The sequence below is a fragment of the Equus caballus genome, unplaced genomic scaffold (genome assembly GCF_041296265.1).
Source record: "Equus caballus isolate H_3958 breed thoroughbred unplaced genomic scaffold, TB-T2T haplotype1-0000016, whole genome shotgun sequence".
In the NCBI taxonomy this organism is placed as follows: domain Eukaryota; kingdom Metazoa; phylum Chordata; class Mammalia; order Perissodactyla; family Equidae; genus Equus; species Equus caballus.
In genome coordinates, this window is record NW_027222391.1 from 1201146 (window position 1) to 1339392 (window position 138247).

Sequence of the window (138247 nt, forward strand, 5' to 3'; positions counted from 1 at the left end):
AGTGGGAACATCTCTTCCAAAGGCCTGTGAAACGCAGTTTCTTTGCAGGCCTGATCTGGCTGAAGTAGGACTTCTGCTCTGGGTGTGCTACTTTGCCCTAGAGCTGAAAGGCACAACGTGCAGGCTTCTTTCCAAAGGGCGAGTTGGGCCCCACAGCATCTTGCTTCCAGCTCTTTGGGAAATTAAGAAACAACTCGCTCTGCACAGTGCTCTTACAGCCTACCGGGAACATGTCTTCCAAAGGCCTGTGAAACGCAGTTTCTTTGCAGGCCTGATCTGACTGAAGTAGGACTTCTGCTCTGGGTGTGCTACTTTGCCCTAGAGCTGAAAGGCACAACGTGCAGGCTTCTTTCCAAAGGGCGAGTTGGGCCCCACAGCATCTTGCTTCCAGCTCTTTGGGAAGCTAAGAAACAACTCGCTCTGCACAGTGTTCTTACAGCCTACCGGGAACATCTCTTCCAAAGGCCTGTGAAACGCAGTTTCTTTGCAGGCCTGATCTGGCTGAAGTAGGACTTCTGCTCTGGGTGTGCTACTTTGCCCTAGAGCTGAAAGGCACAACGTGCAGGCTTCTTTCCAAAGGGCGAGTTGGGCCCCACAGCATCTTGCTTCCAGCTCTTTGGGAAGCTAAGAAACAACTCGCTCTGCACAGTGCTCTTACAGCGTAGTGGGAACATCTCTTCCAAAGGCCTGTGAAACGCAGTTTCTTTGCTGGCCTGATCTGGCTGAAGTAGGACTTCTGCTCTGGGTGTGCTACTTTGCCCTAGAGCTGAAAGGAACAACGTGCAGGCTTCTTTCCAAAGGGCGAGTTGGGCCCCACAGCATCTTGCTTCCAGCTCTTTGGGAAGCTAAGAAACAACTCGCTCTGCACAGTTCTCTTACAGCCTACCGGGAACATGTCTTCCAAAGGCCTGTGAAACGCAGTTTCTTTGCAGGCCTGATCTGGCTGAAGTAGGACTTCTGCTCTGGGTGTGCTACTTTGCCCTAGAGCTGAAAGGCACAACGTGCAGGCTTCTTTCCAAAGGGCGAGTTGGGCCCCACAGCATCTTGCTTCCAGCTCTTTGGGAAGCTAAGAAACAACTCGCTCTGCACAGTGCTCTTACAGCCTAGTGGGAACATGTCTTCCAAAGGCCTGTGAAACGCAGTTTCTTTGCAGGCCTGATCTGGCTGAAGTAGGACTTCTGCTCTGGGTGTGCTACTTTGCCCTAGAGCTGAAAGGCACAACGTGCAGGCTTCTTTCCAAAGGGCGAGTTGGTCCCCACAGCATCTTGCTTCCAGCTCTTTGGGAAGCTAAGAAACAACTCGCTCTGCACAGTGCTCTTACAGCCTAGTGGGAACATCTCTTCCAAAGGCCTGTGAAACGCAGTTTCTTTGCAGGCCTGATCTGGCTGAAGTAGGACTTCTGCTCTGGGTGTGCTACTTTGCCCTAGAGCTGAAAGGCACAACGTGCAGGCTTCTTTCCAAAGGGCGAGTTGGGCCCCACAGCATCTTGCTTCCAGCTCTTTGGGAAGCTAAGAAACAACTCGCTCTGCACAGTGCTCTTACAGCCTAGTGGGAACATCTCTTCCAAAGGCCTGTGAAACGCAGTTTCTTTGCAGGCGTGATCTGGCTGAAGTAGGACTTCTGCTCTGGGTGTGCTACTTTGCCCTAGAGCTGAAAGGCACAACGTGCAGGCTTCTTTCCAAAGGGCGAGTTGGGCCCCACAGCATCTTGCTTCCAGCTCTTTGGGAAGCTAAGAAACAACTCGCTCTGCACAGTGTTCTTACAGCCTACCGGGAACATCTCTTCCAAAGGCCTGTGAAACGCAGTTTCTTTGCAGGCCTGATCTGGCTGAAGTAGGACTTCTGCTCTGGGTGTGCTACTTTGCCCTAGAGCTGAAAGGCACAACGTGCAGGCTTCTTTCCAAAGGGCGAGTTGGGCCCCACAGCATCTTGCTTCCAGCTCTTTGGGAAGCTAAGAAACAACTCGCTCTGCACAGTGCTCTTACAGCGTAGTGGGAACATCTCTTCCAAAGGCCTGTGAAACGCAGTTTCTTTGCAGGCCTGATCTGGCTGAAGTAGGACTTCTGCTCTGGGTGTGCTACTTTGCCCTAGAGCTGAAAGGCACAACGTGCAGGCTTCTTTCCAAAGGGCGAGTTGGGCCCCACAGCATCTTGCTTCCAGCTCTTTGGGAAGCTAAGAAACAACTCGCTCTGCACAGTGCTCTTACAGCCTACCGGGAACATGTCTTCCAAAGGCCTGTGAAACGCAGTTTCTTTGCAGGCCTGATCTGGCTGAAGTAGGACTTCTGCTCTGGGTGTGCTACTTTGCCCTAGAGCTGAAAGGCACAACGTGCAGGCTTCTTTCCAAAGGGCGAGTTGGGCCCCACAGCATCTTGCTTCCAGCTCTTTGGGAAGCTAAGAAACAACTCGCTCTGCACAGTGCTCTTACAGCCTAGTGGGAACATCTCTTCCAAAGGCCTGTGAAACGCAGTTTCTTTGCAGGCCTGATCTGGCTGAAGTAGGACTTCTGCTCTGGGTGTGCTACTTTGCCCTAGAGCTGAAAGGCACAACGTGCAGGCTTCTTTCCAAAGGGCGAGTTGGGCCCCACAGCATCTTGCTTCCAGCTCTTTGGGAAGCTAAGAAACAACTCGCTCTGCACAGTGCTCTTACAGCCTAGTGGGAACATCTCTTCCAAAGGCCTGTGAAACGCAGTTTCTTTGCAGGCCTGATCTGGCTGAAGTAGGACTTCTGCTCTGGGTGTGCTACTTTGCCCTAGAGCTGAAAGGCACAACGTGCAGGCTTCTTTCCAAAGGGCGAGTTGGGCCCCACAGCATCTTGCTTCCAGCTCTTTGGGAAGCTAAGAAACAACTTGCTCTGCACAGTGCTCTTACAGCCTACCGGGAACATCTCTTCCAAAGGCCTGTGATACGCAGTTTCTTTGCAGGCCTGATCTGGCTGAAGTAGGACTTCTGCTCTGAGTGTGCTACTTTGCCCTAGAGCTGAAAGGCACAACGTGCAGGCTTCTTTCCAAAGGGCGAGTTGAGCCCCACAGCATCTTGCTTCCAGCTCCGTGGGAAGCTAAGAAACAACTCGCTCTGCACAGTGCTCTTACAGCCTAGTGGGAACATCTCTTCCAAAGGCCTGTGAAACGCAGTTTCTTTGCAGGCCTGATCTGGCTGAAGTAGGACTTCTGCTCTGGGTGTGCTACTTTGCCCTAGAGCTGAAAGGCACAACGTGCAGGCTTCTTTCCAAAGGGCGAGTTGGTCCCCACAGCATCTTGCTTCCAGCTCTTTGGGAAGCTAAGAAACAACTCGCTCTGCACAGTTCTCTTACAGCCTAGTGGGAACATCTCTCCCAAAGGCCTGTGAAACGCAGTTTCTTTGCAGGCCTGATCTGGCTGAAGTAGGACTTCTGCTCTGGGTGTGCTACTTTGCCCTAGAGCTGAAAGGCACAACGTGCAGGCTTCTTTCCAAAGGGCGAGTTGGGCCCCACAGCATCTTGCTTCCAGCTCTATGGGAAGCTAAGAAACAACTCGCTCTGCACAGTGCTCTTACAGCCTACCGGGAACATCTCTTCCAAAGGCCTGTGAAACGCAGTTTCTTTGCAGGCCTGATCTGGCTGAAGTAGGACTTCTGCTCTGGGTGTGCTACTTTGCCCTAGAGCTGAAAGGCACAACGTGCAGGCTTCTTTCCAAAGGGCGAGTTGGGCCCCACAGCATCTTGCTTCCAGCTCTTTGGGAAGCTAAGAAACAACTCGCTCTGCACAGTGCTCTTACAGCCTAGTGGGAACATCTCTCCCAAAGGCCTGTGAAACGCAGTTTCTTTGCAGGCCTGATCTGGCTGAAGTAGGACTTCTGCTCTGGGTGTGCTACTTTGCCCTAGAGCTGAAAGGCACAACGTGCAGGCTTCTTTCCAAAGGGCGAGTTGGGCCCCACAGCATCTTGCTTCCAGCTCTTTGGGAAGCTAAGAAACAACTCGCTCTGCACAGTGCTCTTACAGCCTACCGGGAACATCTCTTCCAAAGGCCTGTGAAACGCAGTTTCTTTGCAGGCCTGATCTGGCTGTAGTAGGACTTCTGCTCTGGGTGTGCTACTTTGCCCTAGAGCTGAAAGGCACAACGTGCAGGCTTCTTTCCAAAGGGCGAGTTGGGCCCCACAGCATCTTGCTTCCAGCTCTTTGGGAAGCTAAGAAACAACTCGCTCTGCACAGTGCTCTTACAGCCTAGTGGGAACATCTCTCCCAAAGGCCTGTGAAACGCAGTTTCTTTGCAGGCCTGATCTGGCTGAAGTAGGACTTCTGCTCTGGGTGTGCTACTTTGCCCTAGAGCTGAAAGGCACAACGTGCAGGCTTCTTTCCAAAGGGCGAGTTGGGCCCCACAGCATCTTGCTTCCAGCTCTTTGGGAAGCTAAGAAACAACTCGCTCTGCACAGTGCTCTTACAGCCTAGTGGGAACATCTCTTCCAAAGGCCTGTGAAACGCAGTTTCTTTGCAGGCCTGATCTGGCTGAAGTAGGACTTCTGCTCTGGGTGTGCTACTTTGCCCTAGAGCTGAAAGGCACAACGTGCAGGCTTCTTTCCAAAGGGCGAGTTGGGCCCCACAGCATCTTGCTTCCAGCTCTTTGGGAAGCTAAGAAACAACTCGCTCTGCACAGTGCTCTTACAGCCTAGTGGGAACATCTCTTCCAAAGGCCTGTGAAACGCAGTTTCTTTGCAGGCCTGATCTGGCTGAAGTAGGACTTCTGCTCTGGGTGTGCTACTTTGCCCTAGAGCTGAAAGGCACAACGTGCAGGCTTCTTTCCAAAGGGCGAGTTGGGCCCCACAGCATCTTGCTTCCAGCTCTTTGGGAAGCTAAGAAACAACTCGCTCTGCACAGTGCTCTTACAGCCTAGTGGGAACATCTCTTCCAAAGGCCTGTGAAACGCAGTTTCTTTGCAGGCCTGATCTGGCTGAAGTAGGACTTCTGCTCTGGGTGTGCTACTTTGCCCTAGAGCTGAAAGGCACAACGTGCAGGCTTCTTTCCAAAGGGCGAGTTGGGCCCCACAGCATCTTGCTTCCAGCTCTTTGGGAAGCTAAGAAACAACTCGCTCTGCACAGTGCTCTTACAGCCTAGTGGGAACATCTCTTCCAAAGGCCTGTGAAACGCAGTTTCTTTGCAGGCCTGATCTGGCTGAAGTAGGACTTCTGCTCTGGGTGTGCTACTTTGCCCTAGAGCTGAAAGGCACAACGTGCAGGCTTCTTTCCAAAGGGCGAGTTGGGCCCCACAGCATCTTGCTTCCAGCTCTTTGGGAAGCTAAGAAACAACTTGCTCTGCACAGTGCTCTTACAGCCTACCGGGAACATCTCTTCCAAAGGCCTGTGAAACGCAGTTTCTTTGCAGGCCTGATCTGGCTGAAGTAGGACTTCTGCTCTGGGTGTGCTACTTTGCCCTAGAGCTGAAAGGCACAACGTGCAGGCTTCTTTCCAAAGGGCGAGTTGGGCCCCACAGCATCTTGCTTCCAGCTCTGTGGGAAGCTAAGAAACAACTCGCTCTGCACAGTGCTCTTACAGCCTAGTGGGAACATCTCTTCCAAAGGCCTGTGAAACGCAGTTTCTTTGCAGGCCTGATCTGGCTGAAGTAGGACTTCTGCTCTGGGTGTGCTACTTTGCCCTAGAGCTGAAAGGCACAACGTGCAGGCTTCTTTCCAAAGGGCGAGTTGGTCCCCACAGCATCTTGCTTCCAGCTCTTTGGGAAGCTAAGAAACAACTCGCTCTGCACAGTTCTCTTACAGCCTAGTGGGAACATCTCTCCCAAAGGCCTGTGAAACGCAGTTTCTTTGCAGGCCTGATCTGGCTGAAGTAGGACTTCTGCTCTGGGTGTGCTACTTTGCCCTAGAGCTGAAAGGCACAACGTGCAGGCTTCTTTCCAAAGGGTGAGTTGGGCCCCACAGCATCTTGCTTCCAGCTCTATGGGAAGCTAAGAAACAACTCGCTCTGCACAGTGCTCTTACAGCCTACCGGGAACATGTCTTCCAAAGGCCTGTGAAACGCAGTTTCTTTGCAGGCCTGATCTGGCTGAAGTAGGACTTCTGCTCTGGGTGTGCTACTTTGCCCTAGAGCTGAAAGGCACAACGTGCAGGCTTCTTTCCAAAGGGCGAGTTGGGCCCCACAGCATCTTGCTTCCAGCTCTATGGGAAGCTAAGAAACAACTCGCTCTGCACAGTGCTCTTACAGCCTACCGGGAACATCTCTTCCAAAGGCCTGTGAAACGCAGTTTCTTTGCAGGCCTGATCTGGCTGAAGTAGGACTTCTGCTCTGGGTGTGCTACTTTGCCCTAGAGCTGAAAGGCACAACGTGCAGGCTTCTTTCCAAAGGGCGAGTTGGGCCCCACAGCATCTTGCTTCCAGCTCTGTGGGAAGCTAAGAAACAACTCGCTCTGCACAGTGCTCTTACAGCCTAGTGGGAACATCTCTTCCAAAGGCCTGTGAAACGCAGTTTCTTTGCAGGCCTGATCTGGCTGAAGTAGGACTTCTGCTCTGGGTGTGCTACTTTGCCCTAGAGCTGAAAGGCACAACGTGCAGGCTTCTTTCCAAAGGGCGAGTTGGGCCCCACAGCATCTTGCTTCCAGCTCTTTGGGAAATTAAGAAACAACTCGCTCTGCACAGTGCTCTTACAGCCTACCGGGAACATGTCTTCCAAAGGCCTGTGAAACGCAGTTTCTTTGCAGGCCTGATCTGACTGAAGTAGGACTTCTGCTCTGGGTGTGCTACTTTGCCCTAGAGCTGAAAGGCACAACGTGCAGGCTTCTTTCCAAAGGGCGAGTTGGGCCCCACAGCATCTTGCTTCCAGCTCTTTGGGAAGCTAAGAAACAACTCGCTCTGCACAGTGTTCTTACAGCCTACCGGGAACATCTCTTCCAAAGGCCTGTGAAACGCAGTTTCTTTGCAGGCCTGATCTGGCTGAAGTAGGACTTCTGCTCTGGGTGTGCTACTTTGCCCTAGAGCTGAAAGGCACAACGTGCAGGCTTCTTTCCAAAGGGCGAGTTGGGCCCCACAGCATCTTGCTTCCAGCTCTTTGGGAAGCTAAGAAACAACTCGCTCTGCACAGTGCTCTTACAGCGTAGTGGGAACATCTCTTCCAAAGGCCTGTGAAACGCAGTTTCTTTGCTGGCCTGATCTGGCTGAAGTAGGACTTCTGCTCTGGGTGTGCTACTTTGCCCTAGAGCTGAAAGGCACAACGTGCAGGCTTCTTTCCAAAGGGCGAGTTGGGCCCCACAGCATCTTGCTTCCAGCTCTTTGGGAAGCTAAGAAACAACTCGCTCTGCACAGTTCTCTTACAGCCTACCGGGAACATGTCTTCCAAAGGCCTGTGAAACGCAGTTTCTTTGCAGGCCTGATCTGGCTGAAGTAGGACTTCTGCTCTGGGTGTGCTACTTTGCCCTAGAGCTGAAAGGCACAACGTGCAGGCTTCTTTCCAAAGGGCGAGTTGGGCCCCACAGCATCTTGCTTCCAGCTCTTTGGGAAGCTAAGAAACAACTCGCTCTGCACAGTGCTCTTACAGCCTAGTGGGAACATGTCTTCCAAAGGCCTGTGAAACGCAGTTTCTTTGCAGGCCTGATCTGGCTGAAGTAGGACTTCTGCTCTGGGTGTGCTACTTTGCCCTAGAGCTGAAAGGCACAACGTGCAGGCTTCTTTCCAAAGGGCGAGTTGGTCCCCACAGCATCTTGCTTCCAGCTCTTTGGGAAGCTAAGAAACAACTCGCTCTGCACAGTGCTCTTACAGCCTAGTGGGAACATCTCTTCCAAAGGCCTGTGAAACGCAGTTTCTTTGCAGGCCTGATCTGGCTGAAGTAGGACTTCTGCTCTGGGTGTGCTACTTTGCCCTAGAGCTGAAAGGCACAACGTGCAGGCTTCTTTCCAAAGGGCGAGTTGGGCCCCACAGCATCTTGCTTCCAGCTCTTTGGGAAGCTAAGAAACAACTCGCTCTGCACAGTGCTCTTACAGCCTAGTGGGAACATCTCTTCCAAAGGCCTGTGAAACGCAGTTTCTTTGCAGGCCTGATCTGGCTGAAGTAGGACTTCTGCTCTGGGTGTGCTACTTTGCCCTAGAGCTGAAAGGCACAACGTGCAGGCTTCTTTCCAAAGGGCGAGTTGGGCCCCACAGCATCTTGCTTCCAGCTCTTTGGGAAGCTAAGAAACAACTCGCTCTGCACAGTGTTCTTACAGCCTACCGGGAACATCTCTTCCAAAGGCCTGTGAAACGCAGTTTCTTTGCAGGCCTGATCTGGCTGAAGTAGGACTTCTGCTCTGGGTGTGCTACTTTGCCCTAGAGCTGAAAGGCACAACGTGCAGGCTTCTTTCCAAAGGGCGAGTTGGGCCCCACAGCATCTTGCTTCCAGCTCTTTGGGAAGCTAAGAAACAACTCGCTCTGCACAGTGCTCTTACAGCGTAGTGGGAACATCTCTTCCAAAGGCCTGTGAAACGCAGTTTCTTTGCAGGCCTGATCTGGCTGAAGTAGGACTTCTGCTCTGGGTGTGCTACTTTGCCCTAGAGCTGAAAGGCACAACGTGCAGGCTTCTTTCCAAAGGGCGAGTTGGGCCCCACAGCATCTTGCTTCCAGCTCTTTGGGAAGCTAAGAAACAACTCGCTCTGCACAGTGCTCTTACAGCCTACCGGGAACATGTCTTCCAAAGGCCTGTGAAACGCAGTTTCTTTGCAGGCCTGATCTGGCTGAAGTAGGACTTCTGCTCTGGGTGTGCTACTTTGCCCTAGAGCTGAAAGGCACAACGTGCAGGCTTCTTTCCAAAGGGCGAGTTGGGCCCCACAGCATCTTGCTTCCAGCTCTTTGGGAAGCTAAGAAACAACTCGCTCTGCACAGTGCTCTTACAGCCTAGTGGGAACATCTCTTCCAAAGGCCTGTGAAACGCAGTTTCTTTGCAGGCCTGATCTGGCTGAAGTAGGACTTCTGCTCTGGGTGTGCTACTTTGCCCTAGAGCTGAAAGGCACAACGTGCAGGCTTCTTTCCAAAGGGCGAGTTGGGCCCCACAGCATCTTGCTTCCAGCTCTTTGGGAAGCTAAGAAACAACTCGCTCTGCACAGTGCTCTTACAGCCTAGTGGGAACATCTCTTCCAAAGGCCTGTGAAACGCAGTTTCTTTGCAGGCCTGATCTGGCTGAAGTAGGACTTCTGCTCTGGGTGTGCTACTTTGCCCTAGAGCTGAAAGGCACAACGTGCAGGCTTCTTTCCAAAGGGCGAGTTGGGCCCCACAGCATCTTGCTTCCAGCTCTTTGGGAAGCTAAGAAACAACTTGCTCTGCACAGTGCTCTTACAGCCTACCGGGAACATCTCTTCCAAAGGCCTGTGATACGCAGTTTCTTTGCAGGCCTGATCTGGCTGAAGTAGGACTTCTGCTCTGGGTGTGCTACTTTGCCCTAGAGCTGAAAGGCACAACGTGCAGGCTTCTTTCCAAAGGGCGAGTTGGGCCCCACAGCATCTTGCTTCCAGCTCCGTGGGAAGCTAAGAAACAACTCGCTCTGCACAGTGCTCTTACAGCCTAGTGGGAACATCTCTTCCAAAGGCCTGTGAAACGCAGTTTCTTTGCAGGCCTGATCTGGCTGAAGTAGGACTTCTGCTCTGGGTGTGCTACTTTGCCCTAGAGCTGAAAGGCACAACGTGCAGGCTTCTTTCCAAAGGTCGAGTTGGGCCCCACAGCATCTTGCTTCCAGCTCTTTGGGAAGCTAAGAAACAACTCGCTCTGCACAGTTCTCTTACAGCCTAGTGGGAACATCTCTCCCAAAGGCCTGTGAAACGCAGTTTCTTTGCAGGCCTGATCTGGCTGAAGTAGGACTTCTGCTCTGGGTGTGCTACTTTGCCCTAGAGCTGAAAGGCACAACGTGCAGGCTTCTTTCCAAAGGGTGAGTTGGGCCCCACAGCATCTTGCTTCCAGCTCTATGGGAAGCTAAGAAACAACTCGCTCTGCACAGTGCTCTTACAGCCTACCGGGAACATGTCTTCCAAAGGCCTGTGAAACGCAGTTTCTTTGCAGGCCTGATCTGGCTGAAGTAGGACTTCTGCTCTGGGTGTGCTACTTTGCCCTAGAGCTGAAAGGCACAACGTGCAGGCTTCTTTCCAAAGGGCGAGTTGGGCCCCACAGCATCTTGCTTCCAGCTCTTTGGGAAGCTAAGAAACAACTCGCTCTGCACAGTGTTCTTACAGCCTACCGGGAACATCTCTTCCAAAGGCCTGTGAAACGCAGTTTCTTTGCAGGCCTGATCTGGCTGAAGTAGGACTTCTGCTCTGGGTGTGCTACTTTGCCCTAGAGCTGAAAGGCACAACGTGCAGGCTTCTTTCCAAAGGGCGAGTTGGGCCCCACAGCATCTTGCTTCCAGCTCTATGGGAAGCTAAGAAACAACTCGCTCTGCACAGTGCTCTTACAGCCTACCGGGAACATCTCTTCCAAAGGCCTGTGAAACGCAGTTTCTTTGCAGGCCTGATCTGGCTGAAGTAGGACTTCTGCTCTGGGTGTGCTACTTTGCCCTAGAGCTGAAAGGCACAACGTGCAGGCTTCTTTCCAAAGGGCGAGTTGGGCCCCACAGCATCTTGCTTCCAGCTCTGTGGGAAGCTAAGAAACAACTCGCTCTGCACAGTGCTCTTACAGCCTAGTGGGGACATCTCTTCCAAAGGCCTGTGAAACGCAGTTTCTTTGCAGGCCTGATCTGGCTGAAGTAGGACTTCTGCTCTGGGTGTGCTACTTTGCCCTAGAGCTGAAAGGCACAACGTGCAGGCTTCTTTCCAAAGGGCGAGTTGGTCCCCACAGCATCTTGCTTCCAGCTCTTTGGGAAGCTAAGAAACAACTCGCTCTGCACAGTTCTCTTACAGCCTAGTGGGAACATCTCTCCCAAAGGCCTGTGAAACGCAGTTTCTTTGCAGGCCTGATCTGGCTGAAGTAGGACTTCTGCTCTGGGTGTGCTACTTTGCCCTAGAGCTGAAAGGCACAACGTGCAGGCTTCTTTCCAAAGGGCGAGTTGGGCCCCACAGCATCTTGCTTCCAGCTCTATGGGAAGCTAAGAAACAACTCGCTCTGCACAGTGCTCTTACAGCCTACCGGGAACATCTCTTCCAAAGGCCTGTGAAACGCAGTTTCTTTGCAGGCCTGATCTGGCTGAAGTAGGACTTCTGCTCTGGGTGTGCTACTTTGCCCTAGAGCTGAAAGGCACAACGTGCAGGCTTCTTTCCAAAGGGCGAGTTGGGCCCCACAGCATCTTGCTTCCAGCTCTTTGGGAAGCTAAGAAACAACTCGCTCTGCACAGTGCTCTTACAGCCTAGTGGGAACATCTCTCCCAAAGGCCTGTGAAACGCAGTTTCTTTGCAGGCCTGATCTGGCTGAAGTAGGACTTCTGCTCTGGGTGTGCTACTTTGCCCTAGAGCTGAAAGGCACAACGTGCAGGCTTCTTTCCAAAGGGCGAGTTGGGCCCCACAGCATCTTGCTTCCAGCTCTTTGGGAAGCTAAGAAACAACTCGCTCTGCACAGTGCTCTTACAGCCTACCGGGAACATCTCTTCCAAAGGCCTGTGAAACGCAGTTTCTTTGCAGGCCTGATCTGGCTGTAGTAGGACTTCTGCTCTGGGTGTGCTACTTTGCCCTAGAGCTGAAAGGCACAACGTGCAGGCTTCTTTCCAAAGGGCGAGTTGGGCCCCACAGCATCTTGCTTCCAGCTCTTTGGGAAGCTAAGAAACAACTCGCTCTGCACAGTGCTCTTACAGCCTAGTGGGAACATCTCTTCCAAAGGCCTGTGAAACGCAGTTTCTTTGCAGGCCTGATCTGGCTGAAGTAGGACTTCTGCTCTGGGTGTGCTACTTTGCCCTAGAGCTGAAAGGCACAACGTGCAGGCTTCTTTCCAAAGGGCGAGTTGGGCCCCACAGCATCTTGCTTCCAGCTCTATGGGAAGCTAAGAAACAACTCGCTCTGCACAGTGCTCTTACAGCCTACCGGGAACATGTCTTCCAAAGGCCTGTGAAACGCAGTTTCTTTGCAGGCCTGATCTGGCTGAAGTAGGACTTCTGCTCTGGGTGTGCTACTTTGCCCTAGAGCTGAAAGGCACAACGTGCAGGCTTCTTTCCAAAGGGCGAGTTGGGCCCCACAGCATCTTGCTTCCAGCTCTTTGGGAAGCTAAGAAACAACTCGCTCTGCACAGTGCTCTTACAGCCTAGTGGGAACATCTCTTCCAAAGGCCTGTGAAACGCAGTTTCTTTGCAGGCCTGATCTGGCTGAAGTAGGACTTCTGCTCTGGGTGTGCTACTTTGCCCTAGAGCTGAAAGGCACAACGTGCAGGCTTCTTTCCAAAGGGCGAGTTGGGCCCCACAGCATCTTGCTTCCAGCTCTATGGGAAGCTAAGAAACAACTCGCTCTGCACAGTGCTCTTACAGCCTACCGGGAACATCTCTTCCAAAGGCCTGTGAAACGCAGTTTCTTTGCAGGCCTGATCTGGCTGAAGTAGGACTTCTGCTCTGGGTGTGCTACTTTGCCCTAGAGCTGAAAGGCACAACGTGCAGGCTTCTTTCCAAAGGGCGAGTTGGGCCCCACAGCATCTTGCTTCCAGCTCTTTGGGAAGCTAAGAAACAACTCGCTCTGCACAGTGCTCTTACAGCCTACCGGGAACATGTCTTCCAAAGGCCTGTGAAACGCAGTTTCTTTGCAGGCCTGATCTGGCTGAAGTAGGACTTCTGCTCTGGGTGTGCTACTTTGCCCTAGAGCTGAAAGGCACAACGTGCAGGCTTCTTTCCAAAGGGCGAGTTGGGCCCCACAGCATCTTGCTTCCAGCTCTTTGGGAAGCTAAGAAACAACTCGCTCTGCACAGTGCTCTTACAGCCTAGTGGGAACATCTCTCCCAAAGGCCTGTGAAACGCAGTTTCTTTGCAGGCCTGATCTGGCTGAAGTAGGACTTCTGCTCTGGGTGTGCTACTTTGCCCTAGAGCTGAAAGGCACAACGTGCAGGCTTCTTTCCAAAGGGCGAGTTGGGCCCCACAGCATCTTGCTTCCAGCTCTTTGGGAAGCTAAGAAACAACTCGCTCTGCACAGTGCTCTTACAGCCTAGTGGGAACATCTCTTCCAAAGGCCTGTGAAACGCAGTTTCTTTGCAGGCCTCATCTGGCTGAAGTAGGACTTCTGCTCTGGGTGTGCTACTTTGCCCTAGAGCTGAAAGGCACAACGTGCAGGCTTCTTTCCAAAGGGCGAGTTGGGCCCCACAGCATCTTGCTTCCAGCTCTTTGGGAAGCTAAGAAACAACTCGCTCTGCACAGTGCTCTTACAGCCTACCGGGAACATCTCTTCCAAAGGCCTGTGAAACGCAGTTTCTTTGCAGGCCTGATCTGGCTGAAGTAGGACTTCTGCTCTGGGTGTGCTACTTTGCCCTAGAGCTGAAAGGCACAACGTGCAGGCTTCTTTCCAAAGGGCGAGTTGGGCCCCACAGCATCTTGCTTCCAGCTCTTTGGGAAGCTAAGAAACAACTCGCTCTGCACAGTGCTCTTACAGCCTAGTGGGAACATGTCTTCCAAAGGCCTGTGAAACGCAGTTTCTTTGCAGGCCTGATCTGGCTGAAGTAGGACTTCTGTTCTGGGTGTGCTACTTTGCCCTAGAGCTGAAAGGCACAACGTGCAGGCTTCTTTCCAAAGGGCGAGTTGGGCCCCACAGCATCTTGCTTCCAGCTCTTTGGGAAGCTAAGAAACAACTCGCTCTGCACAGTGCTCTTACAGCCTAGTGGGAACATCTCTCCCAAAGGCCTGTGAAACGCAGTTTCTTTGCAGGCCTGATCTGGCTGAAGTAGGACTTCTGCTCTGGGTGTGCTACTTTGCCCTAGAGCTGAAAGGCACAACGTGCAGGCTTCTTTCCAAAGGGCGAGTTGGGCCCCACAGCATCTTGCTTCCAGCTCTTTGGGAAGCTAAGAAACAACTCGCTCTGCACAGTGCTCTTACAGCCTAGTGGGAACATCTCTTCCAAAGGCCTGTGAAACGCAGTTTCTTTGCAGGCCTGATCTGGCTGAAGTAGGACTTCTGCTCTGGGTGTGCTACTTTGCCCTAGAGCTGAAAGGCACAACGTGCAGGCTTCTTTCCAAAGGGCGAGTTGGGCCCCACAGCATCTTGCTTCCAGCTCCTTGGGAAGCTAAGAATCAACTCGCTCTGCACGGTTCTCTTACAGCATAGTGGGAACATCTCTTCCAAAGGCCTGTGAAACGCAGTTTCTTTGCAGGCCTGATCTGGCTGAAGTAGGACTTCTGCTCTGGGTGTGCTACTTTGCCCTAGAGCTGAAAGGCACAACGTGCAGGCTTCTTTCCAAAGGGCGAGTTGGGCTCCACAGCATCTTGCTTCCAGCTCTTTGGGAAGCTAAGAAACAACTCGCTCTGCACAGTGCTCTTACAGCCTACCGGGAACATGTCTTCCAAAGGCCTGTGAAACGCAGTTCCTTTGCAGGCCTGATCTGGCTGAAGTAGGACTTCTGCTCTGGGTGTGCTACTTTGCCCTAGAGCTGAAAGGCACAACGTGCAGGCTTCTTTCCAAAGGGCGAGTTGGGCCCCACAGCATCTTGCTTCCAGCTCTTTGGGAAGCTAAGAAACAACTCGCTCTGCACAGTGCTCTTACAGCCTACCGGGAACATGTCTTCCAAAGGCCTGTGAAACGCAGTTTCTTTGCAGGCCTGATCTGGCTGAAGTAGGACTTCTGCTCTGGGTGTGCTACTTTGCCCTAGAGCTGAAAGGCACAACGTGCAGGCTTCTTTCCAAAGGGCGAGTTGGGCCCCACAGCATCTTGCTTCCAGCTCTTTGGGAAGCTAAGAAACAACTCGCTCTGCACAGTGCTCTTACAGCCTAGTGGGAACATCTCTTCCAAAGGCCTGTGAAACGCAGTTTCTTTGCAGGCCTGATCTGGCTGAAGTAGGACTTCTGCTCTGGGTGTGCTACTTTGCCCTAGAGCTGAAAGGCACAACGTGCAGGCTTCTTTCCAAAGGGCGAGTTGGGCTCCACAGCATCTTGCTTCCAGCTCTTTGGGAAGCTAAGAAACAACTCGCTCTGCACAGTGCTCTTACAGCCTACCGGGAACATGTCTTCCAAAGGCCTGTGAAACGCAGTTTCTTTGCAGGCCTGATCTGGCTGAAGTAGGACTTCTGCTCTGGGTGTGCTACTTTGCCCTAGAGCTGAAAGGCACAACGTGCAGGCTTCTTTCCAATGGGCGAGTTGGGCCCCACAGCATCTTGCTTCCAGCTCTTTGGGAAGCTAAGAAACAACTCGCTCTGCACAGTGCTCTTACAGCCTAGTGGGAACATCTCTTCCAAAGGCCTGTGAAACGCAGTTTCTTTGCAGGCCTGATCTGGCTGAAGTAGGACTTCTGCTCTGGGTGTGCTACTTTGCCCTAGAGCTGAAAGGCACAACGTGCAGGCTTCTTTCCAAAGGGCGAGTTGGGCCCCACAGCATCTTGCTTCCAGCTCTTTGGGAAGCTAAGAAACAACTCGCTCTGCACAGTGCTCTTACAGCCTAGTGGGAACATCTCTTCCAAAGGCCTGTGAAACGCAGTTTCTTTGCAGGCCTGATCTGGCTGAAGTAGGACTTCTGCTCTGGGTGTGCTACTTTGCCCTAGAGCTGAAAGGCACAACGTGCAGGCTTCTTTCCAAAGGGCGAGTTGGGCCCCACAGCATCTTGCTTCCAGCTCTTTGGGAAGCTAAGAAACAACTCGCTCTGCACAGTGTTCTTACAGCCTACCGGGAACATCTCTTCCAAAGGCCTGTGAAACGCAGTTTCTTTGCAGGCCTGATCTGGCTGAAGTAGGACTTCTGCTCTGGGTGTGCTACTTTGCCCTAGAGCTGAAAGGCACAACGTGCAGGCTTCTTTCCAAAGGGCGAGTTGGGCCCCACAGCATCTTGCTTCCAGCTCTTTGGGAAGCTAAGAAACAACTCGCTCTGCACAGTGCTCTTACAGCCTACCGGGAACATCTCTTCCAAAGGCCTGTGAAACGCAGTTTCTTTGCAGGCCTGATCTGGCTGAAGTAGGACTTCTGCTCTGGGTGTGCTACTTTGCCCTAGAGCTGAAAGGCACAACGTGCAGGCTTCTTTCCAAAGGGCGAGTTGGGCCCCACAGCATCTTGCTTCCAGCTCTTTGGGAAGCTAAGAAACAACTCGCTCTGCACAGTGCTCTTACAGCCTAGTGGGAACATGTCTTCCAAAGGCCTGTGAAACGCAGTTTCTTTGCAGGCCTGATCTGGCTGAAGTAGGACTTCTGCTCTGGGTGTGCTACTTTGCCCTAGAGCTGAAAGGCACAACGTGCAGGCTTCTTTCCAAAGGGCGAGTTGGGCCCCACAGCATCTTGCTTCCAGCTCTTTGGGAAGCTAAGAAACAACTCGCTCTGCACAGTGCTCTTACAGCCTAGTGGGAACATCTCTTCCAAAGGCCTGTGAAACGCAGTTTCTTTGCAGGCCTGATCTGGCTGAAGTAGGACTTCTGCTCTGGGTGTGCTACTTTGCCCTAGAGCTGAAAGGCACAACGTGCAGGCTTCTTTCCAAAGGGCGAGTTGGGCCCCACAGCATCTTGCTTCCAGCTCTTTGGGAAGCTAAGAAACAACTCGCTCTGCACAGTGCTCTTACAGCCTAGTGGGAACATCTCTTCCAAAGGCCTGTGAAACGCAGTTTCTTTGCAGGCCTGATCTGGCTGAAGTAGGACTTCTGCTCTGGGTGTGCTACTTTGCCCTAGAGCTGAAAGGCACAACGTGCAGGCTTCTTTCCAAAGGGCGAGTTGGGCCCCACAGCATCTTGCTTCCAGCTCTTTGGGAAGCTAAGAAACAACTCGCTCTGCACAGTGCTCTTACAGCCTAGTGGGAACATCTCTCCCAAAGGCCTGTGAAACGCAGTTTCTTTGCAGGCCTGATCTGGCTGAAGTAGGACTTCTGCTCTGGGTGTGCTACTTTGCCCTAGAGCTGAAAGGCACAACGTGCAGGCTTCTTTCCAAAGGGCGAGTTGGGCCCCACAGCATCTTGCTTCCAGCTCTTTGGGAAGCTAAGAAACAACTCGCTCTGCACAGTGCTCTTACAGCCTAGTGGGAACATCTCTTCCAAAGGCCTGTGAAACGCAGTTTCTTTGCAGGCCTGATCTGGCTGAAGTAGGACTTCTGCTCTGGGTGTGCTACTTTGCCCTAGAGCTGAAAGGCACAACGTGCAGGCTTCTTTCCAAAGGGCGAGTTGGGCCCCACAGCATCTTGCTTCCAGCTCTTTGGGAAGCTAAGAAACAACTCGCTCTGCACAGTGCTCTTACAGCCTACCGGGAACATGTCTTCCAAAGGCCTGTGAAACGCAGTTTCTTTGCAGGCCTGATCTGGCTGAAGTAGGACTTCTGCTCTGGGTGTGCTACTTTGCCCTAGAGCTGAAAGGCACAACGTGCAGGCTTCTTTCCAAAGGGCGAGTTGGGCCCCACAGCATCTTGCTTCCAGCTCTTTGGGAAGCTAAGAAACAACTCGCTCTGCACAGTGCTCTTACAGCCTAGTGGGAACATCTCTTCCAAAGGCCTGTGAAACGCAGTTTCTTTGCAGGCCTGATCTGGCTGAAGTAGGACTTCTGCTCTGGGTGTGCTACTTTGCCCTAGAGCTGAAAGGCACAACGTGCAGGCTTCTTTCCAAAGGGCGAGTTGGGCCCCACAGCATCTTGCTTCCAGCTCTTTGGGAAGCTAAGAAACAACTCGCTCTGCACAGTGCTCTTACAGCCTAGTGGGAACATCTCTCCCAAAGGCCTGTGAAACGCAGTTTCTTTGCAGGCCTGATCTGGCTGAAGTAGGACTTCTGCTCTGGGTGTGCTACTTTGCCCTAGAGCTGAAAGGCACAACGTGCAGGCTTCTTTCCAAAGGGCGAGTTGGGCCCCACAGCATCTTGCTTCCAGCTCTTTGGGAAGCTAAGAAACAACTCGCTCTGCACAGTGCTCTTACAGCCTAGTGGGAACATCTCTCCCAAAGGCCTGTGAAACGCAGTTTCTTTGCAGGCCTGATCTGGCTGAAGTAGGACTTCTGCTCTGGGTGTGCTACTTTGCCCTAGAGCTGAAAGGCACAACGTGCAGGCTTCTTTCCAAAGGGCGAGTTGGGCCCCACAGCATCTTGCTTCCAGCTCTTTGGGAAGCTAAGAAACAACTCGCTCTGCACAGTGCTCTTACAGCCTAGTGGGAACATCTCTTCCAAAGGCCTGTGAAACGCAGTTTCTTTGCAGGCCTGATCTGGCTGAAGTAGGACTTCTGCTCTGGGTGTGCTACTTTGCCCTAGAGCTGAAAGGCACAACGTGCAGGCTTCTTTCCAAAGGGCGAGTTGGGCCCCACAGCATCTTGCTTCCAGCTCTTTGGGAAGCTAAGAAACAACTCGCTCTGCACAGTGTTCTTACAGCCTACCGGGAACATCTCTTCCAAAGGCCTGTGAAACGCAGTTTCTTTGCAGGCCTGATCTGGCTGAAGTAGGACTTCTGCTCTGGGTGTGCTACTTTGCCCTAGAGCTGAAAGGCACAACGTGCAGGCTTCTTTCCAAAGGGCGAGTTGGGCCCCACAGCATCTTGCTTCCAGCTCTGTGGGAAGCTAAGAAACAACTCGCTCTGCACAGTGCTCTTACAGCCTAGTGGGGACATCTCTTCCAAAGGCCTGTGAAACGCAGTTTCTTTGCAGGCCTGATCTGGCTGAAGTAGGACTTCTGCTCTGGATGTGCTACTTTGCCCTAGAGCTGAAAGGCACAACGTGCAGGCTTCTTTCCAAAGGGCGAGTTGGTCCCCACAGCATCTTGCTTCCAGCTCTTTGGGAAGCTAAGAAACAACTCGCTCTGCACAGTTCTCTTACAGCCTAGTGGGAACATCTCTCCCAAAGGCCTGTGAAACGCAGTTTCTTTGCAGGCCTGATCTGGCTGAAGTAGGACTTCTGCTCTGGGTGTGCTACTTTGCCCTAGAGCTGAAAGGCACAACGTGCAGGCTTCTTTCCAAAGGGCGAGTTGGGCCCCACAGCATCTTGCTTCCAGCTCTATGGGAAGCTAAGAAACAACTCGCTCTGCACAGTGCTCTTACAGGCTACCGGGAACATCTCTTCCAAAGGCCTGTGAAACGCAGTTTCTTTGCAGGCCTGATCTGGCTGAAGTAGGACTTCTGCTCTGGGTGTGCTACTTTGCCCTAGAGCTGAAAGGCACAACGTGCAGGCTTCTTTCCAAAGGGCGAGTTGGGCCCCACAGCATCTTGCTTCCAGCTCTTTGGGAAGCTAAGAAACAACTCGCTCTGCACAGTGCTCTTACAGCCTAGTGGGAACATCTCTCCCAAAGGCCTGTGAAACGCAGTTTCTTTGCAGGCCTGATCTGGCTGAAGTAGGACTTCTGCTCTGGGTGTGCTACTTTGCCCTAGAGCTGAAAGGCACAACGTGCAGGCTTCTTTCCAAAGGGCGAGTTGGGCCCCACAGCATCTTGCTTCCAGCTCTTTGGGAAGCTAAGAAACAACTCGCTCTGCACAGTGCTCTTACAGCCTACCGGGAACATCTCTTCCAAAGGCCTGTGAAACGCAGTTTCTTTGCAGGCCTGATCTGGCTGTAGTAGGACTTCTGCTCTGGGTGTGCTACTTTGCCCTAGAGCTGAAAGGCACAACGTGCAGGCTTCTTTCCAAAGGGCGAGTTGGGCCCCACAGCATCTTGCTTCCAGCTCTTTGGGAAGCTAAGAAACAACTCGCTCTGCACAGTGCTCTTACAGCCTAGTGGGAACATCTCTTCCAAAGGCCTGTGAAACGCAGTTTCTTTGCAGGCCTGATCTGGCTGAAGTAGGACTTCTGCTCTGGGTGTGCTACTTTGCCCTAGAGCTGAAAGGCACAACGTGCAGGCTTCTTTCCAAAGGGCGAGTTGGGCCCCACAGCATCTTGCTTCCAGCTCTATGGGAAGCTAAGAAACAGCTCGCTCTGCACAGTGCTCTTACAGCCTACCGGGAACATGTCTTCCAAAGGCCTGTGAAACGCAGTTTCTTTGCAGGCCTGATCTGGCTGAAGTAGGACTTCTGCTCTGGGTGTGCTACTTTGCCCTAGAGCTGAAAGGCACAACGTGCAGGCTTCTTTCCAAAGGGCGAGTTGGGCCCCACAGCATCTTGCTTCCAGCTCTTTGGGAAGCTAAGAAACAACTCGCTCTGCACAGTGCTCTTACCGCCTACCGGGAACATGTCTTCCAAAGGCCTGTGAAACGCAGTTTCTTTGCAGGCCTGATCTGGCTGAAGTAGGACTTCTGCTCTGGGTGTGCTACTTTGCCCTAGAGCTGAAAGGCACAACGTGCAGGCTTCTTTCCAAAGGGCGAGTTGGGCCCCACAGCATCTTGCTTCCAGCTCTTTGGGAAGCTAAGAAACAACTCGCTCTGCACAGTGCTCTTACAGCCTAGTGGGAACATCTCTCCCAAAGGCCTGTGAAACGCAGTTTCTTTGCAGGCCTGATCTGGCTGAAGTAGGACTTCTGCTCTGGGTGTGCTACTTTGCCCTAGAGCTGAAAGGCACAACGTGCAGGCTTCTTTCCAAAGGGCGAGTTGGGCCCCACAGCATCTTGCTTCCAGCTCTTTGGGAAGCTAAGAAACAACTCGCTCTGCACAGTGCTCTTACAGCCTAGTGGGAACATCTCTCCCAAAGGCCTGTGAAACGCAGTTTCTTTGCAGGCCTGATCTGGCTGAAGTAGGACTTCTGCTCTGGGTGTGCTACTTTGCCCTAGAGCTGAAAGGCACAACGTGCAGGCTTCTTTCCAAAGGGCGAGTTGGGCCCCACAGCATCTTGCTTCCAGCTCTTTGGGAAGCTAAGAAACAACTCGCTCTGCACAGTGCTCTTACAGCCTAGTGGGAACATCTCTTCCAAAGGCCTGTGAAACGCAGTTTCTTTGCAGGCCTGATCTGGCTGAAGTAGGACTTCTGCTCTGGGTGTGCTACTTTGCCCTAGAGCTGAAAGGCACAACGTGCAGGCTTCTTTCCAAAGGGCGAGTTGGGCCCCACAGCATCTTGCTTCCAGCTCTTTGGGAAGCTAAGAAACAACTCGCTCTGCACAGTGCTCTTACAGCCTAGTGGGAACATCTCTTCCAAAGGCCTGTGAAACGCAGTTTCTTTGCAGGCCTGATCTGGCTGAAGTAGGACTTCTGCTCTGGGTGTGCTACTTTGCCCTAGAGCTGAAAGGCACAACGTGCAGGCTTCTTTCCAAAGGGCGAGTTGGGCCCCACAGCATCTTGCTTCCAGCTCTATGGGAAGCTAAGAAACAACTCGCTCTGCACAGTGCTCTTACAGCCTACCGGGAACATGTCTTCCAAAGGCCTGTGAAACGCAGTTTCTTTGCAGGCCTGATCTGGCTGAAGTAGGACTTCTGCTCTGGGTGTGCTACTTTGCCCTAGAGCTGAAAGGCACAACGTGCAGGCTTCTTTCCAAAGGGCGAGTTGGGCCCCACAGCATCTTGCTTCCAGCTCTTTGGGAAGCTAAGAAACAACTCGCTCTGCACAGTGCTCTTACAGCCTAGTGGGAACATCTCTTCCAAAGGCCTGTGAAACGCAGTTTCTTTGCAGGCCTGATCTGGCTGAAGTAGGACTTCTGCTCTGGGTGTGCTACTTTGCCCTAGAGCTGAAAGGCACAACGTGCAGGCTTCTTTCCAAAGGGCGAGTTGGGCCCCACAGCATCTTGCTTCCAGCTCTATGGGAAGCTAAGAAACAACTCGCTCTGCACAGTGCTCTTACAGCCTACCGGGAACATGTCTTCCAAAGGCCTGTGAAACGCAGTTTCTTTGCAGGCCTGATCTGGCTGAAGTAGGACTTCTGCTCTGGGTGTGCTACTTTGCCCTAGAGCTGAAAGGCACAACGTGCAGGCTTCTTTCCAAAGGGCGAGTTGGGCCCCACAGCATCTTGCTTCCAGCTCTTTGGGAAGCTAAGAAACAACTCGCTCTGCACAGTGCTCTTACAGCCTACCGGGAACATGTCTTCCAAAGGCCTGTGAAACGCAGTTTCTTTGCAGGCCTGATCTGGCTGAAGTAGGACTTCTGCTCTGGGTGTGCTACTTTGCCCTAGAGCTGAAAGGCACAACGTGCAGGCTTCTTTCCAAAGGGCGAGTTGGGCCCCACAGCATCTTGCTTCCAGCTCTTTGGGAAGCTAAGAAACAACTCGCTCTGCACAGTGCTCTTACAGCCTAGTGGGAACATCTCTCCCAAAGGCCTGTGAAACGCAGTTTCTTTGCAGGCCTGATCTGGCTGAAGTAGGACTTCTGCTCTGGGTGTGCTACTTTGCCCTAGAGCTGAAAGGCACAACGTGCAGGCTTCTTTCCAAAGGGCGAGTTGGGCCCCACAGCATCTTGCTTCCAGCTCTTTGGGAAGCTAAGAAACAACTCGCTCTGCACAGTGCTCTTACAGCCTAGTGGGAACATCTCTTCCAAAGGCCTGTGAAACGCAGTTTCTTTGCAGGCCTCATCTGGCTGAAGTCGGACTTCTGCTCTGGGTGTGCTACTTTGCCCTAGAGCTGAAAGGCACAACGTGCAGGCTTCTTTCCAAAGGGCGAGTTGGGCCCCACAGCATCTTGCTTCCAGCTCTTTGGGAAGCTAAGAAACAACTCGCTCTGCACAGTGCTCTTACAGCCTACCGGGAACATCTCTTCCAAAGGCCTGTGAAACGCAGTTTCTTTGCAGGCCTGATCTGGCTGAAGTAGGACTTCTGCTCTGGGTGTGCTACTTTGCCCTAGAGCTGAAAGGCACAACGTGCAGGCTTCTTTCCAAAGGGCGAGTTGGGCCCCACAGCATCTTGCTTCCAGCTCTATGGGAAGCTAAGAAACAACTCGCTCTGCACAGTGCTCTTACAGCCTAGTGGGAACATGTCTTCCAAAGGCCTGTGAAACGCAGTTTCTTTGCAGGCCTGATCTGGCTGAAGTAGGACTTCTGTTCTGGGTGTGCTACTTTGCCCTAGAGCTGAAAGGCACAACGTGCAGGCTTCTTTCCAAAGGGCGAGTTGGGCCCCACAGCATCTTGCTTCCAGCTCTTTGGGAAGCTAAGAAACAACTCGCTCTGCACAGTGCTCTTACAGCCTAGTGGGAACATCTCTTCCAAAGGCCTGTGAAACGCAGTTTCTTTGCAGGCCTGATCTGGCTGAAGTAGGACTTCTGCTCTGGGTGTGCTACTTTGCCCTAGAGCTGAAAGGCACAACGTGCAGGCTTCTTTCCAAAGGGCGAGTTGGGCCCCACAGCATCTTGCTTCCAGCTCCTTGGGAAGCTAAGAAACAAATCGCTCTGCACGGTTCTCTTACAGCATAGTGGGAACATCTCTTCCAAAGGCCTGTGAAACGCAGTTTCTTTGCAGGCCTGATCTGGCTGAAGTAGGACTTCTGCTCTGGGTGTGCTACTTTGCCCTAGAGCTGAAAGGCACAACGTGCAGGCTTCTTTCCAAAGGGCGAGTTGGGCTCCACAGCATCTTGCTTCCAGCTCTTTGGGAAGCTAAGAAACAACTCGCTCTGCACAGTGCTCTTACAGCCTACCGGGAACATGTCTTCCAAAGGCCTGTGAAACGCAGTTCCTTTGCAGGCCTGATCTGGCTGAAGTAGGACTTCTGCTCTGGGTGTGCTACTTTGCCCTAGAGCTGAAAGGCACAACGTGCAGGCTTCTTTCCAAAGGGCGAGTTGGGCCCCACAGCATCTTGCTTCCAGCTCTTTGGGAAGCTAAGAAACAACTCGCTCTGCACAGTGCTCTTACAGCCTACCGGGAACATGTCTTCCAAAGGCCTGTGAAACGCAGTTTCTTTGCAGGCCTGATCTGGCTGAAGTAGGACTTCTGCTCTGGGTGTGCTACTTTGCCCTAGAGCTGAAAGGCACAACGTGCAGGCTTCTTTCCAAAGGGCGAGTTGGGCCCCACAGCATCTTGCTTCCAGCTCTTTGGGAAGCTAAGAAACTACTCGCTCTGCACAGTGCTCTTACAGCCTAGTGGGAACATGTCTTCCAAAGGCCTGTGAAACGCAGTTTCTTTGCAGGCCTGATCTGGCTGAAGTAGGACTTCTGCTCTGGGTGTGCTACTTTGCCCTAGAGCTGAAAGGCACAACGTGCAGGCTTCTTTCCAAAGGGCGAGTTGGGCCCCACAGCATCTTGCTTCCAGCTCTTTGGGAAGCTAAGAAACAACTCGCTCTGCACAGTGCTCTTACAGCCTAGTGGGAACATCTCTCCCAAAGGCCTGTGAAACGCAGTTTCTTTGCAGGCCTGATCTGGCTGAAGTAGGACTTCTGCTCTGGGTGTGCTACTTTGCCCTAGAGCTGAAAGGCACAACGTGCAGGCTTCTTTCCAAAGGGCGAGTTGGGCCCCACAGCATCTTGCTTCCAGCTCTTTGGGAAGCTAAGAAACAACTTGCTCTGCACAGTGCTCTTACAGCCTACCGGGAACATCTCTTCCAAAGGCCTGTGAAACGCAGTTTCTTTGCAGGCCTGATCTGGCTGAAGTAGCACTTCTGCTCTGGGTGTGCTACTTTGCCCTAGAGCTGAAAGGCACAACGTGCAGGCTTCTTTCCAAAGGGCGAGTTGGGCCCCACAGCATCTTGCTTCCAGCTCTTTGGGAAGCTAAGAAACAACTCGCTCTGCACAGTGCTCTTACAGCCTAGTGGGAACATCTCTTCCAAAGGCCTGTGAAACGCAGTTTCTTTGCAGGCCTGATCTGGCTGAAGTAGGACTTCTGCTCTGGGTGTGCTACTTTGCCCTAGAGCTGAAAGGCACAACGTGCAGGCTTCTTTCCAAAGGGCGAGTTGGGCCCCACAGCATCTTGCTTCCAGCTCTTTGGGAAGCTAAGAAACAACTCGCTCTGCACAGTGCTCTTACAGCCTAGTGGGAACATCTCTTCCAAAGGCCTGTGAAACGCAGTTTCTTTGCAGGCCTGATCTGGCTGAAGTAGGACTTCTGCTCTGGGTGTGCTACTTTGCCCTAGAGCTGAAAGGCACAACGTGCAGGCTTCTTTCCAAAGGGCGAGTTGGGCCCCACAGCATCTTGCTTCCAGCTCTATGGGAAGCTAAGAAACAACTCGCTCTGCACAGTGCTCTTACAGCCTACCGGGAACATCTCTTCCAAAGGCCTGTGAAACGCAGTTTCTTTGCAGGCCTGATCTGGCTGAAGTAGGACTTCTGCTCTGGGTGTGCTACTTTGCCCTAGAGCTGAAAGGCACAACGTGCAGGCTTCTTTCCAAAGGGCGAGTTGGGCCCCACAGCATCTTGCTTCCAGCTCTTTGGGAAGCTAAGAAACAACTCGCTCTGCACAGTGCTCTTACAGCCTAGTGGGAACATCTCTCCCAAAGGCCTGTGAAACGCAGTTTCTTTGCAGGCCTGATCTGGCTGAAGTAGGACTTCTGCTCTGGGTGTGCTACTTTGCCCTAGAGCTGAAAGGCACAACGTGCAGGCTTCTTTCCAAAGGGCGAGTTGGGCCCCACAGCATCTTGCTTCCAGCTCTTTGGGAAGCTAAGAAACAACTCGCTCTGCACAGTGCTCTTACAGCCTAGTGGGAACATCTCTTCCAAAGGCCTGTGAAACGCAGTTTCTTTGCAGGCCTGATCTGGCTGAAGTAGGACTTCTGCTCTGGGTGTGCTACTTTGCCCTAGAGCTGAAAGGCACAACGTGCAGGCTTCTTTCCAAAGGGCGAGTTGGGCCCCACAGCATCTTGCTTCCAGCTCTTTGGGAAGCTAAGAAACAACTCGCTCTGCACAGTGCTCTTACAGCCTAGTGGGAACATCTCTTCCAAAGGCCTGTGAAACGCAGTTTCTTTGCAGGCCTGATCTGGCTGAAGTAGGACTTCTGCTCTGGGTGTGCTACTTTGCCCTAGAGCTGAAAGGCACAACGTGCAGGCTTCTTTCCAAAGGGCGAGTTGGGCCCCACAGCATCTTGCTTCCAGCTCTTTGGGAAGCTAAGAAACAACTTGCTCTGCACAGTGCTCTTACAGCCTACCGGGAACATGTCTTCCAAAGGCCTGTGAAACGCAGTTTCTTTGCAGGCCTGATCTGGCTGAAGTAGGACTTCTGCTCTGGGTGTGCTACTTTGCCCTAGAGCTGAAAGGCACAACGTGCAGGCTTCTTTCCAAAGGGCGAGTTGGGCCCCACAGCATCTTGCTTCCAGCTCTGTGGGAAGCTAAGAAACAACTCGCTCTGCACAGTGCTCTTACAGCCTAGTGGGAACATGTCTTCCAAAGGCCTGTGAAACGCAGTTTCTTTGCAGGCCTGATCTGGCTGAAGTAGGACTTCTGCTCTGGGTGTGCTACTTTGCCCTAGAGCTGAAAGGCACAACGTGCAGGCTTCTTTCCAAAGGGCGAGTTGGGCCCCACAGCATCTTGCTTCCAGCTCTTTGGGAAGCTAAGAAACAACTCGCTCTGCACAGTTCTCTTACAGCCTAGTGGGAACATCTCTCCCAAAGGCCTGTGAAACGCAGTTTCTTTGCAGGCCTGATCTGGCTGAAGTAGGACTTCTGCTCTGGGTGTGCTACTTTGCCCTAGAGCTGAAAGGCACAACGTGCAGGCTTCTTTCCAAAGGGTGAGTTGGGCCCCACAGCATCTTGCTTCCAGCTCTATGGGAAGCTAAGAAACAACTCGCTCTGCACAGTGCTCTTACAGCCTACCGGGAACATGTCTTCCAAAGGCCTGTGAAACGCAGTTTCTTTGCAGGCCTGATCTGGCTGAAGTAGGACTTCTGCTCTGGGTGTGCTACTTTGCCCTAGAGCTGAAAGGCACAACGTGCAGGCTTCTTTCCAAAGGGCGAGTTGGGATCCACAGCATCTTGCTTCCAGCTCTTTGGGAAGCTAAGAAACAACTCGCTCTGCACAGTGTTCTTACAGCCTACCGGGAACATCTCTTCCAAAGGCCTGTGAAACGCAGTTTCTTTGCAGGCCTGATCTGGCTGAAGTAGGACTTCTGCTCTGGGTGTGCTACTTTGCCCTAGAGCTGAAAGGCACAACGTGCAGGCTTCTTTCCAAAGGGCGAGTTGGGCCCCACAGCATCTTGCTTCCAGCTCTATGGGAAGCTAAGAAACAACTCGCTCTGCACAGTGCTCTTACAGCCTACCGGGAACATCTCTTCCAAAGGCCTGTGAAACGCAGTTTCTTTGCAGGCCTGATCTGGCTGAAGTAGGACTTCTGCTCTGGGTGTGCTACTTTGCCCTAGAGCTGAAAGGCACAACGTGCAGGCTTCTTTCCAAAGGGCGAGTTGGGCCCCACAGCATCTTGCTTCCAGCTCTTTGGGAAGCTAAGAAACAACTCGCTCTGCACAGTGCTCTTACAGCCTAGTGGGAACATCTCTCCCAAAGGCCTGTGAAACGCAGTTTCTTTGCAGGCCTGATCTGGCTGAAGTAGGACTTCTGCTCTGGGTGTGCTACTTTGCCCTAGAGCTGAAAGGCACAACGTGCAGGCTTCTTTCCAAAGGGCGAGTTGGGCCCCACAGCATCTTGCTTCCAGCTCTTTGGGAAGCTAAGAAACAACTCGCTCTGCACAGTGCTCTTACAGCCTAGTGGGAACATCTCTTCCAAAGGCCTGTGAAACGCAGTTTCTTTGCAGGCCTGATCTGGCTGAAGTAGGACTTCTGCTCTGGGTGTGCTACTTTGCCCTAGAGCTGAAAGGCACAACGTGCAGGCTTCTTTCCAAAGGGCGAGTTGGGCCCCACAGCATCTTGCTTCCAGCTCTTTGGGAAGCTAAGAAACAACTCGCTCTGCACAGTTCTCTTACAGCCTAGTGGGAACATCTCTCCCAAAGGCCTGTGAAACGCAGTTTCTTTGCAGGCCTGATCTGGCTGAAGTAGGACTTCTGCTCTGGGTGTGCTACTTTGCCCTAGAGCTGAAAGGCACAACGTGCAGGCTTCTTTCCAAAGGGTGAGTTGGGCCCCACAGCATCTTGCTTCCAGCTCTATGGGAAGCTAAGAAACAACTCGCTCTGCACAGTGCTCTTACAGCCTACCGGGAACATGTCTTCCAAAGGCCTGTGAAACGCAGTTTCTTTGCAGGCCTGATCTGGCTGAAGTAGGACTTCTGCTCTGGGTGTGCTACTTTGCCCTAGAGCTGAAAGGCACAACGTGCAGGCTTCTTTCCAAAGGGCGAGTTGGGATCCACAGCATCTTGCTTCCAGCTCTTTGGGAAGCTAAGAAACAACTCGCTCTGCACAGTGTTCTTACAGCCTACCGGGAACATCTCTTCCAAAGGCCTGTGAAACGCAGTTTCTTTGCAGGCCTGATCTGGCTGAAGTAGGACTTCTGCTCTTGGTGTGCTACTTTGCCCTAGAGCTGAAAGGCACAACGTGCAGGCTTCTTTCCAAAGGGCGAGTTGGGCCCCACAGCATCTTGCTTCCAGCTCTATGGGAAGCTAAGAAACAACTCGCTCTGCACAGTGCTCTTACAGCCTACCGGGAACATCTCTTCCAAAGGCCTGTGAAACGCAGTTTCTTTGCAGGCCTGATCTGGCTGAAGTAGGACTTCTGCTCTGGGTGTGCTACTTTGCCCTAGAGCTGAAAGGCACAACGTGCAGGCTTCTTTCCAAAGGGCGAGTTGGGCCCCACAGCATCTTGCTTCCAGCTCTTTGGGAAGCTAAGAAACAACTCGCTCTGCACAGTGCTCTTACAGCCTAGTGGGAACATCTCTCCCAAAGGCCTGTGAAACGCAGTTTTTTTGCAGGCCTGATCTGGCTGAAGTAGGACTTCTGCTCTGGGTGTGCTACTTTGCCCTAGAGCTGAAAGGCACAACGTGCAGGCTTCTTTCCAAAGGGCGAGTTGGGCCCCACAGCATCTTGCTTCCAGCTCTTTGGGAAGCTAAGAAACAACTCGCTCTGCACAGTGCTCTTACAGCCTAGTGGGAACATCTCTTCCAAAGGCCTGTGAAACGCAGTTTCTTTGCAGGCCTGATCTGGCTGAAGTAGGACTTCTGCTCTGGGTGTGCTACTTTGCCCTAGAGCTGAAAGGCACAACGTGCAGGCTTCTTTCCAAAGGGCGAGTTGGGCCCCACAGCATCTTGCTTCCAGCTCTTTGGGAAGCTAAGAAACAACTCGCTCTGCACAGTGCTCTTACAGCCTAGTGGGAACATCTCTTCCAAAGGCCTGTGAAACGCAGTTTCTTTGCAGGCCTGATCTGGCTGAAGTAGGACTTCTGCTCTGGGTGTGCTACTTTGCCCTAGAGCTGAAAGGCACAACGTGCAGGCTTCTTTCCAAAGGGCGAGTTGGGCCCCACAGCATCTTGCTTCCAGCTCTATGGGAAGCTAAGAAACAACTCGCTCTGCACAGTGCTCTTACAGCCTACCGGGAACATGTCTTCCAAAGGCCTGTGAAACGCAGTTTCTTTGCAGGCCTGATCTGGCTGAAGTAGGACTTCTGCTCTGGGTGTGCTACTTTGCCCTAGAGCTGAAAGGCACAACGTGCAGGCTTCTTTCCAAAGGGCGAGTTGGGCCCCACAGCATCTTGCTTCCAGCTCTTTGGGAAGCTAAGAAACAACTCGCTCTGCACAGTGCTCTTACAGCCTAGTGGGAACATCTCTTCCAAAGGCCTGTGAAACGCAGTTTCTTTGCAGGCCTCATCTGGCTGAAGTAGGACTTCTGCTCTGGGTGTGCTACTTTGCCCTAGAGCTGAAAGGCACAACGTGCAGGCTTCTTTCCAAAGGGCGAGTTGGGCCCCACAGCATCTTGCTTCCAGCTCTTTGGGAAGCTAAGAAACAACTCGCTCTGCACAGTGCTCTTACAGCCTAGTGGGAACATCTCTTCCAAAGGCCTGTGAAACGCAGTTTCTTTGCAGGCCTGATCTGGCTGAAGTAGGACTTCTGCTCTGGGTGTGCTACTTTGCCCTAGAGCTGAAAGGCACAACGTGCAGGCTTCTTTCCAAAGGGCGAGTTGGGCCCCACAGCATCTTGCTTCCAGCTCTTTGGGAAGCTAAGAAACAACTCGCTCTGCACAGTGCTCTTACAGCCTAGTGGGAACATGTCTTCCAAAGGCCTGTGAAACGCAGTTTCTTTGCAGGCCTGATCTGGCTGAAGTAGGACTTCTGTTCTGGGTGTGCTACTTTGCCCTAGAGCTGAAAGGCACAACGTGCAGGCTTCTTTCCAAAGGGCGAGTTGGGCCCCACAGCATCTTGCTTCCAGCTCTTTGGGGAGCTAAGAAACAACTCGCTCTGCACAGTGCTCTTACAGCCTAGTGGGAACATCTCTCCCAAAGGCCTGTGAAACGCAGTTTCTTTGCAGGCCTGATCTGGCTGAAGTAGGACTTCTGCTCTGGGTGTGCTACTTTGCCCTAGAGCTGAAAGGCACAACGTGCAGGCTTCTTTCCAAAGGGCGAGTTGGGCCCCACAGCATCTTGCTTCCAGCTCTTTGGGAAGCTAAGAAACAACTCGCTCTGCACAGTGCTCTTACAGCCTAGTGGGAACATCTCTTCCAAAGGCCTGTGAAACGCAGTTTCTTTGCAGGCCTGATCTGGCTGAAGTAGGACTTCTGCTCTGGGTGTGCTACTTTGCCCTAGAGCTGAAAGGCACAACGTGCAGGCTTCTTTCCAAAGGGCGAGTTGGGCCCCACAGCATCTTGCTTCCAGCTCCTTGGGAAGCTAAGAAACAACTCGCTCTGCACGGTTCTCTTACAGCATAGTGGGAACATCTCTTCCAAAGGCCTGTGAAACGCAGTTTCTTTGCAGGCCTGATCTGGCTGAAGTAGGACTTCTGCTCTGGGTGTGCTACTTTGCCCTAGAGCTGAAAGGCACAACGTGCAGGCTTCTTTCCAAAGGGCGAGTTGGGCTCCACAGCATCTTGCTTCCAGCTCTTTGGGAAGCTAAGAAACAACTCGCTCTGCACAGTGCTCTTACAGCCTACCGGGAACATGTCTTCCAAAGGCCTGTGAAACGCAGTTCCTTTGCAGGCCTGATCTGGCTGAAGTAGGACTTCTGCTCTGGGTGTGCTACTTTGCCCTAGAGCTGAAAGGCACAACGTGCAGGCTTCTTTCCAAAGGGCGAGTTGGGCCCCACAGCATCTTGCTTCCAGCTCTTTGGGAAGCTAAGAAACAACTCGCTCTGCACAGTGCTCTTACAGCCTACCGGGAACATGTCTTCCAAAGGCCTGTGAAACGCAGTTTCTTTGCAGGCCTGATCTGGCTGAAGTAGGACTTCTGCTCTGGGTGTGCTACTTTGCCCTAGAGCTGAAAGGCACAACGTGCAGGCTTCTTTCCAAAGGGCGAGTTGGGCCCCACAGCATCTTGCTTCCAGCTCTTTGGGAAGCTAAGAAACAACTCGCTCTGCACAGTGCTCTTACAGCCTAGTGGGAACATCTCTTCAAAAGGCCTGTGAAACGCAGTTTCTTTGCAGGCCTGATCTGGCTGAAGTAGGACTTCTGCTCTGGGTGTGCTACTTTGCCCTAGAGCTGAAAGGCACAACGTGCAGGCTTCTTTCCAAAGGGCGAGTTGGGCTCCACAGCATCTTGCTTCCAGCTCTTTGGGAAGCTAAGAAACAACTCGCTCTGCACAGTGCTCTTACAGCCTACCAGGAACATGTCTTCCAAAGGCCTGTGAAACGCAGTTTCTTTGCAGGCCTGATCTGGCTGAAGTAGGACTTCTGCTCTGGGTGTGCTACTTTGCCCTAGAGCTGAAAGGCACAACGTGCAGGCTTCTTTCCAATGGGCGAGTTGGGCCCCACAGCATCTTGCTTCCAGCTCTTTGGGAAGCTAAGAAACAACTCGCTCTGCACAGTGCTCTTACAGCCTAGTGGGAACATCTCTTCCAAAGGCCTGTGAAACGCAGTTTCTTTGCAGGCCTGATCTGGCTGAAGTAGGACTTCTGCTCTGGGTGTGCTACTTTGCCCTAGAGCTGAAAGGCACAACGTGCAGGCTTCTTTCCAAAGGGCGAGTTGGGCCCCACAGCATCTTGCTTCCAGCTCTTTGGGAAGCTAAGAAACAACTCGCTCTGCACAGTGCTCTTACAGCCTAGTGGGAACATCTCTTCCAAAGGCCTGTGAAACGCAGTTTCTTTGCAGGCCTGATCTGGCTGAAGTAGGACTTCTGCTCTGGGTGTGCTACTTTGCCCTAGAGCTGAAAGGCACAACGTGCAGGCTTCTTTCCAAAGGGCGAGTTGGGCCCCACAGCATCTTGCTTCCAGCTCTTTGGGAAGCTAAGAAACAACTCGCTCTGCACAGTGTTCTTACAGCCTACCGGGAACATCTCTTCCAAAGGCCTGTGAAACGCAGTTTCTTTGCAGGCCTGATCTGGCTGAAGTAGGACTTCTGCTCTGGGTGTGCTACTTTGCCCTAGAGCTGAAAGGCACAACGTGCAGGCTTCTTTCCAAAGGGCGAGTTGGGCCCCACAGCATCTTGCTTCCAGCTCTTTGGGAAGCTAAGAAACAACTCGCTCTGCACAGTGCTCTTACAGCCTACCGGGAACATCTCTTCCAAAGGCCTGTGAAACGCAGTTTCTTTGCAGGCCTGATCTGGCTGAAGTAGGACTTCTGCTCTGGGTGTGCTACTTTGCCCTAGAGCTGAAAGGCACAACGTGCAGGCTTCTTTCCAAAGGGCGAGTTGGGCCCCACAGCATCTTGCTTCCAGCTCTTTGGGAAGCTAAGAAACAACTCGCTCTGCACAGTGCCCTTATAGCCTAGTGGGAACATGTCTTCCAAAGGCCTGTGAAACGCAGTTTCTTTGCAGGCCTGATCTGGCTGAAGTAGGACTTCTGCTCTGGGTGTGCTACTTTGCCCTAGAGCTGAAAGGCACAACGTGCAGGCTTCTTTCCAAAGGGCGAGTTGGGCCCCACAGCATCTTGCTTCCAGCTCTTTGGGAAGCTAAGAAACAACTCGCTCTGCACAGTGCTCTTACAGCCTAGTGGGAACATCTCTCCCAAAGGCCTGTGAAACGCAGTTTCTTTGCAGGCCTGATCTGGCTGAAGTAGGACTTCTGCTCTGGGTGTGCTACTTTGCCCTAGAGCTGAAAGGCACAACGTGCAGGCTTCTTTCCAAAGGGCGAGTTGGGCCCCACAGCATCTTGCTTCCAGCTCTTTGGGAAGCTAAGAAACAACTCGCTCTGCACAGTGCTCTTACAGCCTAGTGGGAACATGTCTTCCAAAGGCCTGTGAAACGCAGTTTCTTTGCAGGCCTGATCTGGCTGAAGTAGGACTTCTGCTCTGGGTGTGCTACTTTGCCCTAGAGCTGAAAGGCACAACGTGCAGGCTTCTTTCCAAAGGGCGAGTTGGGCCCCACAGCATCTTGCTTCCAGCTCCTTGGGAAGCTAAGAAACAACTCGCTCTGCACGGTTCTCTTACAGCATAGTGGGAACGTCTCTTCCAAAGGCCTGTGAAACGCAGTTTCTTTGCAGGCCTGATCTGGCTGAAGTAGGACTTCTGCTCTGGGTGTGCTACTTTGCCCTAGAGCTGAAAGGCACAACGTGCAGGCTTCTTTCCAAAGGGCGAGTTGGGCTCCACAGCGTCTTGCTTCCAGCTCTTTGGGAAGCTAAGAAACAACTCGCTCTGCACAGTGCTCTTACAGCCTACCGGGAACATGTCTTCCAAAGGCCTGTGAAACGCAGTTCCTTTGCAGGCCTGATCTGGCTGAAGTAGGACTTCTGCTCTGGGTGTGCTACTTTGCCCTAGAGCTGAAAGGCACAACGTGCAGGCTTCTTTCCAAAGGGCGAGTTGGGCCCCACAGCATCTTGCTTCCAGCTCTTTGGGAAGCTAAGAAACAACTCGCTCTGCACAGTGCTCTTACAGCCTACCGGGAACATGTCTTCCAAAGGACTGTGAAACGCAGTTTCTTTGCAGGCCTGATCTGGCTGAAGTAGGACTTCTGCTCTGGGTGTGCTACTTTGCCCTAGAGCTGAAAGGCACAACGTGCAGGCTTCTTTCCAAAGGGCGAGTTGGGCCCCACAGCATCTTGCTTCCAGCTCTTTGGGAAGCTAAGAAACAACTCGCTCTGCACAGTGCTCTTACAGCCTAGTGGGAACATCTCTTCCAAAGGCCTGTGAAACGCAGTTTCTTTGCAGGCCTGATCTGGCTGAAGTAGGACTTCTGCTCTGGGTGTGCTACTTTGCCCTAGAGCTGAAAGGCACAACGTGCAGGCTTCTTTCCAAAGGGCGAGTTGGGCTCCACAGCATCTTGCTTCCAGCTCTTTGGGAAGCTAAGAAACAACTCGCTCTGCACAGTGCTCTTACAGCCTACCGGGAACATGTCTTCCAAAGGCCTGTGAAACGCAGTTTCTTTGCAGGCCTGATCTGGCTGAAGTAGGACTTCTGCTCTGGGTGTGCTACTTTGCCCTAGAGCTGAAAGGCACAACGTGCAGGCTTCTTTCCAATGGGCGAGTTGGGCCCCACAGCATCTTGCTTCCAGCTCTTTGGGAAGCTAAGAAACAACTCGCTCTGCACAGTGCTCTTACAGCCTAGTGGGAACATCTCTTCCAAAGGCCTGTGAAACGCAGTTTCTTTGCAGGCCTGATCTGGCTGAAGTAGGACTTCTGCTCTGGGTGTGCTACTTTGCCCTAGAGCTGAAAGGCACAACGTGCAGGCTTCTTTCCAAAGGGCGAGTTGGGCCCCACAGCATCTTGCTTCCAGCTCTTTGGGAAGCTAAGAAACAACTCGCTCTGCACAGTGCTCTTACAGCCTAGTGGGAACATCTCTTCCAAAGGCCTGTGAAACGCAGTTTCTTTGCAGGCCTGATCTGGCTGAAGTAGGACTTCTGCTCTGGGTGTGCTACTTTGCCCTAGAGCTGAAAGGCACAACGTGCAGGCTTCTTTCCAAAGGGCGAGTTGGGCCCCACAGCATCTTGCTTCCAGCTCTTTGGGAAGCTAAGAAACAACTCGCTCTGCACAGTGCTCTTACAGCCTAGTGGCAACATCTCTTCCAAAGGCCTGTGAAACGCAGTTTCTTTGCAGGCCTGATCTGGCTGAAGTAGGACTTCTGCTCTGGGTGTGCTACTTTGCCCTAGAGCTGAAAGGCACAACGTGCAGGCTTCTTTCCAAAGGGCGAGTTGGGCCCCACAGCATCTTGCTTCCAGCTCTTTGGGAAGCTAAGAAACAACTCGCTCTGCACAGTGCTCTTACAGCCTAGTGGGAACATCTCTCCCAAAGGCCTGTGAAACGCAGTTTCTTTGCAGGCCTGATCTGGCTGAAGTAGGACTTCTGCTCTGGGTGTGCTACTTTGCCCTAGAGCTGAAAGGCACAACGTGCAGGCTTCTTTCCAAAGGGCGAGTTGGGCCCCACAGCATCTTGCTTCCAGCTCTTTGGGAAGCTAAGAAACAACTCGCTCTGCACAGTGCTCTTACAGCCTAGTGGGAACATCTCTTCCAAAGGCCTGTGAAACGCAGTTTCTTTGCAGGCCTGATCTGGCTGAAGTAGGACTTCTGCTCTGGGTGTGCTACTTTGCCCTAGAGCTGAAAGGCACAACGTGCAGGCTTCTTTCCAAAGGGCGAGTTGGGCCCCACAGCATCTTGCTTCCAGCTCTTTGGGAAGCTAAGAAACAACTCGCTCTGCACAGTGCTCTTACAGCCTACCGGGAACATGTCTTCCAAAGGCCTGTGAAACGCAGTTTCTTTGCAGGCCTGATCTGGCTGAAGTAGGACTTCTGCTCTGGGTGTGCTACTTTGCCCTAGAGCTGAAAGGCACAACGTGCAGGCTTCTTTCCAAAGGGCGAGTTGGGCCCCACAGCATCTTGCTTCCAGCTCTTTGGGAAGCTAAGAAACAACTCGCTCTGCACAGTGCTCTTACAGCCTAGTGGGAACATCTCTTCCAAAGGCCTGTGAAACGCAGTTTCTTTGCAGGCCTGATCTGGCTGAAGTAGGACTTCTGCTCTGGGTGTGCTACTTTGCCCTAGAGCTGAAAGGCACAACGTGCAGGCTTCTTTCCAAAGGGCGAGTTGGGCCCCACAGCATCTTGCTTCCAGCTCTTTGGGAAGCTAAGAAACAACTCGCTCTGCACAGTGCTCTTACAGCCTAGTGGGAACATCTCTCCCAAAGGCCTGTGAAACGCAGTTTCTTTGCAGGCCTGATCTGGCTGAAGTAGGACTTCTGCTCTGGGTGTGCTACTTTGCCCTAGAGCTGAAAGGCACAACGTGCAGGCTTCTTTCCAAAGGGCGAGTTGGGCCCCACAGCATCTTGCTTCCAGCTCTTTGGGAAGCTAAGAAACAACTCGCTCTGCACAGTGCTCTTACAGCCTAGTGGGAACATCTCTTCCAAAGGCCTGTGAAACGCAGTTTCTTTGCAGGCCTGATCTGGCTGAAGTAGGACTTCTGCTCTGGGTGTGCTACTTTGCCCTAGAGCTGAAAGGCACAACGTGCAGGCTTCTTTCCAAAGGGCGAGTTGGGCCCCACAGCATCTTGCTTCCAGCTCTTTGGGAAGCTAAGAAACAACTTGCTCTGCACAGTGCTCTTACAGCCTACCGGGAACATCTCTTCCAAAGGCCTGTGAAACGCAGTTTCTTTGCAGGCCTGATCTGGCTGAAGTAGGACTTCTGCTCTGGGTGTGCTACTTTGCCCTAGAGCTGAAAGGCACAACGTGCAGGCTTCTTTCCAAAGGGCGAGTTGGGCCCCACAGCATCTTGCTTCCAGCTCTGTGGGAAGCTAAGAAACAACTCGCTCTGCACAGTGCTCTTACAGCCTAGTGGGGACATCTCTTCCAAAGGCCTGTGAAACGCAGTTTCTTTGCAGGCCTGATCTGGCTGAAGTAGGACTTCTGCTCTGGGTGTGCTACTTTGCCCTAGAGCTGAAAGGCACAACGTGCAGGCTTCTTTCCAAAGGGCGAGTTGGTCCCCACAGCATCTTGCTTCCAGCTCTTTGGGAAGCTAAGAAACAACTCGCTCTGCACAGTTCTCTTACAGCCTAGTGGGAACATCTCTCCCAAAGGCCTGTGAAACGCAGTTTCTTTGCAGGCCTGATCTGGCTGAAGTAGGACTTCTGCTCTGGGTGTGCTACTTTGCCCTAGAGCTGAAAGGCACAACGTGCAGGCTTCTTTCCAAAGGGCGAGTTGGGCCCCACAGCATCTTGCTTCCAGCTCTATGGGAAGCTAAGAAACAACTCGCTCTGCACAGTGCTCTTACAGCCTACCGGGGACATCTCTTCCAAAGGCCTGTGAAACGCAGTTTCTTTGCAGGCCTGATCTGGCTGAAGTAGGACTTCTGCTCTGGGTGTGCTACTTTGCCCTAGAGCTGAAAGGCACAACGTGCAGGCTTCTTTCCAAAGGGCGAGTTGGGCCCCACAGCATCTTGCTTCCAGCTCTTTGGGAAGCTAAGAAACAACTCGCTCTGCACAGTGCTCTTACAGCCTAGTGGGAACATCTCTCCCAAAGGCCTGTGAAACGCAGTTTCTTTGCAGGCCTGATCTGGCTGAAGTAGGACTTCTGCTCTGGGTGTGCTACTTTGCCCTAGAGCTGAAAGGCACAACGTGCAGGCTTCTTTCCAAAGGGCGAGTTGGGCCCCACAGCATCTTGCTTCCAGCTCTTTGGGAAGCTAAGAAACAACTCGCTCTGCACAGTGCTCTTACAGCCTACCGGGAACATCTCTTCCAAAGGCCTGTGAAACGCAGTTTCTTTGCAGGCCTGATCTGGCTGTAGTAGGACTTCTGCTCTGGGTGTGCTACTTTGCCCTAGAGCTGAAAGGCACAACGTGCAGGCTTCTTTCCAAAGGGCGAGTTGGGCCCCACAGCATCTTGCTTCCAGCTCTTTGGGAAGCTAAGAAACAACTCGCTCTGCACAGTGCTCTTACAGCCTAGTGGGAACATCTCTTCCAAAGGCCTGTGAAACGCAGTTTCTTTGCAGGCCTGATCTGGCTGAAGTAGGACTTCTGCTCTGGGTGTGCTACTTTGCCCTAGAGCTGAAAGGCACAACGTGCAGGCTTCTTTCCAAAGGGCGAGTTGGGCCCCACAGCATCTTGCTTCCAGCTCTATGGGAAGCTAAGAAACAACTCGCTCTGCACAGTGCTCTTACAGCCTACCGGGAACATGTCTTCCAAAGGCCTGTGAAACGCAGTTTCTTTGCAGGCCTGATCTGGCTGAAGTAGGACTTCTGCTCTGGGTGTGCTACTTTGCCCTAGAGCTGAAAGGCACAACGTGCAGGCTTCTTTCCAAAGGGCGAGTTGGGCCCCACAGCATCTTGCTTCCAGCTCTTTGGGAAGCTAAGAAACAACTCGCTCTGCACAGTGCTCTTACCGCCTACCGGGAACATGTCTTCCAAAGGCCTGTGAAACGCAGTTTCTTTGCAGGCCTGATCTGGCTGAAGTAGGACTTCTGCTCTGGGTGTGCTACTTTGCCCTAGAGCTGAAAGGCACAACGTGCAGGCTTCTTTCCAAAGGGCGAGTTGGGCCCCACAGCATCTTGCTTCCAGCTCTTTGGGAAGCTAAGAAACAACTCGCTCTGCACAGTGCTCTTACAGCCTAGTGGGAACATCTCTCCCAAAGGCCTGTGAAACGCAGTTTCTTTGCAGGCCTGATCTGGCTGAAGTAGGACTTCTGCTCTGGGTGTGCTACTTTGCCCTAGAGCTGAAAGGCACAACGTGCAGGCTTCTTTCCAAAGGGCGAGTTGGGCCCCACAGCATCTTGCTTCCAGCTCTTTGGGAAGCTAAGAAACAACTCGCTCTGCACAGTGCTCTTACAGCCTAGTGGGAACATCTCTTCCAAAGGCCTGTGAAACGCAGTTTCTTTGCAGGCCTGATCTGGCTGAAGTAGGACTTCTGCTCTGGGTGTGCTACTTTGCCCTAGAGCTGAAAGGCACAACGTGCAGGCTTCTTTCCAAAGGGCGAGTTGGGCCCCACAGCATCTTGCTTCCAGCTCTTTGGGAAGCTAAGAAACAACTCGCTCTGCACAGTGCTCTTACAGCCTAGTGGGAACATCTCTTCCAAAGGCCTGTGAAACGCAGTTTCTTTGCAGGCCTGATCTGGCTGAAGTAGGACTTCTGCTCTGGGTGTGCTACTTTGCCCTAGAGCTGAAAGGCACAACGTGCAGGCTTCTTTCCAAAGGGCGAGTTGGGCCCCACAGCATCTTGCTTCCAGCTCTATGGGAAGCTAAGAAACAACTCGCTCTGCACAGTGCTCTTACAGCCTACCGGGAACATGTCTTCCAAAGGCCTGTGAAACGCAGTTTCTTTGCAGGCCTGATCTGGCTGAAGTAGGACTTCTGCTCTGGGTGTGCTACTTTGCCCTAGAGCTGAAAGGCACAACGTGCAGGCTTCTTTCCAAAGGGCGAGTTGGGCCCCACAGCATCTTGCTTCCAGCTCTTTGGGAAGCTAAGAAACAACTCGCTCTGCACAGTGCTCTTACAGCCTAGTGGGAACATCTCTTCCAAAGGCCTGTGAAACGCAGTTTCTTTGCAGGCCTGATCTGGCTGAAGTAGGACTTCTGCTCTGGGTGTGCTACTTTGCCCTAGAGCTGAAAGGCACAACGTGCAGGCTTCTTTCCAAAGGGCGAGTTGGGCCCCACAGCATCTTGCTTCCAGCTCTGTGGGAAGCTAAGAAACAACTCGCTCTGCACAGTGCTCTTACAGCCTACCGGGAACATCTCTTCCAAAGGCCTGTGAAACGCAGTTTCTTTGCAGGCCTGATCTGGCTGAAGTAGGACTTCTGCTCTGGGTGTGCTACTTTGCCCTAGAGCTGAAAGGCACAACGTGCAGGCTTCTTTCCAAAGGGCGAGTTGGGCCCCACAGCATCTTGCTTCCAGCTCTTTGGGAAGCTAAGAAACAACTCGCTCTGCACAGTGCTCTTACAGCCTAGTGGGAACATCTCTCCCAAAGGCCTGTGAAACGCAGTTTCTTTGCAGGCCTGATCTGGCTGAAGTAGGACTTCTGCTCTGGGTGTGCTACTTTGCCCTAGAGCTGAAAGGCACAACGTGCAGGCTTCTTTCCAAAGGGCGAGTTGGGCCCCACAGCATCTTGCTTCCAGCTCTTTGGGAAGCTAAGAAACAACTCGCTCTGCACAGTGCTCTTACAGCCTAGTGGGAACATCTCTTCCAAAGGCCTGTGAAACGCAGTTTCTTTGCAGGCCTCATCTGGCTGAAGTAGGACTTCTGCTCTGGGTGTGCTACTTTGCCCTAGAGCTGAAAGGCACAACGTGCAGGCTTCTTTCCAAAGGGCGAGTTGGGCCCCACAGCATCTTGCTTCCAGCTCTTTGGGAAGCTAAGAAACAACTCGCTCTGCACAGTGCTCTTACAGCCTACCGGGAACATCTCTTCCAAAGGCCTGTGAAACGCAGTTTCTTTGCAGGCCTGATCTGGCTGAAGTAGGACTTCTGCTCTGGGTGTGCTACTTTGCCCTAGAGCTGAAAGGCACAACGTGCAGGCTTCTTTCCAAAGGGCGAGTTGGGCCCCACAGCATCTTGCTTCCAGCTCTTTGGGAAGCTAAGAAACAACTCGCTCTGCACAGTGCTCTTACAGCCTAGTGGGAACATGTCTTCCAAAGGCCTGTGAAACGCAGTTTCTTTGCAGGCCTGATCTGGCTGAAGTAGGACTTCTGTTCTGGGTGTGCTACTTTGCCCTAGAGCTGAAAGGCACAACGTGCAGGCTTCTTTCCAAAGGGCGAGTTGGGCCCCACAGCATCTTGCTTCCAGCTCTTTGGGAAGCTAAGAAACAACTCGCTCTGCACAGTGCTCTTACAGCCTAGTGGGAACATCTCTTCCAAAGGCCTGTGAAACGCAGTTTCTTTGCAGGCCTGATCTGGCTGAAGTAGGACTTCTGCTCTGGGTGTGCTACTTTGCCCTAGAGCTGAAAGGCACAACGTGCAGGCTTCTTTCCAAAGGGCGAGTTTGGCCCCACAGCATCTTGCTTCCAGCTCTTTGGGAAGCTAAGAAACAACTTGCTCTGCACAGTGCTCTTACAGCCTACCGGGAACATCTCTTCCAAAGGCCTGTGAAACGCAGTTTCCTTGCAGGCCTGATCTGGCTGAAGTAGGACTTCTGCTCTGGGTGTGCTACTTTGCCCTAGAGCTGAAAGGCACAACGTGCAGGCTTCTTTCCAAAGGGCGAGTTGGGCCCCACAGCATCTTGCTTCCAGCTCTTTGGGAAGCTAAGAAACAACTCGCTCTGCACAGTGCTCTTACAGCCTAGTGGGAACATCTCTTCCAAAGGCCTGTGAAACGCAGTTTCTTTGCAGGCCTGATCTGGCTGAAGTAGGACTTCTGCTCTGGGTGTGCTACTTTGCCCTAGAGCTGAAAGGCACAACGTGCAGGCTTCTTTCCAAAGGGCGAGTTGGGCCCCACAGCATCTTGCTTCCAGCTCTTTGGGAAGCTAAGAAACAACTCGCTCTGCACAGTGCTCTTACAGCCTAGTGGGAACATCTCTTCCAAAGGCCTGTGAAACGCAGTTTCTTTGCAGGCCTGATCTGGCTGAAGTAGGACTTCTGCTCTGGGTGTGCTACTTTGCCCTAGAGCTGAAAGGCACAACGTGCAGGCTTCTTTCCAAAGGGCGAGTTGGGCCCCACAGCATCTTGCTTCCAGCTCTTTGGGAAGCTAAGAAACAACTTGCTCTGCACAGTGCTCTTACAGCCTACCGGGAACATCTCTTCCAAAGGCCTGTGAAACGCAGTTTCTTTGCAGGCCTGATCTGGCTGAAGTAGGACTTCTGCTCTGGGTGTGCTACTTTGCCCTAGAGCTGAAAGGCACAACGTGCAGGCTTCTTTCCAAAGGGCGAGTTGGGCCCCACAGCATCTTGCTTCCAGCTCTGTGGGAAGCTAAGAAACAACTCGCTCTGCACAGTGCTCTTACAGCCTAGTGGGAACATCTCTCCCAAAGGCCTGTGAAACGCAGTTTCTTTGCAGGCCTGATCTGGCTGAAGTAGGACTTCTGCTCTGGGTGTGCTACTTTGCCCTAGAGCTGAAAGGCACAACGTGCAGGCTTCTTTCCAAAGGGCGAGTTGGTCCCCACAGCATCTTGCTTCCAGCTCTTTGGGAAGCTAAGAAACAACTCGCTCTGCACAGTTCTCTTACAGCCTAGTGGGAACATCTCTCCCAAAGGCCTGTGAAACGCAGTTTCTTTGCAGGCCTGATCTGGCTGAAGTAGGACTTCTGCTCTGGGTGTGCTACTTTGCCCTAGAGCTGAAAGGCACAACGTGCAGGCTTCTTTCCAAAGGGTGAGTTGGGCCCCACAGCATCTTGCTTCCAGCTCTATGGGAAGCTAAGAAACAACTCGCTCTGCACAGTGCTCTTACAGCCTACCGGGAACATGTCTTCCAAAGGCCTGTGAAACGCAGTTTCTTTGCAGGCCTGATCTGGCTGAAGTAGGACTTCTGCTCTGGGTGTGCTACTTTGCCCTAGAGCTGAAAGGCACAACGTGCAGGCTTCTTTCCAAAGGGCGAGTTGGGCCCCACAGCATCTTGCTTCCAGCTCTTTGGGAAGCTAAGAAACAACTCGCTCTGCACAGTGTTCTTACAGCCTACCGGGAACATCTCTTCCAAAGGCCTGTGAAACGCAGTTTCTTTGCAGGCCTGATCTGGCTGAAGTAGGACTTCTGCTCTGGGTGTGCTACTTTGCCCTAGAGCTGAAAGGCACAACGTGCAGGCTTCTTTCCAAAGGGCGAGTTGGGCCCCACAGCATCTTGCTTCCAGCTCTATGGGAAGCTAAGAAACAACTCGCTCTGCACAGTGCTCTTACAGCCTACCGGGAACATCTCTTCCAAAGGCCTGTGAAACGCAGTTTCTTTGCAGGCCTGATCTGGCTGAAGTAGGACTTCTGCTCTGGGTGTGCTACTTTGCCCTAGAGCTGAAAGGCACAACGTGCAGGCTTCTTTCCAAAGGGCGAGTTGGGCCCCACAGCATCTTGCTTCCAGCTCTTTGGGAAGCTAAGAAACAACTCGCTCTGCACAGTGCTCTTACAGCCTAGTGGGAACATCTCTCCCAAAGGCCTGTGAAACGCAGTTTCTTTGCAGGCCTGATCTGGCTGAAGTAGGACTTCTGCTCTGGGTGTGCTACTTTGCCCTAGAGCTGAAAGGCACAACGTGCAGGCTTCTTTCCAAAGGGCGAGTTGGGCCCCACAGCATCTTGCTTCCAGCTCTTTGGGAAGCTAAGAAACAACTCGCTCTGCACAGTGCTCTTACAGCCTAGTGGGAACATCTCTTCCAAAGGCCTGTGAAACGCAGTTTCTTTGCAGGCCTGATCTGGCTGAAGTAGGACTTCTGCTCTGGGTGTGCTACTTTGCCCTAGAGCTGAAAGGCACAACGTGCAGGCTTCTTTCCAAAGGGCGAGTTGGGCCCCACAGCATCTTGCTTCCAGCTCTTTGGGAAGCTAAGAAACAACTCGCTCTGCACAGTGCTCTTACAGCCTAGTGGGAACATCTCTTCCAAAGGCCTGTGAAACGCAGTTTCTTTGCAGGCCTGATCTGGCTGAAGTAGGACTTCTGCTCTGGGTGTGCTACTTTGCCCTAGAGCTGAAAGGCACAACGTGCAGGCTTCTTTCCAAAGGGCGAGTTGGGCCCCACAGCATCTTGCTTCCAGCTCTTTGGGAAGCTAAGAAACAACTCGCTCTGCACAGTGCTCTTACAGCCTACCGGGAACATCTCTTCCAAAGGCCTGTGAAACGCAGTTTCTTTGCAGGCCTGATCTGGCTGAAGTAGGACTTCTGCTCTGGGTGTGCTACTTTGCCCTAGAGCTGAAAGGCACAACGTGCAGGCTTCTTTCCAAAGGGCGAGTTGGGCCCCACAGCATCTTGCTTCCAGCTCTGTGGGAAGCTAAGAAACAACTCGCTCTGCACAGTGCTCTTACAGCCTAGTGGGAACATGTCTTCCAAAGGCCTGTGAAACGCAGTTTCTTTGCAGGCCTGATCTGGCTGAAGTAGGACTTCTGCTCTGGGTGTGCTACTTTGCCCTAGAGCTGAAAGGCACAACGTGCAGGCTTCTTTCCAAAGGGCGAGTTGGGCCCCACAGCATCTTGCTTCCAGCTCTTTGGGAAGCTAAGAAACAACTCGCTCTGCACAGTGCTCTTACAGCCTAGTGGGAACATCTCTCCCAAAGGCCTGTGAAACGCAGTTTCTTTGCAGGCCTGATCTGGCTGAAGTAGGACTTCTGCTCTGGGTGTGCTACTTTGCCCTAGAGCTGAAAGGCACAACGTGCAGGCTTCTTTCCAAAGGGTGAGTTGGGCCCCACAGCATCTTGCTTCCAGCTCTATGGGAAGCTAAGAAACAACTCGCTCTGCACAGTGCTCTTACAGCCTACCGGGAACATGTCTTCCAAAGGCCTGTGAAACGCAGTTTCTTTGCAGGCCTGATCTGGCTGAAGTAGGACTTCTGCTCTGGGTGTGCTACTTTGCCCTAGAGCTGAAAGGCACAACGTGCAGGCTTCTTTCCAAAGGGCGAGTTGGGCCCCACAGCATCTTGCTTCCAGCTCTTTGGGAAGCTAAGAAACAACTCGCTCTGCACAGTGTTCTTACAGCCTACCGGGAACATCTCTTCCAAAGGCCTGTGAAACGCAGTTTCTTTGCAGGCCTGATCTGGCTGAAGTAGGACTTCTGCTCTGGGTGTGCTACTTTGCCCTAGAGCTGAAAGGCACAACGTGCAGGCTTCTTTCCAAAGGGCGAGTTGGGCCCCACAGCATCTTGCTTCCAGCTCTTTGGGAAGCTAAGAAACAACTCGCTCTGCACAGTGCTCTTACAGCCTAGTGGGAACATCTCTCCCAAAGGCCTGTGAAACGCAGTTTCTTTGCAGGCCTGATCTGGCTGAAGTAGGACTTCTGCTCTGGGTGTGCTACTTTGCCCTAGAGCTGAAAGGCACAACGTGCAGGCTTCTTTCCAAAGGGCGAGTTGGGCCCCACAGCATCTTGCTTCCAGCTCTTTGGGAAGCTAAGAAACAACTCGCTCTGCACAGTGCTCTTACAGCCTAGTGGGAACATCTCTTCCAAAGGCCTGTGAAACGCAGTTTCTTTGCAGGCCTGATCTGGCTGAAGTAGGACTTCTGCTCTGGGTGTGCTACTTTGCCCTAGAGCTGAAAGGCACAACGTGCAGGCTTCTTTCCAAAGGGCGAGTTGGGCCCCACAGCATCTTGCTTCCAGCTCTTTGGGAAGCTAAGAAACAACTCGCTCTGCACAGTGCTCTTACAGCCTAGTGGGAACATGTCTTCCAAAGGCCTGTGAAACGCAGTTTCTTTGCAGGCCTGATCTGGCTGAAGTAGGACTTCTGCTCTGGGTGTGCTACTTTGCCCTAGAGCTGAAAGGCACAACGTGCAGGCTTCTTTCCAAAGGGCGAGTTGGGCCCCACAGCATCTTGCTTCCAGCTCTTTGGGAAGCTAAGAAACAACTTGCTCTGCACAGTGCTCTTACAGCCTACCGGGAACATCTCTTCCAAAGGCCTGTGAAACGCAGTTTCTTTGCAGGCCTGATCTGGCTGAAGTAGGACTTCTGCTCTGGGTGTGCTACTTTGCCCTAGAGCTGAAAGGCACAACGTGCAGGCTTCTTTCCAAAGGGCGAGTTGGGCCCCACAGCATCTTGCTTCCAGCTCTTTGGGAAGCTAAGAAACAACTCGCTCTGCACAGTGTTCTTACAGCCTACCGGGAACATCTCTTCCAAAGGCCTGTGAAACGCAGTTTCTTTGCAGGCCTGATCTGGCTGAAGTAGGACTTCTGCTCTGGGTGTGCTACTTTGCCCTAGAGCTGAAAGGCACAACGTGCAGGCTTCTTTCCAAAGGGCGAGTTGGTCCCCACAGCATCTTGCTTCCAGCTCTTTGGGAAGCTAAGAAACAACTCGCTCTGCACAGTTCTCTTACAGCCTAGTGGGAACATCTCTCCCAAAGGCCTGTGAAACGCAGTTTCTTTGCAGGCCTGATCTGGCTGAAGTAGGACTTCTGCTCTGGGTGTGCTACTTTGCCCTAGAGCTGAAAGGCACAACGTGCAGGCTTCTTTCCAAAGGGTGAGTTGGGCCCCACAGCATCTTGCTTCCAGCTCTATGGGAAGCTAAGAAACAACTCGCTCTGCACAGTGCTCTTACAGCCTACCGGGAACATGTCTTCCAAAGGCCTGTGAAACGCAGTTTCTTTGCAGGCCTGATCTGGCTGAAGTAGGACTTCTGCTCTGGGTGTGCTACTTTGCCCTAGAGCTGAAAGGCACAACGTGCAGGCTTCTTTCCAAAGGGCGAGTTGGGCCCCACAGCATCTTGCTTCCAGCTCTATGGGAAGCTAAGAAACAACTCGCTCTGCACAGTGCTCTTACAGCCTACCGGGAACATCTCTTCCAAAGGCCTGTGAAACGCAGTTTCTTTGCAGGCCTGATCTGGCTGAAGTAGGACTTCTGCTCTGGGTGTGCTACTTTGCCCTAGAGCTGAAAGGCACAACGTGCAGGCTTCTTTCCAAAGGGCGAGTTGGGCCCCACAGCATCTTGCTTCCAGCTCTTTGGGAAGCTAAGAAACAACTCGCTCTGCACAGTGCTCTTACAGCCTAGTGGGAACATCTCTCCCAAAGGCCTGTGAAACGCAGTTTCTTTGCAGGCCTGATCTGGCTGAAGTAGGACTTCTGCTCTGGGTGTGCTACTTTGCCCTAGAGCTGAAAGGCACAACGTGCAGGCTTCTTTCCAAAGGGCGAGTTGGGCCCCACAGCATCTTGCTTCCAGCTCTTTGGGAAGCTAAGAAACAACTCGCTCTGCACAGTGCTCTTACAGCCTAGTGGGAACATCTCTTCCAAAGGCCTGTGAAACGCAGTTTCTTTGCAGGCCTGATCTGGCTGAAGTAGGACTTCTGCTCTGGGTGTGCTACTTTGCCCTAGAGCTGAAAGGCACAACGTGCAGGCTTCTTTCCAAAGGGCGAGTTGGGCCCCACAGCATCTTGCTTCCAGCTCTTTGGGAAGCTAAGAAACAACTCGCTCTGCACAGTGCTCTTACAGCCTAGTGGGAACATCTCTTCCAAAGGCCTGTGAAACGCAGTTTCTTTGCAGGCCTGATCTGGCTGAAGTAGGACTTCTGCTCTGGGTGTGCTACTTTGCCCTAGAGCTGAAAGGCACAATGTGCAGGCTTCTTTCCAAAGGGCGAGTTGGGCCCCACAGCATCTTGCTTCCAGCTCCTTGGGAAGCTAAGAAACAACTCGCTCTGCACGGTTCTCTTACAGCATAGTGGGAACATCTCTTCCAAAGGCCTGTGAAACGCAGTTTCTTTGCAGGCCTGATCTGGCTGAAGTAGGACTTCTGCTCTGGGTGTGCTACTTTGCCCTAGAGCTGAAAGGCACAACGTGCAGGCTTCTTTCCAAAGGGCGAGTTGGGCTCCACAGCATCTTGCTTCCAGCTCTTTGGGAAGCTAAGAAACAACTCGCTCTGCACAGTGCTCTTACAGCCTACCGGGAACATGTCTTCCAAAGGCCTGTGAAACGCAGTTCCTTTGCAGGCCTGATCTGGCTGAAGTAGGACTTCTGCTCTGGGTGTGCTACTTTGCCCTAGAGCTGAAAGGCACAACGTGCAGGCTTCTTTCCAAAGGGCGAGTTGGGCCCCACAGCATCTTGCTTCCAGCTCTTTGGGAAGCTAAGAAACAACTCGCTCTGCACAGTGCTCTTACAGCCTACCGGGAACATCTCTTCCAAAGGCCTGTGAAACGCAGTTTCTTTGCAGGCCTGATCTGGCTGAAGTAGGACTTCTGCTCTGGGTGTGCTACTTTGCCCTAGAGCTGAAAGGCACAACGTGCAGGCTTCTTTCCAAAGGGCGAGTTGGGCCCCACAGCATCTTGCTTCCAGCTCTTTGGGAAGCTAAGAAACAACTCGCTCTGCACAGTGCTCTTACAGCCTACCGGGAACATGTCTTCCAAAGGCCTGTGAAACGCAGTTTCTTTGCAGGCCTGATCTGGCTGAAGTAGGACTTCTGCTCTGGGTGTGCTACTTTGCCCTAGAGCTGAAAGGCACAACGTGCAGGCTTCTTTCCAAAGGGCGAGTTGGGCCCCACAGCATCTTGCTTCCAGCTCTTTGGGAAGCTAAGAAACAACTCGCTCTGCACAGTGCTCTTACAGCCTAGTGGGAACATCTCTCCCAAAGGCCTGTGAAACGCAGTTTCTTTGCAGGCCTGATCTGGCTGAAGTAGGACTTCTGCTCTGGGTGTGCTACTTTGCCCTAGAGCTGAAAGGCACAACGTGCAGGCTTCTTTCCAAAGGGCGAGTTGGGCCCCACAGCATCTTGCTTCCAGCTCTTTGGGAAGCTAAGAAACAACTCGCTCTGCACAGTGCTCTTACAGCCTAGTGGGAACATCTCTTCCAAAGGCCTGTGAAACGCAGTTTCTTTGCAGGCCTGATCTGGCTGAAGTAGGACTTCTGCTCTGGGTGTGCTACTTTGCCCTAGAGCTGAAAGGCACAACGTGCAGGCTTCTTTCCAAAGGGCGAGTTGGGCCCCACAGCATCTTGCTTCCAGCTCTTTGGGAAGCTAAGAAACAACTCGCTCTGCACAGTGCTCTTACAGCCTAGTGGGAACATCTCTTCCAAAGGCCTGTGAAACGCAGTTTCTTTGCAGGCCTGATCTGGCTGAAGTAGGACTTCTGCTCTGGGTGTGCTACTTTGCCCTAGAGCTGAAAGGCACAACGTGCAGGCTTCTTTCCAAAGGGCGAGTTGGGCCCCACAGCATCTTGCTTCCAGCTCTTTGGGAAGCTAAGAAACAACTCGCTCTGCACAGTGCTCTTACAGCCTACTGGGAACATGTCTTCCAAAGGCCTGTGAAACGCAGTTTCTTTGCAGGCCTGATCTGGCTGAAGTAGGACTTCTGTTCTGGGTGTGCTACTTTGCCCTAGAGCTGAAAGGCACAACGTGCAGGCTTCTTTCCAAAGGGCGAGTTGGGCCCCACAGCATCTTGCTTCCAGCTCTTTGGGAAGCTAAGAAACAACTCGCTCTGCACAGTGCTCTTACAGCCTAGTGGGAACATCTCTCCCAAAGGCCTGTGAAACGCAGTTTCTTTGCAGGCCTGATCTGGCTGAAGTAGGACTTCTGCTCTGGGTGTGCTACTTTGCCCTAGAGCTGAAAGGCACAACGTGCAGGCTTCTTTCCAAAGGGCGAGTTGGGCCCCACAGCATCTTGCTTCCAGCTCTTTGGGAAGCTAAGAAACAACTCGCTCTGCACAGTGCTCTTACAGCCTAGTGGGAACATCTCTTCCAAAGGCCTGTGAAACGCAGTTTCTTTGCAGGCCTGATCTGGCTGAAGTAGGACTTCTGCTCTGGGTGTGCTACTTTGCCCTAGAGCTGAAAGGCACAACGTGCAGGCTTCTTTCCAAAGGGCGAGTTGGGCCCCACAGCATCTTGCTTCCAGCTCCTTGGGAAGCTAAGAAACAACTCGCTCTGCACGGTTCTCTTACAGCATAGTGGGAACATCTCTTCCAAAGGCCTGTGAAACGCAGTTTCTTTGCAGGCCTGATCTGGCTGAAGTAGGACTTCTGCTCTGGGTGTGCTACTTTGCCCTAGAGCTGAAAGGCACAACGTGCAGGCTTCTTTCCAAAGGGCGAGTTGGGCTCCACAGCATCTTGCTTCCAGCTCTTTGGGAAGCTAAGAAACAACTCGCTCTGCACAGTGCTCTTACAGCCTACCGGGAACATGTCTTCCAAAGGCCTGTGAAACGCAGTTCCTTTGCAGGCCTGATCTGGCTGAAGTAGGACTTCTGCTCTGGGTGTGCTACTTTGCCCTAGAGCTGAAAGGCACAACGTGCAGGCTTCTTTCCAAAGGGCGAGTTGGGCCCCACAGCATCTTGCTTCCAGCTCTTTGGGAAGCTAAGAAACAACTCGCTCTGCACAGTGCTCTTACAGCCTACCGGGAACATGACTTCCAAAGGCCTGTGAAACGCAGTTTCTTTGCAGGCCTGATCTGGCTGAAGTAGGACTTCTGCTCTGGGTGTGCTACTTTGCCCTAGAGCTGAAAGGCACAACGTGCAGGCTTCTTTCCAAAGGGCGAGTTGGGCCCCACAGCATCTTGCTTCCAGCTCTTTGGGAAGCTAAGAAACAACTCGCTCTGCACAGTGCTCTTACAGCCTAGTGGGAACATCTCTTCAAAAGGCCTGTGAAACGCAGTTTCTTTGCAGGCCTGATCTGGCTGAAGTAGGACTTCTGCTCTGGGTGTGCTACTTTGCCCTAGAGCTGAAAGGCACAACGTGCAGGCTTCTTTCCAAAGGGCGAGTTGGGCTCCACAGCATCTTGCTTCCAGCTCTTTGGGAAGCTAAGAAACAACTCGCTCTGCACAGTGCTCTTACAGCCTACCGGGAACATGTCTTCCAAAGGCCTGTGAAACGCAGTTTCTTTGCAGGCCTGATCTGGCTGAAGTAGGACTTCTGCTCTGGGTGTGCTACTTTGCCCTAGAGCTGAAAGGCACAACGTGCAGGCTTCTTTCCAAAGGGCGAGTTGGGCCCCACAGCATCTTGCTTCCAGCTCTTTGGGAAGCTAAGAAACAACTCGCTCTGCACAGTGCTCTTACAGCCTAGTGGGAACATCTCTTCCAAAGGCCTGTGAAACGCAGTTTCTTTGCAGGCCTGATCTGGCTGAAGTAGGACTTCTGCTCTGGGTGTGCTACTTTGCCCTAGAGCTGAAAGGCACAACGTGCAGGCTTCTTTCCAAAGGGCGAGTTGGGCCCCACAGCATCTTGCTTCCAGCTCTTTGGGAAGCTAAGAAACAACTCGCTCTGCACAGTGCTCTTACAGCCTAGTGGGAACATCTCTTCCAAAGGCCTGTGAAACGCAGTTTCTTTGCAGGCCTGATCTGGCTGAAGTAGGACTTCTGCTCTGGGTGTGCTACTTTGCCCTAGAGCTGAAAGGCACAACGTGCAGGCTTCTTTCCAAAGGGCGAGTTGGGCCCCACAGCATCTTGCTTCCAGCTCTTTGGGAAGCTAAGAAACAACTCGCTCTGCACAGTGCTCTTACAGCCTACCGGGAACATCTCTTCCAAAGGCCTGTGAAACGCAGTTTCTTTGCAGGCCTGATCTGGCTGAAGTAGGACTTCTGCTCTGGGTGTGCTACTTTGCCCTAGAGCTGAAAGGCACAACGTGCAGGCTTCTTTCCAAAGGGCGAGTTGGGCCCCACAGCATCTTGCTTCCAGCTCTTTGGGAAGCTAAGAAACAACTCGCTCTGCACAGTGCTCTTACAGCCTAGTGGGAACATGTCTTCCAAAGGCCTGTGAAACGCAGTTTCTTTGCAGGCCTGATCTGGCTGAAGTAGGACTTCTGCTCTGGGTGTGCTACTTTGCCCTAGAGCTGAAAGGCACAACGTGCAGGCTTCTTTCCAAAGGGCGAGTTGGGCCCCACAGCATCTTGCTTCCAGCTCTTTGGGAAGCTAAGAAACAACTCGCTCTGCACAGTGCTCTTACAGCCTAGTGGGAACATCTCTCCCAAAGGCCTGTGAAACGCAGTTTCTTTGCAGGCCTGATCTGGCTGAAGTAGGACTTCTGCTCTGGGTGTGCTACTTTGCCCTAGAGCTGAAAGGCACAACGTGCAGGCTTCTTTCCAAAGGGCGAGTTGGGCCCCACAGCATCTTGCTTCCAGCTCTTTGGGAAGCTAAGAAACAACTCGCTCTGCACAGTGCTCTTACAGCCTAGTGGGAACATGTCTTCCAAAGGCCTGTGAAACGCAGTTTCTTTGCAGGCCTGATCTGGCTGAAGTAGGACTTCTGCTCTGGGTGTGCTACTTTGCCCTAGAGCTGAAAGGCACAACGTGCAGGCTTCTTTCCAAAGGGCGAGTTGGGCCCCACAGCATCTTGCTTCCAGCTCCTTGGGAAGCTAAGAAACAACTCGCTCTGCACGGTTCTCTTACAGCATAGTGGGAACATCTCTTCCAAAGGCCTGTGAAACGCAGTTTCTTTGCAGGCCTGATCTGGCTGAAGTAGGACTTCTGCTCTGGGTGTGCTACTTTGCCCTAGAGCTGAAAGGCACAACGTGCAGGCTTCTTTCCAAAGGGCGAGTTGGGCCCCACAGCATCTTGCTTCCAGCTCTTTGGGAAGCTAAGAAACAACTCGCTCTGCACAGTGCTCTTACAGCCTAGTGGGAACATCTCTCCCAAAGGCCTGTGAAACGCAGTTTCTTTGCAGGCCTGATCTGGCTGAAGTAGGACTTCTGCTCTGGGTGTGCTACTTTGCCCTAGAGCTGAAAGGCACAACGTGCAGGCTTCTTTCCAAAGGGCGAGTTGGGCCCCACAGCATCTTGCTTCCAGCTCTTTGGGAAGCTAAGAAACAACTCGCTCTGCACAGTGCTCTTACAGCCTAGTGGGAACATCTCTTCCAAAGGCCTGTGAAACGCAGTTTCTTTGCAGGCCTGATCTGGCTGAAGTAGGACTTCTGCTCTGGGTGTGCTACTTTGCCCTAGAGCTGAAAGGCACAACGTGCAGGCTTCTTTCCAAAGGGCGAGTTGGGCCCCACAGCATCTTGCTTCCAGCTCTTTGGGAAGCTAAGAAACAACTCGCTCTGCACAGTGCTCTTACAGCCTACCGGGAACATGTCTTCCAAAGGCCTGTGAAACGCAGTTTCTTTGCAGGCCTGATCTGGCTGAAGTAGGACTTCTGCTCTGGGTGTGCTACTTTGCCCTAGAGCTGAAAGGCACAACGTGCAGGCTTCTTTCCAAAGGGCGAGTTGGGCCCCACAGCATCTTGCTTCCAGCTCTTTGGGAAGCTAAGAAACAACTCGCTCTGCACAGTGCTCTTACAGCCTAGTGGGAACATCTCTTCCAAAGGCCTGTGAAACGCAGTTTCTTTGCAGGCCTGATCTGGCTGAAGTAGGACTTCTGCTCTGGGTGTGCTACTTTGCCCTAGAGCTGAAAGGCACAACGTGCAGGCTTCTTTCCAAAGGGCGAGTTGGGCCCCACAGCATCTTGCTTCCAGCTCTTTGGGAAGCTAAGAAACAACTCGCTCTGCACAGTGCTCTTACAGCCTAGTGGGAACATCTCTCCCAAAGGCCTGTGAAACGCAGTTTCTTTGCAGGCCTGATCTGGCTGAAGTAGGACTTCTGCTCTGGGTGTGCTACTTTGCCCTAGAGCTGAAAGGCACAACGTGCAGGCTTCTTTCCAAAGGGCGAGTTGGGCCCCACAGCATCTTGCTTCCAGCTCTTTGGGAAGCTAAGAAACAACTCGCTCTGCACAGTGCTCTTACAGCCTAGTGGGAACATCTCTTCCAAAGGCCTGTGAAACGCAGTTTCTTTGCAGGCCTGATCTGGCTGAAGTAGGACTTCTGCTCTGGGTGTGCTACTTTGCCCTAGAGCTGAAAGGCACAACGTGCAGGCTTCTTTCCAAAGGGCGAGTTGGGCCCCACAGCATCTTGCTTCCAGCTCTATGGGAAGCTAAGAAACAACTCGCTCTGCACAGTGCTCTTACAGCCTACCGGGAACATGTCTTCCAAAGGCCTGTGAAACGCAGTTTCTTTGCAGGCCTGATCTGGCTGAAGTAGGACTTCTGCTCTGGGTGTGCTACTTTGCCCTAGAGCTGAAAGGCACAACGTGCAGGCTTCTTTCCAAAGGGCGAGTTGGGCCCCACAGCATCTTGCTTCCAGCTCTTTGGGAAGCTAAGAAACAACTCGCTCTGCACAGTGCTCTTACCGCCTACCGGGAACATGTCTTCCAAAGGCCTGTGAAACGCAGTTTCTTTGCAGGCCTGATCTGGCTGAAGTAGGACTTCTGCTCTGGGTGTGCTACTTTGCCCTAGAGCTGAAAGGCACAACGTGCAGGCTTCTTTCCAAAGGGCGAGTTGGGCCCCACAGCATCTTGCTTCCAGCTCTTTGGGAAGCTAAGAAACAACTCGCTCTGCACAGTGCTCTTACAGCCTAGTGGGAACATCTCTCCCAAAGGCCTGTGAAACGCAGTTTCTTTGCAGGCCTGATCTGGCTGAAGTAGGACTTCTGCTCTGGGTGTGCTACTTTGCCCTAGAGCTGAAAGGCACAACGTGCAGGCTTCTTTCCAAAGGGCGAGTTGGGCCCCACAGCATCTTGCTTCCAGCTCTTTGGGAAGCTAAGAAACAACTCGCTCTGCACAGTGCTCTTACAGCCTAGTGGGAACATCTCTCCCAAAGGCCTGTGAAACGCAGTTTCTTTGCAGGCCTGATCTGGCTGAAGTAGGACTTCTGCTCTGGGTGTGCTACTTTGCCCTAGAGCTGAAAGGCACAACGTGCAGGCTTCTTTCCAAAGGGCGAGTTGGGCCCCACAGCATCTTGCTTCCAGCTCTTTGGGAAGCTAAGAAACAACTCGCTCTGCACAGTGCTCTTACAGCCTAGTGGGAACATCTCTTCCAAAGGCCTGTGAAACGCAGTTTCTTTGCAGGCCTGATCTGGCTGAAGTAGGACTTCTGCTCTGGGTGTGCTACTTTGCCCTAGAGCTGAAAGGCACAACGTGCAGGCTTCTTTCCAAAGGGCGAGTTGGGCCCCACAGCATCTTGCTTCCAGCTCTTTGGGAAGCTAAGAAACAACTCGCTCTGCACAGTGCTCTTACAGCCTAGTGGGAACATCTCTTCCAAAGGCCTGTGAAACGCAGTTTCTTTGCAGGCCTGATCTGGCTGAAGTAGGACTTCTGCTCTGGGTGTGCTACTTTGCCCTAGAGCTGAAAGGCACAACGTGCAGGCTTCTTTCCAAAGGGCGAGTTGGGCCCCACAGCATCTTGCTTCCAGCTCTATGGGAAGCTAAGAAACAACTCGCTCTGCACAGTGCTCTTACAGCCTACCGGGAACATGTCTTCCAAAGGCCTGTGAAACGCAGTTTCTTTGCAGGCCTGATCTGGCTGAAGTAGGACTTCTGCTCTGGGTGTGCTACTTTGCCCTAGAGCTGAAAGGCACAACGTGCAGGCTTCTTTCCAAAGGGCGAGTTGGGCCCCACAGCATCTTGCTTCCAGCTCTTTGGGAAGCTAAGAAACAACTCGCTCTGCACAGTGCTCTTACAGCCTAGTGGGAACATCTCTTCCAAAGGCCTGTGAAACGCAGTTTCTTTGCAGGCCTGATCTGGCTGAAGTAGGACTTCTGCTCTGGGTGTGCTACTTTGCCCTAGAGCTGAAAGGCACAACGTGCAGGCTTCTTTCCAAAGGGCGAGTTGGGCCCCACAGCATCTTGCTTCCAGCTCTATGGGAAGCTAAGAAACAACTCGCTCTGCACAGTGCTCTTACAGCCTACCGGGAACATGTCTTCCAAAGGCCTGTGAAACGCAGTTTCTTTGCAGGCCTGATCTGGCTGAAGTAGGACTTCTGCTCTGGGTGTGCTACTTTGCCCTAGAGCTGAAAGGCACAATGTGCAGGCTTCTTTCCAAAGGGCGAGTTGGGCCCCACAGCATCTTGCTTCCAGCTCTTTGGGAAGCTAAGAAACAACTCGCTCTGCACAGTGCTCTTACAGCCTACCGGGAACATGTCTTCCAAAGGCCTGTGAAACGCAGTTTCTTTGCAGGCCTGATCTGGCTGAAGTAGGACTTCTGCTCTGGGTGTGCTACTTTGCCCTAGAGCTGAAAGGCACAACGTGCAGGCTTCTTTCCAAAGGGCGAGTTGGGCCCCACAGCATCTTGCTTCCAGCTCTTTGGGAAGCTAAGAAACAACTCGCTCTGCACAGTGCTCTTACAGCCTAGTGGGAACATCTCTCCCAAAGGCCTGTGAAACGCAGTTTCTTTGCAGGCCTGATCTGGCTGAAGTAGGACTTCTGCTCTGGGTGTGCTACTTTGCCCTAGAGCTGAAAGGCACAACGTGCAGGCTTCTTTCCAAAGGGCGAGTTGGGCCCCACAGCATCTTGCTTCCAGCTCTTTGGGAAGCTAAGAAACAACTCGCTCTGCACAGTGCTCTTACAGCCTAGTGGGAACATCTCTTCCAAAGGCCTGTGAAACGCAGTTTCTTTGCAGGCCTGATCTGGCTGAAGTAGGACTTCTGCTCTGGGTGTGCTACTTTGCCCTAGAGCTGAAAGGCACAACGTGCAGGCTTCTTTCCAAAGGGCGAGTTGGGCCCCACAGCATCTTGCTTCCAGCTCTTTGGGAAGCTAAGAAACAACTCGCTCTGCACAGTGCTCTTACAGCCTAGTGGGAACATGTCTTCCAAAGGCCTGTGAAACGCAGTTTCTTTGCAGGCCTGATCTGGCTGAAGTAGGACTTCTGTTCTGGGTGTGCTACTTTGCCCTAGAGCTGAAAGGCACAACGTGCAGGCTTCTTTCCAAAGGGCGAGTTGGGCCCCACAGCATCTTGCTTCCAGCTCTTTGGGAAGCTAAGAAACAACTCGCTCTGCACAGTGCTCTTACAGCCTAGTGGGAACATCTCTTCCAAAGGCCTGTGAAACGCAGTTTCTTTGCAGGCCTGATCTGGCTGAAGTAGGACTTCTGCTCTGGGTGTGCTACTTTGCCCTAGAGCTGAAAGGCACAACGTGCAGGCTTCTTTCCAAAGGGCGAGTTGGGCCCCACAGCATCTTGCTTCCAGCTCCTTGGGAAGCTAAGAAACAACTCGCTCTGCACGGTTCTCTTACAGCATAGTGGGAACATCTCTTCCAAAGGCCTGTGAAACGCAGTTTCTTTGCAGGCCTGATCTGGCTGAAGTAGGACTTCTGCTCTGGGTGTGCTACTTTGCCCTAGAGCTGAAAGGCACAACGTGCAGGCTTCTTTCCAAAGGGCGAGTTGGGCTCCACAGCATCTTGCTTCCAGCTCTTTGGGAAGCTAAGAAACAACTCGCTCTGCACAGTGCTCTTACAGCCTACCGGGAACATGTCTTCCAAAGGCCTGTGAAACGCAGTTCCTTTGCAGGCCTGATCTGGCTGAAGTAGGACTTCTGCTCTGGGTGTGCTACTTTGCCCTAGAGCTGAAAGGCACAACGTGCAGGCTTCTTTCCAAAGGGCGAGTTGGGCCCCACAGCATCTTGCTTCCAGCTCTTTGGGAAGCTAAGAAACAACTCGCTCTGCACAGTGCTCTTACAGCCTACCGGGAACATGTCTTCCAAAGGCCTGTGAAACGCAGTTTCTTTGCAGGCCTGATCTGGCTGAAGTAGGACTTCTGCTCTGGGTGTGCTACTTTGCCCTAGAGCTGAAAGGCACAACGTGCAGGCTTCTTTCCAAAGGGCGAGTTGGGCCCCACAGCATCTTGCTTCCAGCTCTTTGGGAAGCTAAGAAACAACTCGCTCTGCACAGTGCTCTTACAGCCTAGTGGGAACATGTCTTCCAAAGGCCTGTGAAACGCAGTTTCTTTGCAGGCCTGATCTGGCTGAAGTAGGACTTCTGCTCTGGGTGTGCTACTTTGCCCTAGAGCTGAAAGGCACAACGTGCAGGCTTCTTTCCAAAGGGCGAGTTGGTCCCCACAGCATCTTGCTTCCAGCTCTTTGGGAAGCTAAGAAACAACTCGCTCTGCACAGTGCTCTTACAGCCTAGTGGGAACATCTCTCCCAAAGGCCTGTGAAACGCAGTTTCTTTGCAGGCCTGATCTGGCTGAAGTAGGACTTCTGCTCTGGGTGTGCTACTTTGCCCTAGAGCTGAAAGGCACAACGTGCAGGCTTCTTTCCAAAGGGCGAGTTGGGCCCCACAGCATCTTGCTTCCAGCTCTTTGGGAAGCTAAGAAACAACTTGCTCTGCACAGTGCTCTTACAGCCTACCGAGAACATCTCTTCCAAAGGCCTGTGAAACGCAGTTTCTTTGCAGGCCTGATCTGGCTGAAGTAGGACTTCTGCTCTGGGTGTGCTACTTTGCCCTAGAGCTGAAAGGCACAACGTGCAGGCTTCTTTCCAAAGGGCGAGTTGGGCCCCACAGCATCTTGCTTCCAGCTCTTTGGGAAGCTAAGAAACAACTCGCTCTGCACAGTGCTCTTACAGCCTAGTGGGAACATCTCTTCCAAAGGCCTGTGAAACGCAGTTTCTTTGCAGGCCTGATCTGGCTGAAGTAGGACTTCTGCTCTGGGTGTGCTACTTTGCCCTAGAGCTGAAAGGCACAACGTGCAGGCTTCTTTCCAAAGGGCGAGTTGGGCCCCACAGCATCTTGCTTCCAGCTCTTTGGGAAGCTAAGAAACAACTCGCTCTGCACAGTGCTCTTACAGCCTAGTGGGAACATCTCTTCCAAAGGCCTGTGAAACGCAGTTTCTTTGCAGGCCTGATCTGGCTGAAGTAGGACTTCTGCTCTGGGTGTGCTACTTTGCCCTAGAGCTGAAAGGCACAACGTGCAGGCTTCTTTCCAAAGGGCGAGTTGGGCCCCACAGCATCTTGCTTCCAGCTCTTTGGGAAGCTAAGAAACAACTTGCTCTGCACAGTGCTCTTACAGCCTACCGGGAACATCTCTTCCAAAGGCCTGTGAAACGCAGTTTCTTTGCAGGCCTGATCTGGCTGAAGTAGGACTTCTGCTCTGGGTGTGCTACTTTGCCCTAGAGCTGAAAGGCACAACGTGCAGGCTTCTTTCCAAAGGGCGAGTTGGGCCCCACAGCATCTTGCTTCCAGCTCTGTGGGAAGCTAAGAAACAACTCGCTCTGCACAGTGCTCTTACAGCCTAGTGGGAACATCTCTTCCAAAGGCCTGTGAAACGCAGTTTCTTTGCAGGCCTGATCTGGCTGAAGTAGGACTTCTGCTCTGGGTGTGCTACTTTGCCCTAGAGCTGAAAGGCACAACGTGCAGGCTTCTTTCCAAAGGGCGAGTTGGTCCCCACAGCATCTTGCTTCCAGCTCTTTGGGAAGCTAAGAAACAACTCGCTCTGCACAGTTCTCTTACAGCCTAGTGGGAACATCTCTCCCAAAGGCCTGTGAAACGCAGTTTCTTTGCAGGCCTGATCTGGCTGAAGTAGGACTTCTGCTCTGGGTGTGCTACTTTGCCCTAGAGCTGAAAGGCACAACGTGCAGGCTTCTTTCCAAAGGGTGAGTTGGGCCCCACAGCATCTTGCTTCCAGCTCTATGGGAAGCTAAGAAACAACTCGCTCTGCACAGTGCTCTTACAGCCTACCGGGAACATGTCTTCCAAAGGCCTGTGAAACGCAGTTTCTTTGCAGGCCTGATCTGGCTGAAGTAGGACTTCTGCTCTGGGTGTGCTACTTTGCCCTAGAGCTGAAAGGCACAACGTGCAGGCTTCTTTCCAAAGGGCGAGTTGGGCCCCACAGCATCTTGCTTCCAGCTCTTTGGGAAGCTAAGAAACAACTCGCTCTGCACAGTGTTCTTACAGCCTACCGGGAACATCTCTTCCAAAGGCCTGTGAAACGCAGTTTCTTTGCAGGCCTGATCTGGCTGAAGTAGGACTTCTGCTCTGGGTGTGCTACTTTGCCCTAGAGCTGAAAGGCACAACGTGCAGGCTTCTTTCCAAAGGGCGAGTTGGGCCCCACAGCATCTTGCTTCCAGCTCTATGGGAAGCTAAGAAACAACTCGCTCTGCACAGTGCTCTTACAGCCTACCGGGAACATCTCTTCCAAAGGCCTGTGAAACGCAGTTTCTTTGCAGGCCTGATCTGGCTGAAGTAGGACTTCTGCTCTGGGTGTGCTACTTTGCCCTAGAGCTGAAAGGCACAACGTGCAGGCTTCTTTCCAAAGGGTGAGTTGGGCCCCACAGCATCTTGCTTCCAGCTCTTTGGGAAGCTAAGAAACAACTCGCTCTGCACAGTGCTCTTACAGCCTAGTGGGAACATCTCTCCCAAAGGCCTGTGAAACGCAGTTTCTTTGCAGGCCTGATCTGGCTGAAGTAGGACTTCTGCTCTGGGTGTGCTACTTTGCCCTAGAGCTGAAAGGCACAACGTGCAGGCTTCTTTCCAAAGGGCGAGTTGGGCCCCACAGCATCTTGCTTCCAGCTCTTTGGGAAGCTAAGAAACAACTCGCTCTGCACAGTGCTCTTACAGCCTAGTGGGAACATCTCTTCCAAAGGCCTGTGAAACGCAGTTTCTTTGCAGGCCTGATCTGGCTGAAGTAGGACTTCTGCTCTGGGTGTGCTACTTTGCCCTAGAGCTGAAAGGCACAACGTGCAGGCTTCTTTCCAAAGGGCGAGTTGGGCCCCACAGCATCTTGCTTCCAGCTCTTTGGGAAGCTAAGAAACAACTCGCTCTGCACAGTGCTCTTACAGCCTAGTGGGAACATCTCTTCCAAAGGCCTGTGAAACGCAGTTTCTTTGCAGGCCTGATCTGGCTGAAGTAGGACTTCTGCTCTGGGTGTGCTACTTTGCCCTAGAGCTGAAAGGCACAACGTGCAGGCTTCTTTCCAAAGGGCGAGTTGGGCCCCACAGCATCTTGCTTCCAGCTCTTTGGGAAGCTAAGAAACAACTCGCTCTGCACAGTGCTCTTACAGCCTAGTGGGAACATCTCTTCCAAAGGCCTGTGAAACGCAGTTTCTTTGCAGGCCTGATCTGGCTGAAGTAGGACTTCTGCTCTGGGTGTGCTACTTTGCCCTAGAGCTGAAAGGCACAACGTGCAGGCTTCTTTCCAAAGGGCGAGTTGGGCCCCACAGCATCTTGCTTCCAGCTCTTTGGGAAGCTAAGAAACAACTCGCTCTGCACAGTGCTCTTACAGCCTAGTGGGAACATCTCTTCCAAAGGCCTGTGAAACGCAGTTTCTTTGCAGGCCTGATCTGGCTGAAGTAGGACTTCTGCTCTGGGTGTGCTACTTTGCCCTAGAGCTGAAAGGCACAACGTGCAGGCTTCTTTCCAAAGGGCGAGTTGGGCCCCACAGCATCTTGCTTCCAGCTCTTTGGGAAGCTAAGAAACAACTTGCTCTGCACAGTGCTCTTACAGCCTACCGGGAACATCTCTTCCAAAGGCCTGTGAAACGCAGTTTCTTTGCAGGCCTGATCTGGCTGAAGTAGGACTTCTGCTCTGGGTGTGCTACTTTGCCCTAGAGCTGAAAGGCACAACGTGCAGGCTTCTTTCCAAAGGGCGAGTTGGGCCCCACAGCATCTTGCTTCCAGCTCTGTGGGAAGCTAAGAAACAACTCGCTCTGCACAGTGCTCTTACAGCCTAGTGGGAACATCTCTTCCAAAGGCCTGTGAAACGCAGTTTCTTTGCAGGCCTGATCTGGCTGAAGTAGGACTTCTGCTCTGGGTGTGCTACTTTGCCCTAGAGCTGAAAGGCACAACGTGCAGGCTTCTTTCCAAAGGGCGAGTTGGTCCCCACAGCATCTTGCTTCCAGCTCTTTGGGAAGCTAAGAAACAACTCGCTCTGCACAGTTCTCTTACAGCCTAGTGGGAACATCTCTCCCAAAGGCCTGTGAAACGCAGTTTCTTTGCAGGCCTGATCTGGCTGAAGTAGGACTTCTGCTCTGGGTGTGCTACTTTGCCCTAGAGCTGAAAGGCACAACGTGCAGGCTTCTTTCCAAAGGGTGAGTTGGGCCCCACAGCATCTTGCTTCCAGCTCTATGGGAAGCTAAGAAACAACTCGCTCTGCACAGTGCTCTTACAGCCTACCGGGAACATGTCTTCCAAAGGCCTGTGAAACGCAGTTTCTTTGCAGGCCTGATCTGGCTGAAGTAGGACTTCTGCTCTGGGTGTGCTACTTTGCCCTAGAGCTGAAAGGCACAACGTGCAGGCTTCTTTCCAAAGGGCGAGTTGGGCCCCACAGCATCTTGCTTCCAGCTCTATGGGAAGCTAAGAAACAACTCGCTCTGCACAGTGCTCTTACAGCCTACCGGGAACATCTCTTCCAAAGGCCTGTGAAACGCAGTTTCTTTGCAGGCCTGATCTGGCTGAAGTAGGACTTCTGCTCTGGGTGTGCTACTTTGCCCTAGAGCTGAAAGGCACAACGTGCAGGCTTCTTTCCAAAGGGCGAGTTGGGCCCCACAGCATCTTGCTTCCAGCTCTGTGGGAAGCTAAGAAACAACTCGCTCTGCACAGTGCTCTTACAGCCTAGTGGGAACATCTCTTCCAAAGGCCTGTGAAACGCAGTTTCTTTGCAGGCCTGATCTGGCTGAAGTAGGACTTCTGCTCTGGGTGTGCTACTTTGCCCTAGAGCTGAAAGGCACAACGTGCAGGCTTCTTTCCAAAGGGCGAGTTGGGCCCCACAGCATCTTGCTTCCAGCTCTTTGGGAAATTAAGAAACAACTCGCTCTGCACAGTGCTCTTACAGCCTACCGGGAACATGTCTTCCAAAGGCCTGTGAAACGCAGTTTCTTTGCAGGCCTGATCTGACTGAAGTAGGACTTCTGCTCTGGGTGTGCTACTTTGCCCTAGAGCTGAAAGGCACAACGTGCAGGCTTCTTTCCAAAGGGCGAGTTGGGCCCCACAGCATCTTGCTTCCAGCTCTTTGGGAAGCTAAGAAACAACTCGCTCTGCACAGTGTTCTTACAGCCTACCGGGAACATCTCTTCCAAAGGCCTGTGAAACGCAGTTTCTTTGCAGGCCTGATCTGGCTGAAGTAGGACTTCTGCTCTGGGTGTGCTACTTTGCCCTAGAGCTGAAAGGCACAACGTGCAGGCTTCTTTCCAAAGGGCGAGTTGGGCCCCACAGCATCTTGCTTCCAGCTCTTTGGGAAGCTAAGAAACAACTCGCTCTGCACAGTGCTCTTACAGCGTAGTGGGAACATCTCTTCCAAAGGCCTGTGAAACGCAGTTTCTTTGCTGGCCTGATCTGGCTGAAGTAGGACTTCTGCTCTGGGTGTGCTACTTTGCCCTAGAGCTGAAAGGCACAACGTGCAGGCTTCTTTCCAAAGGGCGAGTTGGGCCCCACAGCATCTTGCTTCCAGCTCTTTGGGAAGCTAAGAAACAACTCGCTCTGCACAGTTCTCTTACAGCCTACCGGGAACATGTCTTCCAAAGGCCTGTGAAACGCAGTTTCTTTGCAGGCCTGATCTGGCTGAAGTAGGACTTCTGCTCTGGGTGTGCTACTTTGCCCTAGAGCTGAAAGGCACAACGTGCAGGCTTCTTTCCAAAGGGCGAGTTGGGCCCCACAGCATCTTGCTTCCAGCTCTTTGGGAAGCTAAGAAACAACTCGCTCTGCACAGTGCTCTTACAGCCTAGTGGGAACATGTCTTCCAAAGGCCTGTGAAACGCAGTTTCTTTGCAGGCCTGATCTGGCTGAAGTAGGACTTCTGCTCTGGGTGTGCTACTTTGCCCTAGAGCTGAAAGGCACAACGTGCAGGCTTCTTTCCAAAGGGCGAGTTGGTCCCCACAGCATCTTGCTTCCAGCTCTTTGGGAAGCTAAGAAACAACTCGCTCTGCACAGTGCTCTTACAGCCTAGTGGGAACATCTCTTCCAAAGGCCTGTGAAACGCAGTTTCTTTGCAGGCCTGATCTGGCTGAAGTAGGACTTCTGCTCTGGGTGTGCTACTTTGCCCTAGAGCTGAAAGGCACAACGTGCAGGCTTCTTTCCAAAGGGCGAGTTGGGCCCCACAGCATCTTGCTTCCAGCTCTTTGGGAAGCTAAGAAACAACTCGCTCTGCACAGTGCTCTTACAGCCTAGTGGGAACATCTCTTCCAAAGGCCTGTGAAACGCAGTTTCTTTGCAGGCCTGATCTGGCTGAAGTAGGACTTCTGCTCTGGGTGTGCTACTTTGCCCTAGAGCTGAAAGGCACAACGTGCAGGCTTCTTTCCAAAGGGCGAGTTGGGCCCCACAGCATCTTGCTTCCAGCTCTTTGGGAAGCTAAGAAACAACTCGCTCTGCACAGTGTTCTTACAGCCTACCGGGAACATCTCTTCCAAAGGCCTGTGAAACGCAGTTTCTTTGCAGGCCTGATCTGGCTGAAGTAGGACTTCTGCTCTGGGTGTGCTACTTTGCCCTAGAGCTGAAAGGCACAACGTGCAGGCTTCTTTCCAAAGGGCGAGTTGGGCCCCACAGCATCTTGCTTCCAGCTCTTTGGGAAGCTAAGAAACAACTCGCTCTGCACAGTGCTCTTACAGCGTAGTGGGAACATCTCTTCCAAAGGCCTGTGAAACGCAGTTTCTTTGCAGGCCTGATCTGGCTGAAGTAGGACTTCTGCTCTGGGTGTGCTACTTTGCCCTAGAGCTGAAAGGCACAACGTGCAGGCTTCTTTCCAAAGGGCGAGTTGGGCCCCACAGCATCTTGCTTCCAGCTCTTTGGGAAGCTAAGAAACAACTCGCTCTGCACAGTGCTCTTACAGCCTACCGGGAACATGTCTTCCAAAGGCCTGTGAAACGCAGTTTCTTTGCAGGCCTGATCTGGCTGAAGTAGGACTTCTGCTCTGGGTGTGCTACTTTGCCCTAGAGCTGAAAGGCACAACGTGCAGGCTTCTTTCCAAAGGGCGAGTTGGGCCCCACAGCATCTTGCTTCCAGCTCTTTGGGAAGCTAAGAAACAACTCGCTCTGCACAGTGCTCTTACAGCCTAGTGGGAACATCTCTTCCAAAGGCCTGTGAAACGCAGTTTCTTTGCAGGCCTGATCTGGCTGAAGTAGGACTTCTGCTCTGGGTGTGCTACTTTGCCCTAGAGCTGAAAGGCACAACGTGCAGGCTTCTTTCCAAAGGGCGAGTTGGGCCCCACAGCATCTTGCTTCCAGCTCTTTGGGAAGCTAAGAAACAACTCGCTCTGCACAGTGCTCTTACAGCCTAGTGGGAACATCTCTTCCAAAGGCCTGTGAAACGCAGTTTCTTTGCAGGCCTGATCTGGCTGAAGTAGGACTTCTGCTCTGGGTGTGCTACTTTGCCCTAGAGCTGAAAGGCACAACGTGCAGGCTTCTTTCCAAAGGGCGAGTTGGGCCCCACAGCATCTTGCTTCCAGCTCTTTGGGAAGCTAAGAAACAACTTGCTCTGCACAGTGCTCTTACAGCCTACCGGGAACATCTCTTCCAAAGGCCTGTGATACGCAGTTTCTTTGCAGGCCTGATCTGGCTGAAGTAGGACTTCTGCTCTGGGTGTGCTACTTTGCCCTAGAGCTGAAAGGCACAACGTGCAGGCTTCTTTCCAAAGGGCGAGTTGGGCCCCACAGCATCTTGCTTCCAGCTCCGTGGGAAGCTAAGAAACAACTCGCTCTGCACAGTGCTCTTACAGCCTAGTGGGAACATCTCTTCCAAAGGCCTGTGAAACGCAGTTTCTTTGCAGGCCTGATCTGGCTGAAGTAGGACTTCTGCTCTGGGTGTGCTACTTTGCCCTAGAGCTGAAAGGCACAACGTGCAGGCTTCTTTCCAAAGGTCGAGTTGGGCCCCACAGCATCTTGCTTCCAGCTCTTTGGGAAGCTAAGAAACAACTCGCTCTGCACAGTTCTCTTACAGCCTAGTGGGAACATCTCTCCCAAAGGCCTGTGAAACGCAGTTTCTTTGCAGGCCTGATCTGGCTGAAGTAGGACTTCTGCTCTGGGTGTGCTACTTTGCCCTAGAGCTGAAAGGCACAACGTGCAGGCTTCTTTCCAAAGGGTGAGTTGGGCCCCACAGCATCTTGCTTCCAGCTCTATGGGAAGCTAAGAAACAACTCGCTCTGCACAGTGCTCTTACAGCCTACCGGGAACATGTCTTCCAAAGGCCTGTGAAACGCAGTTTCTTTGCAGGCCTGATCTGGCTGAAGTAGGACTTCTGCTCTGGGTGTGCTACTTTGCCCTAGAGCTGAAAGGCACAACGTGCAGGCTTCTTTCCAAAGGGCGAGTTGGGATCCACAGCATCTTGCTTCCAGCTCTTTGGGAAGCTAAGAAACAACTCGCTCTGCACAGTGTTCTTACAGACTACCGGGAACATCTCTTCCAAAGGCCTGTGAAACGCAGTTTCTTTGCAGGCCTGATCTGGCTGAAGTAGGACTTCTGCTCTGGGTGTGCTACTTTGCCCTAGAGCTGAAAGGCACAACGTGCAGGCTTCTTTCCAAAGGGCGAGTTGGGCCCCACAGCATCTTGCTTCCAGCTCTATGGGAAGCTAAGAAACAACTCGCTCTGCACAGTGCTCTTACAGCCTACCGGGAACATCTCTTCCAAAGGCCTGTGAAACGCAGTTTCTTTGCAGGCCTGATCTGGCTGAAGTAGGACTTCTGCTCTGGGTGTGCTACTTTGCCCTAGAGCTGAAAGGCACAACGTGCAGGCTTCTTTCCAAAGGGCGAGTTGGGCCCCACAGCATCTTGCTTCCAGCTCTTTGGGAAGCTAAGAAACAACTCGCTCTGCACAGTGCTCTTACAGCCTAGTGGGAACATCTCTCCCAAAGGCCTGTGAAACGCAGTTTCTTTGCAGGCCTGATCTGGCTGAAGTAGGACTTCTGCTCTGGGTGTGCTACTTTGCCCTAGAGCTGAAAGGCACAACGTGCAGGCTTCTTTCCAAAGGGCGAGTTGGGCCCCACAGCATCTTGCTTCCAGCTCTTTGGGAAGCTAAGAAACAACTCGCTCTGCACAGTGCTCTTACAGCCTAGTGGGAACATCTCTTCCAAAGGCCTGTGAAACGCAGTTTCTTTGCAGGCCTGATCTGGCTGAAGTAGGACTTCTGCTCTGGGTGTGCTACTTTGCCCTAGAGCTGAAAGGCACAACGTGCAGGCTTCTTTCCAAAGGGCGAGTTGGGCCCCACAGCATCTTGCTTCCAGCTCTTTGGGAAGCTAAGAAACAACTTGCTCTGCACAGTGCTCTTACAGCCTACCGGGAACATCTCTTCCAAAGGCCTGTGAAACGCAGTTTCTTTGCAGGCCTGATCTGGCTGAAGTAGGACTTCTGCTCTGGGTGTGCTACTTTGCCCTAGAGCTGAAAGGCACAACGTGCAGGCTTCTTTCCAAAGGGCGAGTTGGGCCCCACAGCATCTTGCTTCCAGCTCTGTGGGAAGCTAAGAAACAACTCGCTCTGCACAGTGCTCTTACAGCCTAGTGGGGACATCTCTTCCAAAGGCCTGTGAAACGCAGTTTCTTTGCAGGCCTGATCTGGCTGAAGTAGGACTTCTGCTCTGGGTGTGCTACTTTGCCCTAGAGCTGAAAGGCACAACGTGCAGGCTTCTTTCCAAAGGGCGAGTTGGTCCCCACAGCATCTTGCTTCCAGCTCTTTGGGAAGCTAAGAAACAACTCGCTCTGCACAGTTCTCTTACAGCCTAGTGGGAACATCTCTCCCAAAGGCCTGTGAAACGCAGTTTCTTTGCAGGCCTGATCTGGCTGAAGTAGGACTTCTGCTCTGGGTGTGCTACTTTGCCCTAGAGCTGAAAGGCACAACGTGCAGGCTTCTTTCCAAAGGGCGAGTTGGGCCCCACAGCATCTTGCTTCCAGCTCTATGGGAAGCTAAGAAACAACTCGCTCTGCACAGTGCTCTTACAGCCTACCGGGAACATCTCTTCCAAAGGCCTGTGAAACGCAGTTTCTTTGCAGGCCTGATCTGGCTGAAGTAGGACTTCTGCTCTGGGTGTGCTACTTTGCCCTAGAGCTGAAAGGCACAACGTGCAGGCTTCTTTCCAAAGGGCGAGTTGGGCCCCACAGCATCTTGCTTCCAGCTCTTTGGGAAGCTAAGAAACAACTCGCTCTGCACAGTGCTCTTACAGCCTAGTGGGAACATCTCTCCCAAAGGCCTGTGAAACGCAGTTTCTTTGCAGGCCTGATCTGGCTGAAGTAGGACTTCTGCTCTGGGTGTGCTACTTTGCCCTAGAGCTGAAAGGCACAACGTGCAGGCTTCTTTCCAAAGGGCGAGTTGGGCCCCACAGCATCTTGCTTCCAGCTCTTTGGGAAGCTAAGAAACAACTCGCTCTGCACAGTGCTCTTAGAGCCTACCGGGAACATCTCTTCCAAAGGCCTGTGAAACGCAGTTTCTTTGCAGGCCTGATCTGGCTGTAGTAGGACTTCTGCTCTGGGTGTGCTACTTTGCCCTAGAGCTGAAAGGCACAACGTGCAGGCTTCTTTCCAAAGGGCGAGTTGGGCCCCACAGCATCTTGCTTCCAGCTCTTTGGGAAGCTAAGAAACAACTCGCTCTGCACAGTGCTCTTACAGCCTAGTGGGAACATCTCTCCCAAAGGCCTGTGAAACGCAGTTTCTTTGCAGGCCTGATCTGGCTGAAGTAGGACTTCTGCTCTGGGTGTGCTACTTTGCCCTAGAGCTGAAAGGCACAACGTGCAGGCTTCTTTCCAAAGGGCGAGTTGGGCCCCACAGCATCTTGCTTCCAGCTCTTTGGGAAGCTAAGAAACAACTCGCTCTGCACAGTGCTCTTACAGCCTAGTGGGAACATCTCTTCCAAAGGCCTGTGAAACGCAGTTTCTTTGCAGGCCTGATCTGGCTGAAGTAGGACTTCTGCTCTGGGTGTGCTACTTTGCCCTAGAGCTGAAAGGCACAACGTGCAGGCTTCTTTCCAAAGGGCGAGTTGGGCCCCACAGCATCTTGCTTCCAGCTCTTTGGGAAGCTAAGAAACAACTCGCTCTGCACAGTGCTCTTACAGCCTAGTGGGAACATCTCTTCCAAAGGCCTGTGAAACGCAGTTTCTTTGCAGGCCTGATCTGGCTGAAGTAGGACTTCTGCTCTGGGTGTGCTACTTTGCCCTAGAGCTGAAAGGCACAACGTGCAGGCTTCTTTCCAAAGGGCGAGTTGGGCCCCACAGCATCTTGCTTCCAGCTCTGTGGGAAGCTAAGAAACAACTCGCTCTGCACAGTGCTCTTACAGCCTAGTGGGAACATCTCTCCCAAAGGCCTTTGAAACGCAGTTTCTTTGCAGGCCTGATCTGGCTGAAGTAGGACTTCTGCTCTGGGTGTGCTACTTTGCCCTAGAGCTGAAAGGCACAACGTGCAGGCTTCTTTCCAAAGGGTGAGTTGGGCCCCACAGCATCTTGCTTCCAGCTCTATGGGAAGCTAAGAAACAACTCGCTCTGCACAGTGCTCTTACAGCCTACCGGGAACATGTCTTCCAAAGGCCTGTGAAACGCAGTTTCTTTGCAGGCCTGATCTGGCTGAAGTAGGACTTCTGCTCTGGGTGTGCTACTTTGCCCTAGAGCTGAAAGGCACAACGTGCAGGCTTCTTTCCAAAGGGCGAGTTGGGCCCCACAGCATCTTGCTTCCAGCTCTATGGGAAGCTAAGAAACAACTCGCTCTGCACAGTGCTCTTACAGCCTACCGGGAACATCTCTTCCAAAGGCCTGTGAAACGCAGTTTCTTTGCAGGCCTGATCTGGCTGAAGTAGGACTTCTGCTCTGGGTGTGCTACTTTGCCCTAGAGCTGAAAGGCACAACGTGCAGGCTTCTTTCCAAAGGGCGAGTTGGGCCCCACAGCATCTTGCTTCCAGCTCTGTGGGAAGCTAAGAAACAACTCGCTCTGCACAGTGCTCTTACAGCCTAGTGGGAACATCTCTTCCAAAGGCCTGTGAAACGCAGTTTCTTTGCAGGCCTGATCTGGCTGAAGTAGGACTTCTGCTCTGGGTGTGCTACTTTGCCCTAGAGCTGAAAGGCACAACGTGCAGGCTTCTTTCCAAAGGGCGAGTTGGGCCCCACAGCATCTTGCTTCCAGCTCTTTGGGAAATTAAGAAACAACTCGCTCTGCACAGTGCTCTTACAGCCTACCGGGAACATGTCTTCCAAAGGCCTGTGAAACGCAGTTTCTTTGCAGGCCTGATCTGACTGAAGTAGGACTTCTGCTCTGGGTGTGCTACTTTGCCCTAGAGCTGAAAGGCACAACGTGCAGGCTTCTTTCCAAAGGGCGAGTTGGGCCCCACAGCATCTTGCTTCCAGCTCTTTGGGAAGCTAAGAAACAACTCGCTCTGCACAGTGTTCTTACAGCCTACCGGGAACATCTCTTCCAAAGGCCTGTGAAACGCAGTTTCTTTGCAGGCCTGATCTGGCTGAAGTAGGACTTCTGCTCTGGGTGTGCTACTTTGCCCTAGAGCTGAAAGGCACAACGTGCAGGCTTCTTTCCAAAGGGCGAGTTGGGCCCCACAGCATCTTGCTTCCAGCTCTTTGGGAAGCTAAGAAACAACTCGCTCTGCACAGTGCTCTTACAGCGTAGTGGGAACATCTCTTCCAAAGGCCTGTGAAACGCAGTTTCTTTGCTGGCCTGATCTGGCTGAAGTAGGACTTCTGCTCTGGGTGTGCTACTTTGCCCTAGAGCTGAAAGGCACAACGTGCAGGCTTCTTTCCAAAGGGCGAGTTGGGCCCCACAGCATCTTGCTTCCAGCTCTTTGGGAAGCTAAGAAACAACTCGCTCTGCACAGTTCTCTTACAGCCTACCGGGAACATGTCTTCCAAAGGCCTGTGAAACGCAGTTTCTTTGCAGGCCTGATCTGGCTGAAGTAGGACTTCTGCTCTGGGTGTGCTACTTTGCCCTAGAGCTGAAAGGCACAACGTGCAGGCTTCTTTCCAAAGGGCGAGTTGGGCCCCACAGCATCTTGCTTCCAGCTCTTTGGGAAGCTAAGAAACAACTCGCTCTGCACAGTGCTCTTACAGCCTAGTGGGAACATGTCTTCCAAAGGCCTGTGAAACGCAGTTTCTTTGCAGGCCTGATCTGGCTGAAGTAGGACTTCTGCTCTGGGTGTGCTACTTTGCCCTAGAGCTGAAAGGCACAACGTGCAGGCTTCTTTCCAAAGGGCGAGTTGGTCCCCACAGCATCTTGCTTCCAGCTCTTTGGGAAGCTAAGAAACAACTCGCTCTGCACAGTGCTCTTACAGCCTAGTGGGAACATCTCTTCCAAAGGCCTGTGAAACGCAGTTTCTTTGCAGGCCTGATCTGGCTGAAGTAGGACTTCTGCTCTGGGTGTGCTACTTTGCCCTAGAGCTGAAAGGCACAACGTGCAGGCTTCTTTCCAAAGGGCGAGTTGGGCCCCACAGCATCTTGCTTCCAGCTCTTTGGGAAGCTAAGAAACAACTCGCTCTGCACAGTGCTCTTACAGCCTAGTGGGAACATCTCTTCCAAAGGCCTGTGAAACGCAGTTTCTTTGCAGGCCTGATCTGGCTGAAGTAGGACTTCTGCTCTGGGTGTGCTACTTTGCCCTAGAGCTGAAAGGCACAACGTGCAGGCTTCTTTCCAAAGGGCGAGTTGGGCCCCACAGCATCTTGCTTCCAGCTCTTTGGGAAGCTAAGAAACAACTCGCTCTGCACAGTGTTCTTACAGCCTACCGGGAACATCTCTTCCAAAGGCCTGTGAAACGCAGTTTCTTTGCAGGCCTGATCTGGCTGAAGTAGGACTTCTGCTCTGGGTGTGCTACTTTGCCCTAGAGCTGAAAGGCACAACGTGCAGGCTTCTTTCCAAAGGGCGAGTTGGGCCCCACAGCATCTTGCTTCCAGCTCTTTGGGAAGCTAAGAAACAACTCGCTCTGCACAGTGCTCTTACAGCGTAGTGGGAACATCTCTTCCAAAGGCCTGTGAAACGCAGTTTCTTTGCAGGCCTGATCTGGCTGAAGTAGGACTTCTGCTCTGGGTGTGCTACTTTGCCCTAGAGCTGAAAGGCACAACGTGCAGGCTTCTTTCCAAAGGGCGAGTTGGGCCCCACAGCATCTTGCTTCCAGCTCTTTGGGAAGCTAAGAAACAACTCGCTCTGCACAGTGCTCTTACAGCCTACCGGGAACATGTCTTCCAAAGGCCTGTGAAACGCAGTTTCTTTGCAGGCCTGATCTGGCTGAAGTAGGACTTCTGCTCTGGGTGTGCTACTTTGCCCTAGAGCTGAAAGGCACAACGTGCAGGCTTCTTTCCAAAGGGCGAGTTGGGCCCCACAGCATCTTGCTTCCAGCTCTTTGGGAAGCTAAGAAACAACTCGCTCTGCACAGTGCTCTTACAGCCTAGTGGGAACATCTCTTCCAAAGGCCTGTGAAACGCAGTTTCTTTGCAGGCCTGATCTGGCTGAAGTAGGACTTCTGCTCTGGGTGTGCTACTTTGCCCTAGAGCTGAAAGGCACAACGTGCAGGCTTCTTTCCAAAGGGCGAGTTGGGCCCCACAGCATCTTGCTTCCAGCTCTTTGGGAAGCTAAGAAACAACTCGCTCTGCACAGTGCTCTTACAGCCTAGTGGGAACATCTCTTCCAAAGGCCTGTGAAACGCAGTTTCTTTGCAGGCCTGATCTGGCTGAAGTAGGACTTCTGCTCTGGGTGTGCTACTTTGCCCTAGAGCTGAAAGGCACAACGTGCAGGCTTCTTTCCAAAGGGCGAGTTGGGCCCCACAGCATCTTGCTTCCAGCTCTTTGGGAAGCTAAGAAACAACTTGCTCTGCACAGTGCTCTTACAGCCTACCGGGAACATCTCTTCCAAAGGCCTGTGATACGCAGTTTCTTTGCAGGCCTGATCTGGCTGAAGTAGGACTTCTGCTCTGGGTGTGCTACTTTGCCCTAGAGCTGAAAGGCACAACGTGCAGGCTTCTTTCCAAAGGGCGAGTTGGGCCCCACAGCATCTTGCTTCCAGCTCCGTGGGAAGCTAAGAAACAACTCGCTCTGCACAGTGCTCTTACAGCCTAGTGGGAACATCTCTTCCAAAGGCCTGTGAAACGCAGTTTCTTTGCAGGCCTGATCTGGCTGAAGTAGGACTTCTGCTCTGGGTGTGCTACTTTGCCCTAGAGCTGAAAGGCACAACGTGCAGGCTTCTTTCCAAAGGGCGAGTTGGTCCCCACAGCATCTTGCTTCCAGCTCTTTGGGAAGCTAAGAAACAACTCGCTCTGCACAGTTCTCTTACAGCCTAGTGGGAACATCTCTCCCAAAGGCCTGTGAAACGCAGTTTCTTTGCAGGCCTGATCTGGCTGAAGTAGGACTTCTGCTCTGGGTGTGCTACTTTGCCCTAGAGCTGAAAGGCACAACGTGCAGGCTTCTTTCCAAAGGGCGAGTTGGGCCCCACAGCATCTTGCTTCCAGCTCTATGGGAAGCTAAGAAACAACTCGCTCTGCACAGTGCTCTTACAGCCTACCGGGAACATCTCTTCCAAAGGCCTGTGAAACGCAGTTTCTTTGCAGGCCTGATCTGGCTGAAGTAGGACTTCTGCTCTGGGTGTGCTACTTTGCCCTAGAGCTGAAAGGCACAACGTGCAGGCTTCTTTCCAAAGGGCGAGTTGGGCCCCACAGCATCTTGCTTCCAGCTCTTTGGGAAGCTAAGAAACAACTCGCTCTGCACAGTGCTCTTACAGCCTAGTGGGAACATCTCTCCCAAAGGCCTGTGAAACGCAGTTTCTTTGCAGGCCTGATCTGGCTGAAGTAGGACTTCTGCTCTGGGTGTGCTACTTTGCCCTAGAGCTGAAAGGCACAACGTGCAGGCTTCTTTCCAAAGGGCGAGTTGGGCCCCACAGCATCTTGCTTCCAGCTCTTTGGGAAGCTAAGAAACAACTCGCTCTGCACAGTGCTCTTACAGCCTACCGGGAACATCTCTTCCAAAGGCCTGTGAAACGCAGTTTCTTTGCAGGCCTGATCTGGCTGTAGTAGGACTTCTGCTCTGGGTGTGCTACTTTGCCCTAGAGCTGAAAGGCACAACGTGCAGGCTTCTTTCCAAAGGGCGAGTTGGGCCCCACAGCATCTTGCTTCCAGCTCTTTGGGAAGCTAAGAAACAACTCGCTCTGCACAGTGCTCTTACAGCCTAGTGGGAACATCTCTCCCAAAGGCCTGTGAAACGCAGTTTCTTTGCAGGCCTGATCTGGCTGAAGTAGGACTTCTGCTCTGGGTGTGCTACTTTGCCCTAGAGCTGAAAGGCACAACGTGCAGGCTTCTTTCCAAAGGGCGAGTTGGGCCCCACAGCATCTTGCTTCCAGCTCTTTGGGAAGCTAAGAAACAACTCGCTCTGCACAGTGCTCTTACAGCCTAGTGGGAACATCTCTTCCAAAGGCCTGTGAAACGCAGTTTCTTTGCAGGCCTGATCTGGCTGAAGTAGGACTTCTGCTCTGGGTGTGCTACTTTGCCCTAGAGCTGAAAGGCACAACGTGCAGGCTTCTTTCCAAAGGGCGAGTTGGGCCCCACAGCATCTTGCTTCCAGCTCTTTGGGAAGCTAAGAAACAACTCGCTCTGCACAGTGCTCTTACAGCCTAGTGGGAACATCTCTTCCAAAGGCCTGTGAAACGCAGTTTCTTTGCAGGCCTGATCTGGCTGAAGTAGGACTTCTGCTCTGGGTGTGCTACTTTGCCCTAGAGCTGAAAGGCACAACGTGCAGGCTTCTTTCCAAAGGGCGAGTTGGGCCCCACAGCATCTTGCTTCCAGCTCTTTGGGAAGCTAAGAAACAACTTGCTCTGCACAGTGCTCTTACAGCCTACCGGGAACATCTCTTCCAAAGGCCTGTGAAACGCAGTTTCTTTGCAGGCCTGATCTGGCTGAAGTAGGACTTCTGCTCTGGGTGTGCTACTTTGCCCTAGAGCTGAAAGGCACAACGTGCAGGCTTCTTTCCAAAGGGCGAGTTGGGCCCCACAGCATCTTGCTTCCAGCTCTGTGGGAAGCTAAGAAACAACTCGCTCTGCACAGTGCTCTTACAGCCTAGTGGGAACATCTCTTCCAAAGGCCTGTGAAACGCAGTTTCTTTGCAGGCCTGATCTGGCTGAAGTAGGACTTCTGCTCTGGGTGTGCTACTTTGCCCTAGAGCTGAAAGGCACAACGTGCAGGCTTCTTTCCAAAGGGCGAGTTGGGCCCCACAGCATCTTGCTTCCAGCTCTTTGGGAAGCTAAGAAACAACTCGCTCTGCACAGTTCTCTTACAGCCTAGTGGGAACATCTCTCCCAAAGGCCTGTGAAACGCAGTTTCTTTGCAGGCCTGATCTGGCTGAAGTAGGACTTCTGCTCTGGGTGTGCTACTTTGCCCTAGAGCTGAAAGGCACAACGTGCAGGCTTCTTTCCAAAGGGTGAGTTGGGCCCCACAGCATCTTGCTTCCAGCTCTATGGGAAGCTAAGAAACAACTCGCTCTGCACAGTGCTCTTACAGCCTACCGGGAACATGTCTTCCAAAGGCCTGTGAAACGCAGTTTCTTTGCAGGCCTGATCTGGCTGAAGTAGGACTTCTGCTCTGGGTGTGCTACTTTGCCCTAGAGCTGAAAGGCACAACGTGCAGGCTTCTTTCCAAAGGGCGAGTTGGGCCCCACAGCATCTTGCTTCCAGCTCTATGGGAAGCTAAGAAACAACTCGCTCTGCACAGTGCTCTTACAGCCTACCGGGAACATCTCTTCCAAAGGCCTGTGAAACGCAGTTTCTTTGCAGGCCTGATCTGGCTGAAGTAGGACTTCTGCTCTGGGTGTGCTACTTTGCCCTAGAGCTGAAAGGCACAACGTGCAGGCTTCTTTCCAAAGGGCGAGTTGGGCCCCACAGCATCTTGCTTCCAGCTCTGTGGGAAGCTAAGAAACAACTCGCTCTGCACAGTGCTCTTACAGCCTAGTGGGAACATCTCTTCCAAAGGCCTGTGAAACGCAGTTTCTTTGCAGGCCTGATCTGGCTGAAGTAGGACTTCTGCTCTGGGTGTGCTACTTTGCCCTAGAGCTGAAAGGCACAACGTGCAGGCTTCTTTCCAAAGGGCGAGTTGGGCCCCACAGCATCTTGCTTCCAGCTCTTTGGGAAATTAAGAAACAACTCGCTCTGCACAGTGCTCTTACAGCCTACCGGGAACATGTCTTCCAAAGGCCTGTGAAACGCAGTTTCTTTGCAGGCCTGATCTGACTGAAGTAGGACTTCTGCTCTGGGTGTGCTACTTTGCCCTAGAGCTGAAAGGCACAACGTGCAGGCTTCTTTCCAAAGGGCGAGTTGGGCCCCACAGCATCTTGCTTCCAGCTCTTTGGGAAGCTAAGAAACAACTCGCTCTGCACAGTGTTCTTACAGCCTACCGGGAACATCTCTTCCAAAGGCCTGTGAAACGCAGTTTCTTTGCAGGCCTGATCTGGCTGAAGTAGGACTTCTGCTCTGGGTGTGCTACTTTGCCCTAGAGCTGAAAGGCACAACGTGCAGGCTTCTTTCCAAAGGGCGAGTTGGGCCCCACAGCATCTTGCTTCCAGCTCTTTGGGAAGCTAAGAAACAACTCGCTCTGCACAGTGCTCTTACAGCGTAGTGGGAACATCTCTTCCAAAGGCCTGTGAAACGCAGTTTCTTTGCTGGCCTGATCTGGCTGAAGTAGGACTTCTGCTCTGGGTGTGCTACTTTGCCCTAGAGCTGAAAGGCACAACGTGCAGGCTTCTTTCCAAAGGGCGAGTTGGGCCCCACAGCATCTTGCTTCCAGCTCTTTGGGAAGCTAAGAAACAACTCGCTCTGCACAGTTCTCTTACAGCCTACCGGGAACATGTCTTCCAAAGGCCTGTGAAACGCAGTTTCTTTGCAGGCCTGATCTGGCTGAAGTAGGACTTCTGCTCTGGGTGTGCTACTTTGCCCTAGAGCTGAAAGGCACAACGTGCAGGCTTCTTTCCAAAGGGCGAGTTGGGCCCCACAGCATCTTGCTTCCAGCTCTTTGGGAAGCTAAGAAACAACTCGCTCTGCACAGTGCTCTTACAGCCTAGTGGGAACATGTCTTCCAAAGGCCTGTGAAACGCAGTTTCTTTGCAGGCCTGATCTGGCTGAAGTAGGACTTCTGCTCTGGGTGTGCTACTTTGCCCTAGAGCTGAAAGGCACAACGTGCAGGCTTCTTTCCAAAGGGCGAGTTGGTCCCCACAGCATCTTGCTTCCAGCTCTTTGGGAAGCTAAGAAACAACTCGCTCTGCACAGTGCTCTTACAGCCTAGTGGGAACATCTCTTCCAAAGGCCTGTGAAACGCAGTTTCTTTGCAGGCCTGATCTGGCTGAAGTAGGACTTCTGCTCTGGGTGTGCTACTTTGCCCTAGAGCTGAAAGGCACAACGTGCAGGCTTCTTTCCAAAGGGCGAGTTGGGCCCCACAGCATCTTGCTTCCAGCTCTTTGGGAAGCTAAGAAACAACTCGCTCTGCACAGTGCTCTTACAGCCTAGTGGGAACATCTCTTCCAAAGGCCTGTGAAACGCAGTTTCTTTGCAGGCCTGATCTGGCTGAAGTAGGACTTCTGCTCTGGGTGTGCTACTTTGCCCTAGAGCTGAAAGGCACAACGTGCAGGCTTCTTTCCAAAGGGCGAGTTGGGCCCCACAGCATCTTGCTTCCAGCTCTTTGGGAAGCTAAGAAACAACTCGCTCTGCACAGTGTTCTTACAGCCTACCGGGAACATCTCTTCCAAAGGCCTGTGAAACGCAGTTTCTTTGCAGGCCTGATCTGGCTGAAGTAGGACTTCTGCTCTGGGTGTGCTACTTTGCCCTAGAGCTGAAAGGCACAACGTGCAGGCTTCTTTCCAAAGGGCGAGTTGGGCCCCACAGCATCTTGCTTCCAGCTCTTTGGGAAGCTAAGAAACAACTCGCTCTGCACAGTGCTCTTACAGCGTAGTGGGAACATCTCTTCCAAAGGCCTGTGAAACGCAGTTTCTTTGCAGGCCTGATCTGGCTGAAGTAGGACTTCTGCTCTGGGTGTGCTACTTTGCCCTAGAGCTGAAAGGCACAACGTGCAGGCTTCTTTCCAAAGGGCGAGTTGGGCCCCACAGCATCTTGCTTCCAGCTCTTTGGGAAGCTAAGAAACAACTCGCTCTGCACAGTGCTCTTACAGCCTACCGGGAACATGTCTTCCAAAGGCCTGTGAAACGCAGTTTCTTTGCAGGCCTGATCTGGCTGAAGTAGGACTTCTGCTCTGGGTGTGCTACTTTGCCCTAGAGCTGAAAGGCACAACGTGCAGGCTTCTTTCCAAAGGGCGAGTTGGGCCCCACAGCATCTTGCTTCCAGCTCTTTGGGAAGCTAAGAAACAACTCGCTCTGCACAGTGCTCTTACAGCCTAGTGGGAACATCTCTTCCAAAGGCCTGTGAAACGCAGTTTCTTTGCAGGCCTGATCTGGCTGAAGTAGGACTTCTGCTCTGGGTGTGCTACTTTGCCCTAGAGCTGAAAGGCACAACGTGCAGGCTTCTTTCCAAAGGGCGAGTTGGGCCCCACAGCATCTTGCTTCCAGCTCTTTGGGAAGCTAAGAAACAACTCGCTCTGCACAGTGCTCTTACAGCCTAGTGGGAACATCTCTTCCAAAGGCCTGTGAAACGCAGTTTCTTTGCAGGCCTGATCTGGCTGAAGTAGGACTTCTGCTCTGGGTGTGCTACTTTGCCCTAGAGCTGAAAGGCACAACGTGCAGGCTTCTTTCCAAAGGGCGAGTTGGGCCCCACAGCATCTTGCTTCCAGCTCTTTGGGAAGCTAAGAAACAACTTGCTCTGCACAGTGCTCTTACAGCCTACCGGGAACATCTCTTCCAAAGGCCTGTGATACGCAGTTTCTTTGCAGGCCTGATCTGGCTGAAGTAGGACTTCTGCTCTGGGTGTGCTACTTTGCCCTAGAGCTGAAAGGCACAACGTGCAGGCTTCTTTCCAAAGGGCGAGTTGGGCCCCACAGCATCTTGCTTCCAGCTCCGTGGGAAGCTAAGAAACAACTCGCTCTGCACAGTGCTCTTACAGCCTAGTGGGAACATCTCTTCCAAAGGCCTGTGAAACGCAGTTTCTTTGCAGGCCTGATCTGGCTGAAGTAGGACTTCTGCTCTGGGTGTGCTACTTTGCCCTAGAGCTGAAAGGCACAACGTGCAGGCTTCTTTCCAAAGGTCGAGTTGGGCCCCACAGCATCTTGCTTCCAGCTCTTTGGGAAGCTAAGAAACAACTCGCTCTGCACAGTTCTCTTACAGCCTAGTGGGAACATCTCTCCCAAAGGCCTGTGAAACGCAGTTTCTTTGCAGGCCTGATCTGGCTGAAGTAGGACTTCTGCTCTGGGTGTGCTACTTTGCCCTAGAGCTGAAAGGCACAACGTGCAGGCTTCTTTCCAAAGGGTGAGTTGGGCCCCACAGCATCTTGCTTCCAGCTCTATGGGAAGCTAAGAAACAACTCGCTCTGCACAGTGCTCTTACAGCCTACCGGGAACATGTCTTCCAAAGGCCTGTGAAACGCAGTTTCTTTGCAGGCCTGATCTGGCTGAAGTAGGACTTCTGCTCTGGGTGTGCTACTTTGCCCTAGAGCTGAAAGGCACAACGTGCAGGCTTCTTTCCAAAGGGCGAGTTGGGATCCACAGCATCTTGCTTCCAGCTCTTTGGGAAGCTAAGAAACAACTCGCTCTGCACAGTGTTCTTACAGCCTACCGGGAACATCTCTTCCAAAGGCCTGTGAAACGCAGTTTCTTTGCAGGCCTGATCTGGCTGAAGTAGGACTTCTGCTCTGGGTGTGCTACTTTGCCCTAGAGCTGAAAGGCACAACGTGCAGGCTTCTTTCCAAAGGGCGAGTTGGGCCCCACAGCATCTTGCTTCCAGCTCTATGGGAAGCTAAGAAACAACTCGCTCTGCACAGTGCTCTTACAGCCTACCGGGAACATCTCTTCCAAAGGCCTGTGAAACGCAGTTTCTTTGCAGGCCTGATCTGGCTGAAGTAGGACTTCTGCTCTGGGTGTGCTACTTTGCCCTAGAGCTGAAAGACACAACGTGCAGGCTTCTTTCCAAAGGGCGAGTTGGGCCCCACAGCATCTTGCTTCCAGCTCTTTGGGAAGCTAAGAAACAACTCGCTCTGCACAGTGCTCTTACAGCCTAGTGGGAACATCTCTCCCAAAGGCCTGTGAAACGCAGTTTCTTTGCAGGCCTGATCTGGCTGAAGTAGGACTTCTGCTCTGGGTGTGCTACTTTGCCCTAGAGCTGAAAGGCACAACGTGCAGGCTTCTTTCCAAAGGGCGAGTTGGGCCCCACAGCATCTTGCTTCCAGCTCTTTGGGAAGCTAAGAAACAACTCGCTCTGCACAGTGCTCTTACAGCCTAGTGGGAACATCTCTTCCAAAGGCCTGTGAAACGCAGTTTCTTTGCAGGCCTGATCTGGCTGAAGTAGGACTTCTGCTCTGGGTGTGCTACTTTGCCCTAGAGCTGAAAGGCACAACGTGCAGGCTTCTTTCCAAAGGGCGAGTTGGGCCCCACAGCATCTTGCTTCCAGCTCTTTGGGAAGCTAAGAAACAACTTGCTCTGCACAGTGCTCTTACAGCCTACCGGGAACATCTCTTCCAAAGGCCTGTGAAACGCAGTTTCTTTGCAGGCCTGATCTGGCTGAAGTAGGACTTCTGCTCTGGGTGTGCTACTTTGCCCTAGAGCTGAAAGGCACAACGTGCAGGCTTCTTTCCAAAGGGCGAGTTGGGCCCCACAGCATCTTGCTTCCAGCTCTGTGGGAAGCTAAGAAACAACTCGCTCTGCACAGTGCTCTTACAGCCTAGTGGGGACATCTCTTCCAAAGGCCTGTGAAACGCAGTTTCTTTGCAGGCCTGATCTGGCTGAAGTAGGACTTCTGCTCTGGGTGTGCTACTTTGCCCTAGAGCTGAAAGGCACAACGTGCAGGCTTCTTTCCAAAGGGCGAGTTGGTCCCCACAGCATCTTGCTTCCAGCTCTTTGGGAAGCTAAGAAACAACTCGCTCTGCACAGTTCTCTTACAGCCTAGTGGGAACATCTCTCCCAAAGGCCTGTGAAACGCAGTTTCTTTGCAGGCCTGATCTGGCTGAAGTAGGACTTCTGCTCTGGGTGTGCTACTTTGCCCTAGAGCTGAAAGGCACAACGTGCAGGCTTCTTTCCAAAGGGCGAGTTGGGCCCCACAGCATCTTGCTTCCAGCTCTATGGGAAGCTAAGAAACAACTCGCTCTGCACAGTGCTCTTACAGCCTACCGGGAACATCTCTTCCAAAGGCCTGTGAAACGCAGTTTCTTTGCAGGCCTGATCTGGCTGAAGTAGGACTTCTGCTCTGGGTGTGCTACTTTGCCCTAGAGCTGAAAGGCACAACGTGCAGGCTTCTTTCCAAAGGGCGAGTTGGGCCCCACAGCATCTTGCTTCCAGCTCTTTGGGAAGCTAAGAAACAACTCGCTCTGCACAGTGCTCTTACAGCCTAGTGGGAACATCTCTCCCAAAGGCCTGTGAAACGCAGTTTCTTTGCAGGCCTGATCTGGCTGAAGTAGGACTTCTGCTCTGGGTGTGCTACTTTGCCCTAGAGCTGAAAGGCACAACGTGCAGGCTTCTTTCCAAAGGGCGAGTTGGGCCCCACAGCATCTTGCTTCCAGCTCTTTGGGAAGCTAAGAAACAACTCGCTCTGCACAGTGCTCTTACAGCCTACCGGGAACATCTCTTCCAAAGGCCTGTGAAACGCAGTTTCTTTGCAGGCCTGATCTGGCTGTAGTAGGACTTCTGCTCTGGGTGTGCTACTTTGCCCTAGAGCTGAAAGGCACAACGTGCAGGCTTCTTTCCAAAGGGCGAGTTGGGCCCCACAGCATCTTGCTTCCAGCTCTTTGGGAAGCTAAGAAACAACTCGCTCTGCACAGTGCTCTTACAGCCTAGTGGGAACATCTCTTCCAAAGGCCTGTGAAACGCAGTTTCTTTGCAGGCCTGATCTGGCTGAAGTAGGACTTCTGCTCTGGGTGTGCTACTTTGCCCTAGAGCTGAAAGGCACAACGTGCAGGCTTCTTTCCAAAGGGCGAGTTGGGCCCCACAGCATCTTGCTTCCAGCTCTATGGGAAGCTAAGAAACAACTCGCTCTGCACAGTGCTCTTACAGCCTACCGGGAACATGTCTTCCAAAGGCCTGTGAAACGCAGTTTCTTTGCAGGCCTGATCTGGCTGAAGTAGGACTTCTGCTCTGGGTGTGCTACTTTGCCCTAGAGCTGAAAGGCACAACGTGCAGGCTTCTTTCCAAAGGGCGAGTTGGGCCCCACAGCATCTTGCTTCCAGCTCTTTGGGAAGCTAAGAAACAACTCGCTCTGCACAGTGCTCTTACCGCCTACCGGGAACATGTCTTCCAAAGGCCTGTGAAACGCAGTTTCTTTGCAGGCCTGATCTGGCTGAAGTAGGACTTCTGCTCTGGGTGTGCTACTTTGCCCTAGAGCTGAAAGGCACAACGTGCAGGCTTCTTTCCAAAGGGCGAGTTGGGCCCCACAGCATCTTGCTTCCAGCTCTTTGGGAAGCTAAGAAACAACTCGCTCTGCACAGTGCTCTTACAGCCTAGTGGGAACATCTCTCCCAAAGGCCTGTGAAACGCAGTTTCTTTGCAGGCCTGATCTGGCTGAAGTAGGACTTCTGCTCTGGGTGTGCTACTTTGCCCTAGAGCTGAAAGGCACAACGTGCAGGCTTCTTTCCAAAGGGCGAGTTGGGCCCCACAGCATCTTGCTTCCAGCTCTTTGGGAAGCTAAGAAACAACTCGCTCTGCACAGTGCTCTTACAGCCTAGTGGGAACATCTCTCCCAAAGGCCTGTGAAACGCAGTTTCTTTGCAGGCCTGATCTGGCTGAAGTAGGACTTCTGCTCTGGGTGTGCTACTTTGCCCTAGAGCTGAAAGGCACAACGTGCAGGCTTCTTTCCAAAGGGCGAGTTGGGCCCCACAGCATCTTGCTTCCAGCTCTTTGGGAAGCTAAGAAACAACTCGCTCTGCACAGTGCTCTTACAGCCTAGTGGGAACATCTCTTCCAAAGGCCTGTGAAACGCAGTTTCTTTGCAGGCCTGATCTGGCTGAAGTAGGACTTCTGCTCTGGGTGTGCTACTTTGCCCTAGAGCTGAAAGGCACAACGTGCAGGCTTCTTTCCAAAGGGCGAGTTGGGCCCCACAGCATCTTGCTTCCAGCTCTTTGGGAAGCTAAGAAACAACTCGCTCTGCACAGTGCTCTTACAGCCTAGTGGGAACATCTCTTCCAAAGGCCTGTGAAACGCAGTTTCTTTGCAGGCCTGATCTGGCTGAAGTAGGACTTCTGCTCTGGGTGTGCTACTTTGCCCTAGAGCTGAAAGGCACAACGTGCAGGCTTCTTTCCAAAGGGCGAGTTGGGCCCCACAGCATCTTGCTTCCAGCTCTATGGGAAGCTAAGAAACAACTCGCTCTGCACAGTGCTCTTACAGCCTACCGGGAACATGTCTTCCAAAGGCCTGTGAAACGCAGTTTCTTTGCAGGCCTGATCTGGCTGAAGTAGGACTTCTGCTCTGGGTGTGCTACTTTGCCCTAGAGCTGAAAGGCACAACGTGCAGGCTTCTTTCCAAAGGGCGAGTTGGGCCCCACAGCATCTTGCTTCCAGCTCTTTGGGAAGCTAAGAAACAACTCGCTCTGCACAGTGCTCTTACAGCCTAGTGGGAACATCTCTTCCAAAGGCCTGTGAAACGCAGTTTCTTTGCAGGCCTGATCTGGCTGAAGTAGGACTTCTGCTCTGGGTGTGCTACTTTGCCCTAGAGCTGAAAGGCACAACGTGCAGGCTTCTTTCCAAAGGGCGAGTTGGGCCCCACAGCATCTTGCTTCCAGCTCTATGGGAAGCTAAGAAACAACTCGCTCTGCACAGTGCTCTTACAGCCTACCGGGAACATGTCTTCCAAAGGCCTGTGAAACGCAGTTTCTTTGCAGGCCTGATCTGGCTGAAGTAGGACTTCTGCTCTGGGTGTGCTACTTTGCCCTAGAGCTGAAAGGCACAACGTGCAGGCTTCTTTCCAAAGGGCGAGTTGGGCCCCACAGCATCTTGCTTCCAGCTCTTTGGGAAGCTAAGAAACAACTCGCTCTGCACAGTGCTCTTACAGCCTACCGGGAACATGTCTTCCAAAGGCCTGTGAAACGCAGTTTCTTTGCAGGCCTGATCTGGCTGAAGTAGGACTTCTGCTCTGGGTGTGCTACTTTGCCCTAGAGCTGAAAGGCACAACGTGCAGGCTTCTTTCCAAAGGGCGAGTTGGGCCCCACAGCATCTTGCTTCCAGCTCTTTGGGAAGCTAAGAAACAACTCGCTCTGCACAGTGCTCTTACAGCCTAGTGGGAACATCTCTCCCAAAGGCCTGTGAAACGCAGTTTCTTTGCAGGCCTGATCTGGCTGAAGTAGGTCTTCTGCTCTGGGTGTGCTACTTTGCCCTAGAGCTGAAAGGCACAACGTGCAGGCTTCTTTCCAAAGGGCGAGTTGGGCCCCACAGCATCTTGCTTCCAGCTCTTTGGGAAGCTAAGAAACAACTCGCTCTGCACAGTGCTCTTACAGCCTAGTGGGAACATCTCTTCCAAAGGCCTGTGAAACGCAGTTTCTTTGCAGGCCTCATCTGGCTGAAGTAGGACTTCTGCTCTGGGTGTGCTACTTTGCCCTAGAGCTGAAAGGCACAACGTGCAGGCTTCTTTCCAAAGGGCGAGTTGGGCCCCACAGCATCTTGCTTCCAGCTCTTTGGGAAGCTAAGAAACAACTCGCTCTGCACAGTGCTCTTACAGCCTACCGGGAACATCTCTTCCAAAGGCCTGTGAAACGCAGTTTCTTTGCAGGCCTGATCTGGCTGAAGTAGGACTTCTGCTCTGGGTGTGCTACTTTGCCCTAGAGCTGAAAGGCACAACGTGCAGGCTTCTTTCCAAAGGGCGAGTTGGGCCCCACAGCATCTTGCTTCCAGCTCTTTGGGAAGCTAAGAAACAACTCGCTCTGCACAGTGCTCTTACAGCCTAGTGGGAACATCTCTTCCAAAGGCCTGTGAAACGCAGTTTCTTTGCAGGCCTGATCTGGCTGAAGTAGGACTTCTGCTCTGGGTGTGCTACTTTGCCCTAGAGCTGAAAGGCACAACGTGCAGGCTTCTTTCCAAAGGGCGAGTTGGGCCCCACAGCATCTTGCTTCCAGCTCTTTGGGAAGCTAAGAAACAACTCGCTCTGCACAGTGCTCTTACAGCCTAGTGGGAACATCTCTTCCAAAGGCCTGTGAAACGCAGTTTCTTTGCAGGCCTGATCTGGCTGAAGTAGGACTTCTGCTCTGGGTGTGCTACTTTGCCCTAGAGCTGAAAGGCACAACGTGCAGGCTTCTTTCCAAAGGGCGAGTTGGGCCCCACAGCATCTTGCTTCCAGCTCTTTGGGAAGCTAAGAAACAACTCGCTCTGCACAGTGCTCTTACAGCCTAGTGGGAACATGTCTTCCAAAGGCCTGTGAAACGCAGTTTCTTTGCAGGCCTGATCTGGCTGAAGTAGGACTTCTGCTCTGGGTGTGCTACTTTGCCCTAGAGCTGAAAGGCACAACGTGCAGGCTTCTTTCCAAAGGGCGAGTTGGTCCCCACAGCATCTTGCTTCCAGCTCTTTGGGAAGCTAAGAAACAACTCGCTCTGCACAGTGCTCTTACAGCCTAGTGGGAACATCTCTTCCAAAGGCCTGTGAAACGCAGTTTCTTTGCAGGCCTGATCTGGCTGAAGTAGGACTTCTGCTCTGGGTGTGCTACTTTGCCCTAGAGCTGAAAGGCACAACGTGCAGGCTTCTTTCCAAAGGGCGAGTTGGGCCCCACAGCATCTTGCTTCCAGCTCTTTGGGAAGCTAAGAAACAACTTGCTCTGCACAGTGCTCTTACAGCCTACCGGGAACATCTCTTCCAAAGGCCTGTGAAACGCAGTTTCTTTGCAGGCCTGATCTGGCTGAAGTAGGACTTCTGCTCTGGGTGTGCTACTTTGCCCTAGAGCTGAAAGGCACAACGTGCAGGCTTCTTTCCAAAGGGCAAGTTGGGCCCCACAGCATCTTGCTTCCAGCTCTATGGGAAGCTAAGAAACAACTCGCTCTGCACAGTGCTCTTACAGCCTACCGGGAACATGTCTTCCAAAGGCCTGTGAAACGCAGTTTCTTTGCAGGCCTGATCTGGCTGAAGTAGGACTTCTGCTCTGGGTGTGCTACTTTGCCCTAGAGCTGAAAGGCACAACGTGCAGGCTTCTTTCCAAAGGGCGAGTTGGGCCCCACAGCATCTTGCTTCCAGCTCTTTGGGAAGCTAAGAAACAACTCGCTCTGCACAGTTCTCTTACAGCCTAGTGGGAACATCTCTCCCAAAGGCCTGTGAAACGCAGTTTCTTTGCAGGCCTGATCTGGCTGAAGTAGGACTTCTGCTCTGGGTGTGCTACTTTGCCCTAGAGCTGAAAGGCACAACGTGCAGGCTTCTTTCCAAAGGGTGAGTTGGGCCCCACAGCATCTTGCTTCCAGCTCTATGGGAAGCTAAGAAACAACTCGCTCTGCACAGTGCTCTTACAGCCAACCGGGAACATGTCTTCCAAAGGCCTGTGAAACGCAGTTTCTTTGCAGGCCTGATCTGGCTGAAGTAGGACTTCTGCTCTGGGTGTGCTACTTTGCCCTAGAGCTGAAAGGCACAACGTGCAGGCTTCTTTCCAAAGGGCGAGTTGGGCCCCACAGCATCTTGCTTCCAGCTCTATGGGAAGCTAAGAAACAACTCGCTCTGCACAGTGCTCTTACAGCCTACCGGGAACATCTCTTCCAAAGGCCTGTGAAACGCAGTTTCTTTGCAGGCCTGATCTGGCTGAAGTAGGACTTCTGCTCTGGGTGTGCTACTTTGCCCTAGAGCTGAAAGGCACAACGTGCAGGCTTCTTTCCAAAGGGCGAGTTGGGCCCCACAGCATCTTGCTTCCAGCTCTGTGGGAAGCTAAGAAACAACTCGCTCTGCACAGTGCTCTTACAGCCTAGTGGGAACATCTCTTCCAAAGGCCTGTGAAACGCAGTTTCTTTGCAGGCCTGATCTGGCTGAAGTAGGACTTCTGCTCTGGGTGTGCTACTTTGCCCTAGAGCTGAAAGGCACAACGTGCAGGCTTCTTTCCAAAGGGCGAGTTGGGCCCCACAGCATCTTGCTTCCAGCTCTTTGGGAAATTAAGAAACAACTCGCTCTGCACAGTGCTCTTACAGCCTACCGGGAACATGTCTTCCAAAGGCCTGTGAAACGCAGTTTCTTTGCAGGCCTGATCTGACTGAAGTAGGACTTCTGCTCTGGGTGTGCTACTTTGCCGTAGAGCTGAAAGGCACAACGTGCAGGCTTCTTTCCAAAGGGCGAGTTGGGCCCCACAGCATCTTGCTTCCAGCTCTTTGGGAAGCTAAGAAACAACTCGCTCTGCACAGTGTTCTTACAGCCTACCGGGAACATCTCTTCCAAAGGCCTGTGAAACGCAGTTTCTTTGCAGGCCTGATCTGGCTGAAGTAGGACTTCTGCTCTGGGTGTGCTACTTTGCCCTAGAGCTGAAAGGCACAACGTGCAGGCTTCTTTCCAAAGGGCGAGTTGGGCCCCACAGCATCTTGCTTCCAGCTCTTTGGGAAGCTAAGAAACAACTCGCTCTGCACAGTGCTCTTACAGCGTAGTGGGAACATCTCTTCCAAAGGCCTGTGAAACGCAGTTTCTTTGCTGGCCTGATCTGGCTGAAGTAGGACTTCTGCTCTGGGTGTGCTACTTTGCCCTAGAGCTGAAAGGCACAACGTGCAGGCTTCTTTCCAAAGGGCGAGTTGGGCCCCACAGCATCTTGCTTCCAGCTCTTTGGGAAGCTAAGAAACAACTCGCTCTGCACAGTTCTCTTACAGCCTACCGGGAACATGTCTTCCAAAGGCCTGTGAAACGCAGTTTCTTTGCAGGCCTGATCTGGCTGAAGTAGGACTTCTGCTCTGGGTGTGCTACTTTGCCCTAGAGCTGAAAGGCACAACGTGCAGGCTTCTTTCCAAAGGGCGAGTTGGGCCCCACAGCATCTTGCTTCCAGCTCTTTGGGAAGCTAAGAAACAACTCGCTCTGCACAGTGCTCTTACAGCCTAGTGGGAACATGTCTTCCAAAGGCCTGTGAAACGCAGTTTCTTTGCAGGCCTGATCTGGCTGAAGTAGGACTTCTGCTCTGGGTGTGCTACTTTGCCCTAGAGCTGAAAGGCACAACGTGCAGGCTTCTTTCCAAAGGGCGAGTTGGTCCCCACAGCATCTTGCTTCCAGCTCTTTGGGAAGCTAAGAAACAACTCGCTCTGCACAGTGCTCTTACAGCCTAGTGGGAACATCTCTTCCAAAGGCCTGTGAAACGCAGTTTCTTTGCAGGCCTGATCTGGCTGAAGTAGGACTTCTGCTCTGGGTGTGCTACTTTGCCCTAGAGCTGAAAGGCACAACGTGCAGGCTTCTTTCCAAAGGGCGAGTTGGGCCCCACAGCATCTTGCTTCCAGCTCTTTGGGAAGCTAAGAAACAACTCGCTCTGCACAGTGCTCTTACAGCCTAGTGGGAACATCTCTTCCAAAGGCCTGTGAAACGCAGTTTCTTTGCAGGCCTGATCTGGCTGAAGTAGGACTTCTGCTCTGGGTGTGCTACTTTGCCCTAGAGCTGAAAGGCACAACGTGCAGGCTTCTTTCCAAAGGGCGAGTTGGGCCCCACAGCATCTTGCTTCCAGCTCTTTGGGAAGCTAAGAAACAACTCGCTCTGCACAGTGTTCTTACAGCCTACCGGGAACATCTCTTCCAAAGGCCTGTGAAACGCAGTTTCTTTGCAGGCCTGATCTGGCTGAAGTAGGACTTCTGCTCTGGGTGTGCTACTTTGCCCTAGAGCTGAAAGGCACAACGTGCAGGCTTCTTTCCAAAGGGCGAGTTGGGCCCCACAGCATCTTGCTTCCAGCTCTTTGGGAAGCTAAGAAACAACTCGCTCTGCACAGTGCTCTTACAGCGTAGTGGGAACATCTCTTCCAAAGGCCTGTGAAACGCAGTTTCTTTGCAGGCCTGATCTGGCTGAAGTAGGACTTCTGCTCTGGGTGTGCTACTTTGCCCTAGAGCTGAAAGGCACAACGTGCAGGCTTCTTTCCAAAGGGCGAGTTGGGCCCCACAGCATCTTGCTTCCAGCTCTTTGGGAAGCTAAGAAACAACTCGCTCTGCACAGTGCTCTTACAGCCTACCGGGAACATGTCTTCCAAAGGCCTGTGAAACGCAGTTTCTTTGCAGGCCTGATCTGGCTGAAGTAGGACTTCTGCTCTGGGTGTGCTACTTTGCCCTAGAGCTGAAAGGCACAACGTGCAGGCTTCTTTCCAAAGGGCGAGTTGGGCCCCACAGCATCTTGCTTCCAGCTCTTTGGGAAGCTAAGAAACAACTCGCTCTGCACAGTGCTCTTACAGCCTAGTGGGAACATCTCTTCCAAAGGCCTGTGAAACGCAGTTTCTTTGCAGGCCTGATCTGGCTGAAGTAGGACTTCTGCTCTGGGTGTGCTACTTTGCCCTAGAGCTGAAAGGCACAACGTGCAGGCTTCTTTCCAAAGGGCGAGTTGGGCCCCACAGCATCTTGCTTCCAGCTCTTTGGGAAGCTAAGAAACAACTCGCTCTGCACAGTGCTCTTACAGCCTAGTGGGAACATCTCTTCCAAAGGCCTGTGAAACGCAGTTTCTTTGCAGGCCTGATCTGGCTGAAGTAGGACTTCTGCTCTGGGTGTGCTACTTTGCCCTAGAGCTGAAAGGCACAACGTGCAGGCTTCTTTCCAAAGGGCGAGTTGGGCCCCACAGCATCTTGCTTCCAGCTCTTTGGGAAGCTAAGAAACAACTTGCTCTGCACAGTGCTCTTACAGCCTACCGGGAACATCTCTTCCAAAGGCCTGTGATACGCAGTTTCTTTGCAGGCCTGATCTGGCTGAAGTAGGACTTCTGCTCTGGGTGTGCTACTTTGCCCTAGAGCTGAAAGGCACAACGTGCAGGCTTCTTTCCAAAGGGCGAGTTGGGCCCCACAGCATCTTGCTTCCAGCTCCGTGGGAAGCTAAGAAACAACTCGCTCTGCACAGTGCTCTTACAGCCTAGTGGGAACATCTCTTCCAAAGGCCTGTGAAACGCAGTTTCTTTGCAGGCCTGATCTGGCTGAAGTAGGACTTCTGCTCTGGGTGTGCTACTTTGCCCTAGAGCTGAAAGGCACAACGTGCAGGCTTCTTTCCAAAGGTCGAGTTGGGCCCCACAGCATCTTGCTTCCAGCTCTTTGGGAAGCTAAGAAACAACTCGCTCTGCACAGTTCTCTTACAGCCTAGTGGGAACATCTCTCCCAAAGGCCTGTGAAACGCAGTTTCTTTGCAGGCCTGATCTGGCTGAAGTAGGACTTCTGCTCTGGGTGTGCTACTTTGCCCTAGAGCTGAAAGGCACAACGTGCAGGCTTCTTTCCAAAGGGTGAGTTGGGCCCCACAGCATCTTGCTTCCAGCTCTATGGGAAGCTAAGAAACAACTCGCTCTGCACAGTGCTCTTACAGCCTACCGGGAACATGTCTTCCAAAGGCCTGTGAAACGCAGTTTCTTTGCAGGCCTGATCTGGCTGAAGTAGGACTTCTGCTCTGGGTGTGCTACTTTGCCCTAGAGCTGAAAGGCACAACGTGCAGGCTTCTTTCCAAAGGGCGAGTTGGGATCCACAGCATCTTGCTTCCAGCTCTTTGGGAAGCTAAGAAACAACTCGCTCTGCACAGTGTTCTTACAGCCTACCGGGAACATCTCTTCCAAAGGCCTGTGAAACGCAGTTTCTTTGCAGGCCTGATCTGGCTGAAGTAGGACTTCTGCTCTGGGTGTGCTACTTTGCCCTAGAGCTGAAAGGCACAACGTGCAGGCTTCTTTCCAAAGGGCGAGTTGGGCCCCACAGCATCTTGCTTCCAGCTCTATGGGAAGCTAAGAAACAACTCGCTCTGCACAGTGCTCTTACAGCCTACCGGGAACATCTCTTCCAAAGGCCTGTGAAACGCAGTTTCTTTGCAGGCCTGATCTGGCTGAAGTAGGACTTCTGCTCTGGGTGTGCTACTTTGCCCTAGAGCTGAAAGGCACAACGTGCAGGCTTCTTTCCAAAGGGCGAGTTGGGCCCCACAGCATCTTGCTTCCAGCTCTTTGGGAAGCTAAGAAACAACTCGCTCTGCACAGTGCTCTTACAGCCTAGTGGGAACATCTCTCCCAAAGGCCTGTGAAACGCAGTTTCTTTGCAGGCCTGATCTGGCTGAAGTAGGACTTCTGCTCTGGGTGTGCTACTTTGCCCTAGAGCTGAAAGGCACAACGTGCAGGCTTCTTTCCAAAGGGCGAGTTGGGCCCCACAGCATCTTGCTTCCAGCTCTTTGGGAAGCTAAGAAACAACTCGCTCTGCACAGTGCTCTTACAGCCTAGTGGGAACATCTCTTCCAAAGGCCTGTGAAACGCAGTTTCTTTGCAGGCCTGATCTGGCTGAAGTAGGACTTCTGCTCTGGGTGTGCTACTTTGCCCTAGAGCTGACAGGCACAACGTGCAGGCTTCTTTCCAAAGGGCGAGTTGGGCCCCACAGCATCTTGCTTCCAGCTCTTTGGGAAGCTAAGAAACAACTTGCTCTGCACAGTGCTCTTACAGCCTACCGGGAACATCTCTTCCAAAGGCCTGTGAAACGCAGTTTCTTTGCAGGCCTGATCTGGCTGAAGTAGGACTTCTGCTCTGGGTGTGCTACTTTGCCCTAGAGCTGAAAGGCACAACGTGCAGGCTTCTTTCCAAAGGGCGAGTTGGGCCCCACAGCATCTTGCTTCCAGCTCTGTGGGAAGCTAAGAAACAACTCGCTCTGCACAGTGCTCTTACAGCCTAGTGGGGACATCTCTTCCAAAGGCCTGTGAAACGCAGTTTCTTTGCAGGCCTGATCTGGCTGAAGTAGGACTTCTGCTCTGGGTGTGCTACTTTGCCCTAGAGCTGAAAGGCACAACGTGCAGGCTTCTTTCCAAAGGGCGAGTTGGTCCCCACAGCATCTTGCTTCCAGCTCTTTGGGAAGCTAAGAAACAACTCGCTCTGCACAGTTCTCTTACAGCCTAGTGGGAACATCTCTCCCAAAGGCCTGTGAAACGCAGTTTCTTTGCAGGCCTGATCTGGCTGAAGTAGGACTTCTGCTCTGGGTGTGCTACTTTGCCCTAGAGCTGAAAGGCACAACGTGCAGGCTTCTTTCCAAAGGGCGAGTTGGACCCACAGCATCTTGCTTCCAGCTCTATGGGAAGCTAAGAAACAACTCGCTCTGCACAGTGCTCTTACAGCCTACCGGGAACATCTCTTCCAAAGGCCTGTGAAACGCAGTTTCTTTGCAGGCCTGATCTGGCTGAAGTAGGACTTCTGCTCTGGGTGTGCTACTTTGCCCTAGAGCTGAAAGGCACAACGTGCAGGCTTCTTTCCAAAGGGCGAGTTGGGCCCCACAGCATCTTGCTTCCAGCTCTTTGGGAAGCTAAGAAACAACTCGCTCTGCACAGTGCTCTTACAGCCTAGTGGGAACATCTCTCCCAAAGGCCTGTGAAACGCAGTTTCTTTGCAGGCCTGATCTGGCTGAAGTAGGACTTCTGCTCTGGGTGTGCTACTTTGCCCTAGAGCTGAAAGGCACAACGTGCAGGCTTCTTTCCAAAGGGCGAGTTGGGCCCCACAGCATCTTGCTTCCAGCTCTTTGGGAAGCTAAGAAACAACTCGCTCTGCACAGTGCTCTTACAGCCTACCGGGAACATCTCTTCCAAAGGCCTGTGAAACGCAGTTTCTTTGCAGGCCTGATCTGGCTGTAGTAGGACTTCTGCTCTGGGTGTGCTACTTTGCCCTAGAGCTGAAAGGCACAACGTGCAGGCTTCTTTCCAAAGGGCGAGTTGGGCCCCACAGCATCTTGCTTCCAGCTCTTTGGGAAGCTAAGAAACAACTCGCTCTGCACAGTGCTCTTACAGCCTAGTGGGAACATCTCTCCCAAAGGCCTGTGAAACGCAGTTTCTTTGCAGGCCTGATCTGGCTGAAGTAGGACTTCTGCTCTGGGTGTGCTACTTTGCCCTAGAGCTGAAAGGCACAACGTGCAGGCTTCTTTCCAAAGGGCGAGTTGGGCCCCACAGCATCTTGCTTCCAGCTCTTTGGGAAGCTAAGAAACAACTCGCTCTGCACAGTGCTCTTACAGCCTAGTGGGAACATCTCTTCCAAAGGCCTGTGAAACGCAGTTTCTTTGCAGGCCTGATCTGGCTGAAGTAGGACTTCTGCTCTGGGTGTGCTACTTTGCCCTAGAGCTGAAAGGCACAACGTGCAGGCTTCTTTCCAAAGGGCGAGTTGGGCCCCACAGCATCTTGCTTCCAGCTCTTTGGGAAGCTAAGAAACAACTCGCTCTGCACAGTGCTCTTACAGCCTAGTGGGAACATCTCTTCCAAAGGCCTGTGAAACGCAGTTTCTTTGCAGGCCTGATCTGGCTGAAGTAGGACTTCTGCTCTGGGTGTGCTACTTTGCCCTAGAGCTGAAAGGCACAACGTGCAGGCTTCTTTCCAAAGGGCGAGTTGGGCCCCACAGCATCTTGCTTCCAGCTCTTTGGGAAGCTAAGAAACAACTCGCTCTGCACAGTGCTCTTACAGCCTAGTGGGAACATCTCTTCCAAAGGCCTGTGAAACGCAGTTTCTTTGCAGGCCTGATCTGGCTGAAGTAGGACTTCTGCTCTGGGTGTGCTACTTTGCCCTAGAGCTGAAAGGCACAACGTGCAGGCTTCTTTCCAAAGGGCGAGTTGGGCCCCACAGCATCTTGCTTCCAGCTCTTTGGGAAGCTAAGAAACAACTCGCTCTGCACAGTGCTCTTACAGCCTAGTGGGAACATCTCTTCCAAAGGCCTGTGAAACGCAGTTTCTTTGCAGGCCTGATCTGGCTGAAGTAGGACTTCTGCTCTGGGTGTGCTACTTTGCCCTAGAGCTGAAAGGCACAACGTGCAGGCTTCTTTCCAAAGGGCGAGTTGGGCCCCACAGCATCTTGCTTCCAGCTCTTTGGGAAGCTAAGAAACAACTTGCTCTGCACAGTGCTCTTACAGCCTACCGGGAACATCTCTTCCAAAGGCCTGTGAAACGCAGTTTCTTTGCAGGCCTGATCTGGCTGAAGTAGGACTTCTGCTCTGGGTGTGCTACTTTGCCCTAGAGCTGAAAGGCACAACGTGCAGGCTTCTTTCCAAAGGGCGAGTTGGGCCCCACAGCATCTTGCTTCCAGCTCTGTGGGAAGCTAAGAAACAACTCGCTCTGCACAGTGCTCTTACAGCCTAGTGGGGACATCTCTTCCAAAGGCCTGTGAAACGCAGTTTCTTTGCAGGCCTGATCTGGCTGAAGTAGGACTTCTGCTCTGGGTGTGCTACTTTGCCCTAGAGCTGAAAGGCACAACGTGCAGGCTTCTTTCCAAAGGGCGAGTTGGTCCCCACAGCATCTTGCTTCCAGCTCTTTGGGAAGCTAAGAAACAACTCGCTCTGCACAGTTCTCTTACAGCCTAGTGGGAACATCTCTCCCAAAGGCCTGTGAAACGCAGTTTCTTTGCAGGCCTGATCTGGCTGAAGTAGGACTTCTGCTCTGGGTGTGCTACTTTGCCCTAGAGCTGAAAGGCACAACGTGCAGGCTTCTTTCCAAAGGGTGAGTTGGGCCCCACAGCATCTTGCTTCCAGCTCTATGGGAAGCTAAGAAACAACTCGCTCTGCACAGTGCTCTTACAGCCTACCGGGAACATGTCTTCCAAAGGCCTGTGAAACGCAGTTTCTTTGCAGGCCTGATCTGGCTGAAGTAGGACTTCTGCTCTGGGTGTGCTACTTTGCCCTAGAGCTGAAAGGCACAACGTGCAGGCTTCTTTCCAAAGGGCGAGTTGGGCCCCACAGCATCTTGCTTCCAGCTCTATGGGAAGCTAAGAAACAACTCGCTCTGCACAGTGCTCTTACAGCCTACCGGGAACATCTCTTCCAAAGGCCTGTGAAACGCAGTTTCTTTGCAGGCCTGATCTGGCTGAAGTAGGACTTCTGCTCTGGGTGTGCTACTTTGCCCTAGAGCTGAAAGGCACAACGTGCAGGCTTCTTTCCAAAGGGCGAGTTGGGCCCCACAGCATCTTGCTTCCAGCTCTGTGGGAAGCTAAGAAACAACTCGCTCTGCACAGTGCTCTTACAGCCTAGTGGGAACATCTCTTCCAAAGGCCTGTGAAACGCAGTTTCTTTGCAGGCCTGATCTGGCTGAAGTAGGACTTCTGCTCTGGGTGTGCTACTTTGCCCTAGAGCTGAAAGGCACAACGTGCAGGCTTCTTTCCAAAGGGCGAGTTGGGCCCCACAGCATCTTGCTTCCAGCTCTTTGGGAAATTAAGAAACAACTCGCTCTGCACAGTGCTCTTACAGCCTACCGGGAACATGTCTTCCAAAGGCCTGTGAAACGCAGTTTCTTTGCAGGCCTGATCTGACTGAAGTAGGACTTCTGCTCTGGGTGTGCTACTTTGCCCTAGAGCTGAAAGGCACAACGTGCAGGCTTCTTTCCAAAGGGCGAGTTGGGCCCCACAGCATCTTGCTTCCAGCTCTTTGGGAAGCTAAGAAACAACTCGCTCTGCACAGTGTTCTTACAGCCTACCGGGAACATCTCTTCCAAAGGCCTGTGAAACGCAGTTTCTTTGCAGGCCTGATCTGGCTGAAGTAGGACTTCTGCTCTGGGTGTGCTACTTTGCCCTAGAGCTGAAAGGCACAACGTGCAGGCTTCTTTCCAAAGGGCGAGTTGGGCCCCACAGCATCTTGCTTCCAGCTCTTTGGGAAGCTAAGAAACAACTCGCTCTGCACAGTGCTCTTACAGCGTAGTGGGAACATCTCTTCCAAAGGCCTGTGAAACGCAGTTTCTTTGCTGGCCTGATCTGGCTGAAGTAGGACTTCTGCTCTGGGTGTGCTACTTTGCCCTAGAGCTGAAAGGCACAACGTGCAGGCTTCTTTCCAAAGGGCGAGTTGGGCCCCACAGCATCTTGCTTCCAGCTCTTTGGGAAGCTAAGAAACAACTCGCTCTGCACAGTTCTCTTACAGCCTACCGGGAACATGTCTTCCAAAGGCCTGTGAAACGCAGTTTCTTTGCAGGCCTGATCTGGCTGAAGTAGGACTTCTGCTCTGGGTGTGCTACTTTGCCCTAGAGCTGAAAGGCACAACGTGCAGGCTTCTTTCCAAAGGGCGAGTTGGGCCCCACAGCATCTTGCTTCCAGCTCTTTGGGAAGCTAAGAAACAACTCGCTCTGCACAGTGCTCTTACAGCCTAGTGGGAACATGTCTTCCAAAGGCCTGTGAAACGCAGTTTCTTTGCAGGCCTGATCTGGCTGAAGTAGGACTTCTGCTCTGGGTGTGCTACTTTGCCCTAGAGCTGAAAGGCACAACGTGCAGGCTTCTTTCCAAAGGGCGAGTTGGTCCCCACAGCATCTTGCTTCCAGCTCTTTGGGAAGCTAAGAAACAACTCGCTCTGCACAGTGCTCTTACAGCCTAGTGGGAACATCTCTTCCAAAGGCCTGTGAAACGCAGTTTCTTTGCAGGCCTGATCTGGCTGAAGTAGGACTTCTGCTCTGGGTGTGCTACTTTGCCCTAGAGCTGAAAGGCACAACGTGCAGGCTTCTTTCCAAAGGGCGAGTTGGGCCCCACAGCATCTTGCTTCCAGCTCTTTGGGAAGCTAAGAAACAACTCGCTCTGCACAGTGCTCTTACAGCCTAGTGGGAACATCTCTTCCAAAGGCCTGTGAAACGCAGTTTCTTTGCAGGCCTGATCTGGCTGAAGTAGGACTTCTGCTCTGGGTGTGCTACTTTGCCCTAGAGCTGAAAGGCACAACGTGCAGGCTTCTTTCCAAAGGGCGAGTTGGGCCCCACAGCATCTTGCTTCCAGCTCTTTGGGAAGCTAAGAAACAACTCGCTCTGCACAGTGTTCTTACAGCCTACCGGGAACATCTCTTCCAAAGGCCTGTGAAACGCAGTTTCTTTGCAGGCCTGATCTGGCTGAAGTAGGACTTCTGCTCTGGGTGTGCTACTTTGCCCTAGAGCTGAAAGGCACAACGTGCAGGCTTCTTTCCAAAGGGCGAGTTGGGCCCCACAGCATCTTGCTTCCAGCTCTTTGGGAAGCTAAGAAACAACTCGCTCTGCACAGTGCTCTTACAGCGTAGTGGGAACATCTCTTCCAAAGGCCTGTGAAACGCAGTTTCTTTGCAGGCCTGATCTGGCTGAAGTAGGACTTCTGCTCTGGGTGTGCTACTTTGCCCTAGAGCTGAAAGGCACAACGTGCAGGCTTCTTTCCAAAGGGCGAGTTGGGCCCCACAGCATCTTGCTTCCAGCTCTTTGGGAAGCTAAGAAACAACTCGCTCTGCACAGTGCTCTTACAGCCTACCGGGAACATGTCTTCCAAAGGCCTGTGAAACGCAGTTTCTTTGCAGGCCTGATCTGGCTGAAGTAGGACTTCTGCTCTGGGTGTGCTACTTTGCCCTAGAGCTGAAAGGCACAACGTGCAGGCTTCTTTCCAAAGGGCGAGTTGGGCCCCACAGCATCTTGCTTCCAGCTCTTTGGGAAGCTAAGAAACAACTCGCTCTGCACAGTGCTCTTACAGCCTAGTGGGAACATCTCTTCCAAAGGCCTGTGAAACGCAGTTTCTTTGCAGGCCTGATCTGGCTGAAGTAGGACTTCTGCTCTGGGTGTGCTACTTTGCCCTAGAGCTGAAAGGCACAACGTGCAGGCTTCTTTCCAAAGGGCGAGTTGGGCCCCACAGCATCTTGCTTCCAGCTCTTTGGGAAGCTAAGAAACAACTCGCTCTGCACAGTGCTCTTACAGCCTAGTGGGAACATCTCTTCCAAAGGCCTGTGAAACGCAGTTTCTTTGCAGGCCTGATCTGGCTGAAGTAGGACTTCTGCTCTGGGTGTGCTACTTTGCCCTAGAGCTGAAAGGCACAACGTGCAGGCTTCTTTCCAAAGGGCGAGTTGGGCCCCACAGCATCTTGCTTCCAGCTCTTTGGGAAGCTAAGAAACAACTTGCTCTGCACAGTGCTCTTACAGCCTACCGGGAACATCTCTTCCAAAGGCCTGTGATACGCAGTTTCTTTGCAGGCCTGATCTGGCTGAAGTAGGACTTCTGCTCTGGGTGTGCTACTTTGCCCTAGAGCTGAAAGGCACAACGTGCAGGCTTCTTTCCAAAGGGCGAGTTGGGCCCCACAGCATCTTGCTTCCAGCTCCGTGGGAAGCTAAGAAACAACTCGCTCTGCACAGTGCTCTTACAGCCTAGTGGGAACATCTCTTCCAAAGGCCTGTGAAACGCAGTTTCTTTGCAGGCCTGATCTGGCTGAAGTAGGACTTCTGCTCTGGGTGTGCTACTTTGCCCTAGAGCTGAAAGGCACAACGTGCAGGCTTCTTTCCAAAGGTCGAGTTGGGCCCCACAGCATCTTGCTTCCAGCTCTTTGGGAAGCTAAGAAACAACTCGCTCTGCACAGTTCTCTTACAGCCTAGTGGGAACATCTCTCCCAAAGGCCTGTGAAACGCAGTTTCTTTGCAGGCCTGATCTGGCTGAAGTAGGACTTCTGCTCTGGGTGTGCTACTTTGCCCTAGAGCTGAAAGGCACAACGTGCAGGCTTCTTTCCAAAGGGTGAGTTGGGCCCCACAGCATCTTGCTTCCAGCTCTATGGGAAGCTAAGAAACAACTCGCTCTGCACAGTGCTCTTACAGCCTACCGGGAACATGTCTTCCAAAGGCCTGTGAAACGCAGTTTCTTTGCAGGCCTGATCTGGCTGAAGTAGGACTTCTGCTCTGGGTGTGCTACTTTGCCCTAGAGCTGAAAGGCACAACGTGCAGGCTTCTTTCCAAAGGGCGAGTTGGGATCCACAGCATCTTGCTTCCAGCTCTTTGGGAAGCTAAGAAACAACTCGCTCTGCACAGTGTTCTTACAGCCTACCGGGAACATCTCTTCCAAAGGCCTGTGAAACGCAGTTTCTTTGCAGGCCTGATCTGGCTGAAGTAGGACTTCTGCTCTGGGTGTGCTACTTTGCCCTAGAGCTGAAAGGCACAACGTGCAGGCTTCTTTCCAAAGGGCGAGTTGGGCCCCACAGCATCTTGCTTCCAGCTCTATGGGAAGCTAAGAAACAACTCGCTCTGCACAGTGCTCTTACAGCCTACCGGGAACATCTCTTCCAAAGGCCTGTGAAACGCAGTTTCTTTGCAGGCCTGATCTGGCTGAAGTAGGACTTCTGCTCTGGGTGTGCTACTTTGCCCTAGAGCTGAAAGGCACAACGTGCAGGCTTCTTTCCAAAGGGCGAGTTGGGCCCCACAGCATCTTGCTTCCAGCTCTTTGGGAAGCTAAGAAACAACTCGCTCTGCACAGTGCTCTTACAGCCTAGTGGGAACATCTCTCCCAAAGGCCTGTGAAACGCAGTTTCTTTGCAGGCCTGATCTGGCTGAAGTAGGACTTCTGCTCTGGGTGTGCTACTTTGCCCTAGAGCTGAAAGGCACAACGTGCAGGCTTCTTTCCAAAGGGCGAGTTGGGCCCCACAGCATCTTGCTTCCAGCTCTTTGGGAAGCTAAGAAACAACTCGCTCTGCACAGTGCTCTTACAGCCTAGTGGGAACATCTCTTCCAAAGGCCTGTGAAACGCAGTTTCTTTGCAGGCCTGATCTGGCTGAAGTAGGACTTCTGCTCTGGGTGTGCTACTTTGCCCTAGAGCTGAAAGGCACAACGTGCAGGCTTCTTTCCAAAGGGCGAGTTGGGCCCCACAGCATCTTGCTTCCAGCTCTTTGGGAAGCTAAGAAACAACTTGCTCTGCACAGTGCTCTTACAGCCTACCGGGAACATCTCTTCCAAAGGCCTGTGAAACGCAGTTTCTTTGCAGGCCTGATCTGGCTGAAGTAGGACTTCTGCTCTGGGTGTGCTACTTTGCCCTAGAGCTGAAAGGCACAACGTGCAGGCTTCTTTCCAAAGGGCGAGTTGGGCCCCACAGCATCTTGCTTCCAGCTCTGTGGGAAGCTAAGAAACAACTCGCTCTGCACAGTGCTCTTACAGCCTAGTGGGGACATCTCTTCCAAAGGCCTGTGAAACGCAGTTTCTTTGCAGGCCTGATCTGGCTGAAGTAGGACTTCTGCTCTGGGTGTGCTACTTTGCCCTAGAGCTGAAAGGCACAACGTGCAGGCTTCTTTCCAAAGGGCGAGTTGGTCCCCACAGCATCTTGCTTCCAGCTCTTTGGGAAGCTAAGAAACAACTCGCTCTGCACAGTTCTCTTACAGCCTAGTGGGAACATCTCTCCCAAAGGCCTGTGAAACGCAGTTTCTTTGCAGGCCTGATCTGGCTGAAGTAGGACTTCTGCTCTGGGTGTGCTACTTTGCCCTAGAGCTGAAAGGCACAACGTGCAGGCTTCTTTCCAAAGGGCGAGTTGGGCCCCACAGCATCTTGCTTCCAGCTCTATGGGAAGCTAAGAAACAACTCGCTCTGCACAGTGCTCTTACAGCCTACCGGGAACATCTCTTCCAAAGGCCTGTGAAACGCAGTTTCTTTGCAGGCCTGATCTGGCTGAAGTAGGACTTCTGCTCTGGGTGTGCTACTTTGCCCTAGAGCTGAAAGGCACAACGTGCAGGCTTCTTTCCAAAGGGCGAGTTGGGCCCCACAGCATCTTGCTTCCAGCTCTTTGGGAAGCTAAGAAACAACTCGCTCTGCACAGTGCTCTTACAGCCTAGTGGGAACATCTCTCCCAAAGGCCTGTGAAACGCAGTTTCTTTGCAGGCCTGATCTGGCTGAAGTAGGACTTCTGCTCTGGGTGTGCTACTTTGCCCTAGAGCTGAAAGGCACAACGTGCAGGCTTCTTTCCAAAGGGCGAGTTGGGCCCCACAGCATCTTGCTTCCAGCTCTTTGGGAAGCTAAGAAACAACTCGCTCTGCACAGTGCTCTTACAGCCTACCGGGAACATCTCTTCCAAAGGCCTGTGAAACGCAGTTTCTTTGCAGGCCTGATCTGGCTGTAGTAGGACTTCTGCTCTGGGTGTGCTACTTTGCCCTAGAGCTGAAAGGCACAACGTGCAGGCTTCTTTCCAAAGGGCGAGTTGGGCCCCACAGCATCTTGCTTCCAGCTCTTTGGGAAGCTAAGAAACAACTCGCTCTGCACAGTGCTCTTACAGCCTAGTGGGAACATCTCTTCCAAAGGCCTGTGAAACGCAGTTTCTTTGCAGGCCTGATCTGGCTGAAGTAGGACTTCTGCTCTGGGTGTGCTACTTTGCCCTAGAGCTGAAAGGCACAACGTGCAGGCTTCTTTCCAAAGGGCGAGTTGGGCCCCACAGCATCTTGCTTCCAGCTCTATGGGAAGCTAAGAAACAACTCGCTCTGCACAGTGCTCTTACAGCCTACCGGGAACATGTCTTCCAAAGGCCTGTGAAACGCAGTTTCTTTGCAGGCCTGATCTGGCTGAAGTAGGACTTCTGCTCTGGGTGTGCTACTTTGCCCTAGAGCTGAAAGGCACAACGTGCAGGCTTCTTTCCAAAGGGCGAGTTGGGCCCCACAGCATCTTGCTTCCAGCTCTTTGGGAAGCTAAGAAACAACTCGCTCTGCACAGTGCTCTTACCGCCTACCGGGAACATGTCTTCCAAAGGCCTGTGAAACGCAGTTTCTTTGCAGGCCTGATCTGGCTGAAGTAGGACTTCTGCTCTGGGTGTGCTACTTTGCCCTAGAGCTGAAAGGCACAACGTGCAGGCTTCTTTCCAAAGGGCGAGTTGGGCCCCACAGCATCTTGCTTCCAGCTCTTTGGGAAGCTAAGAAACAACTCGCTCTGCACAGTGCTCTTACAGCCTAGTGGGAACATCTCTCCCAAAGGCCTGTGAAACGCAGTTTCTTTGCAGGCCTGATCTGGCTGAAGTAGGACTTCTGCTCTGGGTGTGCTACTTTGCCCTAGAGCTGAAAGGCACAACGTGCAGGCTTCTTTCCAAAGGGCGAGTTGGGCCCCACAGCATCTTGCTTCCAGCTCTTTGGGAAGCTAAGAAACAACTCGCTCTGCACAGTGCTCTTACAGCCTAGTGGGAACATCTCTCCCAAAGGCCTGTGAAACGCAGTTTCTTTGCAGGCCTGATCTGGCTGAAGTAGGACTTCTGCTCTGGGTGTGCTACTTTGCCCTAGAGCTGAAAGGCACAACGTGCAGGCTTCTTTCCAAAGGGCGAGTTGGGCCCCACAGCATCTTGCTTCCAGCTCTTTGGGAAGCTAAGAAACAACTCGCTCTGCACAGTGCTCTTACAGCCTAGTGGGAACATCTCTTCCAAAGGCCTGTGAAACGCAGTTTCTTTGCAGGCCTGATCTGGCTGAAGTAGGACTTCTGCTCTGGGTGTGCTACTTTGCCCTAGAGCTGAAAGGCACAACGTGCAGGCTTCTTTCCAAAGGGCGAGTTGGGCCCCACAGCATCTTGCTTCCAGCTCTTTGGGAAGCTAAGAAACAACTCGCTCTGCACAGTGCTCTTACAGCCTAGTGGGAACATCTCTTCCAAAGGCCTGTGAAACGCAGTTTCTTTGCAGGCCTGATCTGGCTGAAGTAGGACTTCTGCTCTGGGTGTGCTACTTTGCCCTAGAGCTGAAAGGCACAACGTGCAGGCTTCTTTCCAAAGGGCGAGTTGGGCCCCACAGCATCTTGCTTCCAGCTCTATGGGAAGCTAAGAAACAACTCGCTCTGCACAGTGCTCTTACAGCCTACCGGGAACATGTCTTCCAAAGGCCTGTGAAACGCAGTTTCTTTGCAGGCCTGATCTGGCTGAAGTAGGACTTCTGCTCTGGGTGTGCTACTTTGCCCTAGAGCTGAAAGGCACAACGTGCAGGCTTCTTTCCAAAGGGCGAGTTGGGCCCCACAGCATCTTGCTTCCAGCTCTTTGGGAAGCTAAGAAACAACTCGCTCTGCACAGTGCTCTTACAGCCTAGTGGGAACATCTCTTCCAAAGGCCTGTGAAACGCAGTTTCTTTGCAGGCCTGATCTGGCTGAAGTAGGACTTCTGCTCTGGGTGTGCTACTTTGCCCTAGAGCTGAAAGGCACAACGTGCAGGCTTCTTTCCAAAGGGCGAGTTGGGCCCCACAGCATCTTGCTTCCAGCTCTATGGGAAGCTAAGAAACAACTCGCTCTGCACAGTGCTCTTACAGCCTAGTGGGAACATGTCTTCCAAAGGCCTGTGAAACGCAGTTTCTTTGCAGGCCTGATCTGGCTGAAGTAGGACTTCTGCTCTGGGTGTGCTACTTTGCCCTAGAGCTGAAAGGCACAACGTGCAGGCTTCTTTCCAAAGGGCGAGTTGGGCCCCACAGCATCTTGCTTCCAGCTCTTTGGGAAGCTAAGAAACAACTCGCTCTGCACAGTGCTCTTACAGCCTACCGGGAACATGTCTTCCAAAGGCCTGTGAAACGCAGTTTCTTTGCAGGCCTGATCTGGCTGAAGTAGGACTTCTGCTCTGGGTGTGCTACTTTGCCCTAGAGCTGAAAGGCACAACGTGCAGGCTTCTTTCCAAAGGGCGAGTTGGGCCCCACAGCATCTTGCTTCCAGCTCTTTGGGAAGCTAAGAAACAACTCGCTCTGCACAGTGCTCTTACAGCCTAGTGGGAACATCTCTCCCAAAGGCCTGTGAAACGCAGTTTCTTTGCAGGCCTGATCTGGCTGAAGTAGGACTTCTGCTCTGGGTGTGCTACTTTGCCCTAGAGCTGAAAGGCACAACGTGCAGGCTTCTTTCCAAAGGGCGAGTTGGGCCCCACAGCATCTTGCTTCCAGCTCTTTGGGAAGCTAAGAAACAACTCGCTCTGCACAGTGCTCTTACAGCCTAGTGGGAACATCTCTTCCAAAGGCCTGTGAAACGCAGTTTCTTTGCAGGCCTCATCTGGCTGAAGTAGGACTTCTGCTCTGGGTGTGCTACTTTGCCCTAGAGCTGAAAGGCACAACGTGCAGGCTTCTTTCCAAAGGGCGAGTTGGGCCCCACAGCATCTTGCTTCCAGCTCTTTGGGAAGCTAAGAAACAACTCGCTCTGCACAGTGCTCTTACAGCCTACCGGGAACATCTCTTCCAAAGGCCTGTGAAACGCAGTTTCTTTGCAGGCCTGATCTGGCTGAAGTAGGACTTCTGCTCTGGGTGTGCTACTTTGCCCTAGAGCTGAAAGGCACAACGTGCAGGCTTCTTTCCAAAGGGCGAGTTGGGCCCCACAGCATCTTGCTTCCAGCTCTTTGGGAAGCTAAGAAACAACTCGCTCTGCACAGTGCTCTTACAGCCTAGTGGGAACATGTCTTCCAAAGGCCTGTGAAACGCAGTTTCTTTGCAGGCCTGATCTGGCTGAAGTAGGACTTCTGTTCTGGGTGTGCTACTTTGCCCTAGAGCTGAAAGGCACAACGTGCAGGCTTCTTTCCAAAGGGCGAGTTGGGCCCCACAGCATCTTGCTTCCAGCTCTTTGGGAAGCTAAGAAACAACTCGCTCTGCACAGTGCTCTTACAGCCTAGTGGGAACATCTCTTCCAAAGGCCTGTGAAACGCAGTTTCTTTGCAGGCCTGATCTGGCTGAAGTAGGACTTCTGCTCTGGGTGTGCTACTTTGCCCTAGAGCTGAAAGGCACAACGTGCAGGCTTCTTTCCAAAGGGCGAGTTGGGCCCCACAGCATCTTGCTTCCAGCTCTTTGGGAAGCTAAGAAACAACTCGCTCTGCACAGTGCTCTTACAGCCTAGTGGGAACATCTCTTCCAAAGGCCTGTGAAACGCAGTTTCTTTGCAGGCCTGATCTGGCTGAAGTAGGACTTCTGCTCTGGGTGTGCTACTTTGCCCTAGAGCTGAAAGGCACAACGTGCAGGCTTCTTTCCAAAGGGCGAGTTGGGCCCCACAGCATCTTGCTTCCAGCTCTTTGGGAAGCTAAGAAACAACTTGCTCTGCACAGTGCTCTTACAGCCTACCGGGAACATCTCTTCCAAAGGCCTGTGAAACGCAGTTTCTTTGCAGGCCTGATCTGGCTGAAGTAGGACTTCTGCTCTGGGTGTGCTACTTTGCCCTAGAGCTGAAAGGCACAACGTGCATGCTTCTTTCCAAAGGGCGAGTTGGGCCCCACAGCATCTTGCTTCCAGCTCTGTGGGAAGCTAAGAAACAACTCGCTCTGCACAGTGCTCTTACAGCCTAGTGGGAACATGTCTTCCAAAGGCCTGTGAAACGCAGTTTCTTTGCAGGCCTGATCTGGCTGAAGTAGGACTTCTGCTCTGGGTGTGCTACTTTGCCCTAGAGCTGAAAGGCACAACGTGCAGGCTTCTTTCCAAAGGGCGAGTTGGGCCCCACAGCATCTTGCTTCCAGCTCTTTGGGAAGCTAAGAAACAACTCGCTCTGCACAGTTCTCTTACAGCCTAGTGGGAACATCTCTCCCAAAGGCCTGTGAAACGCAGTTTCTTTGCAGGCCTGATCTGGCTGAAGTAGGACTTCTGCTCTGGGTGTGCTACTTTGCCCTAGAGCTGAAAGGCACAACGTGCAGGCTTCTTTCCAAAGGGTGAGTTGGGCCCCACAGCATCTTGCTTCCAGCTCTATGGGAAGCTAAGAAACAACTCGCTCTGCACAGTGCTCTTACAGCCTACCGGGAACATGTCTTCCAAAGGCCTGTGAAACGCAGTTTCTTTGCAGGCCTGATCTGGCTGAAGTAGGACTTCTGCTCTGGGTGTGCTACTTTGCCCTAGAGCTGAAAGGCACAACGTGCAGGCTTCTTTCCAAAGGGCGAGTTGGGATCCACAGCATCTTGCTTCCAGCTCTTTGGGAAGCTAAGAAACAACTCGCTCTGCACAGTGTTCTTACAGCCTACCGGGAACATCTCTTCCAAAGGCCTGTGAAACGCAGTTTCTTTGCAGGCCTGATCTGGCTGAAGTAGGACTTCTGCTCTGGGTGTGCTACTTTGCCCTAGAGCTGAAAGGCACAACGTGCAGGCTTCTTTCCAAAGGGCGAGTTGGGCCCCACAGCATCTTGCTTGCAGCTCTATGGGAAGCTAAGAAACAACTCGCTCTGCACAGTGCTCTTACAGCCTACCGGGAACATCTCTTCCAAAGGCCTGTGAAACGCAGTTTCTTTGCAGGCCTGATCTGGCTGAAGTAGGACTTCTGCTCTGGGTGTGCTACTTTGCCCTAGAGCTGAAAGGCACAACGTGCAGGCTTCTTTCCAAAGGGCGAGTTGGGCCCCACAGCATCTTGCTTCCAGCTCTTTGGGAAGCTAAGAAACAACTCGCTCTGCACAGTGCTCTTACAGCCTAGTGGGAACATCTCTCCCAAAGGCCTGTGAAACGCAGTTTCTTTGCAGGCCTGATCTGGCTGAAGTAGGACTTCTGCTCTGGGTGTGCTACTTTGCCCTAGAGCTGAAAGGCACAACGTGCAGGCTTCTTTCCAAAGGGCGAGTTGGGCCCCACAGCATCTTGCTTCCAGCTCTTTGGGAAGCTAAGAAACAACTCGCTCTGCACAGTGCTCTTACAGCCTAGTGGGAACATCTCTTCCAAAGGCCTGTGAAACGCAGTTTCTTTGCAGGCCTGATCTGGCTGAAGTAGGACTTCTGCTCTGGGTGTGCTACTTTGCCCTAGAGCTGAAAGGCACAACGTGCAGGCTTCTTTCCAAAGGGCGAGTTGGGCCCCACAGCATCTTGCTTCCAGCTCTTTGGGAAGCTAAGAAACAACTCGCTCTGCACAGTGCTCTTACAGCCTAGTGGGAACATCTCTTCCAAAGGCCTGTGAAACGCAGTTTCTTTGCAGGCCTGATCTGGCTGAAGTAGGACTTCTGCTCTGGGTGTGCTACTTTGCCCTAGAGCTGAAAGGCACAACGTGCAGGCTTCTTTCCAAAGGGCGAGTTGGGCCCCACAGCATCTTGCTTCCAGCTCTATGGGAAGCTAAGAAACAACTCGCTCTGCACAGTGCTCTTACAGCCTACCGGGAACATCTCTTCCAAAGGCCTGTGAAACGCAGTTTCTTTGCAGGCCTGATCTGGCTGAAGTAGGACTTCTGCTCTGGGTGTGCTACTTTGCCCTAGAGCTGAAAGGCACAACGTGCAGGCTTCTTTCCAAAGGGCGAGTTGGGCCCCACAGCATCTTGCTTCCAGCTCTGTGGGAAGCTAAGAAACAACTCGCTCTGCACAGTGCTCTTACAGCCTAGTGGGAACATCTCTTCCAAAGGCCTGTGAAACGCAGTTTCTTTGCAGGCCTGATCTGGCTGAAGTAGGACTTCTGCTCTGGGTGTGCTACTTTGCCCTAGAGCTGAAAGGCACAACGTGCAGGCTTCTTTCCAAAGGGCGAGTTGGGCCCCACAGCATCTTGCTTCCAGCTCTTTGGGAAATTAAGAAACAACTCGCTCTGCACAGTGCTCTTACAGCCTACCGGGAACATGTCTTCCAAAGGCCTGTGAAACGCAGTTTCTTTGCAGGCCTGATCTGACTGAAGTAGGACTTCTGCTCTGGGTGTGCTACTTTGCCCTAGAGCTGAAAGGCACAACGTGCAGGCTTCTTTCCAAAGGGCGAGTTGGGCCCCACAGCATCTTGCTTCCAGCTCTTTGGGAAGCTAAGAAACAACTCGCTCTGCACAGTGTTCTTACAGCCTACCGGGAACATCTCTTCCAAAGGCCTGTGAAACGCAGTTTCTTTGCAGGCCTGATCTGGCTGAAGTAGGACTTCTGCTCTGGGTGTGCTACTTTGCCCTAGAGCTGAAAGGCACAACGTGCAGGCTTCTTTCCAAAGGGCGAGTTGGGCCCCACAGCATCTTGCTTCCAGCTCTTTGGGAAGCTAAGAAACAACTCGCTCTGCACAGTGCTCTTACAGCGTAGTGGGAACATCTCTTCCAAAGGCCTGTGAAACGCAGTTTCTTTGCTGGCCTGATCTGGCTGAAGTAGGACTTCTGCTCTGGGTGTGCTACTTTGCCCTAGAGCTGAAAGGCACAACGTGCAGGCTTCTTTCCAAAGGGCGAGTTGGGCCCCACAGCATCTTGCTTCCAGCTCTTTGGGAAGCTAAGAAACAACTCGCTCTGCACAGTTCTCTTACAGCCTACCGGGAACATGTCTTCCAAAGGCCTGTGAAACGCAGTTTCTTTGCAGGCCTGATCTGGCTGAAGTAGGACTTCTGCTCTGGGTGTGCTACTTTGCCCTAGAGCTGAAAGGCACAACGTGCAGGCTTCTTTCCAAAGGGCGAGTTGGGCCCCACAGCATCTTGCTTCCAGCTCTTTGGGAAGCTAAGAAACAACTCGCTCTGCACAGTGCTCTTACAGCCTAGTGGGAACATGTCTTCCAAAGGCCTGTGAAACGCAGTTTCTTTGCAGGCCTGATCTGGCTGAAGTAGGACTTCTGCTCTGGGTGTGCTACTTTGCCCTAGAGCTGAAAGGCACAACGTGCAGGCTTCTTTCCAAAGGGCGAGTTGGTCCCCACAGCATCTTGCTTCCAGCTCTTTGGGAAGCTAAGAAACAACTCGCTCTGCACAGTGCTCTTACAGCCTAGTGGGAACATCTCTTCCAAAGGCCTGTGAAACGCAGTTTCTTTGCAGGCCTGATCTGGCTGAAGTAGGACTTCTGCTCTGGGTGTGCTACTTTGCCCTAGAGCTGAAAGGCACAACGTGCAGGCTTCTTTCCAAAGGGCGAGTTGGGCCCCACAGCATCTTGCTTCCAGCTCTTTGGGAAGCTAAGAAACAACTCGCTCTGCACAGTGCTCTTACAGCCTAGTGGGAACATCTCTTCCAAAGGCCTGTGAAACGCAGTTTCTTTGCAGGCCTGATCTGGCTGAAGTAGGACTTCTGCTCTGGGTGTGCTACTTTGCCCTAGAGCTGAAAGGCACAACGTGCAGGCTTCTTTCCAAAGGGCGAGTTCGGCCCCACAGCATCTTGCTTCCAGCTCTTTGGGAAGCTAAGAAACAACTCGCTCTGCACAGTGTTCTTACAGCCTACCGGGAACATCTCTTCCAAAGGCCTGTGAAATGCAGTTTCTTTGCAGGCCTGATCTGGCTGAAGTAGGACTTCTGCTCTGGGTGTGCTACTTTGCCCTAGAGCTGAAAGGCACAACGTGCAGGCTTCTTTCCAAAGGGCGAGTTGGGCCCCACAGCATCTTGCTTCCAGCTCTTTGGGAAGCTAAGAAACAACTCGCTCTGCACAGTGCTCTTACAGCGTAGTGGGAACATCTCTTCCAAAGGCCTGTGAAACGCAGTTTCTTTGCAGGCCTGATCTGGCTGAAGTAGGACTTCTGCTCTGGGTGTGCTACTTTGCCCTAGAGCTGAAAGGCACAACGTGCAGGCTTCTTTCCAAAGGGCGAGTTGGGCCCCACAGCATCTTGCTTCCAGCTCTTTGGGAAGCTAAGAAACAACTCGCTCTGCACAGTGCTCTTACAGCCTACCGGGAACATGTCTTCCAAAGGCCTGTGAAACGCAGTTTCTTTGCAGGCCTGATCTGGCTGAAGTAGGACTTCTGCTCTGGGTGTGCTACTTTGCCCTAGAGCTGAAAGGCACAACGTGCAGGCTTCTTTCCAAAGGGCGAGTTGGGCCCCACAGCATCTTGCTTCCAGCTCTTTGGGAAGCTAAGAAACAACTCGCTCTGCACAGTGCTCTTACAGCCTAGTGGGAACATCTCTTCCAAAGGCCTGTGAAACGCAGTTTCTTTGCAGGCCTGATCTGGCTGAAGTAGGACTTCTGCTCTGGGTGTGCTACTTTGCCCTAGAGCTGAAAGGCACAACGTGCAGGCTTCTTTCCAAAGGGCGAGTTGGGCCCCACAGCATCTTGCTTCCAGCTCTTTGGGAAGCTAAGAAACAACTCGCTCTGCACAGTGCTCTTACAGCCTAGTGGGAACATCTCTTCCAAAGGCCTGTGAAACGCAGTTTCTTTGCAGGCCTGATCTGGCTGAAGTAGGACTTCTGCTCTGGGTGTGCTACTTTGCCCTAGAGCTGAAAGGCACAACGTGCAGGCTTCTTTCCAAAGGGCGAGTTGGGCCCCACAGCATCTTGCTTCCAGCTCTTTGGGAAGCTAAGAAACAACTTGCTCTGCACAGTGCTCTTACAGCCTACCGGGAACATCTCTTCCAAAGGCCTGTGATACGCAGTTTCTTTGCAGGCCTGATCTGGCTGAAGTAGGACTTCTGCTCTGGGTGTGCTACTTTGCCCTAGAGCTGAAAGGCACAACGTGCAGGCTTCTTTCCAAAGGGCGAGTTGGGCCCCACAGCATCTTGCTTCCAGCTCCGTGGGAAGCTAAGAAACAACTCGCTCTGCACAGTGCTCTTACAGCCTAGTGGGAATATCTCTTCCAAAGGCCTGTGAAACGCAGTTTCTTTGCAGGCCTGATCTGGCTGAAGTAGGACTTCTGCTCTGGGTGTGCTACTTTGCCCTAGAGCTGAAAGGCACAACGTGCAGGCTTCTTTCCAAAGGGTGAGTTGGGCCCCACAGCATCTTGCTTCCAGCTCTATGGGAAGCTAAGAAACAACTCGCTCTGCACAGTGCTCTTACAGCCTACCGGGAACATGTCTTCCAAAGGCCTGTGAAACGCAGTTTCTTTGCAGGCCTGATCTGGCTGAAGTAGGACTTCTGCTCTGGGTGTGCTACTTTGCCCTAGAGCTGAAAGGCACAACGTGCAGGCTTCTTTCCAAAGGGCGAGTTGGGCCCCACAGCATCTTGCTTCCAGCTCTATGGGAAGCTAAGAAACAACTCGCTCTGCACAGTGCTCTTACAGCCTACCGGGAACATCTCTTCCAAAGGCCTGTGAAACGCAGTTTCTTTGCAGGCCTGATCTGGCTGAAGTAGGACTTCTGCTCTGGGTGTGCTACTTTGCCCTAGAGCTGAAAGGCACAACGTGCAGGCTTCTTTCCAAAGGGCGAGTTGGGATCCACAGCATCTTGCTTCCAGCTCTTTGGGAAGCTAAGAAACAACTCGCTCTGCACAGTGTTCTTACAGCCTACCGGGAACATCTCTTCCAAAGGCCTGTGAAACGCAGTTTCTTTGCAGGCCTGATCTGGCTGAAGTAGGACTTCTGCTCTGGGTGTGCTACTTTGCCCTAGAGCTGAAAGGCACAACGTGCAGGCTTCTTTCCAAAGGGCGAGTTGGGCCCCACAGCATCTTGCTTCCAGCTCTATGGGAAGCTAAGAAACAACTCGCTCTGCACAGTGCTCTTACAGCCTACCGGGAACATCTCTTCCAAAGGCCTGTGAAACGCAGTTTCTTTGCAGGCCTGATCTGGCTGAAGTAGGACTTCTGCTCTGGGTGTGCTACTTTGCCCTAGAGCTGAAAGGCACAACGTGCAGGCTTCTTTCCAAAGGGCGAGTTGGGCCCCACAGCATCTTGCTTCCAGCTCTTTGGGAAGCTAAGAAACAACTCGCTCTGCACAGTGCTCTTACAGCCTAGTGGGAACATCTCTCCCAAAGGCCTGTGAAACGCAGTTTCTTTGCAGACCTGATCTGGCTGAAGTAGGACTTCTGCTCTGGGTGTGCTACTTTGCCCTAGAGCTGAAAGGCACAACGTGCAGGCTTCTTTCCAAAGGGCGAGTTGGGCCCCACAGCATCTTGCTTCCAGCTCTTTGGGAAGCTAAGAAACAACTCGCTCTGCACAGTGCTCTTACAGCCTAGTGGGAACATCTCTTCCAAAGGCCTGTGAAACGCAGTTTCTTTGCAGGCCTGATCTGGCTGAAGTAGGACTTCTGCTCTGGGTGTGCTACTTTGCCCTAGAGCTGAAAGGCACAACGTGCAGGCTTCTTTCCAAAGGGCGAGTTGGGCCCCACAGCATCTTGCTTCCAGCTCTTTGGGAAGCTAAGAAACAACTTGCTCTGCACAGTGCTCTTACAGCCTACCGGGAACATCTCTTCCAAAGGCCTGTGAAACGCAGTTTCTTTGCAGGCCTGATCTGGCTGAAGTAGGACTTCTGCTCTGGGTGTGCTACTTTGCCCTAGAGCTGAAAGGCACAACGTGCAGGCTTCTTTCCAAAGGGCGAGTTGGGCCCCACAGCATCTTGCTTCCAGCTCTGTGGGAAGCTAAGAAACAACTCGCTCTGCACAGTGCTCTTACAGCCTAGTGGGGACATCTCTTCCAAAGGCCTGTGAAACGCAGTTTCTTTGCAGGCCTGATCTGGCTGAAGTAGGACTTCTGCTCTGGGTGTGCTACTTTGCCCTAGAGCTGAAAGGCACAACGTGCAGGCTTCCTTCCAAAGGGCGAGTTGGTCCCCACAGCATCTTGCTTCCAGCTCTTTGGGAAGCTAAGAAACAACTCGCTCTGCACAGTTCTCTTACAGCCTAGTGGGAACATCTCTCCCAAAGGCCTGTGAAACGCAGTTTCTTTGCAGGCCTGATCTGGCTGAAGTAGGACTTCTGCTCTGGGTGTGCTACTTTGCCCTAGAGCTGAAAGGCACAACGTGCAGGCTTCTTTCCAAAGGGCGAGTTGGGCCCCACAGCATCTTGCTTCCAGCTCTATGGGAAGCTAAGAAACAACTCGCTCTGCACAGTGCTCTTACAGCCTAGCGGGAACATCTCTTCCAAAGGCCTGTGAAACGCAGTTTCTTTGCAGGCCTGATCTGGCTGAAGTAGGACTTCTGCTCTGGGTGTGCTACTTTGCCCTAGAGCTGAAAGGCACAACGTGCAGGCTTCTTTCCAAAGGGCGAGTTGGGCCCCACAGCATCTTGCTTCCAGCTCTTTGGGAAGCTAAGAAACAACTCGCTCTGCACAGTGCTCTTACAGCCTAGTGGGAACATCTCTCCCAAAGGCCTGTGAAACGCAGTTTCTTTGCAGGCCTGATCTGGCTGAAGTAGGACTTCTGCTCTGGGTGTGCTACTTTGCCCTAGAGCTGAAAGGCACAACGTGCAGGCTTCTTTCCAAAGGGCGAGTTGGGCCCCACAGCATCTTGCTTCCAGCTCTTTGGGAAGCTAAGAAACAACTCGCTCTGCACAGTGCTCTTACAGCCTACCGGGAACATCTCTTCCAAAGGCCTGTGAAACGCAGTTTCTTTGCAGGCCTGATCTGGCTGTAGTAGGACTTCTGCTCTGGGTGTGCTACTTTGCCCTAGAGCTGAAAGGCACAACGTGCAGGCTTCTTTCCAAAGGGCGAGTTGGGCCCCACAGCATCTTGCTTCCAGCTCTTTGGGAAGCTAAGAAACAACTCGCTCTGCACAGTGCTCTTACAGCCTAGTGGGAACATCTCTTCCAAAGGCCTGTGAAACGCAGTTTCTTTGCAGGCCTGATCTGGCTGAAGTAGGACTTCTGCTCTGGGTGTGCTACTTTGCCCTAGAGCTGAAAGGCACAACGTGCAGGCTTCTTTCCAAAGGGCGAGTTGGGCCCCACAGCATCTTGCTTCCAGCTCTATGGGAAGCTAAGAAACAACTCGCTCTGCACAGTGCTCTTACAGCCTACCGGGAACATGTCTTCCAAAGGCCTGTGAAACGCAGTTTCTTTGCAGGCCTGATCTGGCTGAAGTAGGACTTCTGCTCTGGGTGTGCTACTTTGCCCTAGAGCTGAAAGGCACAACGTGCAGGCTTCTTTCCAAAGGGCGAGTTGGGCCCCACAGCATCTTGCTTCCAGCTCTTTGGGAAGCTAAGAAACAACTCGCTCTGCACAGTGCTCTTACCGCCTACCGGGAACATGTCTTCCAAAGGCCTGTGAAACGCAGTTTCTTTGCAGGCCTGATGTGGCTGAAGTAGGACTTCTGCTCTGGGTGTGCTACTTTGCCCTAGAGCTGAAAGGCACAACGTGCAGGCTTCTTTCCAAAGGGCGAGTTGGGCCCCACAGCATCTTGCTTCCAGCTCTTTGGGAAGCTAAGAAACAACTCGCTCTGCACAGTGCTCTTACAGCCTAGTGGGAACATCTCTCCCAAAGGCCTGTGAAACGCAGTTTCTTTGCAGGCCTGATCTGGCTGAAGTAGGACTTCTGCTCTGGGTGTGCTACTTTGCCCTAGAGCTGAAAGGCACAACGTGCAGGCTTCTTTCCAAAGGGCGAGTTGGGCCCCACAGCATCTTGCTTCCAGCTCTTTGGGAAGCTAAGAAACAACTCGCTCTGCACAGTGCTCTTACAGCCTAGTGGGAACATCTCTCCCAAAGGCCTGTGAAACGCAGTTTCTTTGCAGGCCTGATCTGGCTGAAGTAGGACTTCTGCTCTGGGTGTGCTACTTTGCCCTAGAGCTGAAAGGCACAACGTGCAGGCTTCTTTCCAAAGGGCGAGTTGGGCCCCACAGCATCTTGCTTCCAGCTCTTTGGGAAGCTAAGAAACAACTCGCTCTGCACAGTGCTCTTACAGCCTAGTGGGAACATCTCTTCCAAAGGCCTGTGAAACGCAGTTTCTTTGCAGGCCTGATCTGGCTGAAGTAGGACTTCTGCTCTGGGTGTGCTACTTTGCCCTAGAGCTGAAAGGCACAACGTGCAGGCTTCTTTCCAAAGGGCGAGTTGGGCCCCACAGCATCTTGCTTCCAGCTCTTTGGGAAGCTAAGAAACAACTCGCTCTGCACAGTGCTCTTACAGCCTAGTGGGAACATCTCTTCCAAAGGCCTGTGAAACGCAGTTTCTTTGCAGGCCTGATCTGGCTGAAGTAGGACTTCTGCTCTGGGTGTGCTACTTTGCCCTAGAGCTGAAAGGCACAACGTGCAGGCTTCTTTCCAAAGGGCGAGTTGGGCCCCACAGCATCTTGCTTCCAGCTCTATGGGAAGCTAAGAAACAACTCGCTCTGCACAGTGCTCTTACAGCCTACCGGGAACATGTCTTCCAAAGGCCTGTGAAACGCAGTTTCTTTGCAGGCCTGATCTGGCTGAAGTAGGACTTCTGCTCTGGGTGTGCTACTTTGCCCTAGAGCTGAAAGGCACAACGTGCAGGCTTCTTTCCAAAGGGCGAGTTGGGCCCCACAGCATCTTGCTTCCAGCTCTTTGGGAAGCTAAGAAACAACTCGCTCTGCACAGTGCTCTTACAGCCTAGTGGGAACATCTCTTCCAAAGGCCTGTGAAACGCAGTTTCTTTGCAGGCCTGATCTGGCTGAAGTAGGACTTCTGCTCTGGGTGTGCTACTTTGCCCTAGAGCTGAAAGGCACAACGTGCAGGCTTCTTTCCAAAGGGCGAGTTGGGCCCCACAGCATCTTGCTTCCAGCTCTATGGGAAGCTAAGAAACAACTCGCTCTGCACAGTGCTCTTACAGCCTACCGGGAACATGTCTTCCAAAGGCCTGTGAAACGCAGTTTCTTTGCAGGCCTGATCTGGCTGAAGTAGGACTTCTGCTCTGGGTGTGCTACTTTGCCCTAGAGCTGAAAGGCACAACGTGCAGGCTTCTTTCCAAAGGGCGAGTTGGGCCCCACAGCATCTTGCTTCCAGCTCTTTGGGAAGCTAAGAAACAACTCGCTCTGCACAGTGCTCTTACAGCCTACCGGGAACATGTCTTCCAAAGGCCTGTGAAACGCAGTTTCTTTGCAGGCCTGATCTGGCTGAAGTAGGACTTCTGCTCTGGGTGTGCTACTTTGCCCTAGAGCTGAAAGGCACAACGTGCAGGCTTCTTTCCAAAGGGCGAGTTGGGCCCCACAGCATCTTGCTTCCAGCTCTTTGGGAAGCTAAGAAACAACTCGCTCTGCACAGTGCTCTTACAGCCTAGTGGGAACATCTCTCCCAAAGGCCTGTGAAACGCAGTTTCTTTGCAGGCCTGATCTGGCTGAAGTAGGACTTCTGCTCTGGGTGTGCTACTTTGCCCTAGAGCTGAAAGGCACAACGTGAAGGCTTCTTTCCAAAGGGCGAGTTGGGCCCCACAGCATCTTGCTTCCAGCTCTTTGGGAAGCTAAGAAACAACTCGCTCTGCACAGTGCTCTTACAGCCTAGTGGGAACATCTCTTCCAAAGGCCTGTGAAACGCAGTTTCTTTGCAGGCCTGATCTGGCTGAAGTAGGACTTCTGCTCTGGGTGTGCTACTTTGCCCTAGAGCTGAAAGGCACAACGTGCAGGCTTCTTTCCAAAGGGCGAGTTGGGCCCCACAGCATCTTGCTTCCAGCTCTTTGGGAAGCTAAGAAACAACTCGCTCTGCACAGTGCTCTTACAGCCTACCGGGAACATCTCTTCCAAAGGCCTGTGAAACGCAGTTTCTTTGCAGGCCTGATCTGGCTGAAGTAGGACTTCTGCTCTGGGTGTGCTACTTTGCCCTAGAGCTGAAAGGCACAACGTGCAGGCTTCTTTCCAAAGGGCGAGTTGGGCCCCACAGCATCTTGCTTCCAGCTCTTTGGGAAGCTAAGAAACAACTCGCTCTGCACAGTGCTCTTACAGCCTAGTGGGAACATGTCTTCCAAAGGCCTGTGAAACGCAGTTTCTTTGCAGGCCTGATCTGGCTGAAGTAGGACTTCTGTTCTGGGTGTGCTACTTTGCCCTAGAGCTGAAAGGCACAACGTGCAGGCTTCTTTCCAAAGGGCGAGTTGGGCCCCACAGCATCTTGCTTCCAGCTCTTTGGGAAGCTAAGAAACAACTCGCTCTGCACAGTGCTCTTACAGCCTAGTGGGAACATCTCTTCCAAAGGCCTGTGAAACGCAGTTTCTTTGCAGGCCTGATCTGGCTGAAGTAGGACTTCTGCTCTGGGTGTGCTACTTTGCCCTAGAGCTGAAAGGCACAACGTGCAGGCTTCTTTCCAAAGGGCGAGTTGGGCCCCACAGCATCTTGCTTCCAGCTCCTTGGGAAGCTAAGAAACAAATCGCTCTGCACGGTTCTCTTACAGCATAGTGGGAACATCTCTTCCAAAGGCCTGTGAAACGCAGTTTCTTTGCAGGCCTGATCTGGCTGAAGTAGGACTTCTGCTCTGGGTGTGCTACTTTGCCCTAGAGCTGAAAGGCACAACGTGCAGGCTTCTTTCCAAAGGGCGAGTTGGGCTCCACAGCATCTTGCTTCCAGCTCTTTGGGAAGCTAAGAAACAACTCGCTCTGCACAGTGCTCTTACAGCCTACCGGGAACATCTCTTCCAAAGGCCTGTGAAACGCAGTTCCTTTGCAGGCCTGATCTGGCTGAAGTAGGACTTCTGCTCTGGGTGTGCTACTTTGCCCTAGAGCTGAAAGGCACAACGTGCAGGCTTCTTTCCAAAGGGCGAGTTGGGCCCCACAGCATCTTGCTTCCAGCTCTTTGGGAAGCTAAGAAACAACTCGCTCTGCACAGTGCTCTTACAGCCTACCGGGAACATGTCTTCCAAAGGCCTGTGAAACGCAGTTTCTTTGCAGGCCTGATCTGGCTGAAGTAGGACTTCTGCTCTGGGTGTGCTACTTTGCCCTAGAGCTGAAAGGCACAACGTGCAGGCTTCTTTCCAAAGGGCGAGTTGGGCCCCACAGCATCTTGCTTCCAGCTCTTTGGGAAGCTAAGAAACAACTCGCTCTGCACAGTGCTCTTACAGCCTAGTGGGAACATGTCTTCCAAAGGCCTGTGAAACGCAGTTTCTTTGCAGGCCTGATCTGGCTGAAGTAGGACTTCTGCTCTGGGTGTGCTACTTTGCCCTAGAGCTGAAAGGCACAACGTGCAGGCTTCTTTCCAAAGGGCGAGTTGGGCCCCACAGCATCTTGCTTCCAGCTCTTTGGGAAGCTAAGAAACAACTCGCTCTGCACAGTGCTCTTACAGCCTAGTGGGAACATCTCTCCCAAAGGCCTGTGAAACGCAGTTTCTTTGCAGGCCTGATCTGGCTGAAGTAGGACTTCTGCTCTGGGTGTGCTACTTTGCCCTAGAGCTGAAAGGCACAACGTGCAGGCTTCTTTCCAAAGGGCGAGTTGGGCCCCACAGCATCTTGCTTCCAGCTCTTTGGGAAGCTAAGAAACAACTTGCTCTGCACAGTGCTCTTACAGCCTACCGGGAACATCTCTTCCAAAGGCCTGTGAAACGCAGTTTCTTTGCAGGCCTGATCTGGCTGAAGTAGGACTTCTGCTCTGGGTGTGCTACTTTGCCCTAGAGCTGAAAGGCACAACGTGCAGGCTTCTTTCCAAAGGGCGAGTTGGGCCCCACAGCATCTTGCTTCCAGCTCTTTGGGAAGCTAAGAAACAACTCGCTCTGCACAGTGCTCTTACAGCCTAGTGGGAACATCTCTTCCAAAGGCCTGTGAAACGCAGTTTCTTTGCAGGCCTGATCTGGCTGAAGTAGGACTTCTGCTCTGGGTGTGCTACTTTGCCCTAGAGCTGAAAGGCACAACGTGCAGGCTTCTTTCCAAAGGGCGAGTTGGGCCCCACAGCATCTTGCTTCCAGCTCTTTGGGAAGCTAAGAAACAACTCGCTCTGCACAGTGCTCTTACAGCCTAGTGGGAACATGTCTTCCAAAGGCCTGTGAAACGCAGTTTCTTTGCAGGCCTGATCTGGCTGAAGTAGGACTTCTGCTCTGGGTGTGCTACTTTGCCCTAGAGCTGAAAGGCACAACGTGCAGGCTTCTTTCCAAAGGGCGAGTTGGGCCCCACAGCATCTTGCTTCCAGCTCTTTGGGAAGCTAAGAAACAACTTGCTCTGCACAGTGCTCTTACAGCCTACCGGGAACATCTCTTCCAAAGGCCTGTGAAACGCAGTTTCTTTGCAGGCCTGATCTGGCTGAAGTAGGACTTCTGCTCTGGGTGTGCTACTTTGCCCTAGAGCTGAAAGGCACAACGTGCAGGCTTCTTTCCAAAGGGCGAGTTGGGCCCCACAGCATCTTGCTTCCAGCTCTGTGGGAAGCTAAGAAACAACTCGCTCTGCACAGTGCTCTTACAGCCTAGTGGGAACATCTCTTCCAAAGGCCTGTGAAACGCAGTTTCTTTGCAGGCCTGATCTGGCTGAAGTAGGACTTCTGCTCTGGGTGTGCTACTTTGCCCTAGAGCTGAAAGGCACAACGTGCAGGCTTCTTTCCAAAGGGCGAGTTGGTCCCCACAGCATCTTGCTTCCAGCTCTTTGGGAAGCTAAGAAACAACTCGCTCTGCACAGTTCTCTTACAGCCTAGTGGGAACATCTCTCCCAAAGGCCTGTGAAACGCAGTTTCTTTGCAGGCCTGATCTGGCTGAAGTAGGACTTCTGCTCTGGGTGTGCTACTTTGCCCTAGAGCTGAAAGGCACAACGTGCAGGCTTCTTTCCAAAGGGCGAGTTGGGCCCCACAGCATCTTGCTTCCAGCTCTATGGGAAGCTAAGAAACAACTCGCTCTGCACAGTGCTCTTACAGCCTACCGGGAACATGTCTTCCAAAGGCCTGTGAAACGCAGTTTCTTTGCAGGCCTGATCTGGCTGAAGTAGGACTTCTGCTCTGGGTGTGCTACTTTGCCCTAGAGCTGAAAGGCACAACGTGCAGGCTTCTTTCCAAAGGGCGAGTTGGGCCCCACAGCATCTTGCTTCCAGCTCTTTGGGAAGCTAAGAAACAACTCGCTCTGCACAGTGCTCTTACAGCCTACCGGGAACATCTCTTCCAAAGGCCTGTGAAACGCAGTTTCTTTGCAGGCCTGATCTGGCTGAAGTAGGACTTCTGCTCTGGGTGTGCTACTTTGCCCTAGAGCTGAAAGGCACAACGTGCAGGCTTCTTTCCAAAGGGCGAGTTGGGCCCCACAGCATCTTGCTTCCAGCTCTATGGGAAGCTAAGAAACAACTCGCTCTGCACAGTGCTCTTACAGCCTACCGGGAACATCTCTTCCAAAGGCCTGTGAAACGCAGTTTCTTTGCAGGCCTGATCTGGCTGAAGTAGGACTTCTGCTCTGGGTGTGCTACTTTGCCCTAGAGCTGAAAGGCACAACGTGCAGGCTTCTTTCCAAAGGGCGAGTTGGGCCCCACAGCATCTTGCTTCCAGCTCTTTGGGAAGCTAAGAAACAACTCGCTCTGCACAGTGCTCTTACAGCCTAGTGGGAACATCTCTCCCAAAGGCCTGTGAAACGCAGTTTCTTTGCAGGCCTGATCTGGCTGAAGTAGGACTTCTGCTCTGGGTGTGCTACTTTGCCCTAGAGCTGAAAGGCACAACGTGCAGGCTTCTTTCCAAAGGGCGAGTTGGGCCCCACAGCATCTTGCTTCCAGCTCTTTGGGAAGCTAAGAAACAACTCGCTCTGCACAGTGCTCTTACAGCCTAGTGGGAACATCTCTTCCAAAGGCCTGTGAAACGCAGTTTCTTTGCAGGCCTGATCTGGCTGAAGTAGGACTTCTGCTCTGGGTGTGCTACTTTGCCCTAGAGCTGAAAGGCACAACGTGCAGGCTTCTTTCCAAAGGGCGAGTTGGGCCCCACAGCATCTTGCTTCCAGCTCTTTGGGAAGCTAAGAAACAACTCGCTCTGCACAGTGCTCTTACAGCCTAGTGGGAACACTCTCCCAAAGGCCTGTGAAACGCAGTTTCTTTGCAGGCCTGATCTGGCTGAAGTAGGACTTCTGCTCTGGGTGTGCTACTTTGCCCTAGAGCTGAAAGGCACAACGTGCAGGCTTCTTTCCAAAGGGCGAGTTGGGCCCCACAGCATCTTGCTTCCAGCTCTTTGGGAAGCTAAGAAACAACTTGCTCTGCACAGTGCTCTTACAGCCTACCGGGAACATCTCTTCCAAAGGCCTGTGAAACGCAGTTTCTTTGCAGGCCTGATCTGGCTGAAGTAGGACTTCTGCTCTGGGTGTGCTACTTTGCCCTAGAGCTGAAAGGCACAACGTGCAGGCTTCTTTCCAAAGGGCGAGTTGGGCCCCACAGCATCTTGCTTCCAGCTCTGTGGGAAGCTAAGAAACAACTCGCTCTGCACAGTGCTCTTACAGCCTAGTGGGAACATCTCTTCCAAAGGCCTGTGAAACGCAGTTTCTTTGCAGGCCTGATCTGGCTGAAGTAGGACTTCTGCTCTGGGTGTGCTACTTTGCCCTAGAGCTGAAAGGCACAACGTGCAGGCTTCTTTCCAAAGGGCGAGTTGGTCCCCACAGCATCTTGCTTCCAGCTCTTTGGGAAGCTAAGAAACAACTCGCTCTGCACAGTTCTCTTACAGCCTAGTGGGAACATCTCTCCCAAAGGCCTGTGAAACGCAGTTTCTTTGCAGGCCTGATCTGGCTGAAGTAGGACTTCTGCTCTGGGTGTGCTACTTTGCCCTAGAGCTGAAAGGCACAACGTGCAGGCTTCTTTCCAAAGGGTGAGTTGGGCCCCACAGCAACTTGCTTCCAGCTCTATGGGAAGCTAAGAAACAACTCGCTCTGCACAGTGCTCTTACAGCCTACCGGGAACATGTCTTCCAAAGGCCTGTGAAACGCAGTTTCTTTGCAGGCCTGATCTGGCTGAAGTAGGACTTCTGCTCTGGGTGTGCTACTTTGCCCTAGAGCTGAAAGGCACAACGTGCAGGCTTCTTTCCAAAGGGCGAGTTGGGCCCCACAGCATCTTGCTTCCAGCTCTATGGGAAGCTAAGAAACAACTCGCTCTGCACAGTGCTCTTACAGCCTACCGGGAACATCTCTTCCAAAGGCCTGTGAAACGCAGTTTCTTTGCAGGCCTGATCTGGCTGAAGTACGACTTCTGCTCTGGGTGTGCTACTTTGCCCTAGAGCTGAAAGGCACAACGTGCAGGCTTCTTTCCAAAGGGCGAGTTGGGCCCCACAGCATCTTGCTTCCAGCTCTTTGGGAAGCTAAGAAACAACTCGCTCTGCACAGTGCTCTTACAGCCTAGTGGGAACACTCTCCCAAAGGCCTGTGAAACGCAGTTTCTTTGCAGGCCTGATCTGGCTGAAGTAGGACTTCTGCTCTGGGTGTGCTACTTTGCCCTAGAGCTGAAAGGCACAACGTGCAGGCTTCTTTCCAAAGGGCGAGTTGGGCCCCACAGCATCTTGCTTCCAGCTCTTTGGGAAGCTAAGAAACAACTCGCTCTGCACAGTGCTCTTACAGCCTAGTGGGAACATCTCTTCCAAAGGCCTGTGAAACGCAGTTTCTTTGCAGGCCTGATCTGGCTGAAGTAGGACTTCTGCTCTGGGTGTGCTACTTTGCCCTAGAGCTGAAAGGCACAACGTGCAGGCTTCTTTCCAAAGGGCGAGTTGGGCCCCACAGCATCTTGCTTCCAGCTCTTTGGGAAGCTAAGAAACAACTCGCTCTGCACAGTGCTCTTACAGCCTAGTGGGAACATCTCTTCCAAAGGCCTGTGAAACGCAGTTTCTTTGCAGGCCTGATCTGGCTGAAGTAGGACTTCTGCTCTGGGTGTGCTACTTTGCCCTAGAGCTGAAAGGCACAACGTGCAGGCTTCTTTCCAAAGGGCGAGTTGGGCCCCACAGCATCTTGCTTCCAGCTCTTTGGGAAGCTAAGAAACAACTTGCTCTGCACAGTGCTCTTACAGCCTACCGGGAACATTTCTTCCAAAGGCCTGTGAAACGCAGTTTCTTTGCAGGCCTGATCTGGCTGAAGTAGGACTTCTGCTCTGGGTGTGCTACTTTGCCCTAGAGCTGAAAGGCACAACGTGCAGGCTTCTTTCCAAAGGGCGAGTTGGGCCCCACAGCATCTTGCTTCCAGCTCTGTGGGAAGCTAAGAAACAACTCGCTCTGCACAGTGCTCTTACAGCCTAGTGGGAACATGTCTTCCAAAGGCCTGTGAAACGCAGTTTCTTTGCAGGCCTGATCTGGCTGAAGTAGGACTTCTGCTCTGGGTGTGCTACTTTGCCCTAGAGCTGAAAGGCACAACGTGCAGGCTTCTTTCCAAAGGGCGAGTTGGGCCCCACAGCATCTTGCTTCCAGCTCTTTGGGAAGCTAAGAAACAACTCGCTCTGCACAGTTCTCTTACAGCCTAGTGGGAACATCTCTCCCAAAGGCCTGTGAAACGCAGTTTCTTTGCAGGCCTGATCTGGCTGAAGTAGGACTTCTGCTCTGGGTGTGCTACTTTGCCCTAGAGCTGAAAGGCACAACGTGCAGGCTTCTTTCCAAAGGGTGAGTTGGGCCCCACAGCATCTTGCTTCCAGCTCTATGGGAAGCTAAGAAACAACTCGCTCTGCACAGTGCTCTTACAGCCTACCGGGAACATGTCTTCCAAAGGCCTGTGAAACGCAGTTTCTTTGCAGGCCTGATCTGGCTGAAGTAGGACTTCTGCTCTGGGTGTGCTACTTTGCCCTAGAGCTGAAAGGCACAACGTGCAGGCTTCTTTCCAAAGGGCGAGTTGGGATACAAAGCATCTTGCTTCCAGCTCTTTGGGAAGCTAAGAAACAACTCGCTCTGCACAGTGTTCTTACAGCCTACCGGGAACATCTCTTCCAAAGGCCTGTGAAACGCAGTTTCTTTGCAGGCCTGATCTGGCTGAAGTAGGACTTCTGCTCTGGGTGTGCTACTTTGCCCTAGAGCTGAAAGGCACAACGTGCAGGCTTCTTTCCAAAGGGCGAGTTGGGCCCCACAGCATCTTGCTTCCAGCTCTATGGGAAGCTAAGAAACAACTCGCTCTGCACAGTGCTCTTACAGCCTACCGGGAACATCTCTTCCAAAGGCCTGTGAAACGCAGTTTCTTTGCAGGCCTGATCTGGCTGAAGTAGGACTTCTGCTCTGGGTGTGCTACTTTGCCCTAGAGCTGAAAGGCACAACGTGCAGGCTTCTTTCCAAAGGGCGAGTTGGGCCCCACAGCATCTTGCTTCCAGCTCTTTGGGAAGCTAAGAAACAACTCGCTCTGCACAGTGCTCTTACAGCCTAGTGGGAACATCTCTCCCAAAGGCCTGTGAAACGCAGTTTCTTTGCAGGCCTGATCTGGCTGAAGTAGGACTTCTGCTCTGGGTGTGCTACTTTGCCCTAGAGCTGAAAGGCACAACGTGCAGGCTTCTTTCCAAAGGGCGAGTTGGGCCCCACAGCATCTTGCTTCCAGCTCTTTGGGAAGCTAAGAAACAACTCGCTCTGCACAGTGCTCTTACAGCCTAGTGGGAACATCTCTTCCAAAGGCCTGTGAAACGCAGTTTCTTTGCAGGCCTGATCTGGCTGAAGTAGGACTTCTGCTCTGGGTGTGCTACTTTGCCCTAGAGCTGAAAGGCACAACGTGCAGGCTTCTTTCCAAAGGGCGAGTTGGGCCCCACAGCATCTTGCTTCCAGCTCTTTGGGAAGCTAAGAAACAACTCGCTCTGCACAGTGCTCTTACAGCCTAGTGGGAACATCTCTTCCAAAGGCCTGTGAAACGCAGTTTCTTTGCAGGCCTGATCTGGCTGAAGTAGGACTTCTGCTCTGGGTGTGCTACTTTGCCCTAGAGCTGAAAGGCACAACGTGCAGGCTTCTTTCCAAAGGGCGAGTTGGGCCCCACAGCATCTTGCTTCCAGCTCTTTGGGAAGCTAAGAAACAACTTGCTCTGCACAGTGCTCTTACAGCCTACCGGGAACATCTCTTCCAAAGGCCTGTGAAACGCAGTTTCTTTGCAGGCCTGATCTGGCTGAAGTAGGACTTCTGCTCTGGGTGTGCTACTTTGCCCTAGAGCTGAAAGGCACAACGTGCAGGCTTCTTTCCAAAGGGCGAGTTGGGCCCCACAGCATCTTGCTTCCAGCTCTGTGGGAAGCTAAGAAACAACTCGCTCTGCACAGTGCTCTTACAGCCTAGTGGGAACATCTCTTCCAAAGGCCTGTGAAACGCAGTTTCTTTGCAGGCCTGATCTGGCTGAAGTAGGACTTCTGCTCTGGGTGTGCTACTTTGCCCTAGAGCTGAAAGGCACAACGTGCAGGCTTCTTTCCAAAGGGCGAGTTGGTCCCCACAGCATCTTGCTTCCAGCTCTTTGGGAAGCTAAGAAACAACTCGCTCTGCACAGTTCTCTTACAGCCTAGTGGGAACATCTCTCCCAAAGGCCTGTGAAACGCAGTTTCTTTGCAGGCCTGATCTGGCTGAAGTAGGACTTCTGCTCTGGGTGTGCTACTTTGCCCTAGAGCTGAAAGGCACAACGTGCAGGCTTCTTTCCAAAGGGTGAGTTGGGCCCCACAGCATCTTGCTTCCAGCTCTATGGGAAGCTAAGAAACAACTCGCTCTGCACAGTGCTCTTACAGCCTACCGGGAACATGTCTTCCAAAGGCCTGTGAAACGCAGTTTCTTTGCAGGCCTGATCTGGCTGAAGTAGGACTTCTGCTCTGGGTGTGCTACTTTGCCCTAGAGCTGAAAGGCACAACGTGCAGGCTTCTTTCCAAAGGGCGAGTTGGGCCCCACAGCATCTTGCTTCCAGCTCTATGGGAAGCTAAGAAACAACTCGCTCTGCACAGTGCTCTTACAGCCTACCGGGAACATCTCTTCCAAAGGCCTGTGAAACGCAGTTTCTTTGCAGGCCTGATCTGGCTGAAGTAGGACTTCTGCTCTGGGTGTGCTACTTTGCCCTAGAGCTGAAAGGCACAACGTGCAGGCTTCTTTCCAAAGGGCGAGTTGGGCCCCACAGCATCTTGCTTCCAGCTCTTTGGGAAGCTAAGAAACAACTCGCTCTGCACAGTGCTCTTACAGCCTAGTGGGAACATCTCTCCCAAAGGCCTGTGAAACGCAGTTTCTTTGCAGGCCTGATCTGGCTGAAGTAGGACTTCTGCTCTGGGTGTGCTACTTTGCCCTAGAGCTGAAAGGCACAACGTGCAGGCTTCTTTCCAAAGGGCGAGTTGGGCCCCACAGCATCTTGCTTCCAGCTCTTTGGGAAGCTAAGAAACAACTCGCTCTGCACAGTGCTCTTACAGCCTAGTGGGAACATCTCTTCCAAAGGCCTGTGAAACGCAGTTTCTTTGCAGGCCTGATCTGGCTGAAGTAGGACTTCTGCTCTGGGTGTGCTACTTTGCCCTAGAGCTGAAAGGCACAACGTGCAGGCTTCTTTCCAAAGGGCGAGTTGGGCCCCACAGCATCTTGCTTCCAGCTCTTTGGGAAGCTAAGAAACAACTCGCTCTGCACAGTGCTCTTACAGCCTAGTGGGAACATCTCTTCCAAAGGCCTGTGAAACGCAGTTTCTTTGCAGGCCTGATCTGGCTGAAGTAGGACTTCTGCTCTGGGTGTGCTACTTTGCCCTAGAGCTGAAAGGCACAACGTGCAGGCTTCTTTCCAAAGGGCGAGTTGGGCCCCACAGCATCTTGCTTCCAGCTCTTTGGGAAGCTAAGAAACAACTTGCTCTGCACAGTGCTCTTACAGCCTACCGGGAACATCTCTTCCAAAGGCCTGTGAAACGCAGTTTCTTTGCAGGCCTGATCTGGCTGAAGTAGGACTTCTGCTCTGGGTGTGCTACTTTGCCCTAGAGCTGAAAGGCACAACGTGCAGGCTTCTTTCCAAAGGGCGAGTTGGGCCCCACAGCATCTTGCTTCCAGCTCTGTGGGAAGCTAAGAAACAACTCGCTCTGCACAGTGCTCTTACAGCCTAGTGGGAACATCTCTTCCAAAGGCCTGTGAAACGCAGTTTCTTTGCAGGCCTGATCTGGCTGAAGTAGGACTTCTGCTCTGGGTGTGCTACTTTGCCCTAGAGCTGAAAGGCACAACGTGCAGGCTTCTTTCCAAAGGGCGAGTTGGGCCCCACAGCATCTTGCTTCCAGCTCTTTGGGAAATTAAGAAACAACTCGCTCTGCACAGTGCTCTTACAGCCTACCGGGAACATGTCTTCCAAAGGCCTGTGAAACGCAGTTTCTTTGCAGGCCTGATCTGACTGAAGTAGGACTTCTGCTCTGGGTGTGCTACTTTGCCCTAGAGCTGAAAGGCACAACGTGCAGGCTTCTTTCCAAAGGGCGAGTTGGGCCCCACAGCATCTTGCTTCCAGCTCTTTGGGAAGCTAAGAAACAACTCGCTCTGCACAGTGTTCTTACAGCCTACCGGGAACATCTCTTCCAAAGGCCTGTGAAACGCAGTTTCTTTGCAGGCCTGATCTGGCTGAAGTAGGACTTCTGCTCTGGGTGTGCTACTTTGCCCTAGAGCTGAAAGGCACAACGTGCAGGCTTCTTTCCAAAGGGCGAGTTGGGCCCCACAGCCTCTTGCTTCCAGCTCTTTGGGAAGCTAAGAAACAACTCGCTCTGCACAGTGCTCTTACAGCGTAGTGGGAACATCTCTTCCAAAGGCCTGTGAAACGCAGTTTCTTTGCTGGCCTGATCTGGCTGAAGTAGGACTTCTGCTCTGGGTGTGCTACTTTGCCCTAGAGCTGAAAGGCACAACGTGCAGGCTTCTTTCCAAAGGGCGAGTTGGGCCCCACAGCATCTTGCTTCCAGCTCTTTGGGAAGCTAAGAAACAACTCGCTCTGCACAGTTCTCTTACAGCCTACCGGGAACATGTCTTCCAAAGGCCTGTGAAACGCAGTTTCTTTGCAGGCCTGATCTGGCTGAAGTAGGACTTCTGCTCTGGGTGTGCTACTTTGCCCTAGAGCTGAAAGGCACAACGTGCAGGCTTCTTTCCAAAGGGCGAGTTGGGCCCCACAGCATCTTGCTTCCAGCTCTTTGGGAAGCTAAGAAACAACTCGCTCTGCACGGTGCTCTTACAGCCTAGTGGGAACATGTCTTCCAAAGGCCTGTGAAACGCAGTTTCTTTGCAGGCCTGATCTGGCTGAAGTAGGACTTCTGCTCTGGGTGTGCTACTTTGCCCTAGAGCTGAAAGGCACAACGTGCAGGCTTCTTTCCAAAGGGCGAGTTGGGCCCCACAGCATCTTGCTTCCAGCTCTTTGGGAAGCTAAGAAACAACTCGCTCTGCACAGTGCTCTTACAGCCTAGTGGGAACATCTCTTCCAAAGGCCTGTGAAACGCAGTTTCTTTGCAGGCCTGATCTGGCTGAAGTAGGACTTCTGCTCTGGGTGTGCTACTTTGCCCTAGAGCTGAAAGGCACAACGTGCAGGCTTCTTTCCAAAGGGCGAGTTGGGCCCCACAGCATCTTGCTTCCAGCTCTTTGGGAAGCTAAGAAACAACTCGCTCTGCACAGTGTTCTTACAGCCTACCGGGAACATCTCTTCCAAAGGCCTGTGAAACGCAGTTTCTTTGCAGGCCTGATCTGGCTGAAGTAGGACTTCTGCTCTGGGTGTGCTACTTTGCCCTAGAGCTGAAAGGCACAACGTGCAGGCTTCTTTCCAAAGGGCGAGTTGGGCCCCACAGCATCTTGCTTCCAGCTCTATGGGAAGCTAAGAAACAACTCGCTCTGCACAGTGCTCTTACAGCCTACCGGGAACATCTCTTCCAAAGGCCTGTGAAACGCAGTTTCTTTGCAGGCCTGATCTGGCTGAAGTAGGACTTCTGCTCTGGGTGTGCTACTTTGCCCTAGAGCTGAAAGGCACAACGTGCAGGCTTCTTTCCAAAGGGCGAGTTGGGCCCCACAGCATCTTGCTTCCAGCTCTTTGGGAAGCTAAGAAACAACTCGCTCTGCACAGTGCTCTTACAGCCTAGTGGGAACATCTCTCCCAAAGGCCTGTGAAACGCAGTTTCTTTGCAGGCCTGATCTGGCTGAAGTAGGACTTCTGCTCTGGGTGTGCTACTTTGCCCTAGAGCTGAAAGGCACAACGTGCAGGCTTCTTTCCAAAGGGCGAGTTGGGCCCCACAGCATCTTGCTTCCAGCTCTTTGGGAAGCTAAGAAACAACTCGCTCTGCACAGTGCTCTTACAGCCTAGTGGGAACATCTCTTCCAAAGGCCTGTGAAACGCAGTTTCTTTGCAGGCCTGATCTGGCTGAAGTAGGACTTCTGCTCTGGGTGTGCTACTTTGCCCTAGAGCTGAAAGGCACAACGTGCAGGCTTCTTTCCAAAGGGCGAGTTGGGCCCCACAGCATCTTGCTTCCAGCTCTTTGGGAAGCTAAGAAACAACTCGCTCTGCACAGTGCTCTTACAGCCTAGTGGGAACATCTCTTCCAAAGGCCTGTGAAACGCAGTTTCTTTGCAGGCCTGATCTGGCTGAAGTAGGACTTCTGCTCTGGGTGTGCTACTTTGCCCTAGAGCTGAAAGGCACAACGTGCAGGCTTCTTTCCAAAGGGCGAGTTGGGCCCCACAGCATCTTGCTTCCAGCTCTTTGGGAAGCTAAGAAACAACTTGCTCTGCACAGTGCTCTTACAGCCTACCGGGAACATCTCTTCCAAAGGCCTGTGAAACGCAGTTTCTTTGCAGGCCTGATCTGGCTGAAGTAGGACTTCTGCTCTGGGTGTGCTACTTTGCCCTAGAGCTGAAAGGCACAACGTGCAGGCTTCTTTCCAAAGGGCGAGTTGGGCCCCACAGCATCTTGCTTCCAGCTCTGTGGGAAGCTAAGAAACAACTCGCTCTGCACAGTGCTCTTACAGCCTAGTGGGAACATCTCTTCCAAAGGCCTGTGAAACGCAGTTTCTTTGCAGGCCTGATCTGGCTGAAGTAGGACTTCTGCTCTGGGTGTGCTACTTTGCCCTAGAGCTGAAAGGCACAACGTGCAGGCTTCTTTCCAAAGGGCGAGTTGGTCCCCACAGCATCTTGCTTCCAGCTCTTTGGGAAGCTAAGAAACAACTCGCTCTGCACAGTTCTCTTACAGCCTAGTGGGAACATCTCTCCCAAAGGCCTGTGAAACGCAGTTTCTTTGCAGGCCTGATCTGGCTGAAGTAGGACTTCTGCTCTGGGTGTGCTACTTTGCCCTAGAGCTGAAAGGCACAACGTGCAGGCTTCTTTCCAAAGGGTGAGTTGGGCCCCACAGCATCTTGCTTCCAGCTCTATGGGAAGCTAAGAAACAACTCGCTCTGCACAGTGCTCTTACAGCCTACCGGGAACATGTCTTCCAAAGGCCTGTGAAACGCAGTTTCTTTGCAGGCCTGATCTGGCTGAAGTAGGACTTCTGCTCTGGGTGTGCTACTTTGCCCTAGAGCTGAAAGGCACAACGTGCAGGCTTCTTTCCAAAGGGCGAGTTGGGCCCCACAGCATCTTGCTTCCAGCTCTATGGGAAGCTAAGAAACAACTCGCTCTGCACAGTGCTCTTACAGCCTACCGGGAACATCTCTTCCAAAGGCCTGTGAAACGCAGTTTCTTTGCAGGCCTGATCTGGCTGAAGTAGGACTTCTGCTCTGGGTGTGCTACTTTGCCCTAGAGCTGAAAGGCACAACGTGCAGGCTTCTTTCCAAAGGGCGAGTTGGGCCCCACAGCATCTTGCTTCCAGCTCCGTGGGAAGCTAAGAAACAACTCGCTCTGCACAGTGCTCTTACAGCCTAGTGGGAACATCTCTCCCAAAGGCCTGTGAAACGCAGTTTCTTTGCAGGCCTGATCTGGCTGAAGTAGGACTTCTGCTCTGGGTGTGCTACTTTGCCCTAGAGCTGAAAGGCACAACGTGCAGGCTTCTTTCCAAAGGGCGAGTTGGGCCCCACAGCATCTTGCTTCCAGCTCTTTGGGAAGCTAAGAAACAACTCGCTCTGCACAGTGCTCTTACAGCCTAGTGGGAACATCTCTTCCAAAGGCCTGTGAAACGCAGTTTCTTTGCAGGCCTGATCTGGCTGAAGTAGGACTTCTGCTCTGGGTGTGCTACTTTGCCCTAGAGCTGAAAGGCACAACGTGCAGGCTTCTTTCCAAAGGGCGAGTTGGGCCCCACAGCATCTTGCTTCCAGCTCTTTGGGAAGCTAAGAAACAACTCGCTCTGCACAGTGCTCTTACAGCCTAGTGGGAACATCTCTTCCAAAGGCCTGTGAAACGCAGTTTCTTTGCAGGCCTGATCTGGCTGAAGTAGGACTTCTGCTCTGGGTGTGCTACTTTGCCCTAGAGCTGAAAGGCACAACGTGCAGGCTTCTTTCCAAAGGGCGAGTTGGGCCCCACAGCATCTTGCTTCCAGCTCTTTGGGAAGCTAAGAAACAACTTGCTCTGCACAGTGCTCTTACAGCCTACCGGGAACATCTCTTCCAAAGGCCTGTGAAACGCAGTTTCTTTGCAGGCCTGATCTGGCTGAAGTAGGACTTCTGCTCTGGGTGTGCTACTTTGCCCTAGAGCTGAAAGGCACAACGTGCAGGCTTCTTTCCAAAGGGCGAGTTGGGCCCCACAGCATCTTGCTTCCAGCTCTGTGGGAAGCTAAGAAACAACTCGCTCTGCACAGTGCTCTTACAGCCTAGTGGGAACATCTCTTCCAAAGGCCTGTGAAACGCAGTTTCTTTGCAGGCCTGATCTGGCTGAAGTAGGACTTCTGCTCTGGGTGTGCTACTTTGCCCTAGAGCTGAAAGGCACAACGTGCAGGCTTCTTTCCAAAGGGCGAGTTGGGCCCCACAGCATCTTGCTTCCAGCTCTTTGGGAAATTAAGAAACAACTCGCTCTGCACAGTGCTCTTACAGCCTACCGGGAACATGTCTTCCAAAGGCCTGTGAAACGCAGTTTCTTTGCAGGCCTGATCTGACTGAAGTAGGACTTCTGCTCTGGGTGTGCTACTTTGCCCTAGAGCTGAAAGGCACAACGTGCAGGCTTCTTTCCAAAGGGCGAGTTGGTCCCCACAGCATCTTGCTTCCAGCTCTTTGGGAAGCTAAGAAACAACTCGCTCTGCACAGTGTTCTTACAGCCTACCGGGAACATCTCTTCCAAAGGCCTGTGAAACGCAGTTTCTTTGCAGGCCTGATCTGGCTGAAGTAGGACTTCTGCTCTGGGTGTGCTACTTTGCCCTAGAGCTGAAAGGCACAACGTGCAGGCTTCTTTCCAAAGGGCGAGTTGGGCCCCACAGCCTCTTGCTTCCAGCTCTTTGGGAAGCTAAGAAACAACTCGCTCTGCACAGTGCTCTTACAGCGTAGTGGGAACATCTCTTCCAAAGGCCTGTGAAACGCAGTTTCTTTGCTGGCCTGATCTGGCTGAAGTAGGACTTCTGCTCTGGGTGTGCTACTTTGCCCTAGAGCTGAAAGGCACAACGTGCAGGCTTCTTTCCAAAGGGCGAGTTGGGCCCCACAGCATCTTGCTTCCAGCTCTTTGGGAAGCTAAGAAACAACTCGCTCTGCACAGTTCTCTTACAGCCTACCGGGAACATGTCTTCCAAAGGCCTGTGAAACGCAGTTTCTTTGCAGGCCTGATCTGGCTGAAGTAGGACTTCTGCTCTGGGTGTGCTACTTTGCCCTAGAGCTGAAAGGCACAACGTGCAGGCTTCTTTCCAAAGGGCGAGTTGGGCCCCACAGCATCTTGCTTCCAGCTCTTTGGGAAGCTAAGAAACAACTCGCTCTGCACAGTGCTCTTACAGCCTAGTGGGAACATGTCTTCCAAAGGCCTGTGAAACGCAGTTTCTTTGCAGGCCTGATCTGGCTGAAGTAGGACTTCTGCTCTGGGTGTCCTACTTTGCCCTAGAGCTGAAAGGCACAACGTGCAGGCTTCTTTCCAAAGGGCGAGTTGGTCCCCACAGCATCTTGCTTCCAGCTCTTTGGGAAGCTAAGAAACAACTCGCTCTGCACAGTGCTCTTACAGCCTAGTGGGAACATCTCTTCCAAAGGCCTGTGAAACGCAGTTTCTTTGCAGGCCTGATCTGGCTGAAGTAGGACTTCTGCTCTGGGTGTGCTACTTTGCCCTAGAGCTGAAAGGCACAACGTGCAGGCTTCTTTCCAAAGGGCGAGTTGGGCCCCACAGCATCTTGCTTCCAGCTCTTTGGGAAGCTAAGAAACAACTCGCTCTGCACAGTGCTCTTACAGCCTAGTGGGAACATCTCTTCCAAAGGCCTGTGAAACGCAGTTTCTTTGCAGGCCTGATCTGGCTGAAGTAGGACTTCTGCTCTGGGTGTGCTACTTTGCCCTAGAGCTGAAAGGCACAACGTGCAGGCTTCTTTCCAAAGGGCGAGTTGGGCCCCACAGCATCTTGCTTCCAGCTCTTTGGGAAGCTAAGAAACAACTCGCTCTGCACAGTGTTCTTACAGCCTACCGGGAACATCTCTTCCAAAGGCCTGTGAAACGCAGTTTCTTTGCCGGCCTGATCTGGCTGAAGTAGGACTTCTGCTCTGGGTGTGCTACTTTGCCCTAGAGCTGAAAGGCACAACGTGCAGGCTTCTTTCCAAAGGGCGAGTTGGGCCCCACAGCATCTTGCTTCCAGCTCTTTGGGAAGCTAAGAAACAACTCGCTCTGCACAGTGCTCTTACAGCCTACCGGGAACATGTCTTCCAAAGGCCTGTGAAACGCAGTTTCTTTGCAGGCCTGATCTGGCTGAAGTAGGACTTCTGCTCTGGGTGTGCTACTTTGCCCTAGAGCTGAAAGGCACAACGTGCAGGCTTCTTTCCAAAGGGCGAGTTGGGCCCCACAGCATCTTGCTTCCAGCTCTTTGGGAAGCTAAGAAACAACTCGCTCTGCACAGTGCTCTTACAGCCTAGTGGGAACATCTCTTCCAAAGGCCTGTGAAACGCAGTTTCTTTGCAGGCCTGATCTGGCTGAAGTAGGACTTCTGCTCTGGGTGTGCTACTTTGCCCTAGAGCTGAAAGGCACAACGTGCAGGCTTCTTTGCAAAGGGCGAGTTGGGCCCCACAGCATCTTGCTTCCAGCTCTTTGGGAAGCTAAGAAACAACTCGCTCTGCACAGTGCTCTTACAGCCTAGTGGGAACATCTCTTCCAAAGGCCTGTGAAACGCAGTTTCTTTGCAGGCCTGATCTGGCTGAAGTAGGACTTCTGCTCTGGGTGTGCTACTTTGCCCTAGAGCTGAAAGGCACAACGTGCAGGCTTCTTTCCAAAGGGCGAGTTGGGCCCCACAGCATCTTGCTTCCAGCTCTTTGGGAAGCTAAGAAACAACTTGCTCTGCACAGTGCTCTTACAGCCTACCGGGAACATCTCTTCCAAAGGCCTGTGAAACGCAGTTTCTTTGCAGGCCTGATCTGGCTGAAGTAGGACTTCTGCTCTGGGTGTGCTACTTTGCCCTAGAGCTGAAAGGCACAACGTGCAGGCTTCTTTCCAAAGGGCGAGTTGGGCCCCACAGCATCTTGCTTCCAGCTCTGTGGGAAGCTAAGAAACAACTCGCTCTGCACAGTGCTCTTACAGCCTAGTGGGAACATCTCTTCCAAAGGCCTGTGAAACGCAGTTTCTTTGCAGGCCTGATCTGGCTGAAGTAGGACTTCTGCTCTGGCTGTGCTACTTTGCCCTAGAGCTGAAAGGCACAACGTGCAGGCTTCTTTCCAAAGGGCGAGTTGGGCCCCACAGCATCTTGCTTCCAGCTCTTTGGGAAGCTAAGAAACAACTCGCTCTGCACAGTTCTCTTACAGCCTAGTGGGAACATCTCTCCCAAAGGCCTGTGAAACGCAGTTTCTTTGCAGGCCTGATCTGGCTGAAGTAGGACTTCTGCTCTGGGTGTGCTACTTTGCCCTAGAGCTGAAAGGCACAACGTGCAGGCTTCTTTCCAAAGGGTGAGTTGGGCCCCACAGCATCTTGCTTCCAGCTCTATGGGAAGCTAAGAAACAACTCGCTCTGCACAGTGCTCTTACAGCCTACCGGGAACATGTCTTCCAAAGGCCTGTGAAACGCAGTTTCTTTGCAGGCCTGATCTGGCTGAAGTAGGACTTCTGCTCTGGGTGTGCTACTTTGCCCTAGAGCTGAAAGGCACAACGTGCAGGCTTCTTTCCAAAGGGCGAGTTGGGATCCACAGCATCTTGCTTCCAGCTCTTTGGGAAGCTAAGAAACAACTCGCTCTGCACAGTGTTCTTACAGCCTACCGGGAACATCTCTTCCAAAGGCCTGTGAAACGCAGTTTCTTTGCAGGCCTGATCTGGCTGAAGTAGGACTTCTGCTCTGGGTGTGCTACTTTGCCCTAGAGCTGAAAGGCACAACGTGCAGGCTTCTTTCCAAAGGGCGAGTTGGGCCCCACAGCATCTTGCTTCCAGCTCTATGGGAAGCTAAGAAACAACTCGCTCTGCACAGTGCTCTTACAGCCTACCGGGAACATGTCTTCCAAAGGCCTGTGAAACGCAGTTTCTTTGCAGGCCTGATCTGGCTGAAGTAGGACTTCTGCTCTGGGTGTGCTACTTTGCCCTAGAGCTGAAAGGCACAACGTGCAGGCTTCTTTCCAAAGGGCGAGTTGGGCCCCACAGCATCTTGCTTCCAGCTCTTTGGGAAGCTAAGAAACAACTCGCTCTGCACAGTGCTCTTACAGCCTAGTGGGAACATCTCTCCCAAAGGCCTGTGAAACGCAGTTTCTTTGCAGGCCTGATCTGGCTGAAGTAGGACTTCTGCTCTGGGTGTGCTACTTTGCCCTAGAGCTGAAAGGCACAACGTGCAGGCTTCTTTCCAAAGGGCGAGTTGGGCCCCACAGCATCTTGCTTCCAGCTCTTTGGGAAGCTAAGAAACAACTCGCTCTGCACAGTGCTCTTACAGCCTAGTGGGAACATCTCTTCCAAAGGCCTGTGAAACGCAGTTTCTTTGCAGGCCTGATCTGGCTGAAGTAGGACTTCTGCTCTGGGTGTGCTACTTTGCCCTAGAGCTGAAAGGCACAACGTGCAGGCTTCTTTCCAAAGGGCGAGTTGGGCCCCACAGCATCTTGCTTCCAGCTCTTTGGGAAGCTAAGAAACAACTTGCTCTGCACAGTTCTCTTACAGCCTACCGGGAACATCTCTTCCAAAGGCCTGTGAAACGCAGTTTCTTTGCAGGCCTGATCTGGCTGAAGTAGGACTTCTGCTCTGGGTGTGCTACTTTGCCCTAGAGCTGAAAGGCACAACGTGCAGGCTTCTTTCCAAAGGGCGAGTTGGGCCCCACAGCATCTTGCTTCCAGCTCTGTGGGAAGCTAAGAAACAACTCGCTCTGCACAGTGCTCTTACAGCCTAGTGGGCACATCTCTTCCAAAGGCCTGTGAAACGCAGTTTCTTTGCAGGCCTGATCTGGCTGAAGTAGGACTTCTGCTCTGGGTGTGCTACTTTGCCCTAGAGCTGAAAGGCACAACGTGCAGGCTTCTTTCCAAAGGGCGAGTTGGTCCCCACAGCATCGTGCTTCCAGCTCTTTGGGAAGCTAAGAAACAACTCGCTCTGCACAGTTCTCTTACAGCCTAGTGGGAACATCTCTCCCAAAGGCCTGTGAAACGCAGTTTCTTTGCAGGCCTGATCTGGCTGAAGTAGGACTTCTGCTCTGGGTGTGCTACTTTGCCCTAGAGCTGAAAGGCACAACGTGCAGGCTTCTTTCCAAAGGGCGAGTTGGGCCCCACAGCATCTTGCTTCCAGCTCTATGGGAAGCTAAGAAACAACTCGCTCTGCACAGTGCTCTTACAGCCTACCGGGAACATCTCTTCCAAAGGCCTGTGAAACGCAGTTTCTTTGCAGGCCTGATCTGGCTGAAGTAGGACTTCTGCTCTGGGTGTGCTACTTTGCCCTAGAGCTGAAAGGCACAACGTGCAGGCTTCTTTCCAAAGGGCGAGTTGGGCCCCACAGCATCTTGCTTCCAGCTCTTTGGGAAGCTAAGAAACAACTCGCTCTGCACAGTGCTCTTACAGCCTAGTGGGAACATCTCTCCCAAAGGCCTGTGAAACGCAGTTTCTTTGCAGGCCTGATCTGGCTGAAGTAGGACTTCTGCTCTGGGTGTGCTACTTTGCCCTAGAGCTGAAAGGCACAACGTGCAGGCTTCTTTCCAAAGGGCGAGTTGGGCCCCACAGCATCTTGCTTCCAGCTCTTTGGGAAGCTAAGAAACAACTCGCTCTGCACAGTGCTCTTACAGCCTAGTGGGAACATCTCTTCCAAAGGCCTGTGAAACGCAGTTTCTTTGCAGGCCTGATCTGGCTGAAGTAGGACTTCTGCTCTGGGTGTGCTACTTTGCCCTAGAGCTGAAAGGCACAACGTGCAGGCTTCTTTCCAAAGGGCGAGTTGGGCCCCACAGCATCTTGCTTCCAGCTCTTTGGGAAGCTAAGAAACAACTCGCTCTGCACAGTGCTCTTACAGCCTAGTGGGAACATCTCTTCCAAAGGCCTGTGAAACGCAGTTTCTTTGCAGGCCTGATCTGGCTGAAGTAGGACTTCTGCTCTGGGTGTGCTACTTTGCCCTAGAGCTGAAAGGCACAACGTGCAGGCTTCTTTCCAAAGGGCGAGTTGGGCCCCACAGCATCTTGCTTCCAGCTCTTTGGGAAGCTAAGAAACAACTTGCTCTGCACAGTGCTCTTACAGCCTACCGGGAACATCTCTTCCAAAGGCCTGTGAAACGCAGTTTCTTTGCAGGCCTGATCTGGCTGAAGTAGGACTTCTGCTCTGGGTGTGCTACTTTGCCCTAGAGCTGAAAGGCACAACGTGCAGGCTTCTTTCCAAAGGGCGAGTTGGGCCCCACAGCATCTTGCTTCCAGCTCTGTGGGAAGCTAAGAAACAACTCGCTCTGCACAGTGCTCTTACAGCCTAGTGGGAACATGTCTTCCAAAGGCCTGTGAAACGCAGTTTCTTTGCAGGCCTGATCTGGCTGAAGTAGGACTTCTGCTCTGGGTGTGCTACTTTGCCCTAGAGCTGAAAGGCACAACGTGCAGGCTTCTTTCCAAAGGGCGAGTTGGGCCCCACAGCATCTTGCTTCCAGCTCTTTGGGAAGCTAAGAAACAACTCGCTCTGCACAGTGCTCTTACAGCCTACCGGGAACATGTCTTCCAAAGGCCTGTGAAACGCAGTTTCTTTGCAGGCCTGATCTGACTGAAGTAGGACTTCTGCTCTGGGTGTGCTACTTTGCCCTAGAGCTGAAAGGCACAACGTGCAGGCTTCTTTCCAAAGGGCGAGTTGGGCCCCACAGCATCTTGCTTCCAGCTCTTTGGGAAGCTAAGAAACAACTCGCTCTGCACAGTGTTCTTACAGCCTACCGGGAACATCTCTTCCAAAGGCCTGTGAAACGCAGTTTCTTTGCAGGCCTGATCTGGCTGAAGTAGGACTTCTGCTCTGGGTGTGCTACTTTGCCCTAGAGCTGAAAGGCACAACGTGCAGGCTTCTTTCCAAAGGGCGAGTTGGGCCCCACAGCATCTTGCTTCCAGCTCTTTGGGAAGCTAAGAAACAACTCGCTCTGCACAGTGCTCTTACAGCGTAGTGGGAACATCTCTTCCAAAGGCCTGTGAAACGCAGTTTCTTTGCTGGCCTGATCTGGCTGAAGTAGGACTTCTGCTCTGGGTGTGCTACTTTGCCCTAGAGCTGAAAGGCGCAACGTGCAGGCTTCTTTCCAAAGGGCGAGTTGGGCCCCACAGCATCTTGCTTCCAGCTCTTTGGGAAGCTAAGAAACAACTCGCTCTGCACAGTGCTCTTACAGCCTACCGGGAACATGTCTTCCAAAGGCCTGTGAAACGCAGTTTCTTTGCAGGCCTGATCTGGCTGAAGTAGGACTTCTGCTCTGGGTGTGCTACTTTGCCCTAGAGCTGAAAGGCACAACGTGCCGGCTTCTTTCCAAAGGGCGAGTTGGGCCCCACAGCATCTTGCTTCCAGCTCTTTGGGAAGCTAAGAAACAACTCGCTCTGCACAGTGCTCTTACAGCCTAGTGGGAACATGTCTTCCAAAGGCCTGTGAAACGCAGTTTCTTTGCAGGCCTGATCTGGCTGAAGTAGGACTTCTGCTCTGGGTGTGCTACTTTGCCCTAGAGCTGAAAGGCACAACGTGCAGGCTTCTTTCCAAAGGGCGAGTTGGGCCCCACAGCATCTTGCTTCCAGCTCTTTGGGAAGCTAAGAAACAACTCGCTCTGCACAGTGCTCTTACAGCCTAGTGGGAACATCTCTTCCAAAGGCCTGTGAAACGCAGTTTCTTTGCAGGCCTGATCTGGCTGAAGTAGGACTTCTGCTCTGGGTGTGCTACTTTGCCCTAGAGCTGAAAGGCACAACGTGCAGGCTTCTTTCCAAAGGGCGAGTTGGGCCCCACAGCATCTTGCTTCCAGCTCTTTGGGAAGCTAAGAAACAACTCGCTCTGCACAGTGCTCTTACAGCCTAGTGGGAACATCTCTTCCAAAGGCCTGTGAAACGCAGTTTCTTTGCAGGCCTGATCTGGCTGAAGTAGGACTTCTGCTCTGGGTGTGCTACTTTGCCCTAGAGCTGAAAGGCACAACGTGCAGGCTTCTTTCCAAAGGGCGAGTTGGGCCCCACAGCATCTTGCTTCCAGCTCTTTGGGAAGCTAAGAAACAACTCGCTCTGCACAGTGTTCTTACAGCCTACCGGGAACATCTCTTCCAAAGGCCTGTGAAACGCAGTTTCTTTGCAGGCCTGATCTGGCTGAAGTAGGACTTCTGCTCTGGGTGTGCTACTTTGCCCTAGAGCTGAAAGGCACAACGTGCAGGCTTCTTTCCAAAGGGCGAGTTGGGCCCCACAGCATCTTGCTTCCAGCTCTTTGGGAAATTAAGAAACAACTCGCTCTGCACAGTGCTCTTACAGCCTACCGGGAACATGTCTTCCAAAGGCCTGTGAAACGCAGTTTCTTTGCAGGCCTGATCTGACTGAAGTAGGACTTCTGCTCTGGGTGTGCTACTTTGCCCTAGAGCTGAAAGGCACAACGTGCAGGCTTCTTTCCAAAGGGCGAGTTGGGCCCCACAGCATCTTGCTTCCAGCTCTTTGGGAAGCTAAGAAACAACTCGCTCTGCACAGTGTTCTTACAGCCTACCGGGAACATCTCTTCCAAAGGCCTGTGAAACGCAGTTTCTTTGCAGGCCTGATCTGGCTGAAGTAGGACTTCTGCTCTGGGTGTGCTACTTTGCCCTAGAGCTGAAAGGCACAACGTGCAGGCTTCTTTCCAAAGGGCGAGTTGGGCCCCACAGCCTCTTGCTTCCAGCTCTTTGGGAAGCTAAGAAACAACTCGCTCTGCACAGTGCTCTTACAGCGTAGTGGGAACATCTCTTCCAAAGGCCTGTGAAACGCAGTTTCTTTGCTGGCCTGATCTGGCTGAAGTAGGACTTCTGCTCTGGGTGTGCTACTTTGCCCTAGAGCTGAAAGGCACAACGTGCAGGC